Genomic DNA, 129,787 nt, shown 5'->3' with positions numbered 1-129,787 from the left:
ATGGGAAAGAGGGATATTTTCACACTTCAGACAGCAGACATCAGTCAGCATTCAAGCAGGGCAGTGAGTGAAGGAGGCGTTCAGCCCTGCTGGTCTGTGTGGCGGGTTCAGCTACAGAGAAGAGCCAGTGCTGAAGCGCTCATGTAACTGTGTGAGAGACTGAACCAAGCTGACACTGGTCAGGCAGGGCACGTGTCTCAGGACAAGGTTTAACTGACGTACATACTGCACATATATATTTATTCATTGGTAAAGTGTGTCCACCTGACTGCACATTTTATAACTGAATGTTGTCAGGAGTCAACAGTAGGGAGAACGGCAGTGTGAGCTCAAATGTCCCATGGCATTAGATCAGGGAGGACCAAATGAGGGGTTAGTACTGTTGTCATGGCAGCGTCCGTGTCTCAGTACCTGGAAGGCGTGGGCGAGCGCTGTAGCGCCCTCGTTCTCCAGCCTGTTCCTGCCGGCGATGAAGACCTTCAGCTGGAGAGGGGCTCCCTGTGCACTCGACTGCTTATGGCACTCCGTCAAGGCTGCAGCTAGGATCTGACCACACAAACACAAACACACACACACACATATACACGCATGCACACATACACACACACACACACACGCACACGAACACACACACATGCGCACACACACATTCACATGCACGCACATACACACGCGCACACATGCACACACAGACAAATCGACACAGAAACACACACAAAAAACATTTACTTACAGACACAAGAGTCTACTGCTAAGATTTCAGCTGGTACAACAACATGCAACTCAGATATGCAAGTGATCAGGGAAACTTGATTAATGACGCGGTTTGCAGTGAGTCCCATATCCAGTGGACCGCTGGCACTGTCAGGATTTGATTCTGAGCTGTGGTGCGCAGAATCAGAATCAGAATCAGAATTAGACGACCCCTGCACCAATTCTGATGCCTTTTATGCTTCACGTGCCATTTTTCTGCTTTTCTGCACACACAGTTAACTTAATTAAAATAACAGACACCCGTCACCCAGTCCGTGCAGGAAGCAGGACGGAGTGGCATTCTGCTCGAGCGAGACTGCGCACATGCAGGAGCATCTCCCACAAGCTCGTTAGCGTTGCCTCAGACGACACCATGCAGGCCGTGCCCACCTTGCCCCCGCCAATGCCCATGCCGCAGTTGTTGAGGCGCAGCTCCTGCAGTGTGTGGCAGGTGGTGCTCTTGAGAAGAGCCTCGATGCCCTTCACCCCATCGGGCCCGAAGGCGTTGTCACTCAGGTCCAGCACCCTGAGTCGGGCTCCGGCTGTGATCAGCGCACTGCCCAGGGAGATCTGCAGAACGGCAGAGAGCGCCATTTTACAGCACGAGGGCCATTAAAGAACATACACAAGCACATGGCTATACATGCAGCATTTTCACGCAGCTTTACACAAGTCAAAGTGCATCACATAAAAACAGAACCGCTGCAACTTGTGCTAAGAACCTTACGTTCCAAATGCCATTTACAAATACAACACACTGCTCTCATCACATACACACCAAACTCACTACTTCCAAATACACGGCACACACCTAGAACTATACCGCAAGGAATTGGAACTAGGCAGCTTTTTTTGGGATGAATATCCAGCTGCTGGTCCTGACCACCATATGACAGATGTGAGCAGACAGACACAATGCAGAGGCCAGCGACCTGGGACTCACCAAAGAAGGAGGGATTTCGGAGCGCAGGCGGCCCGTGAACATGTCACTCCAGTAGCAGCACTGAGAGAGAGAGAGAGAGAGAGAGAGAGAGAGAGAGAGAGAGAGAGAGAGAGAGAGAGAGAGAGAGAGAGAGAGAGAGAGAGAGAGAGAATGTTTGAACAACACCAGACTCCCATCAGGGATTAGAAGGTAGCTCCATCTCTGTAAAGAGATTCAGCATGACAGTCTATCCATAGCAAAACATCCAGGTATAAAACACACCCGTTCTTTTTAAACATGCGCGTTAACGACTGTCCAAAGGCTTACTGAATGAAAGGGGTAACTAGAGCTGTGCAAAGCAGCACTGGTACCTGAAAGTCTCCCTTGTTCTCCAGGGCTTTAGCGATGGCCTTTGCCGCCTCCACCCCGACAGTGTTCCCTTCCAGCCTCAGGGCCTGCAGCCCCTGGAACGCCTCAATCTCCTGCACCAGCTCCTCCACTACAGCAGGGGGCGAGGGTGACAGTGTCAGCGCTTCGACTGATGACTCAACATGCTAATGGTAGACAGGTTTCTTCTTTAAAAGTCTAATCTGTGACTGTGCCTTTGCATTGGTGAGAGCTGTGACTGCTGTGGGCAAGTGTGTTTGAATGCTTTATATAGCAATGGCCCCAACTCCTTTTTGTTGTGCGCATGTAGCATTAGAGGCATGTCTTGGATGCAGAAAGTCACAAGCAAGGGATCCAGGTGACCACAACATAAAATATACAAGTCTACAAATTCAAACAGCGGTGGACAGTAAAATACAGTAAGGCTGAATTAGGGTGTGGCTCTGCTTAATGCTCTCAATAGGTGGCAAAGCGGACCCTTAACAGAGCGCTCATACCCGTGTACATGACAGCATTGCAGTGCGCGCTGCTCACCAGACTGTGCATTGTCCAGCTTGAGTCCCCTGCCCTTGTAGCTCAGCTCTACCTCCCCCACCTGAGTCTTAGCCAATGAATTGGCCAACTGCGCAACATCTTCTGAAGCCATCGAGCCACCTTTAACACACAAAGGTATTATTGTAATTTGTTCCTGTAACACACATACACACATAGGCGCAAGCACAGACACACTTTCTCTGCATCGCTACACATGTCGTGCATACAATCACTGTGTCACTGGATGAGCAACATACTAGACAAACACACTCAGTGTATTACAGGGCGCAAAGCACAAATGAAAATCACCAATGTACCCGAAGCACTAACAGGCATTGCAGTACAGTGAGACTGCTATGGAAATGACAGGTTGCATGCAAACACCACAGCATGTTACCATAGCAAATAAGCTTCTACTCTGGGCACCCAGAACCAGGTCTGAGAAACACTGGTCAAAAGGACACAGAACAGACTTCAAATACAGAAAATCTCAAAGCTTTCCCATCTAAACTTAAATCATTAAACACAAAGTGTCACTGGAGTGATTCATTTGAGTAAAGCTGTGTGAAGATTTAATATTTATCCAACACAGGAAATACCACACTAAAAGTACCCCTACATTCATGAGAAATTAGGTTTCTAGCACTCACCCCAATATAGCAAAGTAGTAACAAAGTTAAGATCTCAGATAAAATGTCTTGCATGTGACGGGGACATGTGGCAGTTTTAGGGGGTATGACAGTGGTTATGATGCTGTGCAGTGTGCACCCTTGTTATATTGTCTTTCTTGACAATATTGATATGGGGTTAGGTGGAGAAAAAATTTCATAGAAAGAAAAACAAATACCTGGAGGGTGTATTAAATGCTCGAAAACAATTAATGCAAAAGTTACTACCAGGAACACCACAGCGCAGTTACGTCAACGGGCCCCCCAGTACCTGCCATAGCCCACGCCACCGCTATACGCCACTAAAACTGCTTTCCACATCTGGCACCTGATGATTCAGCGCCTACTGTACATACATGCTCCGAGCTTTGGTGTTCTTATGAAGCTCTGTGAGAAAAGATCCCTGTTCGACATTACAATATAGCTCAATTAAAGTTAGCAGTCTGGGATAACGTCTATGTTACTGTCACAGAAATGTTACCACCTAGCTACCCATTCTTAGCGATACCTTCAAAGTTGAAAACCGTCATCGGTGATAGGCAACTGGCTATATCACTCTGAACAGCAAGTCACTGGTTTGCATAATAGTTATCTGGTTACTTTTTGGGTTAGGCACAAGGTACACTAAAATCTAACATCACCTAAATGAACATACTCTGGGAAACATGTGGTGACAGCAGAAAATAGGCTTCTACAGTATACAGACACATGTAACAAACTCAAACGCTCATCTCGTCCAACACTGGCTAACTGGCTAATCTGTATAACTAGAACACAGCTAGCTAGTTAGCCCACTGCATATTTAAACTAACCCTACCTTGTGCGTTCAATAACTCAACGATAAACAAAAACTAGCAAATACGCAGTCAGTCTGCTAGCTGACAACTAATAATAATAACCATGATTAATGTTCACACACAAAATCAATAAAATTTGTATCTCGCTATATGTTACTCAACCGAAATGATATTTGCTAGCCTTAGCTAATTCTCACGCGCCGCTTTGGTCTCCAGGTAGCTAGACACACAGTGACACAGACAACGTAGAAACGTGTGTTATTTTAAAATGACTTCCAGTAAGACAAATCACACACAGTACAGCTTCAATTGCAATCAAACTATCACCTAAAATAAACAATTGATAGGCACCAAATGGTTAGCTGACTGAAGGTACTTACCGAATACAGTAACGACCGGTGTAGCGGCCCGTTGCTGTTTCTAGAACAAGCTTTTTTTCAGAGTATGGGTCACGCCGACTCCCGCTCGCTGTAATGACGTCAAACATTTCGAAGTTCCCTCAAGGGGTCTTTAGCTGAGGTTCACGGGTGTTGTAGTTACACTACATTAATTTCAGAGACGCGAAGATATTTTGAGTAAACTCTGTGGTGTTTCCCTAGGGTAGTTAAAACATCAAATTGTAACATGACGAATTGCATGCGTGAGATTGTCATCGATTGTCACCCCGAATTGCACATGGCTGAAATAAAACTTCAGATGCTTCATAAGCAATAATAATTACAGCCCACAGATCTGGTAAAATAAATTGGTTGCATTCCAACCAAAGCTCCCCCTCAGTCACCTCCAATTGTACTATATTGCAATACTGCAGAAATTAAACAGAAATTAAGCATTGCCTTCCCGGGAATTTTCCCCATGTAGTAAAAAAAAATAAAAAAATCATACCAAATTCAATCAAGAGTAATCCAAAAATGCAAAAGTAGCCAGTGGTAGTTTCGTTTTCATCCTACATTGCGATCCTGGCCAACGTTAATTATTTTAAACCAGAGACTGTTTTAAACAAGTGCATGGTTTCACACTTCCAGATAACTGAATAATAAAAATGTAACGATGTTCTTGAGCATTCAACGATATTTAATGAAAGCTAATTCATCCTGCATAACGCAGGTATTCAGATACATACAGTTCTTCCAGTCAACCTGATGCAAATCCATAAATGTGGCTCTTCGTAGGACCCTGTGTCGACAGAATCAGGCGAACTTGAGTGCAACCAGAAAGACTGGAAAGTGTAAACTCACATGTTTCGTCCGTCCATAGTGGGAGGATGCCAGGGCCAATGTCGAAGCTAAACTAAAACTATGAACCTGGTGGACATCACGCAAAAAAGTCTACACTATACAATTAGTTAACTAGCTAGCTAATGTAATGTACTAAGTTTTCTCCCGCTTTATGAGTCATTGGCTACACCACGACAATTTATTTTGAGGTAGGTATCCTGCAAGCTAGCCAGCAAGAGATAATAACGCCGATCGGTTTTGTGGACTGCTAATAAAAAACTTGCATCTGATTCTAGTATTTCCCAGTGCGGTTAGCCATGATGCACAAAGTTATACGTTGTTGAAATACTAGCAATCAAGTATGTTCTGTTCATGATATGACGATGACAAGTTGGCAAGCTAATAACAGCATAGCTACGAGAACGACTGCATTGCTAACTAGTTAGCATAGCCAATTAGCTCACATTAGCCATTGCCTTCGCAAAATAGCAAAAGGTAGCCAGATGTTTCCCCATTAGATGAAGTTTGCCAGTAAGCTAAGTGAGTGGCTGTATAGCCATTTGCGTGAAATCAATGATTTAGTAGCTGACCAGTTAATTGTTCATTGCAAGATATAGCTGACTAGTTTGTACTATATAGTAGGGTAGCTGAATAGCTAGCTAAATTATATCATTGCAGTAAAAGTAAGTAGCCAGCATGCGAGCGGTTACATTTTTTGACTAACTTGGTTAGCCAAGTCGGAGCAATCGTGTGCGTGTGTAAACAAGACAAGGCATGACACCATAAACGTTTTTACTGAAACTGAACATAAGTGTCATCTTAATGTGATAAAAAGTAATTTGAACGATATAATGTAAACGATATGTGATTTATCTGTGGCTGACAAATGTGCAGTGCCAGTGGAGATTTGAGAGCTTGCAGGCTTTATCAAGAGTACACGAACGTTTTATACGCGAGTTCGAGGATGAAGAAAGCAAGCATAGGCCGGGGAAATGGGCGGAAGTAAATTGTTTTGGATGTTTTAACTGGCTTTTAATTATTTTAGAGAAAATATATGTGCTACGAATACGGCCGTTGATTACATTGATGACCGTAAATGAAAAACTTCAGTTTTTGCAAAAAACATTTCATTGTAGTGAACTAGCAAGGCTATAGGGCCTTTTACTCGGAGCCAGCTAGCATACGTTAGCTAGGTCCGTTAACGCTGGTCAGTTAAGCACGTTTGCGTTTGTTGATAATCAAAACGGAACTGACACCACTGTTTTCACTTCGAATGTTATACACGTGTATTCGTTGCTTAATAATTCAACTTGCATTTAAAATGGTAATAACTTGCATATTCTGTCGTTTTGTGCAGCAATGGACTTGGACCGACAGAAGCGGAGGGAAGAGATTCAAAAAGCCATGGGTTTCATACAGTGAGTTTTTAACCCTTTGAAGAGTAGGTTTTTTTGGATTGTTTTTGTCAGTGTTCTAGAACTGCTCTGTTACCAGTAGTGATTGTCACATCAGCATTGGAATGTTCATTTAAGAATATTCTGTTTGTGGTCTTACTACTGCAAGGGTTGAAATATAGTTCTTCAGTATTTATTTACTTGTAACTTGAGTCAAATATTTCATAAACATGTCAAAATATAGCCTCTGTACCTTACTAATCCTAGAATGGTACTCATGGTTGTTTGTTACTTATTTATGGTTTGAGTTGACTATTTACTTGGCAAAGTTTGGCAATCCTTATTCATCTTGCAAATTGACCCGTGGTCGATTCTGAAGTCCGCTCAAGCAACAGCATGTATCATCTCAATCCCAGCCTGTTTTGTTAGTCGACTTGCCCTTCCAAATTTTTTCACTATTTACTGCATCAAAGTTTAAACTCTGCGCAGGGCACAGTTCTGTGGTATAGGACTGCAGTCCTGGTGTGTGTGCGTGCGTGTGTGTGTGTTGTGTGGGGGAGGGCAAATACATTGCCTTGGAAAGTTTACAGTTTCCTGTCTCTGTGTTTAGGTTGTCCTTACCTTGCCTTTTCCAGAGCCTCAAACTAAACATCTAACTCCACACTATCTCGCACACCCGTCGTAACTGCCGTCGTTAATGTAGTCAGTTGCAAAAAGATGTTCTGGAAACTTGTTTTGAGGTCTTAGGACAGTGGTCTCCAACCCTGGTCCTGGAGAGCTACAGGGTCTGCTGTTTTTCACAGTGACTCTGTACTTCATGAATCAATTAGAGCAGTTGATTACACAGTTAACTCAACTCACCTGGGGTCTTGGGTCTCAACTGGGTGCTGATTTTAAGGTGAAAACAAAAACCAGCAGACCCTGTAGCTCTCCAGGACCAGGGTTGGAGACCACTGTCTTAGGATAATGGGGCTGGCAAAATGGAGAGCAAAGCGACTAGCAAAATATTGCTCAGTTTCCTCCATTATAGGCAGTCGCGGTATATGAAGGAGAAGATGTTTCTTGTACCCATAATGTTTCCGGTCGGTGCAATTGATATGCAAATGTCTAACCTGCATTTTGTTTGCTTTATCCCTACTGGTATGCTTTCTGCTACTCAAGTGAAGGACATCAGACAGCAACTGAAATATATTTGGGCCCTTATGATGTATTTTATAAATGTGGACCTAAATAAATAATTAAAATGTTTGTGGTGTGTGGGAGAGGGCAAATGCATTGCCTTGGAAAGTTTACGGTTTCCTGTCTCTGTGTTTAGGTCGTCCTTGCCTTATCCAGAGCCTGAAGGCTACGAGGTATTATTTTATAAATGCCGCCTATTGTGCATTCTCCTCCCTGTTTTCTGTTTGTCCTTGAGTCTGGTTCTCAGCAGAATGAGCGTTGACATATAAAGGCTCTGTCCCAACTCATTTTTTAGTTCGAAGGTAAAATCACAGGTGAGTTGAGGCAGCTTTCAGAATGATATGGTTGTCCATAGCAAACATCTCTCTGCTGGGCTTTGAGTCTCCTGTATCAGGTTTGGATTTCCTTTTTCTGTCTTTACCATCCACCTTCTGGTTCATTCTGGCTCATTTATTCTTTTTCGGGGGGGGGGGGGGGGGGGTCTTTGTTGTATCCGTATGTTTTTATTCAATGCTTTTCCATTCTGGCTTCTCTGCTTATTTTCCATTAAGGATTCCTTTAATCTGCGTATTGTAAATGTCTTTGTATATACGTTAATAATTAATCATCGAGGCTGCATCATGGCTGGATAATTATTTGTTCCCGCTCACTTGCCCCATCATCCCTGCTCCTCCCCTGTCTGTGCCCCTTCGTTTGCCTCCATCCTCGTCTCTCATTTCTGTTCCCTGGTTCTGCTCCCACAGGCCTTTCTGACGCAGCTGGTTTGTAACCTGCTGGACGAGGGGAACACGGTCTTTCGGGAGGGGGACTGGAGGCAGGCGGCCACGCATTACAGCGAGGGGGTGAGCGTGGCACTCTACGCCCAGAGTGAGGCGCTGGTCGTCCCCGCGGAGCTGCTGGAGAGCCTGTATGTGAACCGGGCAGCCGCACACCACAGCCTCGTGAGTTCCCCGAATGTGCTGTGATCTCTCTCGAAGCCTCCGTTCCGCTGGCTTTCGGCTATGCTACGTTAGCCACCGCTCTGTTGCATCCTAATCCGCCATCGTGTTTTTTGCCCTCCCCTCGCATCGAGGTCCTGTTCTTGGCGACGATGTTCCACCCCCCGTTCTCATGGAGCGTTTGTGCGTGCATGCGTGTGTGCGCACGTGTGCGTATGTGTGTGTGCGTACGTGTGCGCGTGGGTGTGCGTGCGTGCGTGCGCGTGTGGGTGTGTGTGTGTGTGTGCATGCGTTCACGATTGTGCGTGTGTGCGCGTGCGTGCGCATGGCTGTGTGCGTGCACATGTGTGTGCCTTCCTCAGAGGGAGTACGAGCGGGGCGTGCGGGACTGCGACAGCGCGCTGGCCGTGCGTGAGGGCAGCCGCAGGGCCCTGTACAGGAAGGCGGTGTGCCTGCGGGAGCTGGGCCGCCTGAGGGAGGCGTACGAATGCAGCACCAGCTGCCTGCTCACCGCGCCGGTCAGTGCCGCCGCCTTCCTGCTCGGATACGAGTCGTGAAAATGTACAATAATTGTTGTACTTCAGAAAATGTGCTTTTGAGACAGTAGCTAAAATAGTTTTTGACAAAACTTGTCTGTCTGCACTGCGTTGAAATCCTGAAAAATACACATGTCTACTAATTTATAAATATTTGACAGGGTTCACCTAGTTAGTCAGTGGCGTTTGTGTGTACACAGTGCATGAGCGTCCACATCCTCCCACGTTCTCTTGTTCTGTCATCTGTAGGACGACCAGGTGAGTGAGCTGGCGCAGGAGCTGGCCAGTAAACTGGGCCTAAAGATCCGGAAAGCCTACATCAGTCCCCAGGTATGGAGTTCTCACACAAACCTGCTAATGGTCCGGGCTCTTCCATGCTCCCATTTTAGGAGCATCTGCTCCTGAAATTTGATGCGTGCTAAGTGGAAAAATAATTAACGAGCACATCTACTAATTGGGATAAATTGGCATGCTCAAAAAGTTTTCAACTTAGGACCACATGTGCTCCTTGGAAAATTTTATTTTAGAGCCCTGACCTTCCACATTCCTTCTCTCTCCCGTCATCTTACCATCAGGAATGATGTTTTAGTATTATGTCAGACATAGAAAAAGTTTTATGCACTTTTATGGAAATATGTGTTCTTTTTTGCAGTTGGAATCTGGAACAGCAGGGGGAGAAAGTAATGAAGACACGGCTCCCCCTACAGGAGAGGCAAGTATTGAAATTGGTGCTGAATTCCATTCACGTGTCACCTGCATATGTTTGTGAAAATTCTGTTCTTGTTGAGCAAGAGTGAGGGGTGATCAAAAGTTAGCTGCTCTGTATGGAAACCTTTTTCAGCCTCAAGATATTTGGAGGAAACTGCAGACAAAGAGTTGGAAACACACGTGTAAAGTATTTTTGTTTTAAAATGTTTGTGGAGATTTAAACCTTTAGGAAATGCTGTGTGTCCCCATTCTTGACCAGTGAGTGATGGCTTGGTGTTTGGTGATTAGTTTAATGCTGGATCTGCCTTACGTGATCCATGGCATGCTTGTCCTTCTACACTGTGCCTTAATGAGGGTTTCTTTGCTTTGTCTTTTTAAAGATGTCTGCCAATGGTCTGGAATCTTTGAGTGACATTACATCAGGTATTGTTATTACTCTTAGTAATTGTGTATAGTAATTTTTGTGATATTGGCTGTTAGTGTTAAATGTTGAAGGCGTTTCTTCCCCCCCATTCCTGCACCTCTGTGTTAATGTGTCACCTCTGTGTGCGTCAGCCGGGTTATCCACCGCGCAGTGTATCCCAGCACCCCTGGCCACTCCCATCCCCGTCAGCGATGACCCCTCGTCCCCCTCCAAGGGCCTCCCCGAGAGCCCCGCCCACGGGCCCCCGCGCGTGCCCTTCTCCGTGCCCGTGTCGGAGCACATGGGCGAGTGCGAGGTGATCGACGCCGAGCTGGACAGCCTGCTGGACTGCATCCCCAAGGGGTCCGAGAGCAGCGTGGTGAGTGGCCACCAGGAGGCGCCCCCCTGTGGATCACCCTGAGCTCTGTGGCAAACACAGTTGCATTGCATTACTGCCATTGGGCAGATACTCATATCCAGTGCAGTGATTGGTTGAAATCAGTTCATAACTGGTACTGTAGCATATACAGTAACTCGTCTATTTCCGCGTCATGATACGCTGGACACCCATCACTAGTTTCCATCCACTCTGCACTGACTCCTCCCTCTTTAAATCTCACACTTCGTCTCTCCCACCATCAGAACCCAGTTCAAGGCGCCATCCCCACCAACCTCCCGAACCAAGGTGTGGGTCTCCGCCCCCCGTACCCCTCCAGCCTGCCTGCCCCGTCGCCACAGTTACCCCCGGCCTTCTTCAGCTCTGCCGTCAGCCAGCTCAACTCCCTGGACACCTTCCAGGGCCTGGGCTCGGGCGACACCCCCACACAGGCGCTGGACGCCCTGGACGCCCTGGACGCCCTGGACTCGTTCTCCCCCGGAGCGGCTGCAGTGGGCAGTGCAGTGGCCGGGGGAGGGGGGCTGGACTCCCTGTCAGAATTCACCTTGCCCGGTGAGCAGTAACGGCTTTTCTTATTGGTTATCAGTGTGCAAATACCTTAAGAGCAGTAACGGTTTTTCTTATTGGTTATCGTAAAGTGACCGTGTTTTTAAATGCTAAGCCGTAGTCTTCTTTTCGCCCTGTGTCTTCCTTTAGGTGGAAGAATTTCTCATAGTTTCATTCCTGGCCTGCGCAGTGCTGGATCCTCTCACTCTGTAAGTGCAGCTGTTCCTGTCTAAACCAGAACGTCCTTGGTTTCCTGCACGTGTGTTTCTGTTTTTCAAACATCAATGTTTTGTCTTTCTGGCAGTGATCTTTTTATCTTGTCTGTTTTATGATGGCATTATTCTGTCATAGATTTGTCGTGACGTATGAGTATTTCCGTGTGTGTGTGTGTGTGTGTGCGTGTGTGTGTGTGTGCGTGTGCGTGTGCGTGTGTGTGTGTGTGTCCGCGCACAGAATGGCCCTGTCAGCTCCCACCTCTCCCTGCTCTCTCGGAACCCCCTGGCTGCCACCCACGAGTTCAGGCAGGCCTGCCCTGCCTGCTACAGTCGCATAGGTACGCCTGCGACCCTTCTGCATTTCAAACGCTTTGGTTTCCGCTTCATAATTTTGAGACGGTCCCTGACACGGCTCCTCCCCCTCTCCTGGCAGGCCCGCGGGTCATGGACTACCAGTACCAGCCCGAGGCAGCGCATCGCTGCAAACGGGACATCCTGCTGTGCCGGCTCAAGGACGGGGACGACCCCACCTGGAAGAGGGTGCGGCCCCGCCCCGCCCGGAACAACTTCCTGGGAGCTTTCGTGCTCTGCAAGGGTACGAAAAAAGCTGGACAGACCTTTTTGTGCATGTGTGTGTGGGTTTGTGCGTGTGGGTGTGTTTTGTGTGTAGGCATGCATGCATGCGCGCGCGTTCTTTTAGTTTGAGTGTGTTCATTGGCGGGCTGGTTCCATAAAGACAGCGTATGGACAGGCCGGCCCCCCCTGTCTCTTTTGGGCCCTCTCCCAGGGTGACGCCCCCCGCTCTGCCCCATACAGAGGTGCAGGAGCGGCAGGAGTGTAAGTACGGGGAGAACTGCACCTTCGCGTACTGCCAGGAGGAGATCGACGTGTGGACGCAGGAGCGCAAGGGCGCGCTGAGCCGCGAGCTGCTGTTCGACCCGCTGGGCAGCACCGAGAGACGGGCGCTCAGCGTCACCCGCCTGCTGCAGCTGCACATGGGCATGTTCATGTTCCTCTGTGAGGTAGGGCTGGGGTACTGTAACACACACACACACACACACACCCCCGTCTGCTGCAGCTGCACATGGGCATGTTCATGTTCCTCTGTGAGGTAGGGCTGGGGTACACACAAACACACACACACACATGCTCTCTCACACACACACACACACACACACACACACACACACACGCTCTCTCACACACACACACACCTCTGCTGCAGCTGCACATGGGCATGTTCATGTTCCTCTGTGAGGTAGGGCTGGGGTACTGTAACACACACACACACACACACACACACACACACACACACCCGCCTGCTGCAGCTGCACATGGGCATGTTCATGTTCCTCTGTGAGGTAGGGCTGGGGTACTGTAACACACGCACACACGCTCACACACACACACACACACACACACCTATACGCACACACACACACACACACACACACACACCCCCGTCTGCTGCAGCTGCACATGGGCATGTTCATGTTCCTCTGTGAGGTAGGGCTGGGGTACTGTAACACACACACACACACGCTCTCTCTCACACACGCACACACACACACACGCTCTCTCTCACACACACACACACCCCCGTCTGCTGCAGCTGCACATGGGCATGTTCATGTTCCTCTGTGAGGTAGGGCTGGGGTACTGTAACACACACACACACACACACACGCTCTCTCTCACACACGCACACACACACACACGCTCTCTCTCACACACACACACACCCCCGCCTGCTGCAGCTGCACATGGGCATGTTCATGTTCCTCTGTGAGGTAGGGCTGGGGTACTGTAACACACACACACACACACACACACACCCCCGCCTGCTGCAGCTGCACATGGGCATGTTCATGTTCCTCTGTGAGGTAGGGCTGCGCTGCTGGAACACGCACGTATGAGCGCACACACACACGGACACAAACGCATGCACGCACACACACTCCTCTGTAAGGTACAGATGTGTTACTGCAACGCACGCATACATACTGTACACACGTGGATGCATGCACACACCTCGGTACAGTACAGCTGTTATTGTAACACACTCATTCTCTCCTGTACCTCTCTTTCATCCATCCCCTCTCTCTCTCCCCCTCTCCCCCCCGTCTCCCCTCGTCTCTATCTCTCTCTCTCTCTCTCTCTCTCTGCAGGAGTGTTATGACAGTAAGCCCCGCATCATCAGTAAGCGCAGTAAGGAGAACCTGGCTGTCTGCTCCAACCTCACCGCCCGCCATCCCTTCGACGACAATAAGTGAGCCCCCCCACACTCCCCGTCCCGTCCCAGAGCGTTTCCTCACTCCCGTAAATAACCCCCCCCCCCTCCCCCCACCCGCAGGTGCCTGGTGCACGTTGTGCGTTCGGCCAACGTGCGCTACAGCAAGGTGCGGCCGCTGCACCCGCTGTGCCAGTTTGACGTGTGCCGGCACGAGGTGCGCTACGGCTGCCAGCGGGAGGACAGCTGCTCCTTCGCCCACTCCGTCATCGAGCTCAAGTGCTGGGTGCTGCAGCAGGACACTGGTAACAGGAAACATGCGTACGCACACATGCACACACATGCGCACCCTTTGCACACGCGTATTAAAGTGCCTGGTCAATCTGCTGGATTAAAAGGGAGCGCAGGAGCTGATAAGGCCTCTGAGAGGCTGTGTCTGGAGTGAGAGCCGTGCTCTGGGGCTGCAGAGCTGAGTCTGCGGGGCTGCAGAGCTGAGTCTGCGGGGCTGCAGAGCTGAGTCTGCGGGGATGCAGAGCTGAGTCTGCGGGGATGCAGAGCTGAGTCTGCGGGGCTGCAGAGCTGAGTCTGCGGGGCTGCAGAGCTGAGTCTGCGGGGCTGCAGAGCTGAGTCTGCGGGGCTGCAGAGCTGAGTCTGCAGGGCTGAGTCTGCGGGGCTGCAGAGCTGAGTCTGTGGGGCTGCAGAGCTGAGTCTGCGGGGCTGCAGAGCTGAGTCTGCGGAGCTGAGTCTGCGGGGCTGCAGAGCTGAGTCTGCAGAGCTGAGTGTGGGGCTGCAGAGCTGAGTCTGTGGGGCTGCAGAGCTGAGTCTGTGGGGCTGCAGAGCTGAGTCTGCGGGGCTGCAGAGCTGAGTCTGCAGGGCTGAGTCTGCGGGGCTGCAGAGCTGAGTCTGCGGGGCTGCAGAGCTGAGTCTGTGGGGCTGCAGAGCTGAGTCTGCAGAGCTGAGTCTGTGGGGCTGCAGAGCTGAGTGTGGGGCTGCAGAGCTGAGTCTGTGGGGCTGCAGAGCTGAGTCTGCAGAGCTGAGTGTGGGGCTGCAGAGCTGAGTCTGTGGGGCAGCAGAGCTGAGTCTGTGGGGCTGCAGAGCTGAGTCTGTGGGGCTGCAGAGCTGAGTCTGTGGGCGTGCTGTGTCTGCAGGCATCACCCACGAGGAGATCGTGCAGGAGTCCAAGCGCCACTGGCACCGGCTGGAACAGAACGTCCAGCGGCCGAAGGTAAGCAGAGCCCTGCGGCGAGCAGACTCACAGCAGGAGAGAGGCGCTGCGTTTGCGGAAACTTTCATTTCTGATTTAATGCTCTTAACGTTCGATTGGGGGGGGGGGGGGGGGGGGGGGTTTATGAAGTCAAAATGCAGAGAATGGCATGGAATTAAGAATCTCATTTGGTTCCTGTTTCAACTGAGGCCTTAGAAGCAGTGTAAAAATGCATTATGGGATTGCTGACCTTCTGGTGCATTTTTCTTTTTTTCTTTCCTCCCCCCAATGGGGGGGAAGGATTGTACAGCCAGTCTCAGCTGTCCTGTCGTTTGTTTCTCTGTTTCCTCTGATTTATGGCGGTAAGCCTATGCATGTGCCGCCCCTGAATAACATGGGAGGTGGGGGTGACGGGGGCAGCGGCGGCGGAGGAGGAGGAGGAGGAGGAAGAGCGCGGGGCCTGAACCTGAAGATGAAGTTTGTGTGTGGGCAGTGCTGGCGGGACGGGTTGGTGAGCGAGCCGGACAAAGCCCTCAAGTACTGCACCGCCAAGGCCCGGCACAGGTGAGACCACACCCCTGCCCCACTCTCCCCTGCACCCGCCCAATCACAGCCGGGACGTGCCTGAACCATGTTAACAGAGCGCAGAGCCGCTCTGCTTTACAGACTGTCCGTAGACTGCAAGACGAGGTTCACCACTCAGTCTTACGCCACAGTAAACCAAATCAGACACCATGCTGCTCCTTGAATGCTCCTCCTTTCTTCTGTTCCCTCCTCACCTCCCCCCCCCCCGCCCCCAGCTGGACGAAGGAGAGGCGGGTGCTGCTGGTGAAGTCGTTTGAGAAGAAGAAGTGGGTGGTGGTTCGTCCGCTGCCCTTCTCCAGGAGCTACCCCCAGCAGTACGACGTAAGGACTCATTCATACACACACGCACACACACATGCTGTAACACACAATCATTTCTGAACAACATATATAATGGGCCCAGATAACAGTAGTTTTTATCCACGTACTTTACACAAGGAACAAGACTGTTCTCACACACTACGTTAGTTTTTAGTGTAGTTCATTGGACTCCATGCAGTAATTGTTTTATTTATTGGACAGCAGCACAGCCCTAGCTATACAGATAAAGTGGTACAGGTAGAGCAGCACAGATAGAGCACCACAGGAAGAGCGGTCAAGATGGAGCAATACAGGTAGAGCAGCACAGATAGAGCTGTACAGATAGAGCGGTACAGATACAGCAGCACACACAGAGCTGCACGGTGCACATTGAGCCTGGCTCACCACGCTGGTTTCCAGCAGAGAGGGAGGGAGTAACTGTGTCTCTGTGTCAGATGTGCGTCCACGTGATGAAACAGAAGAAGTGCCACTATATTGGGAACTGTTCCTTCGCCCACAGCCTGGAGGAGAGAGACGTGTGGACCTACATGAAGAATAACAACCGTGAGTCTCTGTCACCCAAAGCTATATCTCCGCCCACTTCCTCACCAACTCCCTACCCCCCCCCCCCCCCCCCACGCACACATGCACACACACACACACACACTCAAACATTTACTCGCTTACACGCACTCATTCCCTTTTAGCATCACTGTTAGGCCTAACCAATCTCCTCTTACTTTTTCCTGTCCCTCCAGTGCGAGACATGCAGCAAATGTATGACATGTGGCTGACACTGACCAATCAGAATCGCAGACCAGATGGCACCCTTCTTAGCCCGCCCCCTGAGGAGAAACAAATCGCCATGCCGACCGACTATGCAGAGCCTATGGTAAGCAGCCTAACTGCCATGGTTACACTCTGTTCTGATCCCATGGGGGTCACAGCTTCCCTGTGGCATTGACCTTTAGCATCATTTATGAACATGACATGGTCCTGCATGTCCACTGAACAAGCACCTCCAACATGCATGCATGCATGCATGCATGTGTCAGCACCATTGTGTGTGTGTGTGAGCTCCGCTACGCTGTGTTATGGCAGTGCTGTTAAGCTTTGTGTGTGCGTGTGTGTGTGTGTGAGCTCTGCTATGCTGTGTTAGGGCAGTACTGTTAAGCTTTGTGTGTGTATGTGTGTGTGTGTGTGTGTGAGCTCCGCTACGCTGTGTTGTGGCAGTGCTGTTAAGCTTTGTGTGTGTGTGTGTGTGTGTCTGTGTGTGTGTGAGCTCTGCTATGCTGTGTTGTGGCAGTGCTGTTAAGCTTTGTGTGTGTGTGTGTGTGTGAGCTCCGCTACGCTGTGTTGTGGCAGTGCTGTTAAGCTTTGTGTGTCAGTGTGTCAGTTCTGTTACAGCACATTTGTCAGATCCGTTACACCACGTGTCAGCCCCGTTACGCCGTGTTTGTCATTTCCGTTGCGTTGCAGAGCGGGTTCCACTGCCGGCTGTGTGGGAAGCACAGTAACAGCGAGCGGCAGTGGCAGCAGCACATCTCCTCAGAGAAGCACAAGGACAGGGTGTTCAGCTGCGAGGGGGAGGAGGAAGGGCTGGCCTGGAGGTACCGCTTTCCTGGACACCGCTTCACGCTCTGCCCAAGGTAACATGCGCCCATGCACGCATACACAGAACCACATGCATGCACGCATACACAGAACCACATGCATGCACGCATACACAGAACCACATGCATGCACGCATACACAGGACCGCATGCATAAGCACATACACGGAACTTCATGCATGCACACATACACAGAACTTCATGCATGCACACATAGACGGAACTTCATGCATGCACAAGTACACAGAACCGCATGCACGCGCGCACACACAGAACCGCATGCATGCGCGCACACACAGAACCGCATACATGCACACACGCGCTAAAGCACTTTGTGATGCTTTAACCTAATGGTCTGTTCAGCGGTCCGTGTCGTACCAAACCCTTCATCTCAACCAAACCCTGCCTCTCCTCATTCGGGGCACTCTGGTGATTGGTGAGTGTGTGTGATTGGCAGACTGGAGAGCGGCTGTCCGGAGGGCGTGAGCTGTGATTACGCCCACAGTGAGGAGGAGCTTGTGGAGTGGCAGGAGAGGCGGGACTTCCTGCGGCGGAAGCTGGCCAAGGCCCGCGACGACATGCTGATCGCCCCCAATGACTTTGACTTCGGGAAGTACAACTTCCTCCTGCAGGACTGAGCCACGTCCAGACAGACAGAGGGACACACAGACAGAAATCCATGCACGCACACATCCACACATACACTGATGTCCACTTTGACACAGAACAGCTACAAAATATCCTTTGAGATAAAGCTACAATATTCACAACAATAAATGGCTGACCCTGTAGTTGAGAAGCCCTTTGTACACTAGTGCATACGCTGAAGTTTGTACTTTCAGCTCCGGTTCAGACTTTGGCTCCCAGCCTTCGTCTGTACGCAACATGGTTTAGATCCACACAACTCAAAGACAGACTGAATTCTCAAGGCCACAGTGGTTCACACGCAGGGAATCTCACACATCGGGGCACATGGCATTCCTTCCATATGTGTGCCCCAAAATCTCCCCCACACCCCCTCGCCCCCCCAGTGTATTTTGGTCTTACGGAGTCCTGTCCCAGCACTTCCACTGGGGTGTGGGGGGGGGGGAGGGGGCTGAACGCTGAGACTCAGGAAAGAATGAAGACTGCTGACCTCCACACGACCACGCCCCTTTCTGATTTCAGCCTGTATGCTCCCTCCCCTAGGGACTCTGCCATTCCGATAGAGGGAGAGTAACGGGCATTGATATGTGCACTGGAGAAAAAGAACATTTAGAACTGACCGACAGACCCCCCCCCCCTTGCCCCCCGAGTGTTGACATAGATCATGACTGTTGAGTGATGGCATGACTTCTGGCTCATACACTGTACATGCACACGTGCACAAACGCACACCGGCAGTATACCGCACACGTGCCTGATTTCCATAATCTTTAAGGGGGGGGGGGGGGTTGTGTGGCCCGCCTGGGGTTGTTACAAAATAGTCTTAATCGGTGCGGTATGTATCTGCGTGTGTGCGCGTGTTGTGTGTGAGATTGTGTGTGTGCGTGATAGAGAGGGAATGTATATTTGAGAGTGTGAGTGAGATGGAGATGGAGAGAGAGCTGTATTGTGCTCACCCTATACAGATAAGAAAGCTGGCCCTGGTTAAAATGGCAATGGTGTAATTGCTTATGGGTAATGTAGTGCATTGCAGGAGGTCTGAAAAGTGTAAACACAGCACTGAATGTCCTGTGGTATGATGGATGTTCATTTTCAAAAGTAGTCTGGAAGAGGGGTTGAATGAGCAGGGAGGGTGGAGACAAAGTGGTTATTACTTTGTAATTATGAAGGTTGCTTTTAAAAAAAAAAAAAATACACACTTAGTGGTAGAGCTGGAAATCTCCATTTCATTAAAAATTAAAGGGGCTCCACCTCACTGGAAAGTGGGAGGGGTCACATTCAGGTGGTTGCCAGTTTTGGCATAGGCCAGTCAGTTCACAGGAGTGATGGAGAGAGGTTTACAGCTGAGCCTGTGAACGTTGTCTCTTGTGGCATTACTAAAGGGAAAACCAAACGCAGGGGAGGTTGAACCTGGCAGAAGACGTGGTGGTGCCTATGTGTGCACATTTATAAAATAATGATTTTCAATACCCTGCTTAGCAAGTCTTACTGAAAAGCCACAGTGGACACTATCTATAAATGTATGTCATTATATACTCGTATACATACACACATATATAAATATTAAAGAGAATCGATATACTAATAATAACTTAGCCGTTAAGCTTAATTAAAACATAACCTAATCTTGTATTGATTACATAGTACCCCTTGTTATTGAGACATACTCTATGCTATATTAACTATCGCTAGATGATTAGAGATTCTTGCTTTTGTGAGGGTCATTCCAGAAGTGTTGGGTGTGGAACGTTTCCTGAGCGCAGTTTGTGAAGGCGCTCCTTGGTTGGGTTGTAGAAACAGTGGCTGAAGGGTAATGTAGTCCCAGAGAACGCATCACACTTGTTTTTCGCAGTACGAATACTCATGATCCGTGCCATTGGCAGGATGTGCTGTTATCTTGTAATTCAGAGAAGACGTGCGTTTGAACAGGAGCAGAGGCGGTGCTTCACGGACACACTTGCAGTCTGTTGGGCTTTCGGCTTTTACTCTGCTATTGGGTGATACATAGCAAAAACTTAGCATAGCATAAAACTTTTTAAATGGCACCAAGGGTTCTCTTGTGGTGCGGGGGGGTGGTGGGGGGATACTTAAATGCACAGACTGTATTTGGTTGGATTTGCCAGTCTGATTTTGCACAGTGAACTCCCTTGTTTGTGCTCTGTTTGTCATGAAACATTGGGGGGGGGGGGGGTGATCCAAAAAATGAAACTCCTTTTAAAGCTCCGTTCCAGTGCATGGATGGGCCCTCCATTTTACTATCAAATCCAGACAATGCCAGTGCCGACTGTGGATGGAAGCCCCACAGGGCAATGCATAAACGTTTCGGCCTGCCCGATTGAAGATGTTTCATTGCATACTGGTGCAGTGACTTCTAGACCGCAGTGTGAAATTAAGCAGAGTAAAATAATGACAGCACAGTAAAACAAGTTTTTCAATTAACTACCTATGGTGTCCATTGAAAAGTATGCACATTCTGCCCATGGTATATCAGCCCGGTCAAAACTACAGCGTCATATACTCGTATCAGTGTCAGGTTATTTACAGTGTTTATTTTTCCTTCAATAATCAGAGTGTATAATTGGTTGTAGAGGTGCCATAACTGGTGTAATTGGAGCAGTATGGGTGTGAGAGCTTTGTACTCTGTTATAAGACCTGGGAGCAGATTATTGCACTGCTGCTCTGAGATGCGAAAGTAATTTCAAACCTGTCCCGTTTCCCCATTGAGTGATGTCACAAAGCCTAGTTATGACTGTGTCGGACTGTGATTGAGAGAGAGCTGGACCCAACCTGGAATGACCCAGTTGTTTGCATTGTTGAGGGATATTATTACTATTATTACAATGATGACGATGATTCAGTTACCACCATTTTTGGTTCTTCTTATATACTATTGATATGTATACATTAATAACTTTCTCTTTATACGTGTATCCAAGTATGAATATGTATTGATCGTATTCTATGGTATATAGATGTCTATGTATGCGCACAAGTCCTAGCAGAGAGGAACAATCCGGTGTGGAGCTCTGCACATGTATCAGAATGGCCTTTTCACTAGCGTGCGCACACGCGCACACGTGCGCACACAGGCAGGCAGACAGACACCCTAAAACACCTGGCTGCGCAGATGTCGTTCAGGCCATTCGCTCATTCCAGGCCCTTCAGCGTCTTCGCGGTTGTCCTTGCGCGATTTATTTGGGGACCACAAGAGTTCTTGACGTGCTTCTACCTCTGGATTCCTTCTTAGCTTTTCGTTGATTTCAGCTCTGGCTTTGCACTCCTCTTAATCTGGCGCACGTTGCGCATCGCTTTCAGTGGGGATATTCTGTTGAATCCTTTCGTAAACATCTTAAGGAACGCTAAGAGCCATCTCTCTTCTCTGCTTTTTAAAAAATATTTCACCAGCATCAGAGTGGCCTGGACGGCACTGAATGTCCATTCCAGTTTAAATTCATCCCACGCCGGAAAGCATGAGTACAGGAGTGCTGAGGAGCAGGGTCTGCAGTGTCTGTCTGTCTGTCTGTCTGTCAGTCCGTCCATCTGTTACAGTGATAACGTTCCCACCCTCCAGAAACATGGACTTTATACTGATTGCACACTGGACTTGAATCAGCTATTGTGTGACAGAGCTCAAAGCATACATGGACATTTATGAACAACTGCTGCATAGCGCCTTACAAATTTATATAAATATATATTAAATATATAAACAGTCCTCCTTTCTCAATATATAATAAAAAAATATACTTAGACACTTATAGGTACATAGATGGCGAGGTGACATAATGTGTTGGTTTTAAATTAACATTGTTTGCAGATGTTGCTGTCTGAATTGATTGATCATGTGATCATAAAAGATGTATTATCCAAATAATGCATATGTAGGCCTTATGCTAAATATCCTGTCATTTTTGGATGGTACATCAGTGTAATGGATTGGTGTCAGCGGCACAGGTGTTGACTGTCTACTGAAAACTCGTTCAGTGGAAAAGAAAATTGCAATTTGTGAATGGCAAAAATATTTACAATAAAACAAGGCATTCCAAAGAAATGGGCTCACTTAAACATCCCAAATTTTTTGCTTAATTTTTTTTTTTGCAAGTGATGTATCAGATTGTCGCTGGCGAATGGCTTCACTCTGCATTCTCTGCTCTCTGGCACTAGCCCAGGGTGAAGTATTTGTGTTTAATCAGCTTTCCAGCGCCTGTGCTGAACCTGTGTCTGTTCTCATTGGAGGCTGTGCTTTCTTTCATCTCCCAGTGTTAAGTATTCAGCCTGTATGCCGCATACATCTGCAAACAAGCGTATTCTTAAGCCAGAGTGTCAAGCCTGCTTTTCTGAAGCAGAGTTGATGTTTTTCAACCAACACACTTCAATGTCGCCTTTATAATTCCTAGTTATACAGGTGTACTACTCTCCCTATAAAACTATAGGTGTGAGCTGACATACACGTGGAATAATGCTGAGTATAGATGTTTGCGTTATCATTGATTTATGATAACTTGGATAGTGGGTATGGGCCAGAGATTTAAAAAATGAAAAGAAAAATGTTTTTCGTTTTGTTTGTTTTGGTTTTTTTTTTTTTTGTATTTTTCTTCTCCTTTTTTGCTTTCTGGTTGGAATTGAAAGATGAAAAACAATGGACCAAATCTTATATGGAAAAAGTTTAACAATAAACAGATTGTTTAAAAAGAAAATGTGATGTTATTTGTTCATACTCCTTCTCTGCTTGCTTGAGTAAATGACAAACCAGAATGAGTTTCAGTCCTGAATGTTTGGGATTCTTTTTCTTATTTCACTTGTGATTCTATGGATAACAAACTCTGTGTGAGACACAGTTTAGAATCCAGAAGGTTGGTGCAGGTAGTTCACTCAGAATCAGTCAATCAATGAGAGGGGTCCTTACTTAAATGGTTTCCAAATGGTAATAAGATTTTTTTTTAAACTTGATGGAGAGTCTGAAAGGGGAAATTCTTTCAAAAGTTAAATATGACGGATTGTGCTTGGATTACATGAAAAGGTTGGACTGCAGCAATCAAAAACACTGTCCCCTGCGGTAGATGGGTTTTGAGTGTTGGAAGCCCTGAAATCTGGGGTCATCAGATAGTGTGCCATATTCATAAATAAAGCTCCATAATTTTCTAGTTTGCTTCATAGATCTAGTCAGGGGTTATTAATGGGCATTCTAACAATTCCAACGTGTTTTTGGCAAGTTTTCTCAAGATGTGCACTTCAATCTTTGTTTTCACAAAGAAACTAAGCCTAGTTCCTTTGGTTTTTTGTAGTTTGTAAGTCAGGTATTTCTCACCACGCCTTGCCTAAATTCCAATTGGCTAGCACTGTAAATGGCAGCTGTCTCAACTAATACGAAGTATTATTTACTTGTGTGTTAATGAGATGACCGTATATACGGCGTTTAATTGGTCAGTTCACCCTTGTTAGAACATAAAGTGGGCGTGGCTATTTAACTTAATTGTATATTTCTCTCTGAAACTCATGACCTACAATCGGAAGGTGTACATTCCCAGGTTATTTTGTGGCCAAGCCATTGAACCACATGACACGAAGCAGCAATTACCTTGAGACGTCAAATTTACTGGGCATTAGGAACAAACTTGTTTGCTTCAGTCAAACTTGAGTTTTGAATATCAGATCCAGCGTGGGCTATTAAAGCAAACCTTCGAGTTATTTGTTCTCAGAGCAAACAGAGATGTCGGCTGCCAACGGATTAATCGCAAGTGATATTCCTGAAGTTTTAAAAGCTTTGCTTGAATATCCATTTTCTGTCCTCCCGACGACCGATGGCAACGGTAAGGACATATAGCATTTTACCTGCAGAATTTAGCGAACTATTGTGGCTATGTTGTCTGACAGGTTCAATGAGAAGTCTATTGAAGGACCAACTGATACTTCTATATTTAAGGTGAAGTAACACTTCGTTTCTCGGAGACTTGGAGAATAATGCTCAGAAATACGCTAAAGAATCTGGAAATTCTGATTGCGTGGTTATAATTATGCATAGGTCTGGACAACGATTCAAGATCCCGCTCAAGATTGCTGCCTGTAGTACGATTTGTGAATTGCTTAGCAGGAGCTGTTAGCTGGAAGCAACAAGTTGCTTTTAGAGAATTCGAAATGTATGGACGTCGTTACCCTCATCTATACAGAGGACTGCAAAGATATTAAAATTCTGCATTGAATGTTGTAATACATTTTTCAGAAGTATTAGTATTTTTCAGAAGTTTCAGCTGATAATTTTAGGTTCAGAAATGGAAACCTGTGGTCTTGTTTTTTCAGTGTCGAGGTTATCGCCATCACCATTAGATCAGCTGACTTTTTTTGTTGTCGCTTGGCGAATTTCTTTACACTAGATTTACATGTGACTGGACAGGTGCAGCTTTGTACACTTACCGTTGTCATTACAATAGGACGGAAGGAGTGCCTTGTCACAATCCTATTCCAATCCTATGGAATCTCATTAGCCCATCTAGAATGTCAGGAATTGTTATACCTACATGAAAAGACACACACACACACACACACACGCTGAGACAGAGGCATAGCCGACTTACAAAAAGCACCTTAAGTTCATTTTCTGCGCCAAATAGATTCATTTGGTAGCCTATTGTCAAATACCAGCATTCATTTGTAAAAACCTGGGTTTACCCGCTTCTGTGTGTCAAAAAAGAACCCGCACACTTTTTAATGGCACCTGTGGTGACGCGGAGACTACGCGGACTCATGCTGGCAGCGCGATTCGTCGTCAGTTCCAATGCTGGCCAAAGTGGCTAGTGCATATCTGACATGGTTCTGTAGGCAAACATACAGTACACTTTCAACACTCGCCAAGGACAGTAGTAACGGACAGTTATCAATAATTATATGGTAATTTCCAGAACATTCTATGTAACTATAAAAGACAAAATAGCAGAAATATGTTGTCAATCTCTGAGATAAATGCCTTCATTCCTCAGCAAGTAAAGCTGCAAAGTAAGAAAGGCAATTAAATGTTATCAAGCTTTGTACAGGGTCTAGCTATATATATATATATATATATATATATATATATATATATATTAAATGCCTGTGCAGGAGCATGGTCCCTATTTTATTTATTTTATTTTTTATTTATTTTTTTGCTGTCACTTTCAGCTGGGCCAAAAGTGTGATTCAATACATTGAAATAAGTATCAGTTCTCTTAAAACAAACAGAATGATTTCCCATCCTGTTGGGAAATTAGCCCACCCGCAACAACAAAACTTATATAAACCTATTTCCTGCTCTGTTAAAAGTATCTGGAGACTGGAAATCCCAAGTCTTCAGAATCCCACTGGGCAGAAGTTTCAGAGGTTAAACTATATCTTGTACTGGCCCAACTTGCCAGGTGGCAAGTATTTTGTCCTTATTTGTAAGACCCATTCATTTCTACCACCACATAATGCAATTTGGTGTGCTTGCATCTGAAACATGCATTCCTTAACGACAGGTTAATTCTGCTCCGCAGTTGTTGGCTTTTCTAAAACAGGGACAGGGCAGCATGATGAGAATACCCGTAAGTGCCACAGCTTCAAGGTCATTTTGAGTAGGCCTACTGCTGCACACCACTGACCACTTAGCTTGGATTTACTGTGCTTACTGACAGCTTTGAAGCAAAGCTAGGACAGTGCGTAATAAAGACAAGTAAAATGGACTTAGACTATGTCATAAGGATTTCCAAGCATTACCTGAAATGAAAAACAAACAAACAAAAAAATGTGTTGTTTTGTAAACTAGCATAAGATTTATTCAGGGCTTAATTGTCTTAAATTTTGTCCTAAATTGTATTTAAAGATGCATGCCTCATTGGTTTGCATGCAATTTGCATTGTGCTTATTTTCCAGGGTAGCAGTGTACTATTGCTTACAAAAAGAGGGGGAGTTATGTTATGCACTCTCTTCCCAATCAATTTCTGTTGAACCTTGCTCTGCAAGTTTCACATGACATGCAGTCACCAGAACTGAAGTTTTTCTTCAAGAAAACTGTGATTTGGCATGATCATTCTTATGCTGAATTTTACAGTATGTCGTTATAAAAAAAGGCTACATTTTGGTGCTTGGTAAGGATTCTTGGGTTACATTCTGCCAAACTGTAACATGGCAGGTGGTCTATCAGCTCTCTCAATTAACCATTTTAGAAGCCATAGTTTGTCACTTTAAAGTGTATGATACCTGAATTCTGGCTGAGGAAAGGGTGAAACTGGTTACATGGCTTCTTTGTCAAACGTGCTTAACCAATGAATTCCGCTTCTTTCCTAACACTCTAAATGTAATTAATAATCGTGCATAGCCTACAGTCTCCTTTCGGCAGTGGCCTGACAGCTCGTTTTTCCGCGCTATTCATGTTTTGCAAGCCCCTGATAATGAACTGCGTGAAGACTTGGGGGAGGGGCGAGGGGGAAAAAAATAGAAGCGCTGCTGGAACTCTGTTCGGTACACAATGTTCTTTCACAGACCTGCTGAAAACCACACTGTCGCATCGCGGTCAGACGCGCGCGCGCACTCACAGGTTAACTGAGCGTTCTATAGGCTACCGTTTATACGTCCTTTGTGTGTTAAGTGTTCCTCGATTATTTAGTATTTTACTGTTAACTTCAGATAAGATATGGTTGTTCCTGGTGAGCCATAAGTTCAGGGTCCTTAGATATCAGCAAAACCCACAGGTAATCCAATGTAGGCTAAGGCGCATTATTGCCTGATTCTATGTTGCTTGGAGTATGACGCACTGGTTGGATCACGCCGTGTGTTTCTGCAAATGCGGGTTTATGTTTACTGCAAATATACAATGTATTATGGTTTGGACTGCAATAAGGTCGTCCACTGAGCTCAGAGACAAGTGTTCTGAATATATTGGTTATGTTTGTCCTTTGTAATGATGCAGTTGTATTGGAGTGAACATCCTTTCCCGAAATGGTTCTACCAAATATATAGCATCAAATTAGTATATCATTTATACAGTGGTCCCAGGGTGCGCGTGTACCCGTTCTTTCATGTGCCGTCGCCTTGGCACGCACGTGAAAGAAATCCTACCCCCTGCAGCCTTGCTCACTGCTCGCACGTGAGAGTGCAGGGGTTTCACGTGTTTTGCCACGCGATACGTTATTGGGCAGTAGAACATTTCTTGTACACTGTGTTTTCAATGTAAAGGGACATAAACATACTGGTGCGTACACGTGCACTTTTGTGTGGAAAGGAGGCTTGGCTTGGGCGTGTGTGTATTCTGCTACATTTAGCTAAACGAAAGCTTAAAGTTGAAAGCGCGCCGAAGTGGGTAGCTTGGGCTACGTTATTTACAATGCTGTAATTTGATAATTCACCAATTAACCAATTTTCTGTATTTGATACGACTTGGGTAGTTGTATCAATACATTGACCAAGTTTCGCTGGTCTTCACGCCCAAGTCTTCTGACTCCCTCTTATACTCTGTCGGGCTGAGTATGTACACTATGCAGACCGCATCCTACACATTGAATCTGTCTGGTACAGTATGTACCTTTTTGCTATCACGTTTCTCTCGGAATGTAGGCACACAGAACGTATGGAGGGGGATCGGCAACTGCGTCGACCAATAGGCATGCAGGATGTGGAAACGATGCAGCTTCGTCTTTGTGTTCTTCTAATATTCATGTACCAGGAGCGAACACGACCTATCCGCGCGGGGGCTGTTGAATATTACTGAGAGGCGGAGAATCGGGTCAATCGCAGGAGTGGCAGTGCGGTGGTGGTGTTGTTGTTTAGTCTAATCTTTGCTTTAGCAATTGGGTTCCCTTGAGCGGAGGTTTGGTAAATAGAACTTTAGCAAAGGAAAGCGCTTCACACCTTTGTTTCGCATTCATTGACATACACGCGTACAAAACGGTACATAGCTGATCATGCCCGTAGAATCGACACCTACTATCGCAGTGGCACCGGAGCGAAGCTCCAGTCCACAGAGGTCGTTCCCTTTCGTTCTGAAGAAGATCATGGATATTCCCCCACCAAATATTCTGGAGGATTGCGATGATGGTAAGGTAATATTTCACGAATATTTTATGTGCATGGAGCATTGGTGCGAAAGCAACAAAGCGCTCCAACTGAGAGCATGGCAGAAGCTGGAGAACTGTTATTTCTGAACGAACAAGCCAGACAGATACTTGCAGAATGCTGTTTGAATGAGCCTAAATCAGTTATCGAATGGTTGCTAGTTTTTCTACTGAATAGTTAATTAGATCGGCAAGCTATTCTGTTATTTTTATAATTTTATAGAGACATTCGAAATCGTTCGCATGCTTGTGTCAATTCCCGGAGTTCTCGATTATTATTCAGAGGTAAATGAATGCCATTATTGAAAAAAAAAATATTAATTAGAAATTTTAACGAATGCTTTAGCATTTCTTTTTAGCAATGAAGATAATTTATTTTACGTTTTGAGTTTTCTGTCCAGTGGGGAGAGTGGATCTCAGTGCACACTATTGAGTCTATTTGAATTTTCCAGCCAGGAAAGTTTCTACATTTTAATGCTCAGTTTTACCCACTCAGCAGTCTATCTTGCACCCTGGCTTATGATTCAATAACCCAAGGGTGTTTCCTGTTAGTTTCACACAGTTTGACGATTCCGTGCATAATGAAAGTGTGTCACATTAGAAACATTTAAAGCTTTAGAAAGCAGAAACTTTCATGAAATGTATGAAAAATGTGGACTGTAATTAAACTGTAATTTGCTCCACAGACTGAAATGTGCAAGTCAAATAGCTTTAAAGTAACATTTTGGCACCTTTGCCTAAAGGGTGTCTACGTAATGTTCAGGGATGTCAGGAAAACTAGCACTGTGTGAAGTGTTTTTGCCATTATTGGAAGCACTAAATTATCTTTTTGTGTTGACAATCTCTTTAGAGTACCCCCGACTCCCATTGTTATGTCCTGGACTGCTCTCCCTTTTCCCTCACCCTGTCTCATACCTTCAAACTGCCCCAAACTTGACTAAACACTTTACCTATATCTGACCCCCCCCCCCCCCCCCCCCCCCCCCCCCCCCCCCCGCCCCGCCCCATTTCTCTGTGTCGCACTCATTCATGTCTCTCTCCTTTTGTTCAATTGTGTTTGCCCCCTCAGAGAAGGAAAAGGGTAAACTGTGCTCGGCAAGCGATGGAGAGGGCAGGGGCAGTGGGGGGAGCGACGGGCTGGGGGGCACAGGCGGCGTGTCTGCTTCCCTGACCCCCGCCATTTGGGACAAGACCATCCCGTACGACGGCGAGACCTTCCACCTGGAGTACATGGACCTGGACGAGTTCCTGCTGGAGAACGGGATCCCGGCTTCTCTGGAGGAGGAGCTCCAGAAGAACCTCAGCACGGAGAGCCCCGAGCAGAAGGAGACGGTCCCCCCTGCCACTGCCTCCAGCCCCCCCACCGCCTCCAGCCCCACCCCTACTCCCACACCCACCCCCGCCCCCACCCCCACCCCCGCCCCTAAAGACACCACCCCCGTCTCCCTGCTCTCCTCCGTGGAGCTGGATCAGGGCGTGGATGACCTCCCCGTCTCCAAGACCTTGAATGCATCCACCACCAAAACCATCGTAGGTGAGGGGCTGGCACATATATTTACACGCACACACACACACACACTCGCATATGCACACACACTCACACTCACACACATACACACACACACACAAACACATGCGCGCACACACACATACACACGCACCACACCACACACATACACACTCACACACACGCACACCACACCACACCACACGCACACACGTGCAGGTTAACTGCCACACAGGTGCACTAGACTGAAACACAGATTAATTATTTATATGGAGCAGACTGGGGCAATTCCTGAGGGAGGAAACTGCAGGTGCCTGTAGCCAGGTGCAAGTGAAACAGTATAACAGCCAGGTGTGCAACCTGGAGGCGAGGAGGGTTACTCACGGAAAGGCGCTAACTGCCGCTTCTCTGATCAGAGGTGAACAAGGAGAGGGAGCGGGCCACCCCGTCGCCGATCAGCCCGGACGACGTGGTGGTGGAGGTGAACTTCCAGCCGGACCCGGCCGACCTGGTGCTGTCCAGCGTGCCGGGCGGCGAGCTCTTCAACCCCCGCAAACACCGCTTCTCAGAGGAGGAGCTGAAACCACAGCCCATGATCAAAAAGGCCAAGAAGGTGTTTGTGCCCAGCGAGCAGAAGGTAAACAGGGTGCGTGTGTGTGTGGGCGTGTGTGAGTTCTGCTTGCGCACAATGGCCTTAGAAATAATGCTGGGACATGTCTTGTGATGAGATGCCATGAATGACATTTTCTCTCCCATTTTCTCTCTCTCTCTCTCTCTCTCCCTCTCTCCCTCTCGCTCTCATCCCTGCCCACTCCCAGGATGACAGGTACTGGGAGAGGAGGAAGAAGAACAACATGGCGGCGAAGCGCTCGCGCGACGCCCGGCGTCTGAAGGAGAACCAGATCACGGTGCGCGCGGCCTTCCTGGAGCGGGAGAACGCCGCGCTGCGGCAGGAGGTGGCGGAACTGCGCAAGGACTGCGGCCGCTGCAAGAACCTGGTCTCCCGCTACCAGGCCAAGTACGGGCCCCTGTAAGGGGCGCCTGGCAGCCGTGCGCGGGGTCGGTCGGCCCGGCCGACGGGCGTCGACACGCTGACCGATGCAGCTTCAACAACAGACATCCCGCCGTCCCTTTTATTTACCCGCCCCACTTTCAGACCGCTGTGTCGCTTCAAAGCGACGTCCACGGTACACGCGCGACTCAGACGCGCGCAGACGCAACAACCCGCCGCCGGCGCGCGGGAACACGCAGGGCGAGGTGCTCGCTCAAACACACACCGCCGCACATTCAGGGGGTCCCGCCGGGCGCCGGCTCTCATTAGCATAAACAAACGCACACGGAATGCGCTCATGGCACCGTACAGAATTGCCAGAGCAGGGTGGCGCAAGGGGGGCAAATTATTACACCTTACCGCCAGCCGGCCTCCAGAGCCGAGGAGCGATAGGTCTGAACACGCTGTTGCCTGAGCTCGATTTCATTTAGACAGGTAAACCATTAAGGCAATACTCTTTCAAAGCATGAACACTTTAAATACTGAATCGTGAACCTCGTCTTTTCCCCTCCTGTCTTCCGAACTCTTCTGTGGTGACTGGCCTTTTTTCTCCTCTGTTAAAAAGCACTGCTACTGAGGTGAGCGGACAATAGAGAGTAGAGACTGACTGGCAGGTTGATTTACTGATTCAGAGCAAACAACATGGTGAAATGACGCAAGATTAGTGGGTGGGTTTGGGAATCGTTAACTGAAAGATAAAAAACTGGAAGTTTGTATCCCACTGCCACGTTAAACGTCAGCGTCCTGCGAGCTTCCCTTGATATTTTTATTGCTGAGTGTTCCTTCCGTATTTGAGGGGAAGTAAAATCGGGTTAATCTCACAGAAGTATGTGATTGTTTGATTTGGTTTTATTGTATATAGACTTTTTAATTCTCTAATGCACCATATTGTGTGTGTTCTTGTTTTTTTGCACTTACCAATTGTAAAATCGGCAAGTTGAGCGAAAAGCGTAAAAGACGAAACGAGGAGTTTACGGGCGAAGACGAGGAAAAGGCTTCTTTTACTGTGACACCTGGGGGTTGTAGTTTGAAATAGCCTGTCCTACATTGAAGCGACTCTTGTTCCATTTATAGAAATGTTTTTGCAATAATTTAGCTTTCAGTCCAACTCCTCAGTTTTATAAAATAATTTTTTTGGATGATTTCAGAAGAGGAGAAGGGTGGAGACTGTTTCTTTTATATAGTGGATGAAGTCAAAGGCAGGGCTTTCATCATGCTTATTACAGGTGTATATAGATGAGTTTTCTTGTGAAAATATACATGTGCAGACGGGGCAAAACATCATTCAGAGTCTATGTCACTTCAACGGCAATTTTGAGAGTGCTTTAGCTTAGCCTAGACTCCATGCTTTAGCTTAGACTAGACTCCATCTTGAAATTACCCATTTATTTACACAAGATAGCCCTATAGCTATTTTAGTCATAATTGAAATGTCATATCTTTGATTTTCTCTACCTTCATATCTTTTGATTTTTCTCTACCTTCAAGAAAAACACAACTCTGTCGTTATATAAACCTTTCATTGCATCAGCAATCGTAATTATGATAAAGTAACGCGGAGGGAGAGGCTTAAATGCCGAGTCTGTCACATTTCAGTTGTTTCTGCCCCCGTACGCTCCATTGTTTGTAAACAGGAAACTCATCTATAATGTTAGTACTTTGGTTTATTAAGGTGCTAGTAGGCCCTCTGTAACAGTGTATTTTAGGAAGACCTTTATATTTGAGCCTTCTCACAAGTAATTGCTCCACTTCTGCTGGGTTCAGACCCTTGTAAATAGCTGTTTTGTCTTGTTGTTTGAAATTGTCTGTTTTTTCAACAAGTGTGACCAGTTGGTCACACGTGAGAATTTAACTCTTTACAAGTTATTTACAAATGTACAAATATTTGTCTGTTGAACAAATGGCCATGATGAGTGCAGTGGATCTGGTTGGAATATATAGTTGTGTATCTCCTATTTCTAACAATATTCATTGCAAAAATTACACAAAAGTGACCTGATTGAGCATTGGATTCCATGCATTATGAAACTGTTAGTTTGAAACGGGTTCTTTAATCTTAGGACTGGAGCTGGTCTGTGTTTCTGGGTTTCAGTTCTACCTGATCTCACATTTACCTCATTGAACGCTTTCATTAAATATGATATTTCTTTGAACTGTTAAAAAGGACTCTGCCATGGTTTTCGTAAAGAATTTGTGGAAGGAGATTGTCTGAATGGACTATTTTACAGAATTTACCGGGGCAAAGCCACAAAGACTCTTGGTTCTCCATCTCCCACCGACCAGTTTACCAAACTCTTATCCTAGTCCTTTCTGTTATATTGATGGGCAGTGTATGAGGGCAGAATTTATAGTTCTCAAACAGAACCAGTTTTTTCAGGGTGAACTGTGCGTGTATGTTAAAGGGACCCAATCCCTTGAGGTGTCTTCTGTTATTGTGGCTCAGTCGTCTGTGGAGATACCTGAGGAAATGTCCCAAAACCCTTGGTGCTTCCAGGCCAGAATGGCAGTTCATCTGGGACAATATTGTGAGTTTATCTCATAAAATTTATTTTCAAAATGAGAATGTAATCACCTCAAAAGGAAACATGCGAATTTAACTTTGTGCTCCAAAACTCAACAGCTCAACTCAACTAATTACCTTGGACAAAGGATTGGACATTTAGAAGTTGTCTACCACAATTCTCTTGTTGAGGGATTGTGTTGGTGATAGCCATGGTTGGTCCTTAGCAGAGCTTACAACTTATTAAAACATGTTTGTGCATGCTAACATTAAAAGTTCTCTAGTGGTAGCCAATGTATTCTGTAAAAAAAGTTTGCCAAAGTTTTTTGAAATTTTAGGGGGAAGGAAGGGGGTTGGGTTGATGTGATTGAATTTACCAACTGCACTGGGCTGTTTCGGTCAATAGATTTTTTTTGGAAATCCATGAAAACCCTTTCTGAGAGAAGTCCTCTGGTCTTTCTCAATAACTTGTTTTTGCAGGTCGGTTTCAGACCTCTCCATTCTCAGTCATAGGAATGGACCCCATTAGGTGAACCGAATGCAACACAACATAACCCTGTATAATACTAGGCAACACATCAACCCAGCTCATTACATAGATGGTGTGAGGTCAAGGTTTTGTGAGGTAACTTTTTAATGTAACCTACTTACTGTCATCAGTCAAACCCTTTTCATGGACCTTGAGTTGAGTGAGAAGCAATTCAAAACAAAACAAACAATATTCAAGTATACACCATAAATATGGAGTGGAGCTAAATCAAGATGCTGAAATTACAAATCATTACTTCTATCCGGAATTTCCAATTGCTGGACATTGCAATCTCTTGTACATATTCGCATAACAAAGTGGTAGTGAATGCTAAATGCATATTTACACTGTACACATGGGATGGGCATATCAGAGGTGCCAGAGAATGCACTGTGTTGAAGTTGTTGTCAGAGATCAGGAAATAGGCAATATAGACTCATGAGATGCAGGTTTTGCCTTGAAACTGAGGTTCCTATATGTAGCAGTCAAAAGTTATGGCGATTTCACAATTAAGTTTTTTCTTCTACCTTTTTATATAAAAGTATACTAAACTGTATGTCTCACTGGTGTTTTTTTATTTGTCCGATTTTTGACTATTTTGGAATGATATTCTTGGAGAGGGCGAGATTTTTCTATAAATATATTATTTTGCATTTTTTCTCTGTGCATTCTGTATTTGATAGTGTGACCACAGTATGTCATTACTGTTCTGTATTGTCCAAATTAATAATAAAAATGAGATAATGAACTGTTATTTCATTATTTTGTTAGTTCGCCTTCTTACTGCCCTTCTATTGCACCATTTCCTGTGTCCCTTCACTTGTTTGAATCAGCCTTCTGTTTGGTGAAGTTGAGGGTAAAATTATTTGGGGACTGAACTTTTAGCTGAGACTTTGCAGATTTGAATCTCAGGTAGGACCCTGCTACTGTACACTTGTATAATGTACATACCCTGAAACCTGAAAAAGAAATCCAGCTGTATTAATAAGCATTATGCATTAATATAGGCTGTAGAAACTGCTCTAGATCAGGGCTTCTTCGAACAGAATATAAACTACAAGGAGCGACTGCTAGACAGACACATGGGCGTCCACAGTATCAGCAACGCAAGAGGATGAAGGAACGAGTTTCATTTCACTGAGCAAAATGTGGTGCCCATTCATTTGATATTCACAGTTGCCTGGCCCCACCCCCTTTTTATTATTCTGAAGGCGTGCAGTGGGTTATGTAATTCGCTCACAAGGGAAAGATGTTACATAAGGCCTACCTCAAACATTAGAGGCTGGAGGGAGAAGAGAGAAGAGGGGATGCAAGGAAAGGAAAGATGAGGTTGAGCGATGAGTGGAAGACAATATTCGAGAAAGACAGAAAGCTGATCTGACTAAATACAGCCATCTTGAGCAGACAGAGCAGTGGAGAGGGGGTGTCTAAAAAGCTGGAGGCTGGAACTCTCCTAAAAATTGTAAAATCAAGACATGCTTCACAAAAAAGTTAACATACAGCTAAAATCCAATTAGTCATAGACATTATTTACAATGAAATATTGCAACTGAATGTCACATAATTTAGCAGAGGCAGTAGTGAGTTGAATGCATGAGATAAATCATAGGACTGCTTTTGTGTGTGAGTGTGTGTTGGGGGGGGTTGAGGTACCCTTCAAATGGCGAGTAAATCAAGTACATATAAGAATAATACAATTCTTTGGATATGACAAACATAAAAAGGTCTAAATTACTGTATTCACATATTTTTCATTGAACATTTGGAAGTAAAAACAGATTAAGACAAGACAAGTAGATTATTTTTCATGCTTATTTTTGTCATCATTTTTTTATTACAAACTTAAAAAAAGAATCCGATACAATAAGAAACTGCAGTAGTTTGTCCCTTGGGAGGGAACACAGAAAACAGGTCATTGCATTTTGCTTGGGAAAGGTCCATGTCATCCTACAGGGTGTTACAGATCAGATACAAAATAGGGAAATTATAATAAAATACAGGCAAAAAAGAAAACACTATTTGAATACATCTTTCATTATAGCTATTTTTCTTAAATGTTATATTTTCCATATAAAATTAATCTTTTTCAACAAAATTGTTCCAGATAGCAAACCAAAATACAAGAAAATAAGCTCAAGATATGAGATACGAAGAAAAAAAAACACACATTTACTCTGTTACAGTCAACACTGGTGGTACAAAGTCCTTCATTCAAAGCAAATATAGGTCATATACAACATACCATCTCTCACCACAACCTCAATATTTGTTAAAAAAAAAAAAACTTAAATTTGTGATGGCATGAAAAGGTGTTTCCAATTTCCAACAGAAAACTATGGAGGCTTGTGAAGCCCAAAAACCACAGCTTCCATCAACAGTTTTCTTTACTATAGGTCTTTTGTATCCACCATCCCATGTCAAATGTGGTTTGCAGCAACTGAAGATTCTTCTCCAGCTAGCCACAAACAACACTATGCATCCTGTGCCAGCCTTATAAACGGAATGTGATCTCAATTTGATTAACTGGGATGATCAGTCCCCCCCCCAATGAAGTGCCTGGGAGTTTGATCAATGAGACCAGGAACACATTTTGGCCTTCTCAAAGTCAAAGTAACCGGTAAGAAGAACCACAAATGGTTTTACTGAGCACAGTAACCTCCCAATGTAGCCCTCTCTAGATCTCTCTATAACCAAGGTGGACTAATACGGACCACGTCTCGGTCGAGCTCCCCACTTTCACGGCACACTGAAAACGGGCAAGCGCAGAACAGCCCTGTCACAGGGAGGCAGGCCAAAATCTGCAGGGGGACACGCAAGCTGAACACACCCACTCTGGATCAGGAGCACTCTAGCCCAGGAACAGGTACAGCATGGCTGTGTGTGTGTGTGTGTGTGTGCGTGTTTGGAGTGGGGGGAGGGAGGGGGGGAGGGAGGGGGTGAACGCAGAAGCTCCGAGGCGTGAAATGAAATGATTATGGAATTCCGCTGGGACGAGAATTCCGTGGCGCTCTCAATGCCGATGTGGGTTCGACGGCAGCACAGAGGCGAGCTCTGCGAGGCGGAACTACGGAAGGGGTGCAGGGATACAGAACGGAGATGGAGGGCAAGACTGAACTCTCTCCGGAGGAGAGAGACGCCGACAGTACGCAGGGAAGTGGGAGAAAGGAGTGGCCTGGTCACACAGACGAACAGAGAGAAGACAGTCAGTACAGGGAACGGGGGAGTCACGTGCTCCTTTTTTTGGCTTTAACAACGGACAAAAAAAAGCAAACAAAAAAACCAAAGGTGGTGAAAAAGGCGGTAAGTCAGGTATTCAGACTGCCTGGGACACAAAGACATCCGGACACTCCACTTATGGAGGTTTCGTCTTTGTAAACATCCGTGTCTTTAAACTCAACAAGAAACAACTTTACAGACTACATTTACCCGTCTTTTATTGAACAATTTCTGTACAAGGTACGATACACATTCAATACTTTTATTTTATATACTTTTAAATTTTTCATGTTTCATCTTGCATATATATTTATATATTTTTTGAAAAAATAACTTCAGCACGTAAGAAACTAAACAATGAAAAAAAATTCTTAATAATGTAAGAAATATATACATATTTATACTGGTATAGTATATATCTCTTACCTTTACAAACGTTCTAGATAATTCTTTGAAAAACACACAGGAAAAATAGAAAAATTGTAAATAAATTACAAATAAATGTAAAAATGCATCAACCCCCCCTCCCCCCCCCACATCTGTACAGAAATGCAGCCCTCTAATCCATCCAAAACTCCCTGCCCCACCAAAAAAAACTAACACAAAAACCTGAAATAAAATAAAAACAAACTGCAAGAGACTGACAGTCGTTTAGCAAAACCAGTATGAGCACAAGTCAAGGGTCCTGTATGTTTTTAGCTTATACACGCAGGTTTATGGGCACAATTTAGAAAACATTCAGCTCAGAGAAGGGTCATCCTCACCCCTTCCATTCCTCCCTATTACAAGACATTTCTCTCCAGAGACAGCTCCACAGATCATCACCGGCCTTTCAGCCCTCTCCACGTTACGACAACATGTTTATTATTACTATTATTATTATTATCATCATGTTAAAATCCATTCCATATACATTCCTGTACTCTAGAGACGCCTGCGGCAGGCGATGTGAAAATGACCGGTCGCCGAAGGGATGCGATCGCTCTCGGTGCAGGAGAAGTGTGCAGCAGCAGCAGCCGTTTGTGAATAAAGTGCTGTGTGGATCTGAATGAGGTGGGGGCATTTGGGCTGCCTCTGCCCTGGTTCTGTACCATCGCCCAATGGGGACATGGCTCCTTTTCACCAACTATCAAAGTGGTCTGGCAAAGGTATCATATAAAGTGACTGGATATAAATCACAGGAAACATTCACAGTCCCGACATCAAATTAAACACAAAATAGGAAAATATAACATCACAACGATTCATCACATCCCCCACCCCGCCACCCTCTCCCCCCCGTGGTTTTCAGGATTCAAGCAGCAACTGTCAGAGAACATAATCACAAGACCAGAGAACTAAAACAGGAAAGAGAGGGAGAGGGAGAATCCTAGTTTACAACAGTACTGAAGCTCTGCAGAAACGCGTTCTGGGTTTTAAGCCCTCAGTCCACGCACTGTAATTCCCATAGATCTCCTCCCTGTCCTCCTCATCAATCTCCCTCCATCTTTCTCCTCCTCCTCCTCCTACACTCCTCATTTATTAAGATCTCTCCTTAACTGTCAATGTCATGCAAAGCCATTTATCACAATCACCACTGGTCACTGGTCAACTGTGCCCAATACCCATCCATCCATCCCCAGGCTCTTAACTTCAGACACTTTTGCATGCAATCGTGTGTGTGTGCGCGCTTGTGTGTGTGTGTCCAGCTTTCCCACTGTAAGACCATCTTGTCACACTTCCTCCATTTCAGCTCTAGCTCATTAATTCTCCAGCCCACAATACAGTGTTAGTGTTAGCCTACCTCCCACCCTACCCCCCCCCCCACCACCCCCCTCACCATTCTGTCCTACTTGCCCTCTTTGCCCTCTGTAAATCCCTGCGACTAAATTTCCCCTTACTCTGTCTTCATTTCATACAAAATGTCAGAGCAGATTTTTCACGTATATAAAAGAGGTGTTGCTCAAGTCCCTCCTGACACTGCAGTGGAGGACCATGGACATCCACTGTTCTCTGACTGCAGTTCAAAGCCACGTATTTGTGTTGCGCTTAAAAAATGCCAAGTTTCCGTAAAGTGTAAATAAGCCACACGACAAAGCAAAGAACACTGGAGTGTCACCGCCCGCTTCACAGGGTCGTGGCAGGTCCGCCGCAATTTCATGCTAGTCGAGAAGAGAGCGCCGCTAGCCGCTAGCAGCTGTACCCATCGCCTCAGACCCACACAACCAGTCTGTGGGCCTGCAGGCCCTGGGTCTTATTTCACAGCATTATACAACAGTGAGAGCTAGAGTGCTTCACACTGTTTTGCCCAGGGGAAATGCACAAGGTCGAGCATCAAAAAAAACCCCCAAGGGGGTTATATACTATCAAAGTTCAACATTTAAACAGTTTAACATTCAATGCAAAAAACGTTCTGTGCAGCAGGAGACTGGTTACTCCCCAGGCGAAACAGAAACTAAAAATCCTTCCAAAAATTAGTACAAGAACATTAACATAAACAGCGATTTTCACAACATATGATGGTGGTGGTCGTTTTATATTATTTCTAAGCTGTAATATTAGTAAGAAGAAGGTTACAAAAAAAAAAACAAACAAAAAAGCAGTCTTTATGAGTAAATGAGCCAGAATTAGTCCATCACCCAAATAAACATGTTGAGCTGACAAATGCAGGCCTTAGTTGGCCAACACCACAGGCTGGAAGGCCTGGCTAGGGTACTGCAGGTTGTACCCCCCCAGCCCCTCCACAAACGGGGGCTTCTCCAGGTAGGAAATCCCACCGCTGCCATCAATGATCCCCACGGCGGGGCCCGGCGGGGGGCTGGAGAAAGGGTCGAAGGTCGGGTGGGAGTGGGGGTGGGCAGGGTGAGGGTGGGGGGGCTGGAAGGCGCTGGCATGTGGGGGCAAGGCGGGGGCATCCGTATCGAAGTAGAGGGCGCTGGGGGAGGCAGGGTAGACAAACTCTTTGGCATTGGGGGAGAGCTGGCTCGGGACCTGACCTCCCAAAGAGTGAAGGGAGAGAGAGAGGGCCTTGTGCTTCAGCAGCCCTGGGGGGGAAATGGTGGTGGGCGAGCGGGATAGCATTCTAGGCTGGGGGGGAACCCCGACTCCCGACCCCCCCGCTGATCCTGAACTACCGCATTTCTTCATCTTAGTGGAGCCAAATTTAGTGGCGGCGAAAGTGGCGGTAGTGAAGGTGATGGGCTGGGGGGGTGGGCGTGGGTTGGGGGGAGCCGGAGGCTGCTGCTGAGGAGGCAGGTAAGAGAGGCCAGAGCTCGGGGGTGGGGGCGTCGAGGTGTTGGAGGAGTGGGCAGTCAGACTGTTCGGGGTGCTAGGGGCTGGGTACCCAAATAAGCCTGGGCAAGATGTGGCAGAGAGGGGCGTGGGGGAGCTGGACAGGGAGGGCAGGACGGGAGACACCTGCCCACCAACTGGCACAAAAACCTGAGCCTCTGGGTTGAACCCCAAACTCTTGCCCTCCTCCACTTCCAGTTCCCCTTTGCTCCCCCCATTAACCCCCTCTGGGCGCTCTCCTTCCCTACCCAGGCTGGGGGGATCCTCAAGATACAGCACCTTCACCGCCCCCTTCTCCCCGATTTGGTAGGATACCTCATAGGGGTCGATCCACACGCTCAGCTCTGGAGGTACATTGGCTCGCACTTCTTCTGTGTCCAGGCCGCTTCGCCGAGCGGCCAACTCCACCACGGGGTCTGGAGGGGCCCCCAGGTGCAGGCAGCGGAAAGCGGACCCCCGCAGAGGGGTCTCAGGGTACCAGTGGCCCTCGAAGCGAGACACCAGAAGCCGTTCCAGCTCCTCCCCAAACAGGTCTGCGCGGCGCCGGGGAAGTTTGTTGTACAGGTAAGACACTATGAAGTTCAGGGCTACTTTCACCTCCAGGTGCATGGCTGTGTCAGTCAGGTGGCGACCTGGTTAAACCAAGATACGGCACAAGGAGAGGCCTATGAACACCAATCTAACGCTCAAGTCTTTACATCCACATTGTATGTGCATTTCAGTCTTATCTGGACTACATTTGCCAACAGAAATGTGACTAATGCAGTATTAGCAGCCTGCACCATATTAAAACTTGTTGCTCTGTCTGGGTTAACGAGCAGTACAGTTGTAATGCCACCTTCAGGAGAGCAGAGAAGAAGACCTTGAAGTTATCTACGGTGTGTAAACCTGAACTGTCCCCTCCCTTATCTCACTTACATATCAAGCACATAATGATGTCAGTAACCTGGCAGAGAAAGACAGGGCATTCCAACCTGTTGGAAGTAGTGTGGCAGCTGCTGTCAGCTGAGCGTCGCTATCAGTTAAGCCTCCCAATGTTGTCAAATGTTCATTGCTCCCTTCCTCGAAAAGGTCTAAGAAAAAGAAACCAAACAAAGGTAAACAGCAAATATAATTAGAGAAACATGGATATCTGTAATGAGTGACAATGACAAAGAATGAAACCTTTAAGCAGCAGACTGTGTTATGCATTTGTTGTTTTTTGTTGCGATGTACACATAAAATGGCAGAGGCTCGGCAACCCTGTGGCAACTGCACTCCCCAAAATGCATTGGACAGTTGTGTCATTTACGTCATCATTACGCGTGCACAACGCAGAGCATCCGCCTCCGCATAATCAAAACAATAGCAATCTCATTGACACGAACGTTGCTATTATTTCTGTGCGAATACAATTCACAGACCAGTTGAGACCATACATATTTGCTGCCATTGACAAGTAAAATTGTATTGGAAATATGTACAAAAGAAGCAGGAATCGTAACAAAAATTGGAATTCACGGTCGGTCATTGAATGGAAAGGTGACATTGTTGTTGCTCCAAAGCCAGCTACACTGCTAGCATGTTAGCGGTTGTGCGGTGAACTTGCCAGATAGCTAGCTCAAGCAGATGTACGAGGAGATATAACCGTATCAATAGCACAGATCCTGGATGCCTATAGTTTGTTTTGCTGGGTACACAATGCAGTCGGTGACTACAAAGACGAATAAGTTAAACTTGCTTGCTAGCTAGCCTGTCCACAGAGAAGGATCTACGACACCGATGTGCGAAACAATTTTGCGATACACATTAGCTCGCTAGATAAGCTTATCCTAACCCTAACTAATGACGTATCTTATCGATCCGTAAGCTTCATATTACTCATTCACCCAACCTAGCTATCTTCTTATTTAGTATGATTCTGAAGATTATTCATGTGCCCATTAACGTTAACCTTTAATAACAAAATATTAAAATACACACCTAGCAAGTACAAGTAGCTACACGAGCATACTAGTCACCATCTGTGTCGAAAATGGTGGCTGTGTAATTAGCAAGCAATCGTTGGCGATACACGGAGTAAGCACTAAAAACTCTGCAGCTCGAACGCGCAAATGCTACCTATATACAAAAACATCCAGCATTATTTACAGTAGTTTCGTTTGGCTCAATGTCATTCAATGTCACTCCGTCAATGTCGTGATTAAAATACAAAACAGTTTCAACTTTAAAATGGGAGACGACATTTTTAAAGATTATTTAATGCACCGCACATACATCTAAAACTCTGACCCACCCACTGGAACGGAGCAAGTAGAGCTGTGGATTTATTTGCGGATAGAATTTTGCCCTAGGCTTAAATGGCAACTGTATTTGGATGTGACTTGAATAGATATGCGTTTTCCACGGTCTGGCAGGGTACACGTAAAATGCTATCAAGATTAATGCAATCTTGTCGCCTGAATTTAGTTCAAATCAGTGTTATAAAGTATACAGTAGCCCCAAAACCAGATTTCTGGCCTGTTATAATTTAATAGCCGATTGATACAATCATTGTTTGCGACAGTCCAGCAGCTGAAGGCCAGTATTATGACTAAAAGCTGAATCTAGAAATGTTTGGAACCGGAAATACAGCGATATTAAAAATGTATTTGTGCTTAAATAAGAACGATTTTGCCAAGTAAAGAAGTTGCATTCGTGTGGACTGGATAAAAGGGGGTGGGGAACACGCTACGTTTACAAGAAAATCCTCAACTGTACATCACAGATATACAGCCATATGCATAATTAATTGTGAGACCCAGAAGCATATAAATACACTGATAATAATCACTTTGAATTAGGCATTTAAATGACAGAAATGTAATTACGTGCGTTGCATCCGTGTCCTATATGGTAATGAATTCAGCCGATATCGATAAAACACCCTTCGCCATATGATAACACGAGGCACACACTTTCTTTAAACGTTATATTAGGTTTGCAATTAGACTTTTAAAGTAAGAATCCACTTTGCAAGTTTAGGTCTTACATTGCACAAAAATAACGTCCACAATAAAACATTTACAACCGTCCTCAAAAGATACGAAATCATTGGGCATTTGCTACATAAACAATGAGAGCAGTTTACTAGCGTATGTAGTATTTTGAAAAAATAAACAAAATAATAATATAACCAAAGGTGCTAATTACTTTCCAATGCAGTCAACATTTAAAAGGAAAAACATCCATTTTAAATGAAGTTAAAATGGCATTTTCAAAACACCAGATTCTAAAATGGTTGACAGCACCTATTATACATTCAGGCAAGGTTCGACATTCATTTTTTATACCAAGCAATGTTCCCAACCCACAAAACAGATATGATTGTAGGGAAATGCACCGTTTACCGCTGGAATATAAAATGTATGTAAAATGTCATACATGTTTATACGCGGCTGCTATGTATACTTACTGATGCCCAGCTTGTGTTCTGTTCCTGCGCTTTTAATTCCCGTAAGTGTAAGTGAAATGGCAAGGTATATGGCTTTGGAAATTAGCTGCTTACAGACAGTGCTAATGTCTTTTGTTTTGTTAAATTTTATTCATATACATTTATCGTAGAAGTGGGCCTCCGTTTCAACAACCAACGAAGTGCATATGAAACACCCAGAGGAAACTTTACTGTTTGACAACCTTGCGCATTTATACCAGCCTCTGTTGCCCGCACCCCCGGTCTGTGACGTTTTTGGGACCGGGACTACTTTCTATAAGCTTCCACGATTAACCCTTTGCACTGTGGCTTGGAGTGGAAAAAATATTTGTATAAATAATTCATAAAATATGTAAATAATAAACACAGACATAAAATAATATATTAAATAGTGCACATACCTACTGAATTAATTAAAGACGTGTAGGCATAATTTAAACAGAACATTGTGTGAGGTTTGTTATCAGAAGTTTAAGATTGCAGTCCACCAGCCTACCCACATCTATGCAAATATTTGTCACTTCCGTCCATTTAAATACGCTTGTGCTCATTTCACTGTGAACCTACATGCATTTTCACTGGTATCAAAGTGGCATATAACGCTATATCGCAGATTAAAAACAGGAACTGTAACCGGCCTCTAGTTTCTTGCGCGTCAGAACATTTATATTGTGATGGCTATACCTTGCCTTTTTGCTAAAAATACAAGCCATGATAGCAACAGCGCTTTCATTGGTTAAAGGGAAAGAGAGCCAGTAATATATTGGTTGGCAAGAGTGGCCAGTCAGCAGTTGGGTAAAGGAGCATAAGGCAACTGGACAGTGAGAGGCATTATGGGTAATGTTGTTTATGTCTGCACTTTTTGCACGTTGTCTTAGATTGGTTTGACATGGTTTTGCCACATACAGTACAATCTAATTACAAAAACTTTCCCTGCAGAAAACATTTAAGCGATACTAAACCAACCTCAGAGTGTTCAATAGCAACCTATTATTTGCATCAATTCTCTGCTCATTCAGCTGCAATTCTCTTATTTGCACTTAAAAGAAATTATGCACATGGCAGAACAAAAATTTATTTCAAAAACAGGTTTATTATATAATCACATCCTACACCTAGAAAAATGTAGTTTTTTGCAGAAAAGAGGCACAGGCCATGTTGTGTGACATGAATGCTATGAGAGTTGTTCAACAGTTGTGCTCGTGGTTTTGGCTCCTGAGTCAAACGCATCTGAATTGGTCTTTCCAAATTCTTCATGTCGATTGCCAAAACAGGGCCACCAGTGTTTTGGATGATCCAGATTCACCTTCCAAACAATCACCTCTTCTTGAAGCCATACTTTTTCCGTTCATAGAAGAGGTCAGTCTTGGAGCTACCCAGGTTTACAATCTTCGGGCAGCCGTCTCGCTAAGGGAGAAAAAGTTCAACATACTGTGAGTTCATGACTGGATGTGAAACTGTACATCTGAGCTACTGATCTCTAAGCCTGAAGGACCATAATCCAGCAGGTTTTCCCAGTTATTTAAACCACCAAATGCCCTAGAACTTGGCAACCACAGAAAAGCCTACAGAAGCTGAAAAGCAGGACTAGACAGTGGAAGCCTTTGAGCAGAGAATGTTTATACAGACATTTCACATTGTTGTTGACGTGTACTCTTAAACAGATACCGCTCAGAAACGGATGGCTTTAGAGTCAGGTATAATGCATTACATTTGTACATCATGTCAAGTCTCTCATTTAGACAAGACAAGGAAACATTGCAAGTATTTCATTATGCGGAAAAAAAACTGTTTTGATCCTTCAGTAGATGGTGATGAGGTACAGATTGTGAGGAGGGGGTATTTCAAATGTCCTTTTTGATAATCATGTGAAAGTTTCTTCAGATCATAATTCACAAGTCACTATAAAAAACAGGATTCTGATTTGCAGCAGAATCCTGTTTTTTATAGTGACTTGTGAATTATGATCTGAAGAAACTTTCACATGATTATCAAAAAGGACATTTGAAATACCCCCTCCTCACAATCTGTACCTCATCACCATCTACTGAAGGATCAAAACAGTCTTTTTTTAATCCAGTTGGGATCATGCTATATAAGTAAACCTGTGATGGTTACTGAATATTAGACCAGTAATATCAAGTTTTGGTTTTAGGAGGAATGTTTTAGGCATATTGACACTGACGATCAGCCTGCTGCAATTTGGATGCATGTCTAAAAAAATCCACATTGCAAAAATGAAATAGTATTAGAGGCCACTGTTTGCAGAAGGCACTATGAGCACAAGCACACTGCACTGACATCTTTCTCCTGGATAGTGCACTCCTTGCAATAGTAGGCGTCGGAAACCCCGGGTCCTCCACAGATGACGCAGCGGCCCTGATAAGAACCGTAGTTGCACTCGTCGCAGATGCGTACTAGTGTGCAGGGCCTCACGTACGAGTCACAAATCACACACTTTCCATCACCTACGAGGGGAATACAAAGACGACGACAAGAGTCAGGAGTAATTTCATAATTCCAGGACATGGAGCAAGCCTGAGAGGATGCTAAGTGATTTTGTTCAGTGAGAAATTAAATTCAAACTTCTAGCAACGCAATTTTTAAATGAAATCCCTTTCATTAATTTTTTTTAAAAACATGCATGCAAACACAAAGCCGTGAAACGCCAACATAATAATCACTTCAATTATATTAGTTTAAAAAAATTGTAAATTACTTACATTTTTCACATAATCGTCCGATGGCTGAAAAGTAATGAAACAGAACAAATTAAGTAATGCGTGTACATCCAGATAGGTTCACAAATTCTGTCCTGCAGAATTGTGTTGGTTTTTATTCCCAACAGATCTGCAACCATTGAACTGTAAAAACGTGTATATTGTTCTTGATTCTAAACATGTAATGTCTGTTGGGGGATTATTTACTACATTATATCAGAAATACCTATGTATTCCATAAAAAATAACTGTCTCGTATTTACATCCCAGGACTTAAAATCAATCAAGATCAACTACTGGGTTAAGAATAAGTTTTCACAAATATCCTCGATCATTGTGCTGCATGAACCGAATATAATTTCCCAACGCATAACATTAAACAAACCGAATTTTAGCTAGAGAAGTATTCTTAACATCTATTCACACATAATTTAAGACGTCATTTAGGTAGCTAAAGTATAATCACAAACGAACATTGTCCACGGTAAGCTTACTGAGTAGGCCTACGTTTTACTTGAAAAGCAAATCAACTAACATTAGCTGCCAGGCTAACAATATAAGCTAACGTTACACCGGTGTGCACTGAGCTTAGCTTGAACTAAAAATTGGCCCAACTTGGAATATGTCGAAAAAACAAGAATTAGCTGGCGAACTATACCAGTTAAATGACTACTATAACGTTTTCACTCTCACCAACTCCAGCTTGTTTTCTACAAAAGATGAGATCCGGATGATGCTTAGCCATTTTGAACTGCGAGCGAAGCCGCGACGCATGTCGTACGCTTATCTACTCTGACCTATGAACTTTAAACTGTGCTGCACAGGAACCAGATCTGTAACGAAAATGATGACACCGTGTTGCTCTGTGCACATGCGCACTGTTACAAAATTAATACTAGGCCTACGTCCTAAGGTTTATTTGTCCATTCTTCTTTCCTTTTCTATTTCACATAGATCATGTTTATAACATTAACATCATCAGGTAATGTTATGAGAACGTGCATAAAACATATCTGAAAACAAGAAGTTAATTAGCTGGTTTTGGTAGCCTCACAACATGGCGACTTGTTATGTCAAACACCTCTTCTCAATTCAGTAAAAGTAGCCTATTGGTTTTCATGTCACATATTTTAAATAATAAATTAGCTTGCTAATTAATATCCATTACGGTGGAAACATGCATTAAAAAGAATATTAAATATCTATATTTACATGCTTGTATGTAGGCCTAGTATGTACTTATGTATGTTTTCAGCATATTTAAATTGGCTGTACTGCTTTTGCTGGTTTCAGAATTATCTCACAGACCATACTCGGCACATATCATTGGAAGACAGTAGGCCTAGGTTATAATGTAAAAACAGTTTTAAAACATGTAGGCTACCTCGTTGGTCTAATCCACGACTACTCCTTTAAGCATTTAAAATATCATGTGTATGCAGATGATGCTGTTGTCTATGTCAGTGCATGTGGAGGTGGTTTTCAAAGACTGAATTTTAATGAAATATAAAGAAATCATTCTTAAAGTGGTTCTAAAAGAAACTTGCAATAATAATAAAAAACGATTTTTGTTATTAAATAGCCTACATAATGTTTTCCATTAAGTACACGTCCAAACTACCAGTCTTTCTGTATCGTGAAATTACTTATATGCAAGGATCAGCCTGGTTTAAATCCAAGAAACTATTAATTGGGATATTTGATTTATTCTTTATAATGGTACTTCTATGGACTACTAACACTCCCTTTTTTACTTTACGTGTCTCTCTTGAAAAAAGATTAAATCTAACATCTTTACATGTTATTTCACTTTTTGAACAGTGTCATTTATTTTTACATTTACATTTTATGGTATCTTTTTTTAAAAAATGCATACCATATATATTTATTTTAATTAAAAATGAAATTTCTGATAGGACGAAATACATTTTTCTTGAATAATAGGGCTTTCTTCCAGTACTTCTCACGAGCGTTTGGAAACGTTTCTCCGCTTCTTCGTCCAGCGAATGGAACGCGTCACAATTTACTATCTTTGCAGAGTAATGCAAGTATCACAATAAAAAAAGATTGCGATAATTTTATCGTTTATATCTAAAAATATCAACAGTTTTGAAGAAAAATAATTAATTCATTAAAACCTTTAAACGATGGATACTGGTCGTTAAGTGCAAGAACAAAGATGTATATAAAATCTTATGCTTCTTTTAGGACAGGGAGCCTCAGGCTATATAAAAACAAGTCACTGACGTCATTCTAATGCGACACATCTTTGTCAGTGAACAAAATGGCGTCCTACTGTTTGACTGTCACCCGGCTTCAGGTAACTGAGTATTTTTGTGTCAGTTTGACAGGTACTTATTTTTTGAGTGTCTCCCGTAGACACGCGCAAACGCCAAAGACATATTGTGCCTTTGTTATGTGGTTGGGTTATGTTTTCGCGAGTATTTATACAGGAAATAACTAGATGTGCGCATAACTCGCTAACCAGGCTATCCCAGGTCATTGTGTCCTCGCGTTAGATCCGTTATACTACTACGTCTAACGGGGTTTAAATTCGTCACTACCCTGGGAACGTATTCCAAGGGGAGACCGACAAGACTCAGTAAAATAAGCCATAATAAAGATCTGTGTTATTGAAGTTTAAACATACGTTGTTTTAAGACTTGACGTGGCATCAAAGTGTCCATATTTTTTGCAAGGTGATCGCAAGGTTACTTGAAATACAGTGTGCGCACTTGCTTTGGTTCGCATAGTGACGCAGTAAACAACAGTGATCAGGTTAATGGGAAGTGAGATTGTGGTAAAATAACCGAATCTATGATGGTGTGTTATTGTTCAATTGGTCCAAAGGTTCTTGCCGATGTGCCTAGTTTCGGCAGCATGTAGACACATGCTATGCGCATATTAAAACCGTTCTTGTTTTTTGCAGCCGTTGTATTAAGTATGCTCATTTATTGCTGTCAGTGTTGGTGAAGGCAATGGTTATCTGTATAGTCAACACATTTTATGTATTTTTTAAAAATGTATTAATTCACTTATTTATTTATTCATTTCTTTATATACAAGTGACCAGCTAACTTGACGGATGCATTTGTCATGGACCCTGCCTTTTCACATAGCCTAGCATCGATGGCTGCACTATTTTAAACAAATGGTTATTTTTCTCTTTTGCTATGTTCAAATATTTCTTCAGCTGATAACTTTTAAAATATTTTAAATACTTAAGTGTTGATCAGTCAACGTTTTAAATGACTTTCTTTGAAGTATTGTTGCGTCTCTCTTTCTGATGTTCTGTATCTGGATATCTGCATTGATAAAGGTCTCTTGGCTCTATTGCTCGTACACCGTTACGTAACTCAGCGTTTCGGTACCGAAACACACACATGCGGTTCCTTGTTTTACATTCAAGGGGACCACAAGTACCGAAACACGCACGCACGCACTTCCTTGTTTTACGTTCAAGGGGACAGCAAGGTGACAAGCAGTTAAATATGTGTGGGTGTAGAACCTTCACAGACGACGCCTGCCGTGTCTTATAATGGAATTCAGCGCAGCTGTTCTGTTGCTTGGTGATTAAGTATATTGATAAATTATGAGTTTTTGGCCTGTTTTGTTCTTTGAGTATTTTTTAAAATTATGATACACATAGAATCCTATACCTTCTTTGGATATATGATTTATACCTTTCTTTTGATGTCCATCATGTATTGTACCTTATTAGTGGGAAGTTGTGCCAAAATGAAGTTATACAGCTTGACTGTAGCTGTGAGTTGAGTTTATTCATCTCCAGTTGTAAAAGCCAGCATGTTACCTTAATTACATCTGTTGACTGAACCTTGAGATACCTTGTAAATTCCGTACCCTTTGTTCCAGAACATTCTTAATCAATTTGTTATTGTACCAGGTTGGGCGACACAAATTGTGACGTCCTCTCTAAAAATAGTCACTGTGAATTTGATTGTCAAGTCCTAATTTTCGTTAACCTTAACAAAAATCTAATAAATTGAAACATTTTTCCTCTGACATTGTTGAAAACTATGGGCAAGAAACTGCCATTTCATTTCACTCAAGAAGAGGAACTGCATACATAGGCTAATATTTTCTTTATAACTTCATTTCTGGGCAATTTAGTTGTGGAGCAAATCAACAAGTAGGCTATGTTTTATGTGTGACCTTAGCAAATGATCGGAATTGCTTGTGGTAAAGAGCATACTTGAAAGTCAGCTTTTGTATAGTATTCCGTTTTCCATTCATGGGGACTTTTTGAGGACTCCGTAAGCTGTGTAGCAAAGCATCCTGTTTGTAATTCTGATTCCCTTCTTACGGATCCCAATACTATCTGATTGACTTGTAAGCACTTCATTATTACGGGATAATAGTGTTTTCCTGGCTGAAAATAGTGTTTAGGTGGTGGCTTAGGTTTAGCATGGCATACATTTAGAATGTAAAAAAATAACGTGTGATAAAAAAGGGAACAATTATAATATGTATTGAAGGGTTACATTTTGTAAGTCCCAGAATTGGGGAGAAATATAACCTAAACCGAAGGATTAATGCATTGTAAGGTGGTAATTCTACGGGAATAGTGGTATTTGGATTTGCAGTAGCAATGCCTTAGAATGCATTCCATTTTTGTCACTCAAACTTAAAATGCAATATTAATTGACTTACTGAATCCACACATGCCAGCTTTGGCCTATTCACTCAAATAATTATTGTAGCATCTTTTTTGTCACTGGTGTTACATTAAACAATATTAAAGGCTTTTCAGAATTTCACTTTTCTGTTTAGGCACTTATAGGCAAACCTGGTTAGTTTAATGGTAGTTTGATACTAATACAGTAGAGTTAATTAAATTGCATAAGGGAATATCAAATAATTCAGATATTTGTATAGAATTGCGAAATCCCAAACCATTTCCCATTAATCCTAGTGTAGAATGAACAAATATTTGCATGAATCATTATCACATATTTTGGATGTTTTAATGGAATTGTGTCCAATTATGTTGCATAATGATCTATAAATACCCTTCTAAAAGTTAGCAGATATGGCATAAATAACTATTTATGACAGTTAAACTATAAAGACGCAAAACCGCCAAAATGTACTAAAGTTGGCGGTTTCCTTTTAAAATTGGTTTGATAGTGGATGTGTGGACGTTGGTACTCTGTCTACTGTCTCATTCTTTTACGCAATTAAGCGGATTCTGCTGTAGTTCATTTAGCATGTGTAATTTTGTACATAAACTTAAAAGCAGTCAAATATTTAAAAAAACTTGAAGTCACCCAATTCTGCCTGAAATGCACAGACTGTCTATTGCCTAATTGTTTACAGGTGTTTTTCTGCCAATAGGTGGCTCAGGTGGCTTGATAAAACAATTAGGCAGCCTGCCTAGGACATTTAAATGCAAGAAAACCCTGTTATTATTATTATTATCTAATAATAATAATAATTTGTTTAGTAGTAGAAATAGCACTGCGATAGATTGGCGGCCTGTCCAGGGTGTATTCCGGCCTCTCGCTGAATGCACGCTGGGATAGGCTTCAGCATGCCCTGTAACCCTGCTCAGGATAAGCGGGTATGGATAATGGATGGATGGATAGTAGTAGAAATAGTAGTAGTTTTATTAAATTATTCACAAATGTCTGTATTCTCCAGTTAGGCTGTGGTGTTTGGTTTTTTTTGTGTTTTTTTCAAATTCTTTTAACATTTAACAATTAAAAGTGTTAAAAAAAAAAAAAGAGAGAGAGAAATTTACATTATGTGATGTGAACTGAACAGATGGGGGTGTGCTGTACAATAAAGCATTTTTGGTGTTGTGTCCTGCTTCAGATGTGTAATTCATGGAGTTCATCAAGGAGAAAAGCATATTTGCTGATAGGTTGAGATGAGATGTTGACCTCTGACCCCTGCCTCGTGTGTGTGTGTGTGTGTGTGTATCCTCAGCTGGTCTTAGGACAGGGAGCCCGGCGGCTGCATGTGTCGGCAGCCCTCAGCGCCAAGGCCAAGGTGGCCATGAGCCGCTTCGAACCCGGCTCCAGCATCAACTACGAGCAGCTGCGCACCAACATCGACATCGTCCGGAAGAGGTCAGACCCACAGCCCTGCAGAATGTTCCTGCAGAGCTCCATTCTCTCCCGTCATTCTTCAGTCAGGCCGTTCAGCCTAGCACAGAGTCATTCTCAGTTCTCAAGTCTGGCACAGAGTTCCTTCATGCTGTACTCATCATGCATCAGTGGTAAAATGATGAGGTGTCTGACACGTGACAGCTGATGACAGAGAAGTGAGAAATGACTGCTGTGATTTGTAAAAATGTATCGGTCCTCATTTCTCATAAGTCTTTTAATCAGGGCCTAATGTCAGGTCAGGTAGGCATTATCATTATAGAATAGGGAAGTAGCTTTAAATGCCCTAATTCCCCCCCTCCACCCTCGCAGACTGAACCGACCGCTCACCCTGTCAGAGAAGATCGTGTACGGGCACCTGGACGACCCGGCGGGGCAGGATATCGCGCGTGGGCGCACCTACCTGCGGCTGCGGCCGGACCGCGTGGCCATGCAGGACGCCACGGCGCAGATGGCCATGCTGCAGTTCATCAGCAGCGGCCTGCCCCGGGTGGCCGTGCCCTCCACCATCCACTGCGACCACCTGATAGAGGCCCAGGCCGGCGGGGCCCAGGACCTGCAGAGGGCCAAGGTGAGGGAAGGAGGAGGGGTCAGGGGGGGAGGGAGGGGTGGGGATAAGGGAGGGAGGGAGGGGTGAGAGGAATAGGGGGAGGGGTTAAGGGTAGGGAGGGGTGAGGGACAGGGGTTAGGGGTAGGGAGGGGTGAGGGACAGGGGTTAGGGGTAGAGAGGAGTGAGATGGGTGGGTTAGGGGTAGGGAGTGGTGAGAAGGGGAGGGGGAAGGGTGAGTGTGATAGAAGGGTGTGGGGAGCGTTGTGTGAGTGAATAGGTAGGAGAGAGAGGTTGGGGTCGGGGGGGGGGGGGTGTGGGGTGGACTGTGTTGCTCAGAAGTTGGATTATGAAACTAAAATCTCAGCATCAATAGTCGGTGCCCAAAAGTGCAATCGATTAATTAAAAATTTTATTTCACACCAAAATTCCAAATCTTAATACAAAATCATTTGTTTGGCTAAAGTGAATGCTTGTTTGTAACATTAAGTGGTTCACTAATATAATCACTAGAGCTGCAGGTGGCAGGAATTGAGGATGTGAGCTTGGTGTGTGAAGATCTGATCCTAAAATAGCTATTCCAGTTTAGCAGCAATAAAATGGCAGCAAAAACCGAGCTAGCAACCACGAGGAGCTAGTAAGCTTGAGAAGAGTTAGGTGAAAATGGAAAACACTGACTCAATTCAACATGAGCACTGTGATGGAATTCAGGAAGAAAGTTTGGCATTGCATTGTGCAGAGATGGACACTGAAAATACGATGCTTCTTTCTCTCCCCACCTTCTCCTCGTGACCCAGGAAGTGAACCAGGAGGTGTACAACTTCCTGGCCAGTGCTGGAGCCAAGTATGGAGTCGGTTTCTGGAAACCAGGCTCAGGAATCATCCATCAGGTACGACGGCAAGTTCCTGTCATCCGTGGAGCTTATTGAGCAGTTCAGGGTTGTTTTTATGCTGGTGTGAAGATTACCTGCGGTTTGAAAAACAGACTTGAAACCAGAAGGTTGTGGGTTCAGAGCCTAAGAGGGACTGGAATCTTATCTGTGCATTAGAAGTGTACTTGCAGCTGGATTGTTCAGTAAAATATCCAGCTGTTTAAATGTATTGTAAGTAAACCCGTGTGCTATTGTATCTTGGATGATTTCGGTCTAGTCATCTGCTGAACAAATACAGTAGGGATTAGCCTAATTGTTTCTTTTTTAAACAGAAACAACATGGTAAACATTGAAAGCCCCTCCGTTTAAGTATTTAATACTGCGAGAAACCATTACAAACCACAGCAAACAAGTGTATCTTTGAGGTATCTCCTGGTAGGTTTGGGTTATTCATTAAGTGGTGATCATCTCTTTAATCAACCAGTGGGTCGTATTGATAAGTTTTATTTACTCCGCATAACAGTAGCAGTCAGTTGCGATAGTCTTTTCCTAAATTCCTTGAAGTTCCCTTGTTTTTGAGTTTCTGTTTAAAATAACATTTTGTAGCATTAATATTTTGCATTATTATTGACTGTATGCTCTTTTTATTTGAAAGAGCATTTGCTTAGTGGAGCTGGAATTTGATTTTAATTTGGCTCCATCAGGGATGTTAAAACCAAGTCCTAGAGGGCCGTAGTGTTGTGCCTGCAGGTATTTCTGTGCAATCTGCAGCTGACTGAGGCCTTGAGAACGAGGTGTGTGGATTTTATAGCCGATCAGTTAGCTGAAGGAATGACAGGTGCTGAGAAGCTTTGGAAACCAGCACACCGTGGCCCTGCAGGACGGGAGTCTGATGCCCGTCTTTCTGTGGCGGTGTTTTCCCCGCTTTCTTGCATTACGTTTTACACAACATATAATGCTATTTTACGTTTAATAATTCAAACTCTTAAATGGTTTTTTTGTGCATTTTTCTTAGCATCATTTTACAAGAATTAGACTTGGTGCCCGTACAGTTTGTAGTTTGTAGAAGTGACATTACTTTTTCAAGCATAGTCTTGTTTATAAAACAAAAAACAAACCCAATGCATTATTTGCTGTTGCAGATCATTCTGGAGAACTATGCGTACCCGGGCGTCATGCTGATCGGCACCGATTCTCACACTCCCAACGGCGGCGGACTGGGCAGCATCTGCATCGGAGTGGGCGGGGCCGACGCCGTCGACGTCATGGCCGGCATCCCCTGGGAGCTGAAATGCCCCAACGTGAGTCGCCGTGACGACCTGACCCCCTCTCTGCAGCCCTTATCTGGGGTCTGAGTCTACCGGTCTGTTCACCTTTCCCTGTGCCCTGTCCTCCCTGTCTGTAACCGTGGCGACGCTCTGTGCCCCTCTGTGTCGCTGTCCTCAGGTGATTGGTGTGAAGCTGACGGGCAGCCTGTCGGGCTGGACCTCCCCGAAGGACGTGATTCTGAAGGTGGCGGGGATCCTGACCGTGAAGGGGGGCACTGGGGCCATTGTGGAGTACCACGGGCCCGGGGTGGACTCCATCTCCTGCACAGGTGAGACCCAGAGCGGCACAGTCCTGACTGTGCACAGTATAGACCCAGAGCAGCACAGTCCTGACTGTGCACAGTATAGACCCAGAGCGGCACAGTCCTGACTGTGCACAGTATAGACCCAGAGCAGCACAGTCCTGACTGTGCACAGTATAGACCCAGAGCGGCACAGCCCTGACTGCACAGAGCACTGACCCCGAGCAGCACAGTCCTGACTGCACAGAGCACTGACCCCGAGCAGCACAGTCCTGACTGCACAGAGCACTGACCCCGAGCAGCACAGTCCTGACTGCACAGAGCACTGACCCCGAGCAGCACAGTTCTGACTGCACAGAGCACTGACCCTGAGCAGCACAGTCCTGACTGCACCCAGCACTCACTGAGTGGCAGAGGCACAGCAGGAAATAAAAGGAGAAATTTCTACTGGAGATCACAGGTTGACTTTATGATGATATAAATACATTTTATGTACAGTAAAGCTTTACTAGCGGAGGTGCAGGTTCCATAAAAAATGACAGAAACTCAGACTGTACAGAAATGAGATTAGCAGCTAGAACTGTGTGAAAAAGGATCCCGCTGTGGGTGTGACCCCTCGTCTGTCTGTCTGTCTGTCTCTGAGCACAGGAATGGCCACTATCTGCAACATGGGAGCAGAAATCGGGGCGACCACCTCCGTGTTCCCCTACAACCACCGCATGAGGACCTACCTGGAGAAGACTGGCCGCGGAGGTGAGCGGGGACGCGACGCTCCGGGGTTCTGCGGGTTTCCTGCTCCTCGGACCCCCGCCTCACTCTCTCTCTCTGCCCCACCCCCGCAGACATCGCCGCCCTGGCTGAGGAATACAAAGAGGACCTGATTCCGGATCCCGGCTGCCACTACGACCAGATCGTGGAGATCAACCTGAGTGAGGTGAGAGGTCGGCCCCGCCCACGTGTGTGTGGCCCCGCCCACACGTATCCCGCCGCGCCGCCCAGCGCGTGCAGCCGCTCTTCACCGCCATCTTGCCATTTCTGATTCGGCTATTTGACTGACACGTCCAGCCAAAGGGGTTTTCCCAGCCCAGAATTGTGTGAGCGATGTGAAGACCCCTTTAAAACACAAAGGCGGACGTTTAATGCATTTGGCATTCTAAAATTGGAAAGATTGTGCTGTAATCTCAGCCGTTTGGTTTGAATCCTGTGCCTGCGCCCCTGTCCTGCAGCTGAAGCCCCACATTAACGGGCCCTTCACCCCCGACCTGGCACACCCTGTGGAGGACATCGGGGCAGTGGCTGAAAAGAACGGGTGGCCCCTTGAGGTCAAAGTGGGTAAGTGCACGCGGTGACACCGCGACTCCAAAATGCCTTCCAGGCGAGCAGAAGCGCTAGCTGTGCGCGTGTTCCTGCATGCATGCGTCGTAACGCTGGTAAACCAAGCTCTGAAATGTAGGTAAGAAAGAAAAGCCTTTGTGTGTCATATAGCGAGTGTAACTGATAAGCTAATCTCACACCTAAGCTGCTGTTGAGAGGAGCAGACAGAACGGAAAGGTGTGCTCGCTGCTCCCTGACCCCTGTCGTGGGCGTGTCCCCCGCGTGCCGCAGGTCTGATTGGCAGCTGCACTAACTCCAGCTATGAGGACATGGGCCGCGCCGCCTCGCTGGCCAAGCAGGCGCTGGACCACGGGCTCAAGTGCAAGGCCCAGTTCACCGTCACGCCCGGGTCCGAGCAGATCCGCGCCACCATCGAGCGGGACGGCTACGTGAGTCCCGCCGCCGAGCCGTTTGCTTAGCATGGAGCGCCCGTCCCAGTTTAAAGTTTATTTCACCTCTAACATTATCACAGGTTTATAAAAAAAACATGCAATTAAAAACACTGAATGACTTTTCTGTTACAGTGGGATGTCAGATCAGATCTACAGTTTCCGTCTAGGGTCCATATTCATTCCGGAGTCTCCCTGTCCAACATCTTGGCATGGCCAACTTTTTAAATATATAGTGCTGTTAATTTACTTTAATAACTTAAATAAATATAGCATCACTAATCCTACACTAAATATATTTTGTCGTCAGTCATTTGTAAATAACCCATTTATGCCTCAATATAAGCGCTTTTAGATCTTTGTTTCCTTGTATGCAGGGTGCTGTATTAATAAAGTTTTATTCAAACTTTATTAATACAGTTTATTACACAAGTTTATTACAGGGGCATCCTAGGTACCCTTTGTGACAGAGTTACCCCAGTGAGGACAGCTGATGGATGGTGACTGAGATTCAGTGGGCTGTACCTCCCTAAAGTTTGTGTTCCTGGTTGCAGGCGAAGATCCTGAGTGATGTGGGGGGTGTGGTTTTGGCTAACGCCTGTGGACCCTGCATTGGACAGTGGGACAGGTAAGTCTGCCTGTGATGAGCCCTGCTGTGAGGTTCAGGCTGCATTGGGGACCTGTGTTCTAACCTGGAGAACCTTCCTGCTCCGCCCCTCCTGTCAATCACAGGCGTGACGTGAAGAAGGGCGAGAAGAACACCATCGTCACGTCCTTCAACAGGAACTTCACCGCCAGGAACGACGCCAACCCTGCCACACACGCCTTCGTCACCTCCCCTGAGGTACCGGTCCTGTTACAGACCCGACGGGCCCACGTGTGCACACACACGCACGTACACACACGCACACACGCACACACACACATACACACACACGCAGGCACATACACGCACCCACACACACGCACGCACACACATACACGCACGCACGCACATACACACATACACACGCAGGCACATACACACACCCACACACACACACACACGTACACACACATACACGCACGCACGCGCACGTACACACACACACACGCAGGCACACACACACGCATGTACACACACACACGCATGTACATACACGCACACACACACACATACGCACACACACGCACGCACATACGCACGTACGCACGCACGCACAAACACGCACATACACATACACACGCACGCACGCACATACACACACACACGCATGCACACACATACATGCACGCACACGCATGTACACACACGCACCCACACACACACACACACACGTACACACATGCACGCACACACATACACACACACACGCACACCCACACACACACGCACGCACATACACACACACACGCACACCCACACACACACGCACGCACATACACGCACACCCACACACACACGCACGCACATACACACACACACGCACAGGTGCAAGGTGCTTAATCTGAATCGCTTCAGCGAAATACTCAGCTGTGCAAATGGGTTTACTCAGCAGAAAAATGATAAAGTTGTCTAAGTCACTCTGGACAAGAGCATCTCCTAAATGCCTGTAATGTAATGTAATATAATGCAATGTATTGTCATTTAGTCTGTGAGTTCAGCGCGGCTGTGATTCAGTGAAGCCATCATTTCCCCGTTTTCCAGTTTCATCACCTCTAACGCACCAGGGTTTCCATCAGTATGAGTCCCATGTGTTCCAGTACATCACAGGACACAAAGCTTTACCCAGAAATCTCTCCGCCCCTCCCCTTCACCCTCACCCGCTCTGTCCAGATCGTCACTGCCCTGGCCATCGCCGGCACCCTCAAGTTTAACCCGGAGAAGGACTTCCTGACTGCGGCCAATGGGGAGAAGTTTAAGCTGGAGCCGCCCACGGGCGATGAGCTTCCCGCCCGAGACTTCGACCCGGGACAGGACACCTACCAGCACCCCCCCAAGGACGGCGGCACCCTCCGCGTGGACGTCAACCCCCAGAGCAACCGCCTGCAGCTGCTGGAGCCCTTCGACAAGTGGGACGGGAAGGACCTGGAGGACCTGCAAGTGCTCATCAAGGTGCGGCCGACCAATCAAAAACCGCCACACGTCCGTCCTATAGGCCGGAGCTTTCCAGCCTGTGTGCTGTTCGAGCTCACCGGGGGTGCCGTGGAGAATTTCAAAATTCCTCCATGAGCGAAAATGTGTGTGACATTTTGTAATGTCATTGTGCAGCGCTACCCAGCCCTGCTCCTTGAGATCTGCTGTCCTGCAGGTTTTCATTTCAACCCTGATTTGGAAAACCTGATTCTGGTAAAGAAGCTCAGCAAGCTCTCTATCTAGCGTGCTTTGTTAGGGTTGAAGCGAAAACCTACAGGACTGGAGATCTTCAGGAACAAGGCTGGGCGGCACTGTTTTACCGGTTAATGGGGAAGTGGTTGCGCCATGGAGTTTTTTTGATTATAAAAAGTGTGCTGTCGCAGAAAGAAGGTTCCGACGACACTAATCAGATGGACCAATCAGATTAGTGTGCTGGCAGGAGCTTCCACCCCCAGGACGACTAAGGATGTGAATGGTGATTTTCCTCTCTACCCCCCGCCCCCCCTCCCCCTCCCCCCAGGTAAAAGGTAAATGCACCACAGACCACATCAGCGCCGCCGGCCCCTGGCTCAAGTTCCGCGGTCACCTGGACAACATCTCCAACAACCTGCTGATCGGCGCCGTCAACATCGAGAACGACGGCATCAACAGCATCCGCAACCAGCTGACTGGCGAGTACGGCGGCGTCCCCGACGTCGCCCGCCACTACAAGGTGAGCCGCACCAGGCAGGAAGACGTCTGCCGTTGCTCAACCTCACTGACTCGCATTGGTCCAGAGAACAGAACAGCCCATTGGAGCTGTTTAACGGGCGAGATCTTCACTGTGAGCCCAGGACTAACCCCTCGCTAGATTCATTCATTTACACAGCTTTGGAAGTTATTTTTACATGCTGCATTGCGTGGTGTTGGCGAACCTTGTGGGTGTCCATTCCCAAAGGTCAGCATGTGTCTGCAGCTAACTGCGCAGGATCACAGAGGCAGAAGGCCGCGCTGCAGCTAACTGCGCAGGATCACAGAGGCAGAAGGCCGCGCTGCAGCTAACTGCGCAGGATCACAGAGGCAGAAGGCCGAGCTGCAGCTAACTGCGCAGGGTCACAGAGGCAGAAGGCCGCGCTGCAGCTAACTGCGCAGGATCACAGAGGCAGAAGGCCGCGCTGCAGCTAACTGCGCAGGATCACAGAGGCAGAAGGCCGCGGGGGGGATTAAGGAATTTTGTCTTTAGACGTGTGCACCGCACTGACCGCTGATCCCTCCCTCTCTCTCTCTCTTGCTCTCTCTCTCTCTCTCTCTCTCTCCCCCCCCCCCCTTCCCCTCTCTCTCTCCCTCTGCAGAAGAACGGTTTGCAGTGGGCAGTGGTCGGGGATGAGAACTACGGCGAGGGCTCCAGCAGAGAGCACGCCGCCCTGGAGCCCCGACACCTGGGGGGCAGAGTCATCATCGTCAAGAGCTTCGCCCGGATCCACGGTGTGTGTGCGTGTGTGCGTGTGTGTGTGCGTGTGTGCGTGTGTGTGCGTGTGTGTGCGTGTGTGCGTGTGTGCGCGTGTGTGTGCGCGTGTGTGTGCGCGTGTGCGTGCGTGTGTGCGTGCGCATGTGTGTGCGCGTGTGTGTGCGCGCGTGTGTGCGCGCGTGTGTGCGCGCGTGTGTGCGCGCGTGTGTGCGCGCGTGTGTGCGCGCGTGTGTGCGCGCGTGTGTGCGCGCGTGTGTGTGTGTGCGCGCGTGTGTGCGCGCGTGTGTGCGCGCGTGTGTGTGTGTGCGCGCGTGTGTGCGCGTGTGTGCGCGCGTGTGTGTGCGCGTGTGTGTGCGTGTGTGTGGTGCGCTGTGCACGAGTACATAATGAGTGACTAGGCTAAGTAACGGTGGTGGGTCTGTGGAGCTGTTGTTTCCACCGATCTTCCCACAGGCTGCGGGTGAGTGATGGAGATGTGGGATGCACGGCCTTATTAGTGTTTGCTGTTACCCCCCCTCCCTCCCCCAGAAACCAACCTGAAGAAGCAGGGGCTCCTCCCCTTAACCTTTGCCGACCCCCACGACTACGACAAGATCCGCCCTGACGACAAGATCTGCATCAAAGGCCTCAAAACGTTTGCCCCGGGAAAGGTGAGGGATGCCCTGTCCATCAAACCCTCCTCCTGTCCTGTCAACCTCACTCCCTTTTAATTAACACCCTGCGCTTCATTTTTGATCCATAACCTACCTCTCGCACACGCTCCATCCGTGCAGCTGATGTTCTGATTGGTTCCCTCCTCCCACCCCACCCTCCCCGCAGCCTCTGACAGCGGTGATCAAGCATAAGGACGGGAGTCAGGACACCATCGAGCTGAACCACACCTTCAACGAGACGCAGATCGAGTGGTTCCAGTCCGGCAGCGCCCTCAACAGGATGAAGGAGCTGCAGCACTGAGTGGGCAGAGCCCGGAGAGGAGCTGTTGATACAGAAAGGGGGAGGGGCCACACCTCACAGAGGAAGGTGTTATGACCCAAGGATGTGGAGAAAGCATGAGAAGCCACACCTCTCTCGTACATTCACACACGCCAGTTCAAACCTTCCACTCCTGACATTAACTGAATAGGCAACACACTTTCATGTACACACATGTGAATGTACACACACACACACACGCACACACACACAGGGAGAGATTCATGCCCATACTCGACGCTTGCTAGGTGCCGCTTGTTAAAACGCGTGTGCTTCTGTTCTTAGACGGGGAACTACCCGTTTTTCAGGTGTAAATGTTAAGTTCATTTTTTGTATAGAAGAAACACCCGTACTTGAAAGTCAGACATAATTGTGCACGTCGCGAAACAACGGAGAGAGCGTTACTGAGCGCAAATATAACCATACCAACACTCCTCGGCACTGATTTTAGGATCACTCCAATGCTGTCATGACTCTGGATCTCAAACTGAAGTCACACTGTTCACATTGGCTGATGTGTGACGTTTATACTCACTCCTTCTCTCTAGATCATAGGCTCATAGTTCAGTGTAAGCTACATGGTGCCCAGTGACAGACGGCACTCCAGACTTCCCCTTGTGTGTGTCATGAATTCTGCTGTGTTACAGCACACACACACACGTACACACACACACACACACACACACACACACACACAGAGGCACAGGCACGTCAGTATTTTATTATCAGTTCCAGAACGTACAGAACCATTTCTGACAGTTCCCCTCTCCCCACCTTTATTTACTGATCCCTAGAAAGGTCAATAATATTCCCATGTTTTAAAGAGAGACATTTATTTATATGTATTTTACTGAGCAGTGAAATATTGATCAGATTTTTCTTGTCTAGTGCTTTACAGTTTTGGTGAAGAAACTGCAGTTTGAATCCCTCTTCTGTCCCAGTGAAAACCCTTTTTTGTAGGGTTCTGTATTTGCATTTTTGTTACCAGCCAAATCCAGCTCAAGTAAAAAGCGGAGAGAGACATGAGACGCTAGCTGCACAGCGCCCCCTGTAGGTTGGGTCCTGCAGTCTCCGATTGTTGTATTTTGGGGCAAGTCATCTCTCTTCACTTTTAAACCTATTAATGTGGTTTTGTGAGAATGAGGAAACTCTCAACCCCAAACTTCTGTGAGTCCAAATGCAAGGAAACTGAGGACATATCCCGCTGTGCAGTGCTAATCTTATTGCTATCTCTCTCTATGGCACACATGCACACACACTCACACACACACGTGCATACACACATGCAACCACTCCTCACTCTCTGGAGTCCAGTCTCCGCCTCTCACTCCACAGTTCATTGCATTTCATTATTTGTTTCTCCTTTATTTATGTTGTTTTTTTTCTCAACACTCCGCTCCATAGGCCAGAACTGAGCTTTTGCCCACTGAAGTAGGTTGTGACATAGTGACATTTCAGCAAATGGAACCCTTTCTGCTTGTCTGCCTGCCTGTGCGTGCGTGTGAACAAGCGAGCGAGAGAAACCTGTGAAGTAGAATCTGTTCTGCCTGTCCAGCCATTTTTGTCTCCTACGTGTGGCTCTCTTTTATGAAACGGATCCTCTCCCAGTGCCTGTCCTGTCAGTCTTGGAATTACCCTCTGTGAAAATGCTGGGGCTGTAGGATAGTTCACCATGTCAGGAAGTTGTCTTTTAAAAAAAAATATATATATATATATACGCACAATCTAGTGTACAGGGGCCTAGACGTTACTGATGTTTAGTATGTACAGGATCTATGGTACACAGTCTTCTACACATCACACTTTCCTTGATACAATCTTTAAAATTGGCGTTTGAAAAATGTGCATAAATCATTACAAGGGCAAGTATAGTGGCGTAAGAAATGGGTTGTTGATTTTGAAGTTAGCTTGGCCCTGCTTGGATTTTGTCTCGACCCTCAAATCCTCACTGTTGTGAAACTGTAACATAGAATGTGTGAATATGTAGACAGTGGAGATGTAGATGAATCGATATGTTACGGCGTTCGGCGCGCTAACCGGCCTATGCACACGCCACGGGCAGGATGTGTGGGGTACTTTGGCTGAGCGGCGTGTGTGTATATTGGGGAAAGAGGTGCTGACGGCTACCAGTTTGTGGTAACGGGTCCTCGTTTATGAGAGCAACCGACAGAGGTACAGTCTCCAGTTGAAAAGCCGGACTTTGCGGTCCATTGTTTCTGTTCAGATGAGTGCCCAGCCCAGCTGTGCTCTGTATCTTGACAAGGAAATGACCGCATTGCTGGTTGAAATCACTCTAGTATATTGGTGGGTGAACTGAATGGTCAAGTCTAGGAGTTTGAGCACTTAAAACTCCATCGCCTCTGGTGCTCCTACTCTGCGGAATACAGTGCAACTATTTTCCTGTGGTTCATGATACTAATTTCTGCCCAAAAAGGTGGAGGGAACGACGAAGGCAGCTGTTTTGTTTTATTTCCACCGTGTTTCCATAGATCTCTGAGATGGAAATGGTTTGAGTCACCTCTGTCATTGATGATGGGTTGATGCAGTTCAATCAAATTTATTGTTGTACATCAGAATCTGTCAGAACAATCCCTCGTGTAAATTTTCCCAGAGTTAAAATGGTAAAAGCATTAAAGCCCTCTAAACAGAAGTTTGTAATAAATGGCTCCCTCATGATCTGTCTTTTGCAATTATCGCCAAAGATGCCTCATAGTCCTGCTTTGAACGCTTAACAAAATGCAAAAATAAAAACCTTTAAAAAAATATGACAATATTTTTGGTTTGCTTATGCCCTTAAAAAATTGATACTTGGTAATTGTGTAATAGTGTAACTGTGATTAGTGAATGTAAGTACTACCAAGATAATTCTAACAGTACTTTATGTTGCTGAATGCTTTATCTAATTTATACCTGTTTCAAAGTGCTTTTGACTGCCTCTGAGGTTTGTGATTTGCTTTCAGTGTAGAACTGAATCTGCTTCTGTGCATCATAACACATACAGATAACATCCTCATATGCCCATATGCTAATATTATGATGTTACACAATGCAAGATACTGTTGCCATCTGGTTTGAATCTGTGTTTCTGCTGTATAATCACATAATAGAATGCCATGTAGATTTCAGAGGAGTACAATCTGTGGGCTTCAGGTGAACAGAATATGACATCTGTTCATGACAGTTAACAGCTAATTATCTACTCTGTGTAATTTAATAATTTTTGGGTATAAATTTGATTTAAAACTTTTCAGAAAATTGAAGTGATTTCCAAAAGTCTCTTTTTTCTATTCATAGAAGTATGACAGATGGCTGTCTCCAGAAATCTATTTCTGGCATTTGCATTGTTATCTCTAGATTTTGACACTCTCCACTGTTTTCATCTCGTTTTGATTTGAATAATTTGATTTTATAAAGTGGTGGGACAGAGGATTGGGAGTTTTTCAGTTTGCAAGAATGAGATTTGACTTATCAAAAGTGATTAAATATTTATCAAAGAATTTTTGGCCATTTTGTTTGTGATCATTTCGTATCTGTCCAGTCGTGATATTTGTCTTTTCAATGGGATGTACATAACATAAATAGTGTAATAAGATATCTATAAAATAGAAACTGCAACTACAACGTGTATACTCAATAGTAGGCAGGTGTGCTGATTCGGACACGGCCCCGTATTTAGAATTAGAATTGGCGGACCTGCGCACTAGCCTTACCGTAAACGGATGCGTGTTGTCGCAATTAAAGCACGTGGTCGTAAAGTATGGACTAGTACCTCCCACACGAAGCAAAATAGGGAATCCAACTGAAAAAAATTAGTAGAAAACTTGACAACAAAAGCTAAAGAATGGCGATAGCATAAAGAGTAGGCACTTGTCAAGCGCAAAACGAAAGTCAGGTAATTGTGAATTCAGGTCAAGGTTTCCAAGGAAAGGGTTAACTAAAATTACAATCTCAGGAGGACTAACTTCTCTGGTACTGGCTACGTCGATGTTAGCCTGCTTGCTAGCTAGCTAGCTACCACCAAAAGGTAAGCTGTGTTGTTTAGCAAATTAGTTGTAGCAGGACCGACAGACGACAGGAATATATTGGGGTTATATGGAGGTTAGCGGTGTGTAAGTTGGCTAACTGATGCCACTGATGTGCAAATATTACATTGCTAACGTTAGTTAGCTTATACGTGTTTCTTGGTAGCTTCTTAATTCGGTGTATTCACCTAGTTCCAATACCAGTATCTCACAGTTTTGACATTTGACTAAACGCAATTAATAATAAGTCTAAGCTCATTTTCATGGATTGGTATGTTAGCTGTCCTATCTGATTTCTTCCCCTGCTGTCAGGATGTTCGTTGTAGTGGAGATGGTGGACACGGTGAGGATTCCTCCGTGGCAGTTTCAGCGACAACTCAACGAGGCCATCGCTGAAGAATTAAACAAAAAGTTGGCTAACAAGGTGAGGGGTTGTTGTGTACTGTAAATGTTCTCTGTGACAGCAGACACATATGCGTCATACTTAGCTGGATTTTAGATGCCGCGGATCAATGTTGAAAGTTATAAACTTTTAAAGAAAATGCACAGCGCTTCCATTGTCCTCATGGTCATATTTTGCTCACGTCCTGCTCTGTCTTTGTCTTCCAATGTACTTATCCTGCAGGTAGTCTACAACGTAGGTCTGTGCATCTGTCTGTATGACATCACCAAACTAGAGGACTCCTATATATTCCCAGGTGATGGTGCCTCACACACTAAAGGTATGGGAAGAAAACTGGGACATCCAGTTACAGTTTTCCCTCAACCATAGACCTACTGGTCTTTTAAATGCCCAGCATGGACACTCATATTTTGAAAACTGGCAATACTCATGTTCAGTAATGTAATTCTGTAGCCATTTGGATTAAAAATTAATTTTACTTTTTGAAACTATGTGACGGGTTCAAGGTAAGTGAACTGTATATTATATTGTTCTCTAATATCTTTTTCGGCATAGGAATTGGAACACATTTGTTACTTATCTTCACTTGTTCAACACCTTTGAGAGTTGTGCTTTAATAGGGAGTTATTTTTGTGCACAGTGGACACTGCACAGTTCTGTTCTGTTCTGTTCAGGCATCTTGTCTTGAAAAGTGGTGAAATGGTAATGATACTGTAATCAGTAGCCATGATTAAAAGACACCTTGTTTTTCTGTGTAAAATGTCTGAGGCACGTTTGCCAGTCATTGGCTGTCAGTAATGAGCAGGCGCTCCAGCTGCCCTGAGGTCAGTGCAGCTCTCTCCCTGTGGTATGTGCAGGGAAAGGCCTGGTGAGTGACAGTCTGTCCTTTCAGTGCACTTCAGGTATGTGGTGTTCCATCCTTTCCTGGACGAGATCCTGGTGGGGAAGATTAAGTACTGCAGCCAGGAGGGGGTGCACGGTAAGGCAGTCTGCTGTCTGTCTGCCTGCCAGCCTACCTCAACCTGTCGTGCCTTTACCTGTCACTGTTACTTACCTGTCTATCTGTTTGTCTGTCTTTATGCAGTATTTCCTGCACGTTATGTGTTGTCTGTTTGAACTGTTTGTGTCAGACTTTGCATATGACTCATCCTCTGGCCATTTGTCAGCTGTCCTGACCTCTGTCTTGGCTGTGTTTATTCTTGTCCTCTGCTGACCGGTTGCATTCTCCCACTGTTTGTTTTCCATTGGACTGTTTGTTGTGGTGTCTGTACTGCACAACTGTCTGCAACTTTGAGGGGCCTGCATGCTAGTCTGGAAAACACCTGGGAGGGATGTGCATGCTAGTCTGTAACACATCTGGGAGGGATGTGCATGCTAGTCTGTAACACACCTGGGAGGGATGTGCATGCTAGTCTGTAACACACCTGGGAGGGATGTGCATGCTAGTCTGTAACACACCTGGGAGGGATGTGCATGCTAGTCTAACACACCTGAGAGGGGTGTGCATGCTAGTCTGTATTCCCCTGAATTCATGGGCATTCCAAACTGGGATTAAAAGCTGCAAATATGGCCAAAAGATTTCTAAATGGAACACTAGGGGGGAAAACACCATTTGCTCATATAATACTGAATCATCTGTTGACTCCTCTTAAGCTCTCTCATTTAGTATAACATTGTTCATATTGATGGAAATGTCAGAGTTTGTCACATGCTCTTGGTGTGTTCATGGTTCTGGTCTCTGGGTTACAGTCAGTCTGGGATTCTTCGATGACATCATCATTCCGCCAGAGTCTCTGCAGCAGCCAGCCAAATTGTATCCTTGACATTTCCAGTCTTCTGAAAAAGTGTGTGTGTGTGTGTGTGTGTGTGTGTGTGTCTTTTGCTAACAGGGTTCCGTGTGTATTTGGCTGCATCACTGCAAACAGTGTATTACTACTCAATCAATCAATCGGCCAGTTTGTCAGTTGAACAGTCAGTTGTTCCAACAGTCAGCAAGGTGCTCTTGGGTGGCTCAGCCAGTAAGCATAGGCTGGGCTCTTTGCCCTGGAGATCTCAGCCTGAAATCTGGGCTGCATCATGATTGGAGCCCGACCAGGATTTCACAGTAGTGTCGCCCAAACCGGCTCCTTCCAGCTGATGTTGGGTGAACTTCAGTTGGCCGGGGGTCTTCAGGGTTCCTTGAGTTCCTGGGACCAGCTGTCATTCGCTGCCTGTCCTCCAGTCAGCATGTTTAAATCAATCACCGCATTTTCTTATTGTTCAAACGCCTTTTTAAAATTCTTATCACGAAGCATGAAGTAAAAAGGCACTACAAAAAAATCTAGAAAATAAGGATTCCCTGACTCCAGGAAAGGCCTTTTTAGAAAAACTTGCTTTCTGAGTTTTACATCCACATAAAAAACTGGTCCTGCAGGTGTGGTCCTTAACCTCCTCCCAGCGATGAGACGGAACAGGTGTGGGTTTGGGAGTATGAGACAGACGAGGGGGCCCACGACCTCTACATGGATCAGGGCGAGGAGATCCGCTTCCGCGTCATGGACCAAGTCTTTCTGGACACCTCCCCGACTGGTCCTGCTGTCACGGCAACCGACACCCCAGGAACAACCGTGGCCGAGGATAGTGGTCAGAAAGAGGCTCCGTACACGCTGATAGTAAGAGAACAGAACACACGCTCAGTCAACCGCTCACACACTCACTCGCACGCTCACTCACTCATTTGCACACTCAATCACTTGCTCACTGAATTGCACACTTGCTCACACACTCACACGCTCACTCACTCAATCGCATAATGTCTGCCACATCTGCTGTTAACCACACAACTCGCGAGTGTGAAATCCTGGTTGCTGAAACGAAACCAATCTGTGGAAGATAAAGTTAATGACAACCTGCATTGTGTTAAAGTTTCAGGAAAATAAACTTATTCGCTCTCTCTCCTGCCCTCTCTTTGTTTCTTTCTTTCTTCCTCCCCCCTTCTCCCCCTTCCCCCCCCTCTCTCCCTGCAGGGGTCCATTAGTGAGCCAGGCTTGGGACTCTTGTCCTGGTGGAACAGCTAGCGATGAGGACAAAAGAGAAAAAGCGGAGAGCAGTGGGACAGGGTACAGGGGCGCACACACACACGAGGGCCGTCCCCCCAGACCTGCCCCGGGACCTGCCTGTGAGGAATTCAGATGAACTGCGATTCTGTACCCCCCCTCCCTCCCAAAACGGATGGCACAGTGGGCTGGGGTGGGCCTCTGGAGCTGTGTCTGAGAGAGAAAACACTCTTATCTCCAGGGCACAGAAGTATCACAGGGCCTGTCTGTAACGACAGCAAACACTGCCTGAGCTTGATCTGATTTTGGGCGGAGCAGACGCTGCCTGCGGAACGTTTGGCGTCCCACAGAGTGCTGTGTCTTTGTAAATATTGCTGTGGCCGCCTATCGGCACGTTGCTGCCCAGTTCACAATAAAGGAGCTTTGTTTCCAGTGAGCGATTCGTGGTGGTGCCTGTGCTCAGTGTCTTTGGGTCTCCTTGCATGCTGGTCTCCATGCTCTGTCCTGATTCAGCAGCTGTGGACAGGCTGATAACACGCTCTGTGCCAGATGTGTATATGTAAGCGTAAGATCCATTATATTTATTGAGTTTGAGCTGCGGCCTGAATTTTTATGCTTCCGAAGTGTGGATCGGTATGTTACTTGGGTCACAGGCAACGCAAGGTTTCTGATGCTGTATAATGAATTAATTTTTGTGATTGTAATTGTGATTAATTTTTTTACTTTCATTTTGTTGACTGTGTGTGTTTGTGTGCGTGTATGTATATGTGTGTGTGTGTGTAAATATATATATATATATATATATATATTAGGTTTACAGATGTACAGTGGAGGAGACATTCAGATCAAATCAGTTCAGTCTATGGCTTAAATAAATCGGAGCACTGTTGGCTAGTTGTTGTTCGTCCATCTAAATCTGTACTGCCATTTATATATTTGTTTTCCAGATTGTTACACATGACAAGAAGGATTTTTCTTATCATGTTTGGTGCAATTTGAGGCCACAACAACATCCTTGTTAAGGGATGCTGAAACCCTAAAACCTGCTCTGGCAATGCTGAAGGAGAGAGATGAATGGGCATGTGGCGTGTGTTTCATGTAATAACACGCATGCTGATGTTTCGGGAATGCTAATACCTTACGCTGTTTATGGTATTTATTTCGAAGGGCAAACTGCACTTGCAATCCGTCCCGTTCTGTCAACAAATTCAGCCTCTCGCCCCCTCGTCTTCTCTCCTCGCTTACGTTAGTCGTGTGTGCCTTTACGCACACCCACTCGCCCAATCGCCACAGACTGCGCGGAGTCCCGTGCAGTCACACAGCACGACCCTAAGATAGGGATATTCCATTCGTCTGCTGGGATTTATTCGAGTTATATATTTATTAATATTACATAACAGGCGCTGGCATGACATGCACTTCCGTCATTCGACAGAACGGGTAATATTTTACGGTGAGTAGGCTACGTACTTTTGCCATATCGTTTAAATAATTTTATGTACGACATGTTGGTTTGCTTTGTTTTTGGCATCAACTGTGCATTTTCATATCCTCATTGCGGACATCAAAGCTTATAGCCTACTGTACTCTTGACTAGCCCAATTTTGACGGTACAGTTCGTTCCACCATTCCTCTGTCTACAGAACCTCTGCTAGTTTCGATCTACGGGAATTGATATGTTTAGATAAGGGCGAATCTTCTGGAATCAGAAAAGCGGGGATGGTTTGAATCACACGAACGGTATTGTTGGCGTACATCCTCTGGGATCGAGCTTTTCGCTATTTATTATCGTTTAATGTTGTTCACTTTAAATTGGAAGGCGATTCTTGTGTCACAAGGGCATAAAAGACAGAATTATCGATTTATATCTAAACTCAAGTTCCATCCAGCGTCTGGTAAATGTATCACAAGTGTGCAAGCTTACTAATTTGAAACAGTTCACTGTACACAGTGCTGGAGTTGCAACACGCGAAGTCTTGGGAAATTTTTGTTGTCACAATGCATCCTGTGTAGATAGTTTCCCTGTACTATTTACATGTCAATATTATCTGTCCAGCTCGTGCCCAGATTGGGTGTCCAGGAAGATCTGCTTAATTATGCAGATAATTGCAGTCCATAGTGATATTTCATTACCCGACATTCGCTAAATTTTACCAAACGTATTGATAATTTATGTACACTTTATATAATGACTTTTTTCGTTGTTTGTCAATAAGTCAATGGATCGTAAGAGGATGCATTGATTGAACTTGCTTCCTTCACATGCAAGTTTAGAAAAACATACAAGACGCGTTTGTTGGTAAACCAAAATATCCCCTTTACTTGTAAACCCCTCTGTTTCTTGTCGACCATGTTTTGAAATGCGCTCTCCATGACACATTTCTTAAATCTCTGCCTCCGTGTCTTGCAAAATGACCCCTTTTGTCAATAGAGGACATCTGTATTCACACTGCTGCGCTTTCTCTCTGCCCTGCGGGCCCAGCCATGCCCTACGCGAATATGTTCACGATGTTCACCACATAAAGCACATACACGTACTCTGTGGCCACGAAAAGAGGAAGACAGTAATGTTGTTGAACCTGCACCGCATGAGCAATTCACTAGGCCTGAGATCGCAGTAAACACGCTAAACACACTTAGACGTTATTCCTTGTTCTTCCCTTGAAATGGTATTCTGTGAATGCCGGAGACAGTAGGTTACCATTCTTGCTATAAGGCTGCTCAGTTATCGAGGGTCCTCTATCTGGGTTACCAATGCGTAGGGATGGGTGGGCCCGGGTAGCCCATGGCCGCCTGAATAGTATCCGACCCATGTATCTTGGCTGAACCACCTAGGTGGTTCTGGCCTACCTAGTTCTATATGCAGCCCCATCTATGTGAATATTTCTGGATAATCTGCTGGTTTGGACCCAAATTTTTGAAAGGGGTTGTGTTTTGTATAGTCCCATTGCATGTTGGCAGCCCACATTTCATTTTGTGTGACAGTGGGGAAAAAAAGGATTCCTCTGGGATGAGGCTTGTGAACATGTCAGTTTTTTAAGCGTTTAGGTATTCTTTCAGATATATAAGCATGAATCCATTAGATGTTTTCATGCTGTAAAACCTGGCTGACAAGTTATTCCCTCTGGATTTGAGTTGTGTAAATATTTGCATGAACCTTGACAGTTTACCCTTGCCTGTCCAGCTATTCATGCACATTATATTTATGTGTAACAGCAGTTTTGTTTCAAAATATACTTTTTCTTTTTTTGTAAACCATTTTTGTGTAATTATATATTGCAAAAAGACTGAGAATAGGTTTCCTGTGCCTTCATCTGTTATAGTGTGATAAATACACTTCTGTACAGCACACTGTCCATTTTATCTTCATTTCCTTGATTCCGTTGTCTTTCTGTGTATAACAGGAAGTACTGTGCTCACATTCTCTTGAAAGGACGTCCAGGCAGCCAGTTCACCACCCAGTTGTAACCACTTCAGCCGCTACAGACGTGAGGCCCCACGACAGTACTGAGAGTAGCCCTCACAACGGTTCTGACGGGCACCCCCCGGCAGTAGCCACAAGGCAGTAGCCCCGCGGCGATGGAAGAACCGAGCGTGTCCCCCACCCCCGAGCCCCGGCTGCAGTCCCCCCGCAGTGGCTCCTTCTCCTTCCCCTTCCCGAGGGAGGGCAGCCACGTGTGGGAGAAGGGCCCCCACCACCTGCTCGGCGATCTGCCCAGCCCCCTACCCACCAAGCGCACACGCACCTACTCTGCGTAAGTACACCACAGCAGGGCCGGGGGGTGCTAGGCTTCTCAAACTCCCAAAATGGGTGGAGTCAGTCAATACATGTTGGTTGTGGCTCACCCAATCAGAATGAGAATTGGCAGTGTTAGGCTGCTGGGTGGCTCATCCTGTTAAGACACTGTTATAGCGCATGGATGGGCCCCACAATCTGTATCTGTTAAGACACTGGTCTAGTGTGTGAATGGGCTAGAAGCCCATGTGTTTTGTAAAAGAGAGTACAAAAGGAGCCTTTTGGGTGGTTTGTGAGTCATTGATTGACAGCACATACAGCACATGGTAGTCCCACCCAGTTTTGGGATTACTGGCTCACCCAGTGAGATCAACTCTCAATGTTTTGCTCATTACCTCTTAGATCATTTTCCTGTAAAAATGTGTGTCTGGGGTGTCTGTGAGCTTGGGGTTGCATGTTTTCTTGTGCTTTCTGTGGCCTATGTGTGCTTTAGGGTCAGGCTTAAAGTGAGCCCATGGGTCAGGTCACACCCGTCTGTTCCCCTACAGCACAGCCAGGGCCATTTCAGGACCTGTTTTCAAGGGCGTCTGCAAAAACTTCTGTAGGTCGCAGGGTCATGGCTTCATCCGGCCGTCCAATGGCGGAGAGGACATCTTCGTCCACATCTCCGAGTGAGTGCCTGTTGCTTCAGAGATTCCCCCACTACACATCGCTCAATGTTGCTGTTATTATTTTTATTATTATTATGATGCTGCTGCTGCTCCAGGGTGGTGCTAATGTGCTGGGAACAGTGCAGTGACAGGCCCCATGGTCTGGATTTGAATCCTGAACATGCTCGTGAAAACTGTGGCCAGGGGTCTTATGGAAGGATGTATAATTAACCACTGTGTCTACAAGGGGGGAGGATTTTATTTGTGAGGGCATTCCTCACCTCTCTAACGGGCTCCTGTGCTCTCCAGCATTGAGGGGGAGTATGTGCCTGTGGAAGGGGATGAGGTCACCTACAAGGTTTGCCCCATACCTCCCAAGAACCTGAAGATGCAGGCTGTGGAGGTGATCATCACTCATCTGAACCCAGGGACGAAGCATGAGACCTGGTCTGGAGAGATAATGCGCTCCTAGGCCTCGACTCTGGCCTACGACTGCGGTACGCGGGAGAATGGCGGGAAGTAGAATAGACTGCATGCACCTGTGTGTGTGTGGATGTGTGAGTGTGTGTGAGCGCGTGTGTGGCGCGGAGTTAAGAACGGATAAAAGTAGAGAAGTGAAAACTGGTATATAGATGATGAAGTATCACTGGAAGTTTAATGAGAAGGATGGATGGTGAGTTTATGAAGGAGAAGAGAAGAAAGAGAGGTACAGGAGAGGGTGCAGAAAGTTCTAAAGTAGGTGAAAAAGAGAGGGAGACAAAGCGCACAGGAGGGTCATGGATGCTAGCTTTGATTCTAAAAAATTTTATCAGTACCTGTCTTTTTATTTTGGCCTTTATTTATTTGGTTATTTTCAATCTCAAGTATTGATTTAGCATTTTGTTTGAGTTTATGCTTTGGTGCTTTTATACTGTTGGATCTGGGTGTTGTAGTCAACTGACTAAAAGAAGCCTTTGGAGTTCCAGTATAAGTACTGCCAAATTCACTACAACTACCATAGATCAAGTTTCAGGTTATTCAGAGCAGACAATATAGCATTTCAGTCTATTGTAAATTACTGGTGTTTAATAGGGTATAGAATATTATTTAAATTCTTAGCCCCTTTTATATTGTGAAAGAAACATTTTGTTTCAATCACAAATTTTAAAAAATTGCATTTGAAATATTTTTTTATTAAACCAATACTCAGATCACTTAAAATACAATATCATTGCTGCACCACGTTTTCACATCATTTACCATATCAGAACATTTTCTATGCATTTTTTCTAACTTTAATTCATTTTTGTAATTATTTTAAGAAATGTTTTTGACAGTAAAAAATGCTGTTTTGCTTTATTAAACAAGCATTCTGTTCCTTTTTTTAACAATTGTTTTCTGGTCAAATCACTGAGTGTTGAAAGGTCATTATGACGACAAATTGGAATGACAAATAAAAAGTGATGATTCCCAGATTTGTGTGCCAGTTGACTGACCTGGCTAGGATTCTACCATCTCTGCATCGGTCTCAGCGGGTCCGCTGACGAAACCCAGCCACTGAGGTATCTCAGGCAGAGCTGAGAGTTCCAGCTATCCTCAACGTTTTCCTGTTTCAGATCCAGTTTTATTGATCAGTTGTGATAAACGTGCTGAGTAACAATGGAAACCAGAAGATCCTGTGACTGTCCAGGATGGGGGTAAGGGACACACGTTTGGGGAGTTGATCTGGTTTAGGAGCTCACACATCCACTGATTGAGAAGAGAGCACAACAAAAAAGTGAGTGTCAATCATCACAACACTTTATTCCAAAACATAAATGGCCATATTACCCAGCTCATGCTCAACAGTCAACATTTAATGACTTGATATTTCACAGATTACTTGCTACACTGATAGGTTCACCTCCATCAGGGACCTCAGAATGCAGTCAGTGAGGAGCGCAGGGTCTTGCTGGTTTCAGGTGCATTTCCACACCTGCGATTCATTTCAGCCACTGAGTCACTGACTCTAGGAGACCAAAAAAACCTGCAGATACTGCAGCCCCCAGGAACTGAGTTTGACCCCGCCTGCCCGCATTTTTTTCCCCACAGAATTTTAGGTTGAAAGGAGTGTTGATTTCCCTTTATTTAATGGGGAATGTTGGGAGTGTAAAACTTACATTTGAAATCTAGTGTCTTCCGTCAAACACACCGCCCTTGGATGGACAGTGGGTGTCACCAGTAGCTGCTTTGCTTTGGCGCGCACACGCGCGCACAAACACGCGCGCGCACACACACACACACACACACACACAGAAAACACAGAAACTGCTCCCACTTCACAGGACTGGGAGTTACTGAGGGGGACATGAGGCCAGTGTTGTACTAATGCAAGTCCCCTTTTTCAAAGCTGTTAACAAACACATTAACCAAATACTCAGAATTGAAAACAGTCTGTTAAACAGACTTTTAAGCATTAGTAAGCTAATAAGCAATGCCTTGACCTCTTTACTCAAACTTTCCCTACAGAACAGGTTTGGTTTTCCAAGTTTGGTCCACAAATAAACTGGCTCAATGGTTCCTCTCGACTTCAACCGTACTGCAAGTGAACTTTGCCATACTACTAGCCGAGAGGGCAGCTCAAACATTTTTGCACGAGAGACATCTTGGTAATCTTCCACAAGTCGCTCAGTGACTGAGAAAACTGTTTGTGATTGTACATTCTGTAGTAATAGAGCTATACGCAGCAGTTTAGTCTGTGTGCAAACAGACTTCAAGCAGCATTTCCAAGAAGGAGATTGTTTTAGCAGGATGTGCAATTGTGAGCCCAGCAACATAATATTACAACAAGGAATGATTCCAGCTGAATCATTAAATGAGATTCACTTCTGTTCCTGCATCATAATCTCCAACATTACATTTAAAACAATGCACCATTGCACACAGACGTTTCCTCTACTCGAGCCTGCAGATTATTTCTTTCTGCGATTTAGACCATTGTTCTGCATGAAAACAGCACAAGCTACTCACCGTGTTCACTACAATCATAAAACGTAAACTTTGGACATATTAAAAAAGTGTTACAGGACAACTGGAGTGCAAAATGCATGGCGCTTGTGCACATACACATCCACAAGATACTCACCGGATGCTAAAAATGTGCCATAAAAATGAAGAATCCTCTGATGTTGACATGCTGCACATTTCCAATTGAAATCAAAGGAAAACATTAGCTTCTAGTAAAAGCATTTAAAAAAATATGGATCCACATGTTTGACGGGCTCTCCCTTTGAAATCACTTTTCTCATTTTTAGATACAACAGTACCTGACTTATGCCGACATTTTGTCCATGTTTGAAAGCACTTTAGGCTTCTCAGGTCCAGTCATGACCATTACTTTGGATCGCTTTATCATTCATGCGCTAATTACTATCGTGTCATAATAATTAGTGATAAAAGTTGATCAGTAGTGTTGTACTGCCACTCTCCTTCTAACACTCATGCAACTCAGTGCAATACATATCCTGGACACCAGGGGGAGCATGAGGGACGCAGAGAGGACAGGTGGCTTGACCGCACGTCAGCACTCTTTGGGAGGAGTACAGAAGAACAGGTCCCTGCAGAGTCTGGCCGTGTCAGTGGGAGAATAGACAGTGAAGCCGATGGTCCGTGGGTCATTGAAAATCTCATAGTCATTTCCCCCCTACAAAAATAATTGTAACAAGCAGTCAGCTCTGAAACAGCAGTGAGGACCAATTATTAGCCTTGTCTCTGAATTACTCTCTTTTACTTGGGTCAATTTAACTTCTTCCTCTTTCTAATGTGCAAGCATGCACGCACGCCCACACGCACCCACGCACGCCCACACGCACACAGCTGCAATTACCAGGTCACATTCTTTCCTCAGCTCTAGCAACAAAAAGCCCATCCCCCACCTAAATGCCTTCCACTGTACCCCCCCCCCCATGCACTTACACACGATGTCTCATTTCCAAAAAAGTAGATGGCCTCCAGCCTGTCCCCCTCCAGCACTTCCAGGCACAAACGCTTGTCCCAGCCTTCGGGGAACACATCGAAACTGATCAGACCCCCTGCAGAAGAAGCCAAACAAAAATGAAACGCACGCTCATTATTCAGCCCACACCTTTCTCAGTGTCTGGTGAACACTTCCACGGTCCTGTGTACCACCTGGGTAAATCTGCTATTGAAGATTAATTATTGCCAAACTGAAGAAGCACAATAATATCAATAACACTGAAGAAAGCTCATAAAACTAAATGGTTGCAAAACAAAAAAAATTATAATTGCACAAGCAGTGGTTGGTTTAAGTGTCAATTAAAATAACCATTCAAGTAAACACAGTAGAAGAAGAATGCTGTGGTGTAATAAACTGCATACTCATACAAGCTTTGTGCAATAGGAAGCTGACTATATTCAAAGGTTGTTTTACACTGAATAGATTTGGCATTTTTCCATTTATGCCTTTCTAACTGTCCCCAGTGAGCAAAGGGCAGAATCTAGACATCTAGAGGGGTGGAAATCTATGTTGACATGTTTCCTCTTCCAGGTCAGGTGCTTTTCATTTGTTTTTAACTGTTACGTCGCTGAGATCACTTCCTCATTCTCACCCTTCTCCTCTAAAGGAATTGGCCGGTAAATAAGGTGGGATTCATAACGGATTTCGGTGTGAACAGTGGGAGGTAAGGCCGTTTGAATAGCCATGCAGTGTGTCTCAGTGCTTAAAGAACTGGGTCTGAGACCCAGAGGAATGCTGGTTTCCCTGGCGGGAGAGCGGCTCCGACCCTTCAGTGAGACACTTAGGCTGACTTGCTCCAGTAAAACGCCCAGCATATAAATACCAGGGCGTGCCAAGTGTGCGTTGTGCAATCATCCTAGATAAAGACCTCCCCATGGCGTTCAAGTTTAAATAACTCCCGTACGCATGACATCAGTGCAGGAGGTGCAACAGAACTGAAAATGTGCAAAAGGTGTGTCATTCACCTCATTCTGCCACTGGCTTCCTGGACTGTTTACGCCTCCAGAATAAACAACACTAACTGAAGATCCTGCCAAATATGTGACCTTCTGGCAGAGACCAAGTTCTACTAAAGACACTTTTATCAACAACTCCAGCTCACACAGGACACTGGGTAAGTTTGTGTGTGTCTGTGTGTGTGTGTGTGGGTTAAACACCACCTGACCAACTCCCAGGCCCTGGAACAGCTGGCATATGATCCCACATTCACAGCCAAATAGGAAAACCCATAAACACGTTCACAGCCGTGTGCAAGTAAAAAAATGTGCTCTTACATGGGTCACTGCCTGTGAAAGATTTTCCAATTAGAATTTTGAACATTTTGTACTCAAAATCTTGGGTGTGAAAAACAGACATGCTTCTAGATTTCAGAAACAGGAACAAACTTAACAAACGTCATCTTAGTTAGTTTTTAACACCCCAGACTGCGTTTCCCCACATTCTAATCAGCGCTTTAAAATCACAAACTTTTAAAAATCTTCCAGAGAAAAAACAGTGAACACAAACATGAACTGACCTGGTCTTACAAAACGGATATACTGGTGTGCTCTGTCCAACCAAAGATTTGCCCTGGGTTTGATAATCATAAACATGAGGCCATGTGCTTGAGCAAGAACATGACTGCGACCTAACTGGAATTAGTTTAGGAGACAGTTGGCTTTTTCCCCCCCTTTGGAAATTGCAAGTGCTATAACCAATAACTGTAAGCAAAGGAGACCAATTACCCCAAGACTAATTCCCCCAATACATCACATGCCCACAGGTGACCCTGACACACAGGAAACAGCCACAGCCGCTGTCCACCTCCCTCAGGGGGAAACCTCCAAACGGGTTTTAAGCACAGGCGCGAACATGCAGCGCACGCTGCGTCTGGTTTCTGCAGCACTGCCGTTGCCTGGGAGCCTCCCGGAGTACGTGCGCAGACACACGCGCCAAATAGCACTCGGTTTCGCTGAAGTGGGCGTTGACCGACGAGGTCCGCGGGAAAGTCCCGGGACGAGCGCACCCCCCCGACCTCCGAGGAAAAACAGCAGCGTCTGAGGTTGTTTGTGCAACAGAACCAGGCGTCCTTCCACAGATCATTAGCCAAGGTTAGTAAACCATCACCTCCTTCTTAATGGAGGAAAGTCACTTCAAATACGAAATAAGTGGCAAGGTCTGAGCAGCGTAACTGTGGTCTGAGTGGGCTGGCCGTACATCCTGATATTAATCAAAAAAACAAAGTTTGATATGTCCTCATGCGGCTACATGATTAATTATTAAGGAAACCTGACCCTCCTTTTCCTGGTGACGATAAAACCTGATAAAGACGAAACGTTGGTAATAAAATTATGAAGTTAAATTGTGCGGTGGTCATCTCTTCTTTTAGTACAGGCTGGATTTCCTAACATATAATAATAATAATAACGATTCAAAACTGGACGAAAAAGGTTGATTTACCCCCAGAAATCCCCCATTACACATACAGAGGCAGCCTGCAGTGCGTGAATCAGACAGTTTGTAGAAGGGGATGATGTCACTACGTGTCGGACCTGAGGGGTAGCATCTCTGCTTTTGGTCAAGCCTGTCGGAACTGGTCCGTGCCACGGCTGAGGCTGCTGAACTGCACAGGTGTTACGTCCTCAAAGAAACCTGTCTGGCGGAGCAGGGGGGCGTCATGATGACGTAACACCTGGGTGTGGCTCACCTAGCAAGCGGCAGAATACATTTCAACAAGAATACTTCCAGCAAAGGTGGCCCCAGCTTCCAAACGAATTTCAATGGAACATTCTATTCACATATGAAAATAACTGCAAACAGCTAAAGAAAGAAGTTATCAGCAGTGCTGAAACATCCCCCATTCAAATGGGCTTCAACTCATGTATAATGATCGCCAATCGACTGTAATGTAAATTTAAATATGGAGGTGACCTGCAATAACCAGTAGGTCTCTCCAGTTCAGTTAAGACAAGCCACGGACACCTCAGCGGTGACAAAGCAAGAGATATGGGCAGTTCGGACAGAAGATGTACAGTGAGAGACTATCTCTGCAGACTGACATTTACAATAAAGACAGCAAACACAAAGAACGGTAATACCCTAAAAACATGCAGTTAATGTGTCCATCCCCCCAACAGATGTAGGTCCCAGACTCACTCACTCACCCCTGGTGAACCTCAGGCCCTTCCCCGCAAATTCTTCCTGTAGAGCAGCTACAAACTTCTCCCGAATCTTCTCCCTCTGCGTCAAAGTGAGGGGGAAGGGAGTGGTCAGACAAACGGCACCAGTCTCAAGCGTAATCACCGAAAACAACGCTGGCAGTCCGACAGCCATGCACCCTTTCCATGGACTGCTTGACTCATGATCTTGGGGCAGGAGTGACAGTCTACAGTGCTGTAAATTAAAAGGAACTCTCAGGATTGATCCACACAGGAAAAACTTCACTGGATACCTTGTCAATTTCAGAGAATTCTATTCGCTCTTCAAGCGTGCAGCTCCGACCAATGGGAGAGATGTTGAGCATGCCGTTCCGAAATTCAATGAACGTGCCCCTGAGACAGGAAAACAAACAAACAGGAAATATATATTTAAGAGAGGGGGGTGGAGACAATACAGGGCCCTTGACATGTTTATCATACTCAGCAGAGAATATTACTGTTAAGTTTAGACATTCTGTACAACAACTCTTCTTCCATACTGCTCATTCCCACATGTGCCATTCAAACATAAGTTACCATCTGAAAAAACTGCAAAATGGTGAGTTTAATTATTTTTTATCTAACAACTGGACATTGTTAGAGAAAAAGAGTTCCTTCATAATACACCAAATCCATTTACCCTTTATTGATTTTTTGTTGAAACACATTTGATGTATTTGACATTGCCTCGTTCACAGAGACTAAGCACCGTCTTTTTCCAGCTCTTTCGTTTCTAGTCATTATGAAGCTAACCATGTAGTATTTCTCCTGGAACGCACTCTCATAATGTGTCCAGACGAGAGTCTCCATTGCCTCAAGTTAGACTAAACCAATGCAGTGACCCAGAAAGACATGCAGATAAATGTCACAAATAAAGAGCAAAAACCCAACAGAGCCATGTGAAACTAGCGATGCCCCTTTAAAGATCAATAAACAAACAACAGCAATCTACTGGCACAGTAGCACCTGAGTAGCAGTGAGTTACATTTACTCCCTCCCCCCAACTTCTCTCTCTTACTCTCCCCCTCCCCCCCCCTTCTTTCTCTTACTCTCCCCCTCCCCCCCCTTCTTTCTCTTACTCCCCCCCCCTTCTTTCTCTTACTCCCCCCCCCCCACTTCTTTCTCTTACTCTCCCCCTCCCCCCCCCCCCCTTCTTTCTCTTACTCTCCCCCTCCCCCCTATCACTAACCTTTTTTTGGGCAGTTTGATGAGCCCCATGTACCTGAGGCAGAAGTTGATAAGGTCCTGCAGTAGCTCTTCCCCCAGCTCGTTCTGAATTGCCTGAAAACGGGTCAAACAAGAATGAGCAGATAAGCAGTGCAAACTACCCCATGCTTTTAGCAAACAACTGAAATCACACAAAGCTGTGAGGTCCCTGTAATCCGCCGGCCATGCATTACATCACAGTCGATTTTAAGGCCCAAGTGGTAAAGAGCGGCTTTAATTCCACCATCCGTCTGCTCACCTGTTTGGAGATGAGTTTCCCGTCCTTATACTGCACGGTACCGTTCTCCGCAAACACGTAGTCAAACTTGTGAATAACTGGAAGAGAGAAGGTGAGACGGCAACTTAAGGCCAGGGGACAAGAATAATAAACAGCTATCTGTAAAACAACAAAATGAATACATAGGCAGCCATTCTGTAATTGATATTTTATCTACTTTTTCTTGATAAGTTCATGAATGACAGCTGAAGGCTGCTCCTGTGTCCCAACATGAAACATCTTACTGTGGTCTAATCCAGTGGTTCTCAAACTCGGTCCTGGGGGACCCCTGTGTATGCTGGTTTTCATTCCAACCTCAACAGCAATCCCAGAATTTTAACAAGCTGTTAAGTTTGAGCACCACTGGTCTAATCAATGGTTAAACCAGGATAACTGTATTCAGTTAATTAGTTAATTTGGCCAGTGTAACTGGGCTAGCTATAGGTCAGACTCCAATCTTTGTGGGCAGCAGTGTCTGCGGGTTCTCTAGTTTATTTCAAACCCCTGAAATTCATTTTGGTCACTGATTGGCTAAAGAATCCACACACCTTGTGTTCAGGGCCTTAATTGGCAGCTGATTGATAGGAAACCACAAAAACCTGCAGACACTGCAGCCCTCCAGGACCAGAGTTTACTTATTTTTTTATTTGGTTACTGTGTCAATGCACACGGCAATGGGTTCCTGAGCCAGAGTTCAGTGTTAAAAGTCTCAGTGGAAGGACTCCACATTGGTCTGTGATTCCCACTGTTAAATGGTCAGGCTGTCTGGGTGAGGGGAATCCGGGTCGGTATGTCAGGAATGTCACAGGTGTGTGAACGGCGCGAGCGGCTGTCCTGGGCCACCAGAGCACACGCCGTCGAAATGCTGAGGTCAACGTGACTACATCACCAAGCGCACGCTGTCCCAGAGTCTGTGTCGTCTCTGCACGGCAACCGTTTCTACACAGAAGTGACTCTGTCTCTTCTCAGTGAGTTTAAACTCATTTTTTGATCGACTATTCTTCTTTCCTTCTGTTTCCTCTTAGTCCAAGAGAGTGAGAGACATGCAGTGCAAACAGGAAGAGAGAATTCTCACCTTCATCGCCCTCCCCCAGCTGTTCCGCTATCTTAGAGTAGTCGGACCCCCCCACCACTCCGATCTTCACCTTCCTACGCAGGGACTGGAAAAAGGCGTCCAGCTGTGGGTCGATCTTCTGCAGGGAGGACAGACACAGGAGGACAGGTCTAAACCTCGCAGGCCAACAAAGCAGGCAAGTCACTAGAACCACAGCAGTGGCTAAAAGCGACAGGGGGTTTACTCTTTACACATCAGCACTCTGCTGAACCTGACACACACTGTTTTTGGGCAGGGGTTACGCTGTTGTGTCTCGGGCACAGTGCAAGTCTACTGATAGGACTTCCAGATATGTCCTGACCTCATGTTTCAAACAAATGACAAAAACACTGGACTGGTGTCGATCTTCTCGGAACCACCAGCCCATCTGAGCTGAAAGGCTCAGACATTTAACACTGAGGGCGGTGTACGAGCTACCAGACCAGATACATCACTGGGGTCCGAAGTTACACTGAAACAAGCTTTTCTATTGAGAGCAACGTCAAGTCTTGTTGTCCCAGCATGAACTCCTATGTTGCGACACCGCGCGCTACACAGGATCCAACAAAATAATAATACAATTACGTCGATGCTGCCCCAGTGTTCAGAGGCTATCGACAGAGCTGTTTGAATGTGAAATGGCCCTTGCCACATGATTGCGCATCCAGCCTACTCATGGCGTTACGCGACACATTTTAATTCAAATAAGATGAATCCGTAAAAAATGCCAGCAAATTGAGGACGCACATTTTTTTCAAGCCACAGTCTGCTATAAGAAATTATTAATTGTGTTGACAATTTCAAAAGTACCACTGTTTAGTTTCATAACGGTGGGTTACTACGTGAGATTGCGAATTCACGAACTCGTGTTTCGCGCACATTGACAAAAATCATTAGGCCACGTTTCGTGCGACAAACACAGTAACTGAATGTAATCTGGGTGGAAGTTCATGCAAGACTGTAAGTATTGTGTAATTTAATGCGAGGGATGCAAAACTACTGGGACAAAGCGTACTCCTGAAACGAGACATCTTGCACGATAATAAATCACACACTGCGCCAAGAGTAAAAACTCCTCCTGCCTCCTCCCATTGGCTTACTACCTCAAAATCACCAATTACACGTTCCACGTTCATACAACATCCCCAGTAATAAATATAGCCTTCATCATTTCATGGAATTTTTCATTTCATGAAAAAAGGCGAAGTTGAAACCACTGTTCTTACTCGGCTCTATCGTCAGATGACTATAATAACTAAATATGCATCGCAAACGGTCTGCATGCCTCTTAAGACAGATAACAATTAGCCTAGTTAAGAGCTTGTGTACAAAATAGCAAATAATGTAACTCAACACGAGAACATCGCTAACCTAGCAGACACTGATGGACAATCCATAGTAGGTTACAGCCTTCTGACAGTAATTGTTCACATGTACACATTTATTATGCAAATAGGTTGCAACTTGTCACCACTATGTACGTTTAAGGCAAGACTATTGATTTTACACTTTTAGCCTTATACTTTTTATACTCACCTCTCGGGGAGGAGTTAGCGTTCCGTCCACGTCAAACAGACACAAAATATTTCTGTTCGCGGGAAGACAACTTTCCTCCTTTTTCTCCATTTCCTCCAGTTGGAAACGCAATGACCACTTAATACCAAGCAGTACCAACAACCAATGTGACTGTATAGCCACTAAATCTACAGCGGAACTGGAATTTAGTTAAATATACAACGGAACGTATTTAAAACTGAATGAAAGGCTAAACTATGTCGCTTGAACCCTCGTCGTCTTTGATGTAATACTGTCACTATGATCAAACGCATTCTGTCACTGATATAGGACAGTCACGCTCGATATGTCCTCGACACCCCGCGATAGTAATCAAAATCATCGTCCCTGCATTTTTTTTGTGGTAGCTAACAGCATAGACATACATGTCTATGGCTAACAGCCTCTCAAAGGGGACAGTTCATACCAGCCAATTAGAACATCGAAATGTGGTCATGTGCGTAAGGGGCGGTAACTACGTTTTCTCTGCATACGGAACATCCTACTGATCTTTACGACCTTTCACCTACAAAACTCGGTACTATTTCCATGCGTCTATCCCTTTTTATACGGTCTATGGTCTATCTTGAGCATCTTTTCTCATCTCACTGATGTTATGTGAATGGGTCGGTCCACTGTTCGAGAAAGTAATCGTTTCATCAGTAGACGATTTTAAAAATGGTGAATAAATGCTAGCAGACGCGGCACTGACTACATCCTCCTTGAACCCAGTAAAGTGAGCTGGTGCAGACGAAGCTTCTCATGTATCTATAAATATAAAAGATATAGCCACGAAACTGCTATTGAACTACGTTCATAATCCAGCGGAATAACCCAGTTCTTTCTCATTTATTGTGCTCAGGAGCCTAATAGACCAACAAATCAATAAATATCTGTTGCCCGATTCCTGAGGAATTAGTTTAGCAATAATACATGCACTTGTACATGTAGGCCTACACACACTATACACAGCTGCTACATACAACATAATTTAAATAAAACATGACCACAAACACAACCAACAGCTTCTTCGGGTTTGGCATTGAGTACAACTGCTGCTGTTGTATTCTCACATGGAAGAAGCCGTTTAACTGCACACCTCTAACCTGATGATCACAATTAAGCAGCACAGCAGACTGGACCTAGCGTTTTGAAATGGGATTTGGTGAAATATCTTCATGCTTATAATTTTGCAACTCAGTTTGATATAGGTTTTTTACATTGAAATGACTTAAAATACCAGTCAAAGCTATTGTTTGGGGGGGGGGGGGGGGGGAAGTCACCTCACTCAGATTGGTGAGTGAAATGACTTTAATTATACTTATGTAGCAATGGTAACCGTTTAAGTGAATGATATAGCCTAATCCACAGTAGGGCATGTCTCAAAATGCGAACTGAATATTTAAGTTCCACCACTAGAAGGCAGACGAATATCGCCCATCCACATTGCCAAAGGATTTATTTTCAGTAAATTTTGCCACCAAGCGTTCATTGTTGAACTTCGAACAAACTTGTGGCAGGACTAAAACCTTCATGACTTTTAAAGGGCTCAGAAAATTATTTATTGTTAAGTTTTGTATTAGTTCTAGGCTTAGGTGTAGATTTAGGTTCAAGATTGTGGGTTAAAGTAAATGATTTATCCTCAATCTGAACAGAAAGTTTACAATAGACTTTTTTCATGTATTGGAGAAATATCTTTCGTCATACTTGTTCCTGGTTATGGTTTTATACACTTTGTTGTACGTCGCTCTGGATAAGAGCGTCTGCCAAATGCCTGTAATGTAATCTTCCAATAAATTTTCAAATGTCTTCAAATACATTTTCTTTGATTTTATTTCTTCGTATGTTTCAAATGTAGAATTATTTCTACCCATCTGAATGGTAAATACATATTTTGGATTATTCAGTTTTGTTCACACTTTTTGGCAGGAAGAGTATGTATTCTTTAGTATGAGTTCTTGGTAGTTTTATGAATTAATATAATTTGGGTTATGGTTACAATTATAGTTATGGTTAGAGTTTAAGTATGGTTAGGTAGGGCACCTAAAAAAAAAAAAATTTTGGAGTGAAGTCTATAGCTTTATGTATTTCAGAAAAATACATTTTTGTTAAATAATTTCAGACACATTTTTTGTATACATTTAACTGTTTGGATTACACCTAAATTTGTTTCTCATCTATCTTAATAGAAAAATAGCATTTTTTTTTCACTTTTTGGTGGTAGGATTTATAGGCATGCATTAATGATTACGGTTTGAGTTAGGGATAGGATTCACTCCAACATTGTTTAATTACCAGGGTTCAATTTGGACAAAAACATATTTTAAAGCATTACCCCTCCACTTAAAAAATCTATCAAGATTGTTTATTTTTCATTTCCACAACACGCATTTATCCTGATTTAAATTTCTTCATGTCATTTTACCACGATTCCTCTTTCCAAACAGGATAGTTACTTATTCTGTTCCCAAAAATGACACCTACCATGTCACCAACCATTTGCCATGATTACCACAGTTTACCATGATGTACCCTGATTATCATGATTATCAGTATTTAGCAAGATTTACCCTGATTACAATGATTTACCCTGATTACAATGATAACCATGGTCTACCGTGATCTGCCCTGATTTACCATGACAAATTTACTATGATTAATCACAATTTACCCTGATCCTCTTTCCAAAATTTAATTATTGTATTTTTCAAAATGATTCACGATGATTAGAATTCCACGCTGCACATTTACATTGGTTCTTCCACAACAGGTTATTTATCATGATACCATTCCCAAATAGTAATCCTGGTAAATACCCTATCATGTACAATGATTGACCAATATTTTACTACCACACAACACATTAACTATGATTCTATTTCAAAGCATGATATGAAATGTTTTTTTTACAAATTGTATGTTTACCATGTTTCTCTTCCTACTTAGGGTTATGGTTGGTCACTGGATTTGTGCGCACACATACAGTACACACACACACACACATATACCTCAATATAATGAATAATTCTTGCACCGTATACTGTCCACCAAAACAAAAAGGGTAATTTAGTCTGGTAATTAGCAGTAGCTAAAGAAGAAATGAACACACAATACCTTCAACTCTAAATTATCTCCCTCTCTGTCTCAGTGTGTTTTTAGGTCACTAAAAGCTTCTTTGGAACTTACCACACACTTTACAGACAAAATCACATCCTAGGCCTGTCAACGATGCCACATAAAAGTGCTTTAAAGCCCCAATAAACGCAGGTGGGTTATTTAAATCCTTTTCATATCTTATTACCCTACCCTGTGCATGAACAGAGCTGTTTGGACCCTGCTCAATTTTCCCTCACAATAAACCTTGCTGAAACTACATGGTCCGTGAAGGCCAAACATTGTTTAACAACATAGTTCTCTATGGTGACAAGTTTATCGACGGAAAAGCTTGCATGATTTATGGGCCGAATCTCAGGCTCTGTGGAACCAGCAGGTGCTTCTCTTTAGAAACATGCTGCTGTGTGCTGGTAAGTGCATCCTCATGCAGAGCTACACAAGCACAATAATGGCCGCCTCATCCTGCAGGAAGGACAAACCTACAGTATAACTCATGGAGACAAATAATGGGCAGAGGCCGAAATTTCTCCCTGTCATTGGTTCACTAAATGTACATGCGAAAGCAGTGATTATAAAGGTTTCTGGCAACAACACTGTGTGTGTGTGTGTGTGTGTGTGTGTGTGTGTGTGTGTGTGGGTGAGGATCAAAGTAATATTACTTTTAATTACTCTACTTCCATATCAACCAGAAGCCTTTATCTGGGCACAAACACTCTGTGGCTCAGTTTGCTGTTTTTCATTTAGTGCGGGCATATGAGTGGACTAAAAGACCAGATGAAAGGATGGAATGAGAGAAGGGTCACTGTGAGATGACCAGAAGTCAGAGAGTACAAAAAATGTGGATTTGTGTAGTGTGCTTGTCTGTGTACATAAGGCCATGTTTCATCAAAACAGTTTTATTGGGAGCACTGTGTAATATGCACTCTGATTGCTTTTTACAACACCTAATTTATGACCAACACAAAGGGCAGTCTGTTATTTTTTGTCATCTGTCTACACTTCCCTCACATAACCTTTCACAGCCATGCTTCTAGAACATTCTCTGTGAGTGGGTCAACAACATAGCGGCCCTGGGATTTACACCCGTTATTTATTTTTCTGCTCTTTCACCATCCCTCTCCAATAAGTTCATTGTCTCTTCATGTCAGCCTCTTTGCCGTGTGCACAGTGACACAAACCAAAAAGTACTGAGCTCAGCAACTTTGTTGAATTTGGCATCCCTCTCTGAGATGTGAAAATTTAGTTTTAAAATGATCTCAGTATAAGCAAGAAGAAAACTGTCCATTTTGCTTGAACCATCTCATTCTTCATTTTTGTGTTCTGGGGTTGGTTCTTTGGGCAAGGCGCTAGACTTTAGGGTCATATGTGTGTCTGTATGTGGTCAAGGCACTAGATTTGAGGGTTGTATGTGTGTATGTAAACACACATTTTTCAAACAGACAGACACACACACACACATTCAAGATGAAGGTACTGACTTGTCCTTCTATGGGAGTGGTTTTCAACCCTGGTCCTGGGGGCACACTGTGTATGCTGGTTTTCGTTCCAAAAACAATTGCAATCTCTGAATTTTAACAAGCTGTTAATTTTTCTTAATTAGGTGTTTTTAATGTTAAAAGGAATTATTTACTCTCTTAAGCCACATTGTCAGAAATTGCTATGCATGGCATGAAGAATAAAATCTCATTATGTTCTTGTGTTGTTTTTAAAGTGATTGCAAACAATTACTTAAAAAGAGGTAACATTTTTAACAGATCATTAATAGGCTCCTAATTAGGTTGCTGAACACATGTGTTCAAGTGCTTTAAGTGCATAATATTTCCCTTAAACTAATTAGCACAATACAGGTTTGACCCATCATTTTCTTTGTTTTTGAATTCTTCGTTATCTATCAAATGATTAGATTTAGTGGCCAGGTGTCCACGCTTGCCCCAATTAGGAACCTGTCGATTTGCCTCAGTCTTTATTTTGATTAGTTAAAAAGTTTTTTTTAACCTCTTTACGTAATCGTCTACAATATAGCACAACGTGAATATGGGACTTTTATTCTTTATGGCATGCATAGCTATTTCTGACACAAGGTGGCTTAAGTGTGGTTGGAACGAAAACCAGCATGCACAGTGTGCCCCCAGGACTAGGGTTGAAAACCACTGTTCTATGGAAGTCTCCGATATAGGTTTACCACATAATATTTGACTTCAAACATATACATGAATTGGTGGGAATATAGTTATCTCATACACAGTTGTAATATATGTTTATTAAACTGAAATGTTACAATCTGTTAGCTATTCACACCTCCTTCATGACCACGCAGTTCGTTCTTGGTTGTTCATTAACATCAAAGAGGAAGATCTGCTACCAAACTGATCAGCACCATAGCAGATCTGTGAAACCACTGTGCTGCTTGTGATTCTAACAGTTACCAGTTTTATCTCTATTTGAAATTAGCTGTATGTTATTTGTAAGATTTTGTGATTTTACTTGAGCAAATCGGATTTCTAAGTTGCTCCGTGGATATAGCCTATGTTTTGGAGTGGGACCGCTCCGTCGCTTGAAGAAATTATATATCCTGCCAGTGACTACAAATCCTTGGAAAATTTCTACAAATACGCATTTTTATCGAATTAATCCATGGCTGATTCAACAGTTTTCTATCAGAAAACGTAAACAACCAGGGAAGACTGTAGGCTTCCTTTATTTTTCAAAAAGTTCTATTTTTGTGCAATCTCTTCGGGAGTTTTTGGTCTGGTGTCTCAAGGTGTTTAAACGACAGAATTTTTCGTTACAGTCCAAAGTGAGGGAAGTAATTTTCTAAGATAGCTGATAAATCCCTTAAGATTTAGACGGACTACTTATAATTTTAAACCAGTATTTGTCTCAACTGAGTTCTCTCTTAATCGTTTTGACAGTTGAACAGGCATGAAGTGTGTCTTTTTTGCATTAAGACTGTAGATTGCAACTCTGGAAAGTGCCTTTTCAGCTTAATGTAGGCTGCTACATCTCGGTCTATCAAAATGCTGTACCGTTGTTTGTTGTGGGTCTGTTCCATGCTTGCGATCACGGCCCAAAGTTTAATGGTGAGGGACTGCTTGAAGTCCGCATATGTTCTGAACGTGGTCCTACTGGAAGACGATGTTTCAGAGTGGAGTCTTAAATTTGTGAAGGCAGGAGTGGAGCGCGCAATTGCAATAGAGAATCAACGTAACGCCGAAGAAGGTACAACCTTTTACTGTAAATTCGCCGAAAAGTGTGAATATACTATAGTCTATGTGTGAATAGGCCTGCCATATAACAACGATGCATTTTATGATATTTCTTTGGGACGACGGGTGGAAACGAGAAGAAAAACTAGGAAGCTGACAATAGCATCGCCTTTAGATTGTGATTTTATTTTGGTAGGTTGTAGGCCACAAAAGATGGTTTGTAAACGGCCGCTAGCACGTGTCAGTATGGTCGTAATTGATATAGGCTACTAAGCTATTGTTTTACTATAAGTCCTCGTTTAAACATGGCGATTCTACCACTGTCAACATAGCTTCCTAACACCCTGCTCTATTTCTATCCTCTGAAATACTCGTCTGGAAAGGCCTGAATTTCAAGTTGACCGCTAACTATTGTGGCTTCAACACATCATCGTACCGCCGCAGAGGCTGTGGAAGTAGCACATGCGAGGGTGTGGAGATACTGAAAAGACTTCAGGTGAGTACGCACCACGTTGTCCCGTCTCTGTACCAGTCTGTCTGTCTGTCTGTCTTTGAGCGGCAATGTAGCAAAGTGGTATGAGAAGTGAGCTTATAACTTCAAGGTTGTCAGCGGCGTAATTATAGTGTTAGCGTGTAATATTTGTATGTTACTCTGGATAAAAGCTGCTGCTAAATGGCTAAAATATGTATGTGTTTCAGGGTCAAAATGAGGTAGGCTGTGCCATGCTGGGGCCTTCCTGCACATATGCCACCTTTCAGTTAGTAGAGTGAGTACAGTTGTATCTTTTCATTCTCGTTTCGTTTTCCTGTACTGTATCTCGGTTATTGTTTTTTTCCCTTAATTTAGCCTTTCTCAACAATGATCCTGCTTGTGCTTCACCATCTTATTGTGTGTGTCTTATTTTCTTGGTGTTCTCAGTTTTTGTGATGTGATCAGTGAAATAAATATGTGAATACTCTGTTGGGAATCATCATGGTGTAGAAAGGATTGCTTCTGTTACAATAAGAATTTGACCTACAACTGGAGTATGTGAACAGTGAGTTAGACCTGACATTATAGTTATCAAAAGATAACTGTCATTGCCATCATTACATCAATAATTATTGGACTTCATTGTAGTTATTTACTTAAATTTAGTTACCGAAGTAGTCATTAAGTGTTGCGAGTGTTTAAGTGATGTACCTCAGAAGTGGCAACACGTTTGGGATTTTGTTAGTGTGCTAACATGTCTGCCCTGGGATATGTGTCTGTTTGTGTGTCTGAAGCCTGGAGAATGGCTTTAATTCGAGCGTGCCCATCATCTCAGCTGGCAGCTTCGGGCTGTCATGTGACTACAAGGCCTACCTAACGCGGCTGCTTCCCCCGGCGCGTAAGATCTCCAACCTCTTCATCGAGTTCCTGCGCTTTGAAGAGAGCAGCCTGAAGCCGCGTTGGGAAGCGGTCTACGTCTACAAGAAACCGGAGAATTCGGAGGACTGCTTCTGGTGAGTGGAAGCTTGTGTGCTGCTGTTCACATGCGTGCGTACACGTTCACACACACACACACACACACACAGAGGCGCACACACTCACACACAGGCACACACACGTGCACATAGGGCTGTCCCATCTGTATATAATTTTTGGTGTGTGCTAACAAGTCCAACAAGGTTAATGATATGACTTCTGGTTATTGTAGGCTACTCTCTCTGTGAAGCTTCATATGATTTTATGGTAGATGTGTCTGGTGATGGTGAGTTTTTATATAAATGACCTGAAAATGTAATTTTTGATATATGGCAGTTTAATACTTTGTGCAAGCGTGCCTCTAATTGCAGAATATCAAATGGCCCTCAGTATCTAGCTTCTATTGTGTTTTGCCTATGCAGGTGATGATATCACTTCCTCTTCCTGTTAATTTTTCAGGTACATCAACGCCCTTGATGCCCCGTCAGCTGCATTTAACTCAGCAATAACGAGGAAGGTCCTGCGCAAACCGGAGGAACTGCACTCAGCCTTCGAGAGGAAGAACAGGACGAGCAACTGTGCGTGCTGCCCCCCCTCTCCATCTGACCCCCTTTCCCCATGGCTCCTCACCTAAGCTGTGTGTACTGCCCCCTTTCCCCATGGCTCCTCACCTAAGCTGTGTGTACTGCCCCCTTTCCCCATGGCTCCTCACCTAAGCTGTGTGTACTGCCCCCTTTCCCCATGGCTCCTCACCTAAGCTGTGTGTACTGCCCCCTTTCCACATGGCTCCTCCCCTAAGCTGTGTGTACTGCCCCCTTTCCCCATGGCTCCTCCCCTAAGCTGTGTGTACTGCCCCCTTTCCCCATGGCTCCTCCCCTAAACTGTGTATACTGCCCCCTTTCCCCATGGCTCCTCCCCTAAGTGGTGTGTGTTACCCCGCCTCACTGGTACTTGCATTCTTTTCACCAAGAAAGTTGATAATTGACAGAAACATAGTCATTTTCTCAATGAAGGTTATTTAGAGGTTGACTGAGGCCTGAATATATATAGCCTTTTATAGTTTGGCTGTCCTAATATGAAGAGATTCAAGGACCCTGAGACTGGATGTCTGACTGTTCCTGCAGTGTTTATTATCTGTGGGACCCCCGAGGACGTTGCCAATTTGACAGACAATGGACGCCGTCTTGAGCCGGACATTGTCATCCTTCTGATTGATCTTTACAAGTCAGTGCAGTTCTCCTTCGCTGTTCTGCTGAGTCATGCACTTTGCCAGTATTTATTTCTTTACCGTTCTTCCTCTCTGGAAGAGTGTCTTAAAGTTACAGCCCAGGGTTTACACTCATTACACAACAGAAATTTCAGCATCATCACACATAGCCCCTAATGAACTGTGCACTTTGAACTTGTTAACCTTGAGGTCTGTACCAGATCAACACCCAACCCTGTGTTGTTTGCTGCACTAAAGCTGTCAGCTGTAACAGAATTGCCTGCTCTGTGGGTAAATATTTTGCTCTTTGTCAGCCACGAGTACCACAGTGCTGCAGGCAGTCCGGCTATGAGCAACGTGCTGGTCATAACCATGCCCAACATAAGGAACTACACAGAGGGCTGGACCGACAATGGCACGGTGAGGCGTCGTCTCTCCGCCTCCATCACTTGTTCCCATGGCAACGGCTGCTCTCACCTGTGTCCTTCCCTTCTTGCTCCTGTCTGTACCTGCTTCCTTCTCTGTACATGTGCATGGTTCTTTGGAACCCCCCCCCCCCCCGCCTGGAATTGCTGACACCACCCTGGTGCCTCTTGCCGTTCAGTAAGTGCCGTTCGAGCCATGCAGTTACTATAGGAGGGCCAGTAACTCAGTGACTGACTCTCACTCTGCTCTTGCTCTGTGTCTCTCGCTCACCTCTGTCTCTCGCTCACTCTCACTGTCTCTCTCTTATGCTCTCTCTCTAGTCAGTTTCTCAATGCAAATGCTTTATTGGGATGACATATTTAAAAGTACATATTGCAAAAGTATTGGGATAGCAATCAATCATAGTAACAATACAAAAAAAACAGCTACAACAATAACAGCATAAATGACTCTCTCTCTCTCTCTCCGTCCAGCTACCGGAGATGAATGACTATGTTGCGGGGTACCATGACGGGGTGCACCTGTTTGGTTTGGTGCTGAGGCAGAAGATGCTCTATGGTGAAGGCAGTGTTGAAGAGAACGCCTCAGTTGAAAACCCCTTCAAGAACATCTCCTTCAGTGGTATGCTTTCTGTCTGTCTGTCTGTTTGTCTGTGCACTCACAGTGCTCTCCGTCTGACAGCTTCAAGCATGTTTGGGAGATCTGTGAAGGTCTTGTGAAAATGGATGAGTCTCATAATTTTAATGTTAGCATTCAAAAGTGTGTCTTTATCATGCAGCTTGTTTGAATTATAAGAAATAGTACAGAGCACCATTCCATTAGAATAGTGGAGTGGATGCAAATGCATAAGGGGGATCTGTACGTGTGCCTTTATGCAGGTATTGGTGGGCAATATGTGCTAGACGAACATGGAGACCGAGATGTAAATTTTTCGGTGATGTACATGTCGACCACTGACAGCCAGGTGAGCTGTCCCCTGCTGCCCTCTCCTCTGTTTGCACACAATCTTCATATGTTTATTGTCCTCCCGTTTTCACTGGTGTGATACTGCGAAGATCAGACTGTGGGTATCTCTTTGGGTTGTGGGGACATCAGTCGATCACACATTTCACCCTTAGTATTGTGATGCCTGTGTCAGAAGCATCTTGCACGCCTCACACTTGGGAAACCGGGCCACTGCGGCCTGTGTCGATTACCTCGGTGTCGTCTTGCTGTCCCCCGTAAAAACTGAGCTTTGGTTTGACCGGTGGTCATCTCTTCATCCCGTCAGTATAAAGTTCTGTTTGAGTTTGACACGTCCACCAACAACACGGCAGTCGTAGACGCTAACCCGACCTGGCACTGGAAGAGCTCCCGGCTGCCGGACGACAGGCCCGCCCAGGAGCAGGTGCTGCTGGCCACTCAGGACATCATCGTCATCGTCCTGGGCATCTCTGTGGTGGTGGTGACGGTCTTCGCCCTCATCTTTTACAGGTGAGAAGGGCCTCGCCGCTCCCCGGCCTTCGCCTGCTCATTCTCCTTCCTCCCCGTTTTTCGGTACGGCCAGTCGTATTCCTCCAGCGCTCAACGCCGCAGCCCCCTGCTGTCGGTTCGGGAGAGCGCGGGCGAGCGCTAAGTGATGTCAGCCGCTGCTTCTCACTGCGCTGCTGTTCGCAAGCCGGCCTCGCACAGACCTGAGTCTGAGGAAGACGCATCGAGTTCCGCTTAACATGCGGATCGTGGGTGACTGAAACCCTCCAGTCCCCGGGTGGTGTTAGAGCTGACCGGGCCTCACCCCGTAGGGTTTGAGTCACAATCAGCGGTGGTGTTGTCTGAATTCTAAACCGCACCGTAGGCCCCATTGACTTGTCTACTGCCAAAGGCTTGGAATCAACCAGTAATCTGTGCGCCGGGTTAGTAACGTTGATGCACTGTACCTGTCTGAGCAACCCTCCGTACTATTGGCCAACAGGCGAAATATTAAAGACCGGCAGGCTCAAAAGCAGTGGTCCCACATCCCTCCGGACCGGATCACCCCTGTGGACGACAAAGACTTCAGCCTGGTCTCCCTCAAGGTGAGACTGCTTATCTACAAAGCCAGCACAACACGTGGCAGAAGTTTCCTCTCCCACCCGTCCTCCATTTAGCCTGCTTACCACTGAGCGAGCATCAGACCTGTTCCGCTATAAATGCTGGTGTTGCAACAGCTTCTCATCTCATCTGTCCCATCATTCCTCTGTAGTTTGGACCCAAGTGCAGCCTTCCTCAGCGATGAGTGCCATTTCTTCTTAAAATGTGCCAGTTGTGTGTGTATTTTTTGGGTGCTGCTCTGTGTCTTTTGAGAGATTGAATTTAAAGAAAACATTTTTTACTTTGGATCTGAATCCCTTTAATGGTACGGTGACGCAAGGTATGGAGGGGACAAGGGCACGGGATTGTAGACCAATGTCAGCCCTTTTGGGTGATTTTGGTGCTTGCTGTTACATCAGTATGCCACAACCATCATCACCATTATGGCCATCATCATCATCATCATCTCTTTTTCTCTCTGCTCCCCCTTCTGTCTCTCTTTCCCATCACTCTCTCTGTCTCCCTCTATCTCTCTCTTCCCATTGGCCAGATTGATGAGGACCAGAGGAAGGACAGCATTGACAGAATTCGCCGGGGACGCTACGATCAAAAGGTGTTGCTGTCGTGTCTGTGCTTCATCCACACCCCCCTCCCTCTCTATCGGTGAGTCCGAGGGAGGCGAGGGGATGGCCATGTGACCGTTTCTGTCCTTTCAGCCCATCATTCTGAAGGAGCTGAAGAACACGGAGGGGTACTTCAGCGAGGAGAAGAGGATCGAGCTTAACACGGTAACAACCCGTCTGTGGCCACACACACCTGGGACATACATCCTGTGACAAACGCACTCGTCTGTTCGCTCGGTCCACATGCTTTTATGAGCCCCTCTATCAGATACTGTCTCTATCTCCCTGTCAATCAGAGATAAGACGGCTGTTTGTGACGTGCACACAGTGTAACTGCTAGTGTTTTATGGGGAGGGATCGGAGGGGGGCTGTTTCCCATCTCAAAAAGACATACACACCAGTACAGAACCAGCACCCGCCCACAGATGTGAATATGATAACGAAAAGACTAAACATTCTCTTGTGACCTAGATCATGAAATTCACCTTATTTTCCCATGATACTGCTTCCTGTATGTGCGTCTATCTGTCTCATTTTCAGTAGCTCTGTCTTATGCTTTTGCATCGAGTGTTAGTCTCTCCTGTATGTCTGACTGCTGGTCTCCTTTGCGTCTGACTGCTGGTCTCTCTTTTGACCGCTGGTCTCTCGTGTGTGTCTGACTGCTGTTCTCTCCCATCTCACATGCTCGCTGTTCACCGTTCTTGCTCAGCTCCTGCGCATCGATTACTACAACCTGACCAAGTTCTACGGCACGGTCAAGTTTGAGTACGGCGTGTTTGGAGTGTATGAATTCTGCGAGAGAGGATCGCTGCGGGTGAGGGCTGCTCCCCAGACTCGCTCTCACATTCACAAGGATTTATTGTCAGATCATAAAGATATAAATTATATTAACTTCTGGACTTTAGACCCAACACACACAGACACACACACACCCACATAGGCACACACGCACACCCACAGACACCCACACAGGCACACGCACGCACGCACGCACGCACGCACAAAAACACAGAAGCAGAGCTTGTTTCTTCTTTCCTTGCAGTACGTGCTGAATGACAAGATCTCTTATCCAGAGGAGACCTTCATGGACCTGGAGTTTAAAATCTCTGTCATGCATGACATTGTTAAGGTACTGAGCATATGACCATAAGAGAGTGGGAGAGATAGAAAGAGAGAGAACAAGTGAGAGAGAAAGCGGGACAGCGTGAGTGAGAGGGGTATGGTGATGGAAAGTCTCTTCATGAGATTTGAATGTAAAGGGAGGGGTCTACACCTTATAAAGCATAGTTACTTCATAAAAGCTTGAAAAGTTAATATGGAAACGAGGAAAATTTATCGTCCAGTCAGGACACTGAGGCAAGCCTCTCGTCTCTAACCTTTGTGTAGATGTAGCGCTCTGCTCACTACAACATTGAATTATGGGAATAGTAAGAGACAGACGAGATGCTTCACGGAAGTAACTGATGGTGTGTGCTGTTGCGCCACCTACAGGGCATGTCCTACCTCCACCTGAGCAACATCGCAGTCCACGGCCGCCTAAAATCCACAAACTGCGTGGTGGACAGCCGCATGGTGGTCAAAATCACGGATTTCGGCTGCAACAACATCCTTCGTCCCAGCAGAGGTCAGAGCTTTTACCCTGTTCTACTCTCTACCTCCACGTGTTTCCTCTGCCTTCACCCCTCCATTCCTGTCTTCCTGCTCTTCCCCCTCTTTCTCTCTCTCTCTCTCAGACCTGTGGACGGCCCCGGAGCACCTGCGTAACCCCGGGACCTCCCAGAAGGGAGACGTGTACAGCTTCGGCATCATCAGCCAGGAGATCCTGCTGAGGAAGTGCACCTTCTACACCGCCGCGTGTTCCGATCGAGCGGGTGAGGGCGGGGCGGGGCGGGGCGGGGTGGGGCTAAAACGCCGCGTGTGCCAATCGAGCGGGTCAGAGAGCGATGCGGGGTAAGGCGGGGCGGGGTGAGGCAGGGCTGGGTTGGGTGGGGCTAAACCACAGAGTGTGCCGATCAAGCAGGTGAGCCCAGGGAGGGGTGGGGGTTTGGGGGGGGGGCTACATCGCTGCGTGTTCCGATCGAGCGGGTGAGCGCGGGGTGGGGCAGGGTGGGGTGGGGCAGCCACAGTCAGCACTCCCACAGCTTGGATTCGATACCACACACCGTGCAGCGGAGCCCATCCAAACACTAGAGCAGTGCCTTTACAGCATCAGCCACCCAGAAACCCCCAAGCAGGTGAATGCTGATGACATTCAAGATCCTCATCCTAAATACCGGCTGTGTTTTAAACTGTATACTTGTGTTCTGTGTTCTTGGGTTCTTGTAAGAACACGCCTCCAGGCACACTTATCGAGTGTAAGAAGGCTTAAAATCCGTTCAATTTGAAACATACTTTGACATCACCGCTACTGACCTCTAACCTTAGCAAGAAACACATCAACAGTACAAAAAGAAAAGAAAAGGCAATGGCTAGTCAGTTGGGAAAGCATGGAAAAGTCTGCTTCGAATGTATTTTGTTTTTTAGTCCTTCCGGGAATACAAAGAGAACTTCTGGTAAAATCTTGTGTTCTTGAGTTTGGAACGCACTTGATTATGCGACTGTTTTAGTTCTGCACCTGCTACATACTCAAGAACACAAGTAGACAGTTTGGAGCACAGGACTGAGTATTGTTGACTATATACTCACTTCCTCATTTTAAACCACTAACATAAGTGTAAACAGTGGCCCCTGTTGGCCATCCTGGGAACATGCACACAGGCAGTTGCTTGGATCTTGTGTGTGAATGGTGTTTACATTAATATCATGGATGCTTATTGTCTGCTCTCTATTAACTATTCTTTCTGGCTTTTCCCATAAAATCTCTCTCTCTCTCTGTCTTTTTGTCACTCTTTGTCTCTCTCTCTCTCTGTATCTCACTCTCTCTCTCTCCCTAACTTTCTCTGTCTCTCTCTCTCCCTCACTCTCTCTGTCTCTCTCCAGAGAAGACATACAGAGTGCAGTTCCCGGACTCCTGCTCCTTCTTCAGGCCCGACCTGAATTTGGAGTCGGCAGGGGAGAGAGAGCGGGAGGTTTGTGTCTCCATCCTCCTCCTGTAGTGCTACCCACAGCATGCTCCTGCTGTCCTGTGTGGTGCTGTATGGCTGTAGTACCATCACTCATGATTTCATAGCTTCCTTTGGCCAGTAAAGGTGGAATATCACTTTGTACATGTAGTCTTTATGTGTGTGTCCATACTGTATACCTAACCACACGTGTGTGTGTGTGTGTGTGTGTTTGTGTGTGTGCGCGTGCATATTTATTTATTTATTTATTTGTTTGTTTGTGTCAGCTATGTGGGCTCATTAAGAACTGCTGGGATGAGGACCCAGAGAAGAGGCCGGATTTCAAGAAGATAGAAAGCTGTCTGGTCAAGATCAGGTAAAAGTGCGCCTGCTGCTGGCCGTGCTAGGGGGTGTTTTAAAGCCCTGTTTCAGCGGCACATCTGTGTACTGATGTCACATCTACATTCAGACTCACAGAGATCCTGTTTTTCTCTCCAAATGCTGTAATATACTTCAGTTTAAAAGCATGTGCATTCCCTCTTATTCATAAATCCTTCATTCTGGCCACTGTTATGTGGCTGAGGTGAGTCTCTAAGGGAGGAGGGAGCTCTAACTGCAGGTCTCTCTGAGGTGAGTCTCTAACTGCAGGTCTCTCTGAGGTGAGTCTCTGACTGCAGGTCTCTCTGAGGTGAGTCTCTGACTGCAGGTCTCTCTGAGGTGAGTCTCTAACTGCGGGTTTCTCTGAGGTGAGTCTCTAACTGCAGGTCTCTCTGAGGTGAGTCTCTGACTGCAGGTCTCTCTGAGGTGAGTCTCTGACTGCAGGTTTCTCTGAGGTGAGTCTCTGACTGCAGGTTTCTCTGAGGTGAGTCTCTAACTGCAGGTCTCTCTGAGGTGAGTCTCTAACTGCGGGTTTCTCTGAGGTGAGTCTCTAACTGCAGGTCTCTCTGAGGTGAGTCTCTGACTGCGGGTTTCTCTGAGGTGAGTCTCTAACTGCAGGTTTCTCTGAGGTGAGTCTCTGACTGCAGGTTTCTCTGATGTGAGTCTCTGACTGCAGGTCTCTGAGGTGAGTCTCTGACTGCAGGTCTCTCTGAGGTGAGTCTCTGACTGCGGGTTTCTCTGAGGTGAGTCTCTGACTACAGGTCTCTCTGAGGTGAGTCTCTGACTGCAGGTCTCTCTGAGGTGAGTCTCTGACTGCAGGTCTCTCTGAGGTGAGTCTCTGACTGCAGGTCTCTCTGAGGTGAGTCTCTGACTGCAGGTCTCTCTCGGGTGAGTCTCTAACTGCAGGTTTCTCTGAGGTGAGTCTCTGACTGCAGGTCTCTCTGAGGTGAGTCTCTAACTGCAGGTCTCTCTGAGGTGAGTCTCTAACTGCAGGTCTCTCTGAGGTGAGTCTCTAACTGCAGGTCTCTCTGAGGTGAGTCTCTAACTGCAGGTTTCTCTGAGGTGAGTCTCTGACTGCAGGTCTCTCTGAGGTGAGTCTCTGACTGCAGGTCTCTCTGAGGTGAGTCTCTGACTGCAGGTCTCTCTGAGGTGAGTCTCTAACTGCAGGTTTCTCTGAGGTGAGTCTCTGACTGCAGGTCTCTCTGAGGTGAGTCTCTAACTGCAGGTCTCTCTGAGGTGAGTCTCTAACTGCAGGTTTCTCTGAGGTGAGTCTCTGACTGCAGGTCTCTCTGAGGTGAGTCTCTGACTGCAGGGTTCTCTCTGCTGTTCTGCAGCAGCCTGCACAGCCAGGGCAATGAGAGCTACATGGACAGCATGATCCGGCGGCTGCAGATGTACTCACGCAACCTGGAGCACCTGGTGGAGGAGAGGACGGCCCTGTACAAGGCCGAGAGGGACCGAGCCGACCAGCTCAACTTCATGCTGCTGCCTGGGTCAGTCCAACGAGGGCTGAGGGAGGGGGGTGGAGTCTTACATTCATACATACATATGACCCATTTCTTCTCACACCGTGCACCCCTCCATCCCGGCAGCCATGGTACACTCTCTTAAGGGGTTCCGAAGGGACTACCACTACATGTCACCTTACTAACATTGCGTGCATTGGGTTATGCCACCTAATCATTGACGGGGAGGGCATTACTAATGCACAGGGCACCCCCCTTTCCGTGCAGGCCTGTGGTACAGTCCCTGAAGGAGCGTGGCTGTGTGGAGCCAGAGCTGTTTGACGAGGTGAGCATCTACTTCAGCGACATCGTGGGCTTCACCACCCTGTGCCAGTACAGCACGCCCATGGAGGTGGTGAACATGCTGAATGAAATCTACAAGAACTTCGACAGCATCCTCGACAACCACGACGTCTACAAGGTGCAGCTCCCAGCGCGTTGGTTCTGAAAACAAATGTTTTCTATGAAAATTATCAGTAGTTTTACTGGTGTCTGAAGTGTATGAGTTTTGAAAACATGTATTTGACCCTGATCTGAATGTGGGAATGTCCCTCTGGAGTACTGTGTCATGTTTATAACGAGTTTACTGGGAAGAGTTTGCTGTGTGTTTGCAGTGACAAACGGTGAATTGTGGGAATGTAGAAAAACAGGATAAAATCGAAGATGGTAAACGCAATGGAATTATGTCATGCGCACTCACTCTGTCTCAATTAAATTATGTTAAATGCAAATGCAGCTTTGTTGACAAGACAACGATAACTGTTTTGACATTTAAAAAAAAAATAGTGGTATCGCTCATTCATTGCTTTATCTTTTCAGCAGGAAAATGGTAACAAGCTGTAGTTGTTTTCTTGACAATGAAGATATTTCTTATTCTCTCCCCTCCCTCCTCCCTTCTCTCTCGCTCTCTTAGGTGGAGACGATCGGTGATGCGTACATGGTGGCATCGGGGCTGCCCAACAGGAATGGGAACAGGCATGCGGTGGACATCTCCCGCATGGCGCTGGACATCCTGTCCTTCATGGGCACCTTTCGGCTGCAACACCTGCAGGAGCTGCCCGTGTGGATCCGCATCGGGGTGCACTCAGGTACCCCCCAAACCACACCCCCCCACCTGCCCCACGGGCCCCTTCGTGTCTGCACTCTTAGAAAAAGAACAGAAAGTGGAAAATGTATTTGTGTGACGTTGTGTGTAATCTCAGTTTCCTGTTTGGAGTGACATTTCCTGTTTTTGGTGATGTTTGTGTGTAATCTCTGTTTCCTGTTTGGGGTGATGTTTGTGTGTAATCTCTGTTTCCTGTTTGGGGTGATGTTTGTGTGTAATCTCTGTTTTGTGTTTCCAGGTCCCTGTGCAGCAGGGGTGGTGGGAATTAAGATGCCCCGATACTGCCTGTTTGGAGACACAGTCAACACAGCCTCACGCATGGAGTCTACAGGCCTGCGTGAGAGACATGCGCACACACACACACACACACACACACACACACACACATATGCATGTATGTGTGCACACACACATATACATGCACAAACATGCACACACACACATACATGCACAAACATGCACACACACACCACTTACCAGAATAAAACATTTTACCAAAATTTCCATCTGTTTAAAACTCCCATATTCACCCAATGGGTACATGTGTTAAATCTCTACATTTATCACTGTGCCTTGCGCCCCCCCCCCCCCCTTCTGCCCCCCAGCACTGAGGATTCACGTCAGCCAGCCCACTATCAGCATCCTCCAGCGGACAGACTGCCAGTTTGTGTTTGAGAGGCGGGGGGAGACCTACCTGAAGGTCAGGACACGCACGCTGGACGGGCTGACTGTGGGCCGTCGGGCTGAGTTCTGAAGCTAAAGCTTCGTTTGTGCTTCTCTCTTTCAGGGCAGAGGCACGGAGACCACCTACTGGCTGACAGGGGTCAAAGGTCAGGAGTATAACCTTCCTGTTCCCCCAACAGCGTGAGTTGCGTTTCCTCTGTTTCTGTCCATTAACTCTGTCCATTGTGTCTCTTGGCCCTGTGAGTGAAGGCCACCTGCCGTAATCCAAGATGGTCACAGTTTCTTTTTTAAATGAGGGGGCGGTCTGTGGTCGGTTTGTCTGCACCATACACATTTACTGCTGTGAGCTGAGTGCCAGCCTCATGGTGAGAGAGAGGGGGTACATTTACCTGTACAGTACCTGCAGAGTATTTGTAGAGTACGTATAGAGTACCTGCAGAGTATTTGTAGAGTACGTATAGAGTACCTGTAGAGTGCCTGTAGAGTATTTGTAGTGTACGTATAGAGTACCTGTAAAGTACCTGCAGAGTATTTGTAGAGTATGTATAAAGTACCTTCAGAGTATTTGTAGACTGACGTACCTACATGGGCTCCTTTGCTCTAAATATAATATGTTCTTGGTGTTGTTTGCCGCAACAACATTGGAACTGGCTGTGAAGTTGAGATGAAGTGTAATATGAATGTAAGCTCTGTAACGTGGTGGTCTCTGAGATAAAGTGTAATATGAATGTAAGTGCTGTGGTGTGCTGGTCTCCGTGGTGATGTGTAATATGAATGTAAGTGCTGTGGTGTGCTGGTCTCTGCAGGGAGAACTTCCAGCGGCAGCAGCAGGAGCTGGCCCACATGATCGAGTCCTGCCTGGAGAAGCGCTCGCTGGGCGGCGGCAGGAAGGAGCAGCGGAAAACCCTCTCCACGCGCCAGAGGAGGAGGGAGAAGGAGGACGGTCAAGGTGACCAGCAGCCCGAGTACCTGCACCTGGTGGACAACCTCATCACACACATGTAGGCCCTCACTCAGACCAGCACTTACATGTAGGCCCTCACTCAGACCAGCACTTACATGTAGGCCCTCATCCAGAACAGCACATATATGTAGATCCCCATCCATACCAGCACATACATGTAGATCCCCATCCATACCAGCACATATATGTAGATCCCCATCCATACCAGCACATACATGTAGATCCCCATCCATACCAGCACATACATGTAGATCCCCATCCATACCAGCACATACATGTAGATCCCCATCCATACCAGCACATACATGTAGATCCCCATCCATACCAGCACATACATGTGAATCCCCATCCATACCAGCACATACGTGTAGACCCTCACATACATGCAGACCCTCATCCAGACCAGCAAATACATGCAGACCTGCATTCAGAAAAGCACGTACATGTAGACCCTCATCCAGAACAGCAAATACATTTAGACCCTCATCCATACCAGCACATACATGTAAATCCCCATCCATACCAGCACATACATGTAGATCCCCATCCATACCAGCACATACATGTAGACCCTCATCCAGACCAGCAAATACATGCAGACCTGCATTCAGAAAACCACATACGTGTAGACCCTCAATCTGTAGAACACATACATAGTTTAGCTAAACAGCTGCTAAAACACCTTATCTGCACTTTACATTAAGCTCTCACATTAATAACTTTCTTAAGAAAAGCCTTCCTATGGAAAATGAGGTCTCATTCACATACAGGACACACTTGTACCTTATGGAAATAGGGCAGAAAAAATATTCTATAACACTGCTTGTATTATATTACTTAGTTGTACTCATGGATATTTGACTTGCATTGCAGAATTAGTTAACTTATGGTTTAACTTTTGTCAACTCTTTCATTAAGTTAAGAATGTTATTTGTTTTCTTATTTCAAAAGTCACCTTATATAAATCAGCTGGTTTCCTTATAACTACTAAAAATTAATACAGGTTTCAGTTTAGATCAAACAAGCAATATAAATGTATTCTGTTTCAAAGAATGATCACTAAGTTGAATGTCTGTATGATCACAGTATTGTGCTTATTTGTCAAGATGTTTGTGTAAAATATATTTTTAATTCCAAATTTTCATTTAATTGACTGTCATTCAGTGAGTCATAAAAGCATAACTTCATTGCACACATAAACCGCATAAGCCTACAAAATATATGTGATTAATCATATCTGCAGACACTAGAGCTTCAATCTTCACTGTGAGGACTGAAATCTTAGATGAATCTGCTGCTGAAATGGCCAGTCCTTGAAGATGGTAGGCCATGAGTGTCTGAACCAAATCCCGGAGGGCCTCATTTTCTGCTGGTTTTCTGTGCATTTCAGAAAGTGATGATTTTTAAAACTTGTTGATTGGCTAAAGAATCCTCACACCTTGTTCTCAAGGCTTTGATTGGCTGCTGAATGTAAGGAAATCATAAATTCCTGCACATACCGTGGCCCTCCAGGACTTCAGTTTCACACATCTGTGGTAGGCCATGAACAGACAGTTAGATCTGTAGAGTGACACTGATCAGTGGACTGGACTTAATTTATTCCAGACATGTGTGCGTAAAAGCAGTTTATTTGTCCTTCCAGACATACTGAGTTTTGTATAAAAACAGAAGTCAGTTACTGACATTGACAGTTACATCATCTTTAAAAGAATGCAAACACAATCAGGCCGCAGCCTGTACATCTGCGCCTAGTTCTGGAGAACCGCAGGATCTGCGGCTGGTTCTGGAGAACCGCAGGATCTGTGCCTGGTTCTGGAGAACCGCAGGATCTGCGCCTGGTTCTGGAGAACCACGGGTTCTGCGGCTGGTTCTGGAGAACCGCAGGATCTGCGGCTGGTTCTGGAGAACCACAGGATCTGCGGCTGGTTCTGGAGAACCGCAGGATCTGCGCCTAGTTCTGGAGAACCGCAGGATCTGCGGCTGGTTCTGGAGAACCGCAGGATCTGCGGTTGGTTCTGGAGAACCACAAGGATCTGCAAGTTTTTGCTTTCACCTTAAAACCAGCTACACACTTAGAACCAAGAAACCATGAGAGGTGACTCAATTGCTTAAATTGTTCAACTGACCATCAGCAGACCCTGTGGTTCTCCAGGACTATCTGCACACCCTGTAGTTCTCCAGTTCTGTCTGCAGACCCTGTGGTTCTCCAGTTCTGTCTGCAGACCCTGTGGTTCTCCAGTTCTGTCTGCAGACCCTGTGGTTCTCCAGTTCTGTCTGCAGACCCTGTGGTTCTCCAGGAGGTGAAGACACCAAACCTAGTCCTGCTTTTCTGCGCCCACTCCATCATGCCAAAACTGGATCTCAGGCAAAAGCTGTACAAACAAATGTGTTTGTAGTGTCAGAGATACCACTCGTACAAAATATTAAAAATAGGAGAGTGGGCAGACAAGGCGAGATGAGTGATGTGGAAAGATAAAAACAGGCCTTCTACAGCATTTCCCCTCTACCTCTTACTCAGTGTACTGCAGTTTTAGCCGTCACCAGAGCAGCGTCTCCCAGCTCTGTCGCAGGAAGTGGGATCCCGTGGTCCTTCCTGCCGTTACACATGTGCACACTGCCCCCACCCCCTGCATCATACTCAAAGACGTCCCTCCAGGTAGACACTTCCTGTTTTAGGAGCCCTTTGGGTCCTCCATTTAGGTGTGGACAGGAAGTGGGAGGCCCTTCTCTCTCTACCTCCACTGAGTCTGTTCTTCCAGCCTGATGAACCCCAGGGGAGATCTCTGCTTCTGCGTCTGCTGGAGCAGAAAAATCACTTTGGTTGTGGCCACTGTCAAAACCCAAACAATGGTTTATTAATGATAAATCGTTTATTTCAGTTTCTATTGATCTATTTTATATCCAGTAATTTCTCAGGTGGTAACATGCAGCTGCTCTTAATATGGTGTGTGTGTGCGACTACCCTAACCCAAAACGGGCTGCATGTAATGGCAGTATGTAGTATAACAGGGGCTCTGGTGAGGGGGGGTCCCAAGAGCTGTCAGATGGAAACAGAATCTTCATTTTGAAGGGTGAGAGCAGGAAAGTCAAGCTTCACTTGACAGACACCACCCCACAGACAGTCCCTTCATGAGGGGGGTTGGAGGGAAAGGGAGAGAGAAAGGGGGGGGGGGGGGGGGGGGCAGAAAGAAAGGCAGTGAGAGAGGTGGGCAAAAAGAGAGAGGCAGAGACAGGGGAGAGTGAGACAGAGAGGGGTAGAGAGGGGTAAAACCATGCCAAGCACTAGAATGGTATTTAGCCATAATGAAAAAATAAGAAGAAAACATCCAATAAAATAGGAAAGGAAGAGGGGAGAAAATGGCAAAAAGACAGTTCATACGTACTGAAATAAGAGAGGAAAGGAGAGAGGACACCAAGGGTCCTTTAACTGTAATCAAACAAAGAGTGTGGAGAATGCATCCTGCAAGATAAGAGAGAAAGGGAGAAAGAGACCACAATCAAGAGATGCAAAGCCAGGTACATGGCTAAAGATAACCTAACCCTAATGCAAAGTTCCAGAACACGTACAGGTGACTGTTCAGCATCAGTGTTCAAGCACCACATCAACACTGGCATTTATACGGACTTACCTGCTGCGTGAGCATGCCTCCTCTGCCTTCTGTAAATTATGAACCATAGAAACAGGGCAAGGATGGTGCCATTCACCACAACCACCACAGATATCCACACGGATGGGCTGACCACTGAGGCATGCAGGGAAGGAGCCTGGGTGCTGTTCCTCAGAACAGGCGGTGGTTCTGTTTTGGACAAAGCAAACAACTCCAATTCTGAATCATTCTCGGTCCGTTCAATTTAGAATCTATAGCTGTCGTCTCTCAGCCCATCATTTCATTAACATTCACAGTGAGCCCTTAAAGACTGTGCCCCCAACCCCCCCCCCCCACCCCCACAGGACACCTGCACACCAGCTCTGTTTGCCTCTACCAAACCTTGGAAGTGCCTGTAAAATTTGGTGAATTAGACTCACCGGTGGCTTGCTGTGGCTTCTTGGCTTCCTTCCCGACACAAACCTTGACCAGATTATCGAACTCGAAGCCGGGCTGACAATGCATCGTAGCGTCAGTGGTCTTCTGAGGAGCAGCTTTGCATCGTTAGCCTGTAGCCTGTGATCTCCTGCTTCTGCTGCTCACTACTGAGCAGAGAGAAAGAGAGTAAGAGAGACAGAGAAAGAGAGTGAGAGAGAGGGAAGAGGACAACAGAAACAGACACGTTTCACTTCTACATTTGTTCTTCATTATTCACCATAGGAAAGTGTGAATCACCCATGAGGGTCCCATGGGAGGAGGATTCAGTCAGATAAAGGTGTAGATAGACAGAACAGGGGCAGAGAGAGAGAGAAGTGGTTTTAAGGGAGGGGTAGAGGGGAATGTAAACAGACATACGCAAGAAAGATGCCATGAAAGGCCAAATTTAGAGAAACTATTTAACTCCGTTGAATTCAATTTTATTTGTATAGCGTATCACAGACACTTTACAGAGTAGCAAAAAGAAATAAGAAAAGGGGCTAGAAATGGAGCAAAGAGAGCAAACACCAGGCCTGAACCCCCACATAGCAAGCATGAGGTAAAAAAAAAAGCACAGCAGGGAGAAAAACCCTCAAACGGTGGCGAGAAAAAACTAAAAACGTATTTTTAAAACATATAGGCCCATTCTAGAGAGTGAATTAAAATGTAACAATAGTCAGTTTCCTGTTGATTCCTGATTGGGACTTTAAATTGACTCCAGTGTGTGTATATATATATATATATATATATATATATAAATTTCAATAACTTCATCCATGCCTAGCCTAATAAGCATACAAGTTCCTCAATACAGACAGCGCACATGTTAAACGCTTATTTTTATTCATGCACGGCATGCAAAATGCTAACTGCTAAGTATCAGTTCTGCTTACCAGCCTGTTGAGGAAAGTGAGTCACTTCCTCTCTCTCAGTGGCCTTTAATTAGACTTCAGCAATCTGCCAATAAAGTCTGAAAATGGACTTCACCCTGGATTGACTTGGAGGTGCTCGGCCGCATGTCTATGACATAACGAAACTCAAAATACCAAAACAGGCCATTGGCAACAAAGTCAAACCCTGCGGTCTGTGGAGAGCTCCCAGAGACCCAGTTACTGGTAACAATTAAGGCCCATTTACATTACACTACATTATATTTATTTGGCAGGCTTTTATCCAAAGCGATGTACAATGAGTGCATACCAAAGGTCATTGGAACTACAAAACACAGGTCCGATAAGGTACAATACTAATTTTGTACAGTTATTCATTAGCCATGAACACATTAAGTCCAGTTTGCACAGTGAACAGTACGTCTGATCTAACCTATGCTAAGTCTAACTAGGAGGCATTACAAGCTACAACATCAAGACAATGATACAAGGCACAAGTGCTGGGTGGAGGTACATGTAACATGAGTGGCACAGGAGGTAGATGTGTAGCAAGAAAGAGGGAAATTTAAGAGAAAAAATGATCCGCAGAGGTAATAGTCCAGGTATAGTCTGAAGAGATTCGTTTTTTGGTTTTAGGGAGTTTGTCTGCTGACTGTCACGTGATTTCGCCAATCACGGCCTCAGTCAAACCATTTTAGCTGGTGTCATGCTCCACGAATGAGGGTGTTTAGAGTGCTGGAAACATGGCTGGGACAGGTCTTGGAGGACTGGGCAACAGGGCGCTGTCCATAGTGACATTGGACAAAGACTAACGCAAAGCAAACTTAAAACAAAATGGGTATAAACTCAGCTGTGGGGGTACTATGTTTATTATTCACGAAAACTGTCATACAAAAAGGAATTTCAACACATGCACAGCAACACAAATATATGGGGGAAAAGCTTTTTTCACAATTTACCCTGACATTTAAAAAATACTATTTTAGGCCAAGAAAAGACAAGGCAGTGAGGATGAAAACCGCAGCCCTGAGCACTTAATTCTTTTAAGATTGTATAAAATTTCCCACGAGTTTTCTTTGATCACAAACATGCTGCTTGCTCACAAGAAAAATCATTCTGACACACAGACATTGAAAACAGCTAAGGGTACCAGACACCAAAGTGCTCTCTACAGCAATTATTGCAATTTGTCCCTAGTGGCCAATTACAATGGAAACATTTCTTAGGTTAAACTAGTGATCCATTACCTCTTCCTTTTTACCACCCACCATGTGACCCATATGACTAGAAAGGTTTCTCCCTTCCTAACTGATCCCCCCCATGTATACCATTTTAGATCCCCATAAAAAGATCCCCTTCCCAATATTCCCCAAAAGCCCCAATGTTTTTCTCCCTGCTCAGCCCATCCCGTTCCACATCTAGGCAGAAAAGGAAACGGGGTCGTCAGATTTAACAGAACGAAACACGCTGAACATTTGCGATCAAACGGATGCTGACTGAAGCTGAGGCTGTGATTGTCGACGAGACGCTTTGGGTGAGACACGTTTGGCTGTCTGGGTGCGTTCCCCCCCCCCCCCCCCCTCCCCCCCTCCCCCCCTCCTGGGCGGAGCTGTAGCCTGAGCGCGGGCGAGGGGTCCAGTGCCCGGGCTCAGGGCCGGAGCAGCGTGGGCTGCATGGTCAGGAAGGTGAAGTTGTAGGTGACGGGCAGCCCCTGGTGGGAGGTGCGGTTGAACCCGCTCCAGGAGAAGGGCGGGAGCCCCCCCTGCGTCGTGGGCCCGTTGACCGCCTCCGCCGCGAAGCGCTGCGCCATGTGAAAGTCCGTCACCTGGCGGGGCACGCCAACGGAGGAGAGGGGAAGAGGGGGAGCAACAGAGGGAGACGGAGAGCCAGGGGAGAGAGCGGGAGATGGCACAGAATGAAAAGAGTGTGAGGGAGAAAGGGGAAGATGGAGAAGAGAGAAAAAAGGATGTTAGAGGATAAAAGAACCTTACATAACATTTAAGTTCTGTCCCCTTTTTTTAGTTGGCCATTTGAAATTAGCCATTTCACCAGCCCACCCCCATTACGTAAACATCCACTACCAAGTTCCTCTGGAACACGTGAAATCAAAGCACTGCTTCTTTTCACACCACAGTCCACAAGATGGGCTGCACAGGTTTCAGTCGGAGGAAACTCGATTTCACACTGGGGCCCATACATGCACCGGAACTGTGCCTTAACTGGACGCACCACCCAAAACCCCCATCATATCATTTTTCATTGATTACATTTTTAGAATTTATTTATTTTTAAATTAACTGCTGCTGCCAAAAAAATGAGCTACAAGTTTTAGAATTGTATCTGCTTTCTGAAATAATATTTTGAGTCCCTTTGGTCTACAGATAAGGGCTAATGAGACCAGGTAAGTCCACCATATTCCATAGCACCCTGCGGTTCATCAGGAAACACAGGCAAGTTTCACACAGCTGCTCTGTGGCTCAATACAAAATACCTGCCATGAACAGGGTGCTTTCGCACATTAAACTGTAACCCAGCTGCAGAAGCTGGCACTGACACAGCAAATGAAGCTGGCACTGACACAGCAAATGAAGCTGACGCTTAATGAAGCCAGGCTACCATAAAAATGTTTAAAAACAACAAATAATTGATTTATCGAACAGAATGAAAAGAACAGAACATGGCACCTCCAACCCTCGCCTGTATATGGCTTTGGCAAGGTGACTTTATGAGCAATGGCGCTAACTTAGAGATAACGCTATAATCATGGAGCCTGTATGGAGAGGCCCTTTGAGCCTGATGCAAGCCTGGCTTTGGCAGCGGGCTGTTAGTGATGAAAGGGTCGTTGCCTTGGTATCGTAGCAGCCTCCTGGGCTAGGCTTCTCCTCCTTCAGGTCGTTGCGGCAGCAGATGGTCCTGCAGGGGTGTCCTCTGGCGTAGGGGTCATTCTTGTAATCTGAAATGAAAGGAGAACATTACGGGGGATAGAAAGTGAGAGAGGCAGACAGAGGAAGCGAAACGAGAAACAAACAACAAACAAAAAACCCGACAAAGAACAGCATCGCAGGCCCTCGTGCAGAACCACGGTGACACGAAAGGTGAGCTTCCTGTCGTAACAACGTCCCCTTAAAGCCAAAATCACATTAACCCCTTGGGACACCAGACCACAGAGGTAATAACATTTAGTAAATAATAAACTTTAGCACTTATATAGGCAGACACGAAACATAGTGATTTGCTTTTTTTTTTTTTTTCTTTTTCCCCCTGTTGGCAGTGGCTATTCCAGGCCCATGGCTGTACATACTGTTGTATCTCATGATGTGCTTCATGGAGGCCAGATCCGCCACTCCGGCCTGGTCCCTGCGGAAGATCTTGGCTCGTGGGCAGAGGTCATAGGAGAAGTCCTCTCCGTGCTCCTTCCACATCTCCGGGTAACCACTCTGGTTGTAGATCGTACTGTGGAAAGGCACGTTGTAGGAGGGCCAGTACCCTGAGAAAGAGAGTGAGGAGAGAGGGAGAGAAAGAGAGGGATAGGGAGGGTTGGAGTCCTAGGCGTGCAGACTCATAATGAAAACGCAATCTGCACAGATCTACACACATCTGCCTTTTCTGTGCACCCCTGTAAAAAGATCAAATCTGATAGCATTCTGATTCTGTCTCCATTTTCACTCATGTGCCTTTAAGACATAAATGGGGCTAATGTGTGTGTATCACACACATCCACCCACATGCACACACACACAGGCACACACACACACACACACACACACACCCACACACGTGCACATAGAAACACACACACCCACCCACCTCGCCGCAGGGCCTGAGTCTGGTCCGAGTGCTCCACCAGCCCAGGAATCTGCTCCACCACAGTCAGAGCCCCCTCCTCCAGCCTGCTGCCCAGAGCCACTTTGCTGAGGTCCACCACCATGTACTGGTTATTATAGGTGCCTGGGAGCCGGGGGGGGGGGGGGGGGGGGGGACTCTCAGTGAGATCATACCTACAGCCTGTCTTTGACAAGATTTCCTTCCCTACCTGAAAGCATCATGAAGAGCACCAAGGAATCTAACACAATGAAAAAAGGCTTCATTTTTAAGATGGAAAAAATTGGATTTGTATGTAGTTCTGATTGCACTTTATTTAACAAACAAATTTATACAGTGAAGTGCAGCTGACCCTTGCCAACAGCAGTTCTGACTTTTATACAATTTATCAACTATAATTTCACAAACGGCAGTCTTTGGCCTTTATTACCGAAAGGGTATTGTGAAGTTTTCCATCCAAATTTGTGCATTTCTAAATTACTCCTATAAGGATGTGAAAATCATTGGTTATTAGCATTACTAGACCAAGGAACTGTGCTGCTCAGAAGAACTCAAAGTACTAAAGGCATTTGATTGGTGTGACTGTGAGTGACTTAAACCGTTATCGTCGTAACCATAATAACGAGGTAGGTGCAACATGAATAAAAGTTCATTTACCTGCTGTACATTACCAGGAATTTCAGAGGGACTCCTGCATGTTATTCATTTATGTCTGTGTCTGTGTGCATGCGCTATATCTGCGGTGAACAGGCGGTGGGCGTGGTTCCGTTTCCTCACCGGAGTTGTATCTGGAGAAGGTCTGTGCCCACTGCTTCCCGGTGCGCGCGAGGGCATGCGCCAGTCGAACTCTCTGCCAGGCCAGCAGGCTCTGGGGCGTCACCAGGGAGAAGAGCGAGCTGTTGAAGACATTGTTGGTGGTCTGGGTCATCAGGAGGCCACTGCCTAAGATGTAGAAGTCATCCAGAGACACCAGGAAGCCTACAGAGACGTATCATGCGGGACAGTGGAAAGGAAACCACCGTTATTACAAAACAACCTCACTGTGCTAAAACAGTGCACACTGTTTTCACATTTAAATATGACATGGAAGAGAAAGGTGTTCAGAGTGTTGTGATGCACTGGACCCACTCCCTCGGGCCCTGCACTAACCAGGATAGCTGCTGAAGGACATTTTGCCTGTGGCGGTGTGGGGCTCCGATACTCTGAAATCCCAGTGCTTGTAGATGCGCAGCGTGGCTGCGTAGGTGTACCAGCTGGAGTGAGCCAACAGGAGGTTCTCGAACCCTGGCAACATCTGACGGTTAAGAGACAGGGGTGACTGCTTTGCACAAAGCATGGTGCAAGTGTCAGCAATGCCCCACTTTTTTATAGTTCACAATGAAATGGGGAGGAGGGAGAGAAATGGAGAGTGTAGGGAGACAAACTGAGAAGGTGGGGAGACAAACTGAGAGGAGAGAGAGACAAACTGAGAAGGTAGGGAGACAGACAGAGAGTGTAGGGAGACAAACTGAGAAGATAGGGAGACAAAGGGAGAATGGGGGGAGAGACAAAGGGAGAGTGGAAGGGAGACTATGACCTGAAAAACTAAAATATGTTTTTCACCCCTGACCTTAATGAGGGCAGAACAGTGTCCCATGCCAGGCATTCTGAACTTCGTGTTTCTGTGGTGAGGGTCAGTCTCTGGTACCAGGGCTGGGATCAGGTCCAGCAGGTCCCCCACCGCATTGAGGAACTGGACGGCGAACATGGACAGGGGCTGCGCAAAGAAACGGACCGTCAGCAGGGTCGGCAGCACCACAAAACACAACTCAAACGACAATGCGGGGTGAGGAAAGGTGCCTTCATCGACACACGTGATTCACAAGAGGAATAAGAGAAACAAAAGAGGAAGAGGATTAAAACCAATATGCAGCACAGGGTATTTTCTGTAGGAAGTGAGAACCGCATACTTCAATCCCAGTGAGGTAGCCTCGTACCTGCCTGTGTGGTCTGGTGTCAGGTCAGACAGGCAGTGCCCTCACCTACAGTCGCAGACTGAAAATAACCTTCATCAAAGACTCTGATCTGGCACAACAGGCACAGTAAAGTCCAGCTGTTATGACGGATCGTTCCAGAATTCCCAGTTTGCCCTTTTTAGTCTCTTTTGAGTTTAAGGCAGAGATGTAAGTGAGGAAACAGCTTTCCTTCCCCTGTCTGTCTGTCTGTCTGTCTGTCGGTCGTACCTCTCTCTTATTGAGCTTTGCCCAGTACGAAGCTCCTGCCTGAAGCCCGTCCATTTGGGCTACGATGAAGCCAGCGTGTTGCCACAGGGGGTCCACGGCCTTATTGAGCTTCACCTGTTCTCTCGTCCACTGGTCCTGCTTACTGGGAGGGACAGAGGCAGATTACCTGGCAGAAAATGTGTGTGTGGTAAGTGTCTGTGTGTGTGTGTGTGGTGAGTGTCTGTGTGTGTGTGTGTGTGTGTGTGTGTGTGTGTGGTGTGTGTATGCTTATGTGAGTACATGCACAAGTGCACAGTAAAATGTTCAGTGTTAAATCAACTCTGTACTCTGTTAGAGTTGAATTAACATGTTACATTTGCTGCAAATCACTCACCTCATCCAGTTCTTCACTGGACCTAGCACCTTTGGGTCCTTTATCAGCTGGGGATACATGTTAGTGTAGTGACTAAACATCTGTCTGATGGGAAAGAAAAGTAGGACACAACTGTTAACTTTACTGACAGCAAAAAAAAAAAAAAAAAAGCTGAAATCAGACCTGAGAGCATAACTGCACCCCCCCCCCCTCCCTCCCCCCTCTTACTGAGCTGTCAGGAATCCCTCCAGGTATCCCGCCAAGAAGAAGGTGACTTCGTCGAGTTCCGGGGTCTCCCCATAACCTGCCCGCAGCTCCAGAACTCCCCAGCCCGTGTGCGAGAGGGTGTCGTTAAAGTACCCATATGCGTCCCCTTCTTTTTCCAGAACCCCCTGCTTCAGCAACACTGCCTTGTGAGTATTATCCCAGTACACAGTGGCCATCTGCATCTCTGAAGTGTTTAAAAAAAAAAAAAAAAAGATCACTCTAAGCCGTCGCGTAATTAGACACCGGTATCCGGTCATGTAGATACATTTTACGTGAGATGCTTTTATGAAATCCTAACAGGAAGCTTATGCGTTCACTTTTTTCAAATTGCTACAACACAGTTTTCCTTTCACTGATTCGAGTCTTTTGTATAAAATATCTCTCCCTATTCGAGTATCTCGCAATGGGTCCCCCTGTTTCGTGGAAGGCCATTACATGGTCAAAACACATTCGAAAACATCAGATCATCGTGGAAGTTGAACAAACTGTTCTACGAGCTGAATACTATTACTAAACAACTCATCAACAACGATTCAGTAAGTGTCGCATGCAAATAAATCTGCGAGGGATAGGGATTAGACAGCGATCCAGTCGATTTACCAGTTTAATTACTTACGGTCTGATCCTACCACACTCGTGACCGCAACATTCAGGACAACAAGATACAGTATCTTGTCAGGAAAGAAAGCCATTTCTTATAATCCGTTAAACGCAACTGGCATAGTTCAGAAAGTAGGTTCTGAGTGTTTAGGTTTCCTCCAAAGCCTCTGTTAAATCTGAAGAGTAAAATAATGTTGTTTAAGTAACTTATCCGCAGGCAGAAGTGAAAGTGCATTGGGATCAGCCCTCAGGAGTTTACTGATTGGAGCAGCCGGCAATGAGCAGGTTCCAATTGGCTAAATTTACATACGAGTTGGGATTTTCTTTCGCGGTGAAAACACGTGTCTTCAAACATTAAAAAATCTAGGTCGTTTGCCAGCTCTTTAAGTACGTCTTGTTTCCAAAGTAGCTACATAGTCACACTAATTCTCCTGAAATATTCGAGATAGTATATTAAAAAGACACGCGCTCTAACCATAAGGTTCTAACATTATTCAACATTTAATATTTGCCACTAATTTAACGAAAAAGTCGGCAGAACCTGAAGACCTGCAGGCAGCTAGCAAGCGAACATATGCGGGATTATATCAATTATAAAACATTTTAATACATATTCGGGGACCTTTAACACAGACGTAAAATAATTCTAAACTCCTCACTAATAAGTCCATAAAAAACGCAATCCACCCCAGATGGGACTCGAACCCACAATCCCTGGCTTAGGAGGCCAGTGCCTTATCCATTAGGCCACTGGGGCTGCAGTGTTAGTACGAGAGACTGTACAGTAGTTAAACTACACAAGAAGATAACGTAAGTAATAACTATTGTATATTGTTGCTTTAACGGTGGAAAGCGACTATCATTTTATACATAAACAGCGCGTATTAGTTCCTAAGAATCATTTTTGGAGGTCTACATTAACCGCCGTTATCTAGCTTTCCTAGTCACTCTGATGATGAAATCTAAATTGTCCTATTAAGTAGGCTGCTCGATGTCTGTGTTGTTATCCCATTGAACAAATATTTTAAACTATTGAAGACAGTTTGGTTTTGAGCTTTCAAAGCAGGCATATTATCACTTCACCAGCTATTTCGCAACCACATCGCAGGCCTCACCCGTACATACAGGTTTGGATTTAGACGAACGCGGATTTTCCATCTGCTAGTCACGGCCACCTGCTGGCAACGTGTAGCAATTGTACAAGTAAAACGGCACCAGCCTCCGACGCTTTTTACACCCGTTTTTGTTCCCATTTCCCCCTTTAAAAAGTACAATGAAGGACAGACCAGGCAGACACTGTCATTAGGAAATACTTTATTATAAGTCTGATCTGGAATAATAAATAAAATTTATTTTTTTAAAACACACTATTCCCATAAGACATTCCCATAGTGCCAAAATACAGACAAAAGCAAAAAAACAAAACAAAATAAACACCCACATCAAAGCACAATAAGTCTTCATCATGATGAAATTAAAATAGTGTCTGCATGTTAAATTTACCTTGTGTAGAATTCCCCCTGGCAAGATCAGCTAAAAGAGGATTTGTATCCGTGTGCATACCAGCAATGGGATTTGGTCCACATTTACACAGGGGGAATTCTACAGGAAACGTACATGTTTAAATGTTTGAAACACCCAATGTCTAGTGTTAATTGGTGAAGGTTCTCCGGTTTGTAACAGAGAAGGGTCACATTTGATTAGAGCTTAACTACAGAAACTGGTCCTTGATCCATAATACAAATGAATACAACAAAGCTCCCTTACAGTAGTTCATCAGTGAGACACATTCCAGTTAATCAGTAGATAAAGACCTTCACTGCATTTGTTGTTTAATCAATACGTCTCCCTCTTTCTCTTCAAAGTCACCTGGCACAGTACTCAAACAGTAACAGTAAAGAAAGGAGAATAATGAGAAAGAAAATGGGGGGGGTGGGGTGGGGGGTGGTGGTGGTATTGAATTGTAACAGCAGATGGTAAGGGTAAGCATTGTACATATGTGGGTCCCTTTGCCTCTATGTACTGCCACACAGTAACTTTACTGAGCACCGTTAGGACAGACTGTAACCTGTGGGACTGTAACTGAAATGCACAGATCGCTGTGATTGGTAATTGACTGATAGGGTGACAGTTTTGCCACTTTCAACTCTGATCAGTTCCTCCCCAGAGGACACTACAGTTGTGCCACAGACACATGCCATTTGATTAAATGGAATAGCAGTCCAATATTTGATAAATGCAAATTCAGTTAGGTCTATAAATATGACACCCCCCCCCCACCTTTGCAGACCCAGACTCCCACTTTACCCATTTTTCTGCTGGCAAGTTTAAACTGCACATTTGTCTTGAGTCCTTTTCCAAGAGTTTTTAGTTTTTTGCCCCATATTTAAAAAAAATGGTTTCTAAGAATAACATAAATTGTGTAAGGCCTCCACATAAGGTCGTACATGACATAAAATGCACGACCGCTTCATCTGCTGCCATAGATAAACACCGGCATCCTGAAACCACACTCAGAACAACAACTCATAAATAACGATTCCTATAAACAAAACCATACGCAGGACTACGGTCGCTCCAGATGTGGTCAAATTGCCTGTCAAATCAGTTCCAATATTGCAGGCTCTACTGCTTTCATCCTCAATTTTAAACACTCTGTGGCTGGATAGCATTATTCACTGAAGGAAACATTTAAAAAAAAATTCACCATGATTTTGCGATCTTGATGACAGTCGGCATGTAAGTCCAGGTTGTTTTTATCATTGTAGTGTGACCACCTTAATTCCTTTGAGCTCAGGTGATGGGGGTTTTAGTCATTGAATTTATCCTTACAGTTTCAGACACAAGTACACTTCAGTGATTGGTTAATTCTAAGCAGCTTGCACCCTTGCACTTGGTCTATATTCCAATGGTGAGTTAGAGCTTTAGTCAGAGAGGAATGCTCCACTCCACTTAAGGCGGAATTAATGAGGCGAACATGTGATCAGGTTTGGGTGCAAGGGTGGAATCTGACCGGCAGAATAAAACCGTCAGGTTTGCTTCTAAGAACTGGAATTAGGCCGAGAGTTCTAAGGCTGGCAGTTTGAAGAACTGAACTGAACTGAATTTAAAAGAAAAGTAAACCGGAAGAGAGTTGGGAAAAATAACCCTCAATTGTGGGGGTTAATTGCAACGGAATCAGACAAGGGTGTGGCCACAGACCGTAGCTTAGCGGCGCTGAACACTAGATCCCTCCAGTGCAAAGACAGTGTTAAATAGGCGTGGATACTTTTGAGCTGGTACACAATGGCGGGTAGTGAACGCCATTCATCTGGATAAAGGGCGACAGCGGCGCGGGGCCTGAGCCAGGCCTTCTCTTATTCATCATCGATCAGTTTTTCACCGCCGTTCTCCGCCTGCTGCCCGCCGGGCATGCCCTCCTCGGCACCCTCGCCTCCACCTCCGCCTCCCTCCTCTTCTTCCTCGTCTTCGTCCGTGTAGGAGTGGGCCTGGCCGCCGTAGTTGATCATGGTGCGGGACAGGTCCACCTCGATGGGGAACACGTCCGCCTCTTTCAGCACCGTGTAGCACTCGTCGTAGTAGCGGGACATGCCCGAAACGAAGCGCTGCAGCTGGAACACAATGTCCTGGACTGGAGAGGGAGGGACACACACACAGACATCAGTACGCTGCATAACTCATCCAGCAAAGCACCAGCAGAGTGACTATCCACTCACCATCACATACTTGGGCATGCCAAACTTGTACAGAGACCTGCTCTACAGAGGTACAGACCGGCTGTATAGAGGTACAGACGACCCATAGAGGCTGCAGAGACTGACCGTGTTTCTGGTCCAGCAGCTCGATCTTCTCCAGCACGTCCTTCCTCATCTTGGCGAAGCGGGCCCGGGCCTCCTGCCGGCAGCGCAGCACCAGCCGGTACTCATAGTTTCCAGTGCTGACCCGGTACAGAGGCTCTCCCATAGCCTGAGGGCACAGCAGCGTGCGCACACACACACACACACCACACGCACACATACACACACACACACACACACACACGCACGCACGAGCACACACGCACGCATACCACACATACACACACACACAGATACATTCACACACATGCGTGCACATACACACACACATACACACACACAAACAGAAAGGGAATATATACAAGTGCTTTTCATACACCCAATACACAGTCAATCACCACTTAAATAGAAGCATCATAAAATAAATAACAGAAATCAGAGATAAAACATAAGTATATGACAGTAATGTCATATGACTAAAACTGGAAAGGTTAAAAAGAGAGAAACTCACAATGCAGCTGTACTCTTCGTCATCCATCTCCTTCACCTTTAAACAGTAAGACTGCAACACATCGACAGCTCGTCAGTATGTGTCCCTGGCCTTAATTACTCAATTCCTATCAGCTGATTGGACAAAGAACTTGTCTTCAATGTACCAATCAGATGCCGAATGAAAAGTAATTCAAACCTGTACGTTTCCACTGCACCCCCCCCCGCCCCCAACCACCCCCACACAAACAAACGCTGCGTGTGTTCACAGATTAAAGATTAAAGAATGTACTGGAGGGTGAGAAGAATTGAGTTCTCACCAGATACTCGAACTTGACGTCCAGATACTTGCGGATGGTCAGCTTGGTGTCCGGGATGGCCTTATGAAGGTATGTGTTCAGGTCATGAAGCATCTTCCATATGGAACAGAGAGAGAGAGAGAGAGAGAGAGAGAGAGAGAGAATCAGCACAGCAATGATGGAGAGAGAGAGATAGAGCAGCTATGAGAAAGAAAGCGTGAGCGAGAAAAAGGAAGAAAGCGTTCCCTCACAGGCTTGATGGTCTTCAGCAGCCGGATGCCAAACTTCTCGATGTTGCGATGGGCCTCGGCGAACTTCACAAAGGCCTCGCTGGCTGTGGCCTGAGGCTCCCTCACCCCGATCACTGAAAACACGTCCCCAAACGCTGAAGACGAGAGGAGAGGGATGAGACAACAGGCATCCAACGCGCGCGCGCGCACACACACGCACACACGCGCACACACACGCACACACACACACACACGCACACACAGCCGTGGCATTAGCAGGGCCCTGGTTACTGACCTCTGTGAGTCTGAGAGAGTTCAAAGAACGCCCTGAGTAGCCTCTTGGTGTGCTCCATTAAACCTGGTATGAGGGAATGGAAGAGAGAAAAGGAGAAAATAAAAATACAGAGAGGGAGAGAGAGAGAGAGAGAGAGTGGGAATAATGATGATTATCCAGCTCAAGTATACAGATAGACTGAAATCGAATTGAACTACTCCTTTATTTTTGCATGACTTCACAATATTCACAGGAACTGGAGAAAGCTGTAACCCCTTCTCAGTAGAAAATTCAGGTTAATTAGACTCTGCAGGCTTGGAAACGTGATGCTTAGTTTTCCCTGTCGTGCCAGTGATGGATGTTTGGGGCGTTACCTTTGTACAGCTCCGCTGTTTTCTCCAGCTCCTCCAGTCTTTTCACCAGCCCATCTGCAGACAAAACACACAACTCATCACCATCCACCCCCATCCTGCACAACTCATCACCATCCACCCCCATCCTGCACAGCTCATCACAATCCACCCCCTTCCCACACAACTCATCACCATCCACCCCCATCCTGCCCAACTCATCACAATCCATCCCTATCCTGCACAACTCATCACCATCCACCCCCATCCTGCACAACTCATCACAATCCACCCCCATCCCAGAAAACTAATCACAATCCACCCCAAAACAAAACATTTAATCACAATCCTCCCCAAACCGCACAATTCATCATAATCTACTCAAACCATCACAATTCACCCCATTACAAATCTGGCCCATTTAGGAACCTCTAGGAGAACACGTGTGTGCGTGTGTGTGTGTGTGTTCATGTCCTTGTGTGTTACATGTGTGTCCATGTGCATGTGCGTGTGTGTGTTTGTGCGAGAGGCGCAGTCTCACCGTTACACAGTATGGCTCTGCTCAGCCCCAGGGCGTCGGCCGTCCCTGAGCTCATGTTCTCCACCAGCCGGTGCTTCACCTTCTTTAGCACTGAGACACAAAGGCACCAATAACCAGTCAGCACACACTTACACTTTACACAATTAAAAACACAAAATCCAACACTGTCAAACATAATGTCTACAGCCCCCTTCACCATCTCTACCTCCTCCCTCACTCCCTCCCTCCCTCTCTCCATCCTCTGGTCGCCTATCCCCCTCTCATCATACCAATGTCCAGTGACTTTCCCTGTTTGGGGTCAGCCTGCAACTTGTTGTAGTGAATTGTGGCTTCACCCTATAGGGAGAGAAAAGGAAAATAAAGGAATTCAGCAAAGAAATAAGAATCAGTGAATCACCTGAGCATCAGCTGCTGAGCACTGTGAGAACGACAAACTGGAAGCTCCCAAACCTACACACATTCAGCCCATCAGCCAGCATTATATCACTCCAGTAAAGGGAAATATACAAGTTAAATCCGTAGGATCATTACAGCCATTACAAATCACAAATGTGTCACCACAGCAGGGATGCCAGGTTTCCAGTCGGGAATCGTAGAGAAAAACACGTTTTCAAAAGGATGGGGGCACAGACAAAAGCCACTAGAAAACAACGGAGAGGCCTAATCCATTAACACACACTGCCCAGGACCAACGCAGGCTCTGTGTACACTGGGCAGATGGGAAACCACCCCTAACTCCCCTCTCAGAGGCCCAAACACAACACAGCTAATCACACTGAGCTCCCATGATGCCCCGGGGCAGGCAGAACTAAGCACGTACCCTCAGAATATCTGCAGCAGACATACCCGATACATTACTGCACACTGGAATACTGAGCACTGCCTTCAGTGTTTATCAAAGAAGAAAACACTGCCTGTGAGTAGATTTTACTTTAGTTCTTCCTTATCATGGTCTTTTGCAGTATGGTGCGATAATGTATGTGTGATATCTTTATATTTATTTATATATAATTTATATATAATAATGCATGCATGTATGGGGGGGTAAACTGAACTGAATGTTTCTGACCCAGTCTACTATAATGCTTCGGCAACAGGTAAAAAGAGAGTAGGAAATGCAGAGATCGCTTGGGGTGTCTTACAGAGCACGGGGAAGCTGTACAAAATAGCAATCAGAGACCTTTAGCCAGCATCTAGCTACAGCGCCTGGTCAGCAGCTGCTAAGGGTGCGCACAAGCTGGCAGGGCTGACAGTGAATCAAACACTGTATTAGTGAAACATGGATTTATGCACCAGAGCCCATGTGACAGAAAGACTGCAAGTCCCCAGCACAGTTCACAGGAAGTAAAACCCACCGCCCTTCAGGTATAAACGACAGGTGCAGAAAGGGATTGTGGGTAGGCAGGGGTTACGGCGGCCCTGATGCAAAGTAAGTAGGAAATAAGATGCTTCTCCCCTACTCTTAATTCGTTTTGACCCCTCCCTTGGTTACCCCAGTACTCCCCTTCTCACCCCCTCTCCCCAGTTTACCTGGACGGCCTGGATCATCTTAGCCACCTCCACCTTGGTCTTGCCCTTCACCGGTTTACCATTCACTCCGGTGATCTCATCTCCAGCAGCCAGAGTCCCGTCCAGTGCAGCCGGGGTGTTGTCAAACACCTGTGAGAGAGACGGGGAGTGAGAGAGAGAGAGAGAGAGATCATACAGTCCCATTTCTCTGTAAACCACTGTAATCTCACACCCCAGTTGTGGAGGGCCACAAAGATCTGTAGAATCTATGGCCTTCCATTTGAGATCCCTGCTCTAGGCAAAATGACAGCCTTTAATGGGCTGGATGGCACTTTCTTGTCATCAAACATTCATTTGAAAAAAATAACTCAAAGGCTTTCCCTCATGGGAGTGAGATGGAATAAGCAGTACCTGTACTATGTAGAGACAGGGGCAGTACTGGGCCCCTCCTCCGATGCTGATCCCTATAAGGTTCTGGGCATCCTTCTTCAGGGACACTGTTCCTGGAACAGTGGGAATCCCTCTGTGGGGACAAGTTACACATTCACACACTAACCCTGGCCATCAGCCCAATTTACCCCCAAAAAAAGCGGTCAGGGGCCACCTTTTCACAATATGCTTAAAATATGGAAATACGTAAAATATACTTCCTACTTATTTGTCAATGTAATCCCTCTGAAAGGATTTGGTCAAAGAAAGTCAGACTTCCTAAAATGTTCATGAAAGTGTACATTGTTGAAATGATTGAACCTACACTTGTCAATCAACATAACAAGTAAACTACAATTTTAAGTTTATAAAAGCATTTTGTTTTTGTTGTTTTTAGTTATTTTATGGAGAAACCGGCAGTAACTTACAGTTTGTCCTCTTCCAGCTCATAGTCCATGTCTGTAAACATCGCTGGTGTTCGCACTCAAACTCTTTACTGTCAGTTAGAAATTAAGCGCACATTATACCCATCAGCTGCACAAAGCACATTCAATGAAAAGCAAGACATACTGACCCAGGCTGAATCCTATTCATGATTACAACGCACACACAGCTAGTTCTTCAAGTTCATGCCAGTTGGACAATTCACAGAGATTAATCCATCCTAATTTTTGTTTGTTTAACATAAAATCTGTTCGCACAGCTGTACATTACATTGTTAGCTAACGTCATATTACAAAAAAACTGTAAAGTTAATCGATTCATTTGCAGAAAATGTTCACATTATTTAGCTGGCAGCTCCCCTTCTGCAACACTGGCTATTTCTCTGTAGCTCTGAGTACATGTTGTTAAATCATGCAACCAAAAACTAGTAAGAATCACTAACGTTAGCTAGTTCTTTGTTAGAAAATATTGACGAGCCAACATTAACTATGCGGCATCAAAATACTCGGTGCTTGCATATAATACAATTGCAGTTATACAGCCAGATCTAAAAACTATTTAAACTAATGAACGTTGGCCAGCTAGGTAAATGTCAAACTGGGAGTGAGTGGCTATGCTAAACGCCCTTAGCTAATGTTAGATCTTAGGCAAAATAAATGATCTCACCTTTGTGGTTAGCAAGCTAGCTAGCTACTTGGTAAGCTGTCTCAGGCAATGCAGATATTATTGAGATATATGGATAAGGAGGGGTTCGTCTGTATTTTCCCCACGCTTGCCAATCGGTTTTCTAACGTTAGCTATTCCGCATTTTTATTCCGATATCACCTGTAATGACAGGTTGCTCTGTTTATTTAAACGCGTCACTTCCCGAATTTTGCCGGAAACCGCTTGGCTGCACCATAGCCAATCGGTTATCAGAGCGCTGCTGATTTAAATGGATCACAGCGCCACCTTGTGTACTTAGATGCGAAAAAGAAAAGAAGGCGCTCAAGTTGGTAAGCTGAAGTGAAGTAACCCAATATGAAAGTTTAGTGAAAGTGCGATGCGGGTCCTCTACCCAGCTTGTAAACTGGATTGTTAAATGTTATCAATGTTGACTATCAGCACATTTAATATTGTATGGAAGTGGGTAGGTGCGCGCGGCTCACGAAGCTGCAGCATAGCACGCCGAATGGCATCTATGGTATTTTGCAGTTCTGATGGCCTCTAGTTACCAAAGTTAGTCAAACAAGCCCACAATCGATGCATTAAGATGTAAATCTGTTGATTTCTGTACTCATTTATTTATTTATTTTTTACCAGGCAGTAGCATACATGTAAACGTTATAGATTAAATGAATGTTATATCAGAGCTTTACTAAAATTGAGTGTTATTCCATGGAGGAAGAGTATGGGGGAAGCAGTGGATCTTTGAGAAATCAGCAGGTGCTCTATTTGTACACTCGAAATAATACCTATACTTGGACATTTTAAGTTTCACACCAAATACCATTTTGCTTGTAACATGGTTTGGCTCATCCAACAGTGGCATGTTGAAATATTGTCTGTTGATGTCTAAATTAATACTTTTATCAGGATTGTAGCAAGTGAGTAAATTCAAGTCAGCAGCAGCTTCTGATCTAATCTGATTATTTTATTTGTACATTTTTTGTTGGTTGTCTCTGTTTGGCCTTGTTAATGAGTGACCTAAATTAATACTTTTATCAGGATTGTAGCAAGTGAGTAAATTCAAGTCAGCAGCAGCTTCTGATCTAATCTGATTATTTTATTTGTACATTTTTTTGTTGGTTGTCTCTGTTTGGCCTTGTTAATGAGTGACCTGTCGGGGTACAATAGGAGGTCTCCTGGCCTCTCTCCTGTTTCTCGTCCCTGTCAGGTATTTTGTCCCGCCAGTGTATCTCTGCTAGTCTGAGAACCTGAACACACAAGACCAGCTCATCTCTTCTGCAGGGTGTTCAGTATAATGGTAAGTCCTCGCATTCTTGGAAAATGTGCTTGCTTGAGCTTGAGTCCTAAGGCATTATTCACATGGCCTGTTCTACCATTACACTGAAAATCTTAAGTTTGTCTTGATCAGTTCATAATAACTTATCATTGTTTTATTGCTGTTTCTGTTTTTGCTCTTGTTTCGTTGTGGCCACTGATTACTGACTACATTTGTTCTTGATTGAAGAATTACTAGTCATTGTAATCATGGGCGTTTATTCCCACATTTTCTCAGATCAGTAATTACCAGAGTGGAGAAGCATGTACACTAGTTTCTACTCGTATATGTTTCTTTTAACATGTACTTTTATCAAAGAGCTTATCATCCTACATTAAATTGATTTGGGAAACACAAAAAAAGTTTTAGTTTTGCATTAAAGACAAACTTTCATCTCAGTGTTTCCCCTTAGAATTAAAAGGAAAGTCCAGTGTCACCTGTGAGCACACAACCACATACCTGGCCTTGTGATCACAAAGTTGTCTATATGTGTACACTGGCAAATCACGGATGTGATTTTATTTCTGAAGCTGCATATATTTGATTAAGCAGGAGCTTGAACTGAGGAATGTGAAACTCCAAGCTGGAGACAAGCTGCGTGTGGAAGGAACGGTTCATGAAGACGCAGAGAGGTATAATGGTGGACCCTTAAATTCTGCAGTATTATTTCAGTGCTGGCAAAAGTTTTTGACTAATTTTCTGGCATTACACTTATGATTACATGGATATTTGAAACATAAGAACTAAAGACAGCCACAAGTTGAATTTTGAAACTGAGGATAATTCTTGTGTGCAGTTGAGTTGATGCAATAAAGAGGGAAGAATCAGTGGGAAGTATTAATATTTCAGATTGTGTGGGCTGGGTTGATTTTGGAAAATCATCCAGCCATAGCTGCATGAACAATTGATTTCGTCTCACCCCTCTAATTTAGGTTCCAGATTGACATGGGCACTGACCCCGAAGATCTGTCCCTGCACTTTAATCCCCGTTTCCATGATGAAACTGATGGGAGGGTCATCGTGTGCAATTCCAAGTGTGAAGGCAGCTGGGGCTCCGAGCAGAGAGAGACCCACAACCCCTTCCATAGAGGGGCAAAGGTCAAGGTGAAGAAAAAGATGGACAGGGGAGAATGGAGTGGAAGGGTTGTGCCAGTGCTGTGGGAGAGGAAGTGTAGTGCACATGATGAAAAAGGAATGAGGATATCAACAGGCCAATTTGAGAATGGTGTATTGTGGGAAATGGAGTAGGGAGGTTGTGGGAAAGGAGAAGGTGATTTAAAGTAGGGGGTGTTTAGCAGACAAGGAAGAGTGAGAGTGGGGGGCATAGGAATGTAGCAGAGAAAATTAAATGAGAGGAATGAAAGATGGAAGAATAATTACAGGGGAAAGGGAGAACCATGAAAGAAGACTTGTGATGTGTTACGGTGGGTGAAGAAGGTGACTCCTTTTTCTTCTGTCTCTCCAGGTGACCGTAAAGCTGATGGAGGCAGGCTTTGAGGTGGAGCTACCTGAAGGACAGGAGATACACTTCCCTGACCGCCGTGGCCTGGAAGCAGTGACCTACGTTCGGGTCAGAGGTCACCTCAATCTCAGCTGTTTCAAGATATACTGAAGAGCTGACCAATCAGTTTTGGCTCTGAGTCGAGTATGACTGCTGGATGCAAACATGCTGAGGCAGGCAGGTGATGGGGCCACACTGGTATTTTCTTGACTGTGTTTCCATACATTTCCCAATTCTACCTGTGTGGCCACATAAAATTGCATTGTGGGTACCTTCCCTGATTAATAGTTCCTCCAGCAAATAAATAAAAATTCTATTTCAAATCCAAAGTTAACTGCACTTAATTATTCTTAAGTAGGCCTGTATGTTTTTAAGAATGATCAACAAGGACCCAAAACAATGTGTGTCAATGCTTAGAACTAAACCGAAGCCACACAAACACAGTATATAGTGCATGGGATGGGTGGTGGGTGCATGGTCACATGCTAAAGCTTTGGGAAAAAATTTGAAACCATGTTTGTCTCCCTCAAGATGGATAAAAATAAGAAAGCCATTTTTGATACTTGGAAAAATCTGATAAAAAGTAGAACTGGAATTTGTATGATGATCTCCATTTAATTTCATTAGGGAAGGTAACGAAATCTAAAAGGTGCTGAATGGCTTTAAAAAGGACATAGCAGGCTGGACTTTAGGACAATATTTCTGCATGTCAAGCATTTACTGCAGAAACAAATGCACATAAAACAATATAAGGTTTTGGTATTTTGTTAATAAATATTACTGTGTCCCTTTCTAAAATAATGCATTCTTAATGTAGAATCTAGTCTGGTTATTTGGGAATAGTTCACTCACTCGAGTACTCTTTGAACTATTTCCATGAACATGGCCCCTTGTAGTGCATGCATTTGCAAGTTTGTAGAATGGTATAGCTCATTTAAAT

At 45.4% G+C, this 129,787-nt stretch overlaps 13 protein-coding genes and 1 non-coding gene across 29 annotated transcripts in view; 7 read left to right on the top strand and 7 right to left on the bottom strand.

Annotated features, from left to right (window-relative positions):
* The window catches only part of rangap1a (RAN GTPase activating protein 1a), a 15,173-nt gene extending 7,732 nt beyond the window's left edge, over positions 1 to 7,441 (bottom strand). Inside the window, exons 1-7 of one of the 4 annotated variants that reach the window (XM_035398394.1) lie at positions 5,300 to 5,432; positions 4,442 to 4,529; positions 2,597 to 2,716; positions 2,047 to 2,174; positions 1,697 to 1,756; positions 1,144 to 1,323; positions 412 to 546 (exon numbers count right to left, since the gene is read on the bottom strand). In XM_035398394.1, coding sequence (XP_035254285.1) covers positions 412 to 546; positions 1,144 to 1,323; positions 1,697 to 1,756; positions 2,047 to 2,174; positions 2,597 to 2,708 — 615 coding nt within the window. In that variant the 5' untranslated portion in view covers positions 2,709 to 2,716; positions 4,442 to 4,529; positions 5,300 to 5,432. Of the gene's footprint in view, positions 1 to 411; positions 547 to 1,143; positions 1,324 to 1,696; positions 1,757 to 2,046; positions 2,175 to 2,596; positions 2,717 to 4,441; positions 4,547 to 5,299; positions 5,433 to 7,293 lie in introns of those variants that run through there. The other 3 variants (XM_035398392.1, XM_035398395.1, XM_035398396.1) reach the window with 3 other exon arrangements.
* Positions 5,349 to 22,868, top strand: LOC118216835 (zinc finger CCCH domain-containing protein 7B-like). Of its 5 annotated transcripts, none has more exons than XM_035398388.1 (23): positions 5,349 to 5,487; positions 6,636 to 6,696; positions 7,988 to 8,024; positions 8,595 to 8,792; positions 9,152 to 9,307; positions 9,575 to 9,655; positions 9,978 to 10,037; positions 10,414 to 10,456; positions 10,589 to 10,815; positions 11,079 to 11,385; positions 11,530 to 11,588; positions 11,833 to 11,932; positions 12,028 to 12,189; positions 12,411 to 12,616; positions 13,763 to 13,863; positions 13,948 to 14,129; positions 14,973 to 15,049; positions 15,396 to 15,592; positions 15,829 to 15,934; positions 16,369 to 16,477; positions 16,672 to 16,805; positions 17,393 to 17,562; positions 17,984 to 22,868. In XM_035398388.1, exons 2-23 carry the CDS (start codon positions 6,638 to 6,640, stop codon positions 18,162 to 18,164), a joined length of 2,952 nt encoding a protein of 983 aa, XP_035254279.1. In that variant the 5' UTR covers positions 5,349 to 5,487; positions 6,636 to 6,637; the 3' UTR covers positions 18,165 to 22,868. The 5 variants fall into 5 exon arrangements, with proteins under 5 accessions (XP_035254279.1, XP_035254280.1, XP_035254281.1 ...); XM_035398389.1 differs by lacking the exon at positions 5,349 to 5,487 and adding an exon at positions 5,536 to 5,961; XM_035398390.1 differs by lacking the exon at positions 5,349 to 5,487 and adding an exon at positions 6,067 to 6,085.
* Positions 22,869 to 23,664: 796 nt separating this feature from the next.
* On the top strand, positions 23,665 to 34,571 carry tefb (TEF transcription factor, PAR bZIP family member b). Of its 2 annotated transcripts, none has more exons than XM_035398398.1 (4): positions 23,665 to 23,981; positions 29,299 to 29,763; positions 30,153 to 30,373; positions 30,555 to 34,571. In XM_035398398.1, the coding sequence occupies exons 1-4, from the start codon at positions 23,882 to 23,884 to the stop codon at positions 30,768 to 30,770; spliced, it is 1,002 nt and encodes a 333-aa protein (XP_035254289.1). In that variant the 5' UTR covers positions 23,665 to 23,881; the 3' UTR covers positions 30,771 to 34,571. The 2 variants fall into 2 exon arrangements, with proteins under 2 accessions (XP_035254289.1, XP_035254288.1); XM_035398397.1 differs by lacking the exon at positions 23,665 to 23,981 and adding an exon at positions 26,205 to 28,212.
* A 1,043-nt stretch (positions 34,572 to 35,614) lies between these two features.
* On the bottom strand, positions 35,615 to 43,982 carry LOC118217005 (protein Tob2). Its single transcript, XM_035398724.1, has 3 exons — positions 43,736 to 43,982; positions 41,277 to 41,375; positions 35,615 to 40,934 (listed from the first exon to the last, which is right to left on the bottom strand). Exon 3 carries the CDS (start codon positions 40,909 to 40,911, stop codon positions 39,685 to 39,687), a length of 1,227 nt encoding a protein of 408 aa, XP_035254615.1. The 5' UTR covers positions 40,912 to 40,934; positions 41,277 to 41,375; positions 43,736 to 43,982; the 3' UTR covers positions 35,615 to 39,684.
* Positions 43,983 to 44,826: 844 nt separating this feature from the next.
* LOC118216175 (PHD finger-like domain-containing protein 5A) lies at positions 44,827 to 47,291 on the bottom strand. Its single transcript, XM_035397237.1, has 4 exons — positions 47,167 to 47,291; positions 46,477 to 46,500; positions 46,055 to 46,221; positions 44,827 to 45,160 (listed from the first exon to the last, which is right to left on the bottom strand). Exons 1-4 carry the CDS (start codon positions 47,216 to 47,218, stop codon positions 45,071 to 45,073), a joined length of 333 nt encoding a protein of 110 aa, XP_035253128.1. The 5' UTR covers positions 47,219 to 47,291; the 3' UTR covers positions 44,827 to 45,070.
* A 1,429-nt stretch (positions 47,292 to 48,720) lies between these two features.
* On the top strand, positions 48,721 to 65,385 carry LOC118217233 (aconitate hydratase, mitochondrial-like). The gene is made up of 17 exons (XM_035399091.1): positions 48,721 to 48,793; positions 52,423 to 52,565; positions 52,914 to 53,172; positions 53,946 to 54,038; positions 55,163 to 55,321; positions 55,467 to 55,617; positions 56,239 to 56,343; positions 56,433 to 56,524; positions 56,817 to 56,922; positions 57,196 to 57,353; positions 57,908 to 57,981; positions 58,086 to 58,197; positions 59,170 to 59,448; positions 59,990 to 60,181; positions 60,801 to 60,933; positions 61,445 to 61,566; positions 61,736 to 65,385. Exons 1-17 carry the CDS (start codon positions 48,758 to 48,760, stop codon positions 61,868 to 61,870), a joined length of 2,349 nt encoding a protein of 782 aa, XP_035254982.1. The 5' UTR covers positions 48,721 to 48,757; the 3' UTR covers positions 61,871 to 65,385.
* A 235-nt stretch (positions 65,386 to 65,620) lies between these two features.
* Positions 65,621 to 70,242, top strand: polr3h (polymerase (RNA) III (DNA directed) polypeptide H). The gene is made up of 7 exons (XM_035399096.1): positions 65,621 to 65,912; positions 66,223 to 66,334; positions 66,536 to 66,632; positions 67,206 to 67,292; positions 68,063 to 68,126; positions 68,751 to 68,964; positions 69,319 to 70,242. The coding sequence occupies exons 2-7, from the start codon at positions 66,224 to 66,226 to the stop codon at positions 69,367 to 69,369; spliced, it is 624 nt and encodes a 207-aa protein (XP_035254987.1). The 5' UTR covers positions 65,621 to 65,912; position 66,223; the 3' UTR covers positions 69,370 to 70,242.
* A 334-nt stretch (positions 70,243 to 70,576) lies between these two features.
* Positions 70,577 to 75,188, top strand: LOC118217236 (cold shock domain-containing protein C2-like). The gene is made up of 4 exons (XM_035399097.1): positions 70,577 to 70,801; positions 72,753 to 73,103; positions 73,633 to 73,755; positions 74,044 to 75,188. The coding sequence occupies exons 2-4, from the start codon at positions 72,928 to 72,930 to the stop codon at positions 74,204 to 74,206; spliced, it is 462 nt and encodes a 153-aa protein (XP_035254988.1). The 5' UTR covers positions 70,577 to 70,801; positions 72,753 to 72,927; the 3' UTR covers positions 74,207 to 75,188.
* Positions 75,189 to 75,491: 303 nt separating this feature from the next.
* On the bottom strand, positions 75,492 to 85,971 carry LOC118217234 (phosphomannomutase 1-like). Of its 3 annotated transcripts, none has more exons than XM_035399095.1 (8): positions 85,017 to 85,971; positions 83,463 to 83,580; positions 82,370 to 82,446; positions 82,094 to 82,185; positions 81,159 to 81,258; positions 80,868 to 80,947; positions 77,668 to 77,783; positions 75,492 to 77,395 (listed from the first exon to the last, which is right to left on the bottom strand). In XM_035399095.1, exons 1-7 carry the CDS (start codon positions 85,104 to 85,106, stop codon positions 77,678 to 77,680), a joined length of 663 nt encoding a protein of 220 aa, XP_035254986.1. In that variant the 5' UTR covers positions 85,107 to 85,971; the 3' UTR covers positions 75,492 to 77,395; positions 77,668 to 77,677. The 3 variants fall into 3 exon arrangements, with proteins under 3 accessions (XP_035254986.1, XP_035254985.1, XP_035254984.1); XM_035399094.1 differs by having other exon boundaries at positions 80,872 to 80,947; positions 82,127 to 82,185; positions 85,017 to 85,964; XM_035399093.1 differs by having other exon boundaries at positions 80,872 to 80,947; positions 85,017 to 85,954.
* Positions 85,972 to 90,076: 4,105 nt separating this feature from the next.
* On the top strand, positions 90,077 to 104,958 carry gucy2c (guanylate cyclase 2C). 2 transcript variants are annotated; one of them, XM_035398285.1, is made up of 26 exons: positions 90,077 to 91,367; positions 91,738 to 91,850; positions 92,054 to 92,121; positions 92,621 to 92,839; positions 93,261 to 93,379; positions 93,926 to 94,025; positions 94,323 to 94,428; positions 94,908 to 95,055; positions 95,313 to 95,398; positions 95,705 to 95,907; positions 96,386 to 96,488; positions 97,034 to 97,096; positions 97,200 to 97,271; positions 97,816 to 97,920; positions 98,149 to 98,235; positions 98,598 to 98,730; positions 98,840 to 98,977; positions 100,086 to 100,174; positions 100,435 to 100,523; positions 101,863 to 102,018; positions 102,259 to 102,451; positions 102,944 to 103,118; positions 103,374 to 103,472; positions 103,741 to 103,835; positions 103,923 to 103,999; positions 104,626 to 104,958. In XM_035398285.1, exons 1-26 carry the CDS (start codon positions 91,166 to 91,168, stop codon positions 104,822 to 104,824), a joined length of 3,237 nt encoding a protein of 1,078 aa, XP_035254176.1. In that variant the 5' UTR covers positions 90,077 to 91,165; the 3' UTR covers positions 104,825 to 104,958. The 2 variants fall into 2 exon arrangements, with proteins under 2 accessions (XP_035254176.1, XP_035254175.1); XM_035398284.1 differs by having other exon boundaries at positions 101,860 to 102,018.
* Positions 104,959 to 111,319: 6,361 nt separating this feature from the next.
* On the bottom strand, positions 111,320 to 117,259 carry plbd1 (phospholipase B domain containing 1). The gene is made up of 11 exons (XM_035398286.1): positions 117,017 to 117,259; positions 116,362 to 116,584; positions 116,155 to 116,238; positions 115,782 to 115,923; positions 115,169 to 115,315; positions 114,709 to 114,853; positions 114,337 to 114,537; positions 113,545 to 113,685; positions 113,039 to 113,224; positions 112,584 to 112,690; positions 111,320 to 111,562 (listed from the first exon to the last, which is right to left on the bottom strand). Exons 1-11 carry the CDS (start codon positions 117,090 to 117,092, stop codon positions 111,386 to 111,388), a joined length of 1,629 nt encoding a protein of 542 aa, XP_035254177.1. The 5' UTR covers positions 117,093 to 117,259; the 3' UTR covers positions 111,320 to 111,385.
* Positions 117,260 to 117,684: 425 nt separating this feature from the next.
* Positions 117,685 to 117,757, bottom strand: trnar-ccu. The gene has a single exon. It is a non-coding gene; the product is annotated as a tRNA-Arg (tRNA).
* Positions 117,758 to 118,294: 537 nt separating this feature from the next.
* On the bottom strand, positions 118,295 to 126,227 carry pick1 (protein interacting with prkca 1). Of its 2 annotated transcripts, none has more exons than XM_035399030.1 (13): positions 126,029 to 126,227; positions 125,347 to 125,414; positions 124,901 to 125,012; positions 124,511 to 124,639; positions 123,250 to 123,316; positions 122,981 to 123,070; positions 122,464 to 122,517; positions 122,111 to 122,173; positions 121,837 to 121,970; positions 121,607 to 121,699; positions 121,309 to 121,359; positions 120,822 to 120,975; positions 118,295 to 120,631 (listed from the first exon to the last, which is right to left on the bottom strand). In XM_035399030.1, the coding sequence occupies exons 2-13, from the start codon at positions 125,385 to 125,387 to the stop codon at positions 120,357 to 120,359; spliced, it is 1,263 nt and encodes a 420-aa protein (XP_035254921.1). In that variant the 5' UTR covers positions 125,388 to 125,414; positions 126,029 to 126,227; the 3' UTR covers positions 118,295 to 120,356. The 2 variants fall into 2 exon arrangements, with proteins under 2 accessions (XP_035254921.1, XP_035254922.1); XM_035399031.1 differs by having other exon boundaries at positions 120,822 to 120,966.
* A 65-nt stretch (positions 126,228 to 126,292) lies between these two features.
* LOC118217202 (galectin-1-like) lies at positions 126,293 to 129,176 on the top strand. 4 transcript variants are annotated; one of them, XM_035399036.1, is made up of 5 exons: positions 126,293 to 126,357; positions 127,239 to 127,328; positions 127,899 to 127,978; positions 128,279 to 128,450; positions 128,812 to 129,176. In XM_035399036.1, exons 2-5 carry the CDS (start codon positions 127,326 to 127,328, stop codon positions 128,956 to 128,958), a joined length of 402 nt encoding a protein of 133 aa, XP_035254927.1. In that variant the 5' UTR covers positions 126,293 to 126,357; positions 127,239 to 127,325; the 3' UTR covers positions 128,959 to 129,176. The 4 variants fall into 4 exon arrangements, with proteins under 4 accessions (XP_035254927.1, XP_035254923.1, XP_035254924.1 ...); XM_035399032.1 differs by having other exon boundaries at positions 127,896 to 127,978; XM_035399033.1 differs by having other exon boundaries at positions 126,308 to 126,357; positions 127,199 to 127,328; positions 127,896 to 127,978.
* Positions 129,177 to 129,787: the final 611 nt, after the last annotated feature.

Source organism: Anguilla anguilla, chromosome 17 (genome assembly GCF_013347855.1).
Source record: "Anguilla anguilla isolate fAngAng1 chromosome 17, fAngAng1.pri, whole genome shotgun sequence".
NCBI lineage: Eukaryota > Metazoa > Chordata > Actinopteri > Anguilliformes > Anguillidae > Anguilla > Anguilla anguilla.
The sequence above is the reverse complement of the archived record's forward strand: the minus strand, read 5'-3'. Positions and strand labels throughout refer to the sequence as shown.

Coding starts and splice junctions, on each gene's coding strand:
- LOC118216835 (XM_035398387.1), top strand. Junction 14,130..14,972: donor GGTGCTGCAGCAGGACACTG/GTAACAGGAAAC, acceptor CTGTGTCTGCAG/GCATCACCCACGAGGAGATC. Junction 15,593..15,828: donor ACCGCCAAGGCCCGGCACAG/GTGAGACCACAC, acceptor CCCCGCCCCCAG/CTGGACGAAGGAGAGGCGGG.
- tefb (XM_035398397.1), top strand. CDS start 28,080: ATGCCCGTAGAATCGACACCTACTATCGCAGTGGCACCGGAGCGAAGC. Junction 29,764..30,152: donor CACCACCAAAACCATCGTAG/GTGAGGGGCTGG, acceptor TTCTCTGATCAG/AGGTGAACAAGGAGAGGGAG. Junction 30,374..30,554: donor TTGTGCCCAGCGAGCAGAAG/GTAAACAGGGTG, acceptor GCCCACTCCCAG/GATGACAGGTACTGGGAGAG.
- LOC118217005 (XM_035398724.1), bottom strand. CDS start 40,911: ATGCACCTGGAGGTGAAAGTAGCCCTGAACTTCATAGTGTCTTACCTG.
- LOC118216175 (XM_035397237.1), bottom strand. CDS start 47,218: ATGGCTAAGCATCATCCGGATCTCATCTTTTGTAGAAAACAAGCTGGA. Junction 46,222..46,476: donor CGGACGATTATGTGAAAAAT/GTAAGTAATTTA, acceptor TTCCCCTCGTAG/GTGATGGAAAGTGTGTGATT. Junction 45,161..46,054: donor GCACTATCCAGGAGAAAGAT/GTCAGTGCAGTG, acceptor TTTCTCCCTTAG/CGAGACGGCTGCCCGAAGAT.
- LOC118217233 (XM_035399091.1), top strand. CDS start 48,758: ATGGCGTCCTACTGTTTGACTGTCACCCGGCTTCAG. Junction 53,173..53,945: donor AGGACCTGCAGAGGGCCAAG/GTGAGGGAAGGA, acceptor CTCGTGACCCAG/GAAGTGAACCAGGAGGTGTA. Junction 60,182..60,800: donor ACGTCGCCCGCCACTACAAG/GTGAGCCGCACC, acceptor CTCCCTCTGCAG/AAGAACGGTTTGCAGTGGGC.
- polr3h (XM_035399096.1), top strand. CDS start 66,224: ATGTTCGTTGTAGTGGAGATGGTGGACACGGTGAGGATTCCTCCGTGG. Junction 66,633..67,205: donor TGGTGCCTCACACACTAAAG/GTATGGGAAGAA, acceptor CTGTCCTTTCAG/TGCACTTCAGGTATGTGGTG. Junction 68,965..69,318: donor AGGCTCCGTACACGCTGATA/GTAAGAGAACAG, acceptor CTCTCCCTGCAG/GGGTCCATTAGTGAGCCAGG.
- LOC118217236 (XM_035399097.1), top strand. CDS start 72,928: ATGGAAGAACCGAGCGTGTCCCCCACCCCCGAGCCCCGGCTGCAGTCC. Junction 73,104..73,632: donor CGCACACGCACCTACTCTGC/GTAAGTACACCA, acceptor GTTCCCCTACAG/CACAGCCAGGGCCATTTCAG. Junction 73,756..74,043: donor ATCTTCGTCCACATCTCCGA/GTGAGTGCCTGT, acceptor TGTGCTCTCCAG/CATTGAGGGGGAGTATGTGC.
- LOC118217234 (XM_035399093.1), bottom strand. CDS start 85,106: ATGGAGAAAAAGGAGGAAAGTTGTCTTCCCGCGAACAGAAATATTTTG. Junction 82,186..82,369: donor GGAAACTCATCTCCAAACAG/GTGAGCAGACGG, acceptor ACCCGTTTTCAG/GCAATTCAGAACGAGCTGGG. Junction 81,259..82,093: donor ATCAAACTGCCCAAAAAAAG/GTTAGTGATAGG, acceptor TTCCTGTCTCAG/GGGCACGTTCATTGAATTTC.
- gucy2c (XM_035398284.1), top strand. CDS start 91,166: ATGCTGTACCGTTGTTTGTTGTGGGTCTGTTCCATGCTTGCGATCACG. Junction 91,851..92,053: donor AGATACTGAAAAGACTTCAG/GTGAGTACGCAC, acceptor TATGTGTTTCAG/GGTCAAAATGAGGTAGGCTG. Junction 94,429..94,907: donor GCTGGACCGACAATGGCACG/GTGAGGCGTCGT, acceptor CTCTCCGTCCAG/CTACCGGAGATGAATGACTA.
- plbd1 (XM_035398286.1), bottom strand. CDS start 117,092: ATGGCTTTCTTTCCTGACAAGATACTGTATCTTGTTGTCCTGAATGTT. Junction 113,686..114,336: donor CTTCTCCAGATACAACTCCG/GTGAGGAAACGG, acceptor CCCGGCTCCCAG/GCACCTATAATAACCAGTAC. Junction 113,225..113,544: donor GACTCAGGCCCTGCGGCGAG/GTGGGTGGGTGT, acceptor TCTCTTTCTCAG/GGTACTGGCCCTCCTACAAC.
- pick1 (XM_035399030.1), bottom strand. CDS start 125,387: ATGTTTACAGACATGGACTATGAGCTGGAAGAGGACAAACT. Junction 121,360..121,606: donor ACGTCAAGTTCGAGTATCTG/GTGAGAACTCAA, acceptor GATGTGTTGCAG/TCTTACTGTTTAAAGGTGAA. Junction 120,976..121,308: donor ACGAAGAGTACAGCTGCATT/GTGAGTTTCTCT, acceptor CGCACGCTGCTG/TGCCCTCAGGCTATGGGAGA.
- LOC118217202 (XM_035399032.1), top strand. Junction 127,979..128,278: donor GTTCATGAAGACGCAGAGAG/GTATAATGGTGG, acceptor CCTCTAATTTAG/GTTCCAGATTGACATGGGCA. Junction 128,451..128,811: donor ATAGAGGGGCAAAGGTCAAG/GTGAAGAAAAAG, acceptor CTGTCTCTCCAG/GTGACCGTAAAGCTGATGGA.